We start from the raw sequence: 104855 nt of genomic DNA, 5'->3' as shown, positions 1-104855 counted from the left end.
AAGTGAAACAATCCACAAAATGGGAGAAATACTTGCCCATCACATAGCTGAGAAGGGTTTAGTATCCAAAATACATAAAGAACCCTTATAACTCAACAGTAAAAGACAAGCATCCTAATTTAAATAGGCAAAAAAAAAAAAAAAAACTGAAAAGTGTCTAAGAGTATAAAACGGTGCAGCCACTGTAGACAACATTCTAGCAGTTTCTCAAAAGTGAAAAATAGAGTCACCATATGGCCCAGCAGTTCTGATAATTGAAAACACACATCTCCTCAAAAATCCTGTACATGAATACTCAGAGCAACATTATTTCTAACACAAAAAAAAGCGAAAACAACCCACATGTCCGTCATATGATGAATGGATAAACAAAATTCTTCAACCATAACAGAATGCAGTACTGACCCATGCAACAATATGGATGAACCTTGAAAATGTTATTCTAAGTGAGAAAAGCCAGACGCAAAAGGCTTCAACATGCATTGTTCTATTTATATGAAATATCCAATGAGGCAGATTTACAGAGACAGAGATTCAGGGCAAGGAGAGGAGTGAGAAGTGACTGCTTATGGATACAGGGTTTGTTCTCGGAGCGATGAAAGTGTTCTGGAATTAGACAGCAGTGGTGATTACATAGCTTTGTGGATGTGCTATGAACCGCTGAATTGGATGCTTTAAAAAGCTGAATTGTACAGTATGCAAATTATATCTCAATTAAAAAAACATGTAATAAATACAACAATAATTCCTATATTATTTCTAAAACTAACAATAGAAACTTTCTTCAGATGATATAGAGTACTTATCTTAAACCAAGTAGGTAGCAAAAAAAGAAAAATATCTATAGACATTCCTACGGAAATCAGGTAAAATATATCATCTATTACAATTTTTCTTTAACATTGTTCTGGAAGTTCAAACTGATTCAATGAAACAGGAGACCGAAATGTTATTTAGAATGGACAGAAAATTCTGCTCTTTTTCAGAAAAAGACAATACGCTTACCTTGGAAGTGCAAATGAATTCATTAAAAATTATTGAAAAAAATGGTAATGAAAGGATTGAGACATAGGATGGATATCAAAAGCTTTCTTATGTATTAGGTGTGACTAAATAGGGACCAACATGGAAAATACTCCATGCACTAGATAAACAGATATTCATGGAAATATCGCAACTGTAATGAAATGTCAAAGTGATTCTTTCCGGTTGGTAATTTGTTGATAAATTTTGGTTTTCTGTAAGGAACTTTATGCCTATTTTGAGGGAGTATGGATTTTATAATAAACAGGCCATAAAACATTTAATAAAACATTAACTTCTCAGGTTGGAGGTGACATTGGGGACCACACTTTGAGAACCCTGGCTCTTAAGACCTTAATCCCTGGTCCTTCTGAATTAAATTAGCTTTGATTTTAAGGGCACTTTATAATGGGTGAGGAGCCAGCCAACTCTAGAGTTAGGTTACAAAGCTCTTTATGTGATGTGTCCTCATTTCTTGTGAAGGTTGAAAGCTGAGTGAGAGGGTGATCTTGTGAGAGAGCCAGGGAGGGCACGCAGATGAGAGAAACGGTAAAAACGTAGCGAAGCTGGGAAAGAAAACAAGATGGTGCAAACAGGGCTCTGCAGGGAGAGGAGGGGAAGGCATGGCAGGAGGATGAAGGAAAGATAAGGAAGTTGGAGAAAGGAGATAGATGGGGAAAGAGAGAAATGGCAGATGCTGAGGATGACACATTGACCAGGGACTGTGACCCATTCACAAAGGGGGGTCCAGGTAGGAGGCTGGAGGAGGAAGTTAAGGGTTCATCAAAGATGATGGAATCCTGACTGACCCTTCCACTGGGGGTCCCTGGAATGCTCAGTAATGGATGTGTCCCGCACAAATTTATAGGTTGAAATCTTAACCCCTAGGACCTCAGGATGTGATCTTATTTGGAGATAAAGTCTTTAAAGAGGTAATGAAAGTAAAATGAAGTCATTATTAGGCTGGGCTCTAATCCAACAGGACTCATGTCTTTATAAGAAGAGATTGGGACACAGATACCCACAGAAAGTCCACGTGAAGACACAGGGAGAAGATGGCCGTCTGCAAATCAGGGAGAGATGCTTCAGGAGACGCCAACCCTGCAGACACTCTGATCTCGGACTTTGACTTCCAGACCCAGGAGACGATACATTTGTTGTTTAAGCCCCCATCTGCAGTGTCCTGTTACGCAGCCCTAACAGGTGATTACAGATGCCGAAGATCAGGAGCCCGAGGCAGGCGGGCAGCAGCCAGGAAGGCTCGAGTAGATCCGTGTTTCCCGCAGGGAGCCTCCCAGGTCCCAAGCCCTCAGGAGAGCAAGCACACAGCAGGCGTGCCATCCAGATCTGCTGATTTACATGCCCGGAGTGGCATATTTACATTTGAGACCAAGAGGCTGACTTTTGGCAGAGACAGAATGGCTTCCCGGCCCCGAGCACTCAGAGTGCTCTGGGCTCCAGACAGAGGGCTCTGCAGAAGGAATCTGGTGGCCTGGAGTCTGGTTAAGAGAACACAGTATGTTCCCTTCCATTCTCTTCTAAGCCTCTAATGCGTCCCTTGTGGGTGAGATTGACCAGAAGGCCCTACTGGGAAATGGGCTCAGCCAGGGATAATGAGGGTCAGGATGACTGAGCCGTAGGGAAGATGGAACCAGCAGTTCATGAAAATGCCAAGCCTGACGCCAGAAGCCAGACCCTGTGTGTGTGTATGTGTGAGAGTGTGTGAGTGTGGATGAGCGTGAGTGGGTGCACACGTGGCACTTGCTGCTCTGTACTGGGCTGTGCCTGGCTGGGGTTGGAGCACAAGGACCTGGAGAGAAGGTCTATGAATGATGCTCTGACCCCCGAGGTCTTGTGGACACTCTGCTGCCGGACTTCCTGCAGCTCCTCCCGGGGCGCACACACCCAACAACTGCCCAGCGAGGTACCATCAACCTCAGGACAGGAGAGTGAGAAGTCCCTATCGCAGTACTTTGCAAACTTGAATACTATCCTTGCAAAGGCCTAGAACATTCTTGCAGGGCCCGTGTTGACTTTTTGAGAATGTAATTATTTACTTATTTTGTTAAATTTTCTTTTCTTTATTTATTTATCTTTTAATTTTTTTTTTATTGAGTTATAGTCATTTTACAATGTGGTGTCAAATTCCAGTGTAGACCTTGTTGACTTTGTTCTTGCTCCTTAAACAACGACTTAAACAGCACAAACTCATTCAAGTGTAGAGCTACTTGATAGTGATAAAAGAAAAACAAATTTATGAATTAAAGACAAACACAATTACAAGAGTTGTAAAACTCAAACTGACAACATTAGTTTTAAGCGACCGTTAAGCCTGGTGTTTGCAAAACCAAGTTGCCTCTTAAGTGAATATGGGACTGGATGCAAGGCGGATTCTTCTGCGGGTGATGGGTCCTCTCTGCTGCGTGCTAAAATGACACAATCTCCCAGTGTGGACACTATGTAAAGCTATGCCATCTGAGGACATCCTGATTGCCAACCCATATGCAAGCAAGGCACAAGGAATCAGGTGTCACCAGATGTTTCTTAGGTGCCAATCCAGAAAATCCATGTGCTTTAAGTTTTTTTCTAGATCTTCCTAAGTTTTAAGAGTTCTATTAGGGAGGATGAGGAGCCCTGGGGCCCTATTTGGGAAAGAAAGCCTGGGAGCACTCCTGTGGAACATCCCTCCTCCATTCCAGACACTCACCCACTGCTTCCCCCACACCCAGGGCCTGGGCTCTGGCAGGAGGGACACAGAGATGCCTGATGGCCAGTGTCTGGTCTTGGGGGTCAGACAGTCCAGCAGGGATACTTATGATGGTGTATGTAGAGGTTTGTATAAGAAACTGCGAGGGCACTGAAGAGGGGACCAAATTCAGCCTCTGAGGGCTTGGAAGGCTTCCTGGAAGAGGTGATGCCTCTTTAAGCTGAGTCTTGAAGAAATAAAAACCTAGCAGCCCTCTGGAGGGGCAATTAGCTCAAATATCCCAAACTGAGCTAGGACTGGGGCTCTGCATTTCTCGAATAAAGACTGTCATTATAAATAGGGAAAAGAGGGTTTATTTTGTCTTCTAGAGAGTTCGCCCCCCTGTCCCCATGATCTCCTCCTTGGGCAGTTAATGGTTCAGTAATTTCATCATCAGAGAGCCATTCATTGACTTAAGATTTCTTCTCTATTTTAATAATAATATCCTTGGAAAGCTCTCATACTAAGACAATATCAGCCTGTTACATGTTAGTGTGAATTAGTTCATCAGCCAGCTATATATCCAGAGAAAGTCCCTGAGGGAATGGAAATGGAATTTGGGTGGGACTGTGAGAGAAAAGTGGGACCAGATCTTGGAGCTTACCTGCGGAGGGGTGGGTACCAGGAAGAGGGAAACATACCCTGAAGATATCTCGTCTCTCATCCATCCATGTGTGGAGTGGGCTGCATGTGTGTGTGCAGTCGGGGGAGTAAAAAGGTAGGTAGAATGGGCTGCTTTCTCACTGAGAGAGAGGAGGTTACTCAAGATGCTGCACAAAAGACTAGCTTCCTGCATCTTGCCCTGGGATGGAGGCTTGAGCCTGGGCCTGGAAGCTGCCTGGGCTCTGCAGCTACCAGCCAGGCTTCCTCTTTTTACAGCCCTGGCTTTGTTTGGGTCAGTGTTTGGGAGGAGCCTGAGCAGTCCTGACTCTGATTTTCCTGGTCCACGGTAGCTGAGAGCCAGACTCCGCATTCCTCTTGTAGAACAGAGAGGGAAGCCAGGCTGGCAGTGCGAGACTCAGCTTGAGGACGCCTAGTCCGCGAGCAGCATGCTGACCTGGAGCTGATGTAAGACATCAACAGCCAATTTGTACTTGGGCACGGCTCTGAATCTTGTACACCTGCTTCTCACAAAACCCCCAAAGCCCTCTGCTGCCCCAGTGACTTCCCTTCATTCTCTCTGTTTCTCAGCGTGGACACGATCGCCACTCTGTGTGGACTGTCATTTCCCATGCAGGACTATCCATTGCATAGCCCGGCATTCGCGTTACAGCCTCTGCCTCCTGAAGGCCAGTTGTGTAACCACTCTCCAAACCATTGTAATAATCAAAAACGGCCCCCGCATTTCCAAAGACCCCCTCAGGGGGTCCACGCTGCCCACGGAAGGGAGTGACTGACTGTCTCTCCAAGAACAGACCCTGCCGAACTCCATCACTGACCCATCCTTATTCGATTAACCCAAAGTATTCAGCACCCACAGTACACAGTGCAGGTGGAGCAGGGAGACCAGGATGGGTTCATCCATGAGGGGCTGAGCTCCCAGCCCCAGACCTCTGTGGCCCAATAAAGGCTGCTCCTGAGATACATCTGAAATGCACAAGAACAATGAGGTGTCTCCTCCCAGACTTCTCTTTGTTTTTCAGCCCCAGGTTAGGGTCAGAGGACGACGGATTTTCTTGGTTCTCTTGTTTTGTTTTGGGATTAGCTGCCCCTCTCTTTGATAGCTGACCTTGGCGACAGCATCTCCAGTCTCCTGGCTCCATACCCCCGTCTCTCTCTGTCAGTCCCCTTTGTCAACCCCTTCTCTGCCTACCCTTTCAATAATAACCTGCCTTCTCCTCCCCCTCTTCCTCCCTGCTGTTATGGGCTGAATCGTATCTCCCCCAAAATTCGGATGCCGAAGTCTTAAAACCCTAGGAGCTCAGAAAGGGACTGCCTTTGGAGATAGGGATTTTTAAGGAGGTAATTACATTAAAACGAGGTCATCATCAGGCTGAGTCCTAATCCGCTATGCCTCGCATCCTCCTGAGAAGACTGGAGAAGGACACTGACACGCACAGAGGAAAGACTAAGGTGACGACACAGGGAGAAGACGGCCACCCACAAGCCAAGGAGAGAGGCCTCGGAGAGAACCAAAACTGCTGACACCTCAATCTCAGGCTGCTTAGCTTCCAGAACAGTCAGGACAATCCATTTCTGTGGTTTCTGCCCCCCCCCCCCAGTGTGTGGCACTTTGTTATGGCAGCCTGAGCAATGACTTCCTTTCTTTCTCACTGATGAATTCACTGATGCACCTCTGAACCATTTACTGATGGCCCACACAGCACTGGGCACTGGGCGAGGATAGGTTTCCTAGGACTCAGCGCTCAGCCCTTCTCTCATCTCAGAGGCCACGTCCTGGACAATGGCACTCATGTCCAAGGCATCTGACATTGGCCTGAGGGTGACTCAATTGCCTTTTTCTTTCTCTACCCTCCCTGTGTTTGCAGATTGTAAATTTCCACCATTTCTCTTTGATCTTCTGTCAACAGTATTGGAGATATTAGACTCAATGCAGCCCCTGCCTCCAAGCCTGTAGCAACCCTAGTGATGTGCCCTATGTGATGCTCGGGGGACCATTATGACATTTCCCCTCCTTCATGGATGGTACCTGACATCATTGGGGTGCAGTACAGACTCCCGGGCCTCACATTTGGGGGCGCTTGAGGGCTTGATTCCTGCCTGTCCCTCCATCCACATCTCACTCCCCAGACTCAATGGCTCTTCTGGGCCCTCAGAAGCCACCTGTGGGACTTGAAAGTCCTGTGTCCTTTAGCTTCTGTGCTTTGACATAGGTTGTGGAACAGGCCCTCACTCCCTGCTGGTGGGACTCTGCTAGCATCCTTTAAGGTTTGATTCAAGCACTGCTTTCGCTGTAGATGTTTCTAGCCCGACTAGGAAGAGTAAGTGGGCGTGGCTTCTGTTGTGGTCAGTGATATAGACAATCTGTCCAGTTCTTAATTCCGCCCTCATTCCAATTCCTTCCATCTGGAACCTTCTAGAAACTATTTCTTTCTGCATCCAGCCAGCCTGCAAAGCTTGGCACCAAGCTCACAATCACAGCTAAAGGCATGGAATGACCCTAATTTATATATTATAGCTTAGTTTGGAGAGGCTGTTTCTTTTTCTTTCTTTCCTTCTTTTTTTTAATTTTGATGGAGGGACTGGGGATTGAACCCAGGACCTCGTGCATGCTAGGCACACACTCTACCACTAAGATATACCCTCCCCCTGGAGAGGCTATTTCTACCTAGATATACTGTCAGCCTTACAGCTGCACATTTTCTTATCTTTAGGGAAAACCCAGTGCATTCCACACCCCTTCCCTAGTTGTGCAGGGAAAAGATGCTGTAGGTTTCATGAAAGTTCCACCATCAATGGCTCCTGGCTTTTCCTTCGGATTGGATGGACGCATCCCCTGTAACCATGATCTCTTCTTTCATATCTTCCCTCCCATCAGTCACAGCCGAAACCTCTTTTATCCAGTCTACTCTTTGTTCACTCCCTATTGGTGATAATTCAAGCATGCAACTAAATGCTTCTAGCTATACAATGCCTGTGAGCAGTAAGGAGAAAGAAAGCTTAACAATGACTTGTGTAAACCCAGACTGAAAAAGCAACACAGGAATTCGCCAGATCCCTTAGAAGAGGGGATTTTCTTTTCTTTGGTGATTTTAGTTTAGGAATATACTTGCTGTGCACAGAATCAAGCTGGTTACAAAACCACGCCACGCTGTTTCATCTCTGACTCAGATTTTAGCAAAAAACTGAGTAACGTAAGAGAGAAAGGAGACCTCCAGACCCCAGCCTGCCACGTGATAGCAGAATGCGTCTATTTTCAGGGAATTTGGATTTCTAAGATTCTTTCGGTGGTGACCTGTAGAATCAGGATTATTGGAGTAGGGCCTCCACATAGCTTAGTGTTCACAGGGACCTGGATCAACTTCAGAACAGTCTGAACACTCGTCCAGAAACCCCAGACAAGTGGGGAGTTTTAGACGAGATAACTTGTTAAAATAATTGGATTGGGTTATGCTTCTAATTCAGAACACAGACCTGATGGAGCCAGGGGCTGGACAAATAAGTCGGTGGAGGGTTTTCAAATTGTCCTAAGGTTGTGAGTGAGTCAGCAGGCAGCAGGGTGAAGGGACATATCTGGAAGACCTTTGCTATTTAGTTCAGAACGGCTGAAATACTGAATCTCATCTGGGTCATTGGTGGTGTCTCCCCTGGGGACTGGGTACGGGTCCCCATTCTTTTGTTATACAGCAAAGATCTTATCAGGATGGTTTGGTAGATTGTTTGGGAAGCTGAAAAGTACTACGAGAGCACACAGCCAAAATGAGAGCAATATTATGTATCGCAGAACTGCAAGAAAAGCCCTTTCTAGCTCCTAAATCCCCAGCATGGCATCAATTTTTTTGCAAAGAGAAAGTGAGGGAAAGGGTGGGCATGTAAGTCTAATACTGGGTAGAATACCTGCTCAGTTCTGCAAGGAGAGATTGATGCTTAGAAATGATACAATGACCAAAGCAAGAATTGACTCCTTGAAGTGGGGCCAACCTGTGCAAGCAGTCCCTCAACTTTCCACCAACGGGGAGTAAATTACAAGCACAAAGGTTGAGGTGGGAGGTCACAGAGGACAGCAAACAGTCCAGCCACTTTTTTAGCTCTGTGCCCACATGTAGTCATGTTGACGTGCCATTTTATGTGCATCACCCTCATCTGGACAGTGAGGTTCAGAGAGGCTACGTTGCCCAAGGACCCACAAGTGGTACCCAGGGTGGGATGCTGGCTGGCTTTCAGAATGAGTGCTCCTCCTCTGGCATCCTCTCCCCTGTCCTGCCAAGTAGTGTCAGAACCCAAGTTCCCTGTTCAGTCGGTGGCCCAAGAGCCCCAGACAGGGCTCTGGTCCCCTTTGAGCCTGAGTCTACTAATCTGTAAAATGGAGCTCGGGATCTCTCAGGGATGGGGTGTGAGGCTTAGTTGCTCATGCATGCAATGGTTTCCAAGCTCTGGTCTGGAAGTCTCCCAAGAATGTCTGCATTCCTGGGCTGTAGGATCCAGTTTGACACCAGTTCTCGTCCTCACTTCTTGTCCTTGGCATCAGACCCAGAGACGTTGCAGGCAGCTCTCCATTGGCCCCTCAGTTCCATCACCAGCTCGATGCGGAGGGACGGGACTGCTTCCTCCAGTCAGGCTGCCTGGATGGTCAGTCCAGTCCCTGTAGGGCCCTGCTCCATGTGAGAGTTCCCACCTGGGAGAGTCCAATGGAAACCCTGGACCCCAGGGCCCCAGGAAGTGCCTGGCCTTTGGAGAAATCACAAGGGCTGTGCACCCACTGGCCTGGGCTGCAGGGTGGACGTTCCCCGTGGGACCCGTCCTGGGGCTGAGCACCAGCAGGCAGCACCTCTTCTCTCTCCAAGCCTTCCTCACCCTTATTCACTGCTCTTAGAGAAAAGGAGGTGGGGGGCCTGTTCTCTTCTTCCTCCAGGGACCCACTCCAAAGCAAGGTCCACCTTTTGTGGAACCCCACAAAGCCCTGCCCTGACAGACACACACAAAACCGACCTAACGTACACTTTCCTTATTCTAGTGATGCTGGACTAACACAGTCAGGCTCAGATCCCAAATTTAGAACCATGGCAAAGAGACCAGGCATTGGCTCAGGTGATTTGGGCTGAGTGGTCTTGTCATCGCTCCCTGGCTGTGTGACCAGGGACAGCCCCTTCATCTCCTCTGCGTCCTTATCTATAATCATAATAGTAAAGAACTGACATGCACAGGCCAGGGGCCAGGAGCAGTACCTTAACTGGAACTGTCTTACTTGGTCTTCTTAAATGTCTAATGAGGGATATGCCCACTTTCCCATTGTACAGATGGAGGAAACTGAGGCACATGGAGATTAAGTGCCTCAGAGTCTCACAGGGGCAGGATTCAGTGACATGGTGCAAAGTATCTACCCTAGGTCTGTGGGTGAGGGCACCCTAAGCTGCCATTATTATTTATAGCGTCCACAGCCTCTGAACTTATCTGCATAGACCTCAATTTTCCAAGGGTCTCCATCCCTGATCCCCTCCACCTTCCTATGGAAATTCAGCTTCTCCTTGGCTCCCAAGGTCCCTGTGAAGCGACTGCAGGAGGTCAGCTGGGCAGCAGGCTAGCCATGGGTCAGGGAAGCCCCTGCATTTGGTAGTCTCCCCTCTTAATCTCCAAGACGCCCTCCCCTTAGCAATAACTGTGTCTGTGATGCCAAGAACCCGCCAATGCCGCTGCAGCTATGTCTTTTCTGTGTCTGAGCGATCGCCTCCCAGAACCTCAGTTTTCACATCTGTGAAATGGGGGTGGTGAAATGACAACGCCTGCAGGTGGCGGAGCGACGGCCTGCCGGGGCTGCGCCTTTGCCCCGCGCGGCTCTGGGCGCCCGGAGGCCCTGGCCCGGCGGGGGCGGGCGGCCGGAGGGGCGGGGGCCGGGGGTGGGCCGTGGCGGGGGGGGGGGGGGGGGAGGGGAGGCGGGCGCGGGGGGGGGTGGGGAGGGGAGGCGGGCGCGGGGCGGGCTTCGCAGCGGCCGGGCCGGGCGGGCGGGCAGGCAGCGGCGCTGCTCCCGCGTCACAGCGCCAGGCGCGGCGGGGAGATGCGGCTCCTGGCGCTGGCGGCGGCCGTGCTGTTGGCGCGGGCTCCGGCCCCTGGTAAGCGCGCGGGGCCCGGGCGGCTCGAGGACCCCGCGGCTGGGGCGAGGGCGGCCGGCGCCGGGGAGGCCGGGGCTCGGGGCTCGGGGCTCGGGGCCCGGGCCTGGCCGGGAGGCCCTGCCGCCTCCGGGCCGCCCCCTCCCGCGGGCCCGGCTCTGGCCGCCCCGGCGGCGGGGCGCAACGGCGCCTGCGGAGCGTCCGGGATGCGCGGGCGGCGGGCAGGGCCGGCGGCGCCCCTTCCTCGCTCGCCGCGCTGCCGGGACCCCCGCGCTCCGCAGAGACCTGCCGCAGCCCGGGGCCCGTCCAGGGGCCAGGCCGCCGGCTAGAAGACAGAAGCGGGAACGTGCGAGCCCTAGTTGTTGGTTGTTTTCTTTTTTCTTCCCAACAGCCAGCGCCGACAGCTGTTGGCACGTTAGTCTGGGCAGCGACTTCCCTTGAACTCTCTTCGGGGAGTTCGTCGGAGGACCCAGTCCGAAGGGGCTGGACCCGCGCCGGCCGGCGGTTGGGGTCCGGGGACTTGTTCGTGGGCTTTTTGCGATGACCAGGCTTGGAGAGACAGGGGGTCCGCAGCTAGATGTAGCTGGGGACCCTTTATCAGAGCCCCCTGCTTTAAGAGCAGCCACTGCCCACACTGCTGGCTTTCATTTGGGATTTCTGCTCTCTCTTCTAAGTTGCTGAAGATTTGTCTTTCTTTATTTCCCAGCTGAAAAGGCTGTGCTGGCTACAATAATAGTAATAATGAATATATCAATGGTACTCACATTTCTTGGATGCCTGTTGGGTGCCACGGTTGTCTCATTTAATCACAACAGTGCTTGGATGTAGTGGTGACAAGAGTAAATATATATCTCAGTGCTTTGCAAACATTAATTCAGTTAAGCTTGCCAGTAACTTCTGAGGGAGGTGCTAATATTATTACCCCCATTTTATAGGTGAGGAAACTGAGGCCAGGTTCATGAGTCGACTTGCTTTAAGTCGCAAGGCTTGTTTAAGTGGTGGAGCTGGGATTTGAACCCAGGAAGCCTGGCTCTAGGCTGCTCCGACTGGCTAGGCTGTGTTGCCTGTGTTTTGTAAGTAAGGGGGCTGATGCTCAGAGTTAAGCAGTTTTCCAAGGGTGACCCAGCTGCCAGATGGTGGAGCTGGCATTTGAGCTAGCCTAGATCAGGCTGAGGGGGAGGGACTTGGATCACGTGGGGAAGAAATTTACCCGTTGTCCCCTGGCTACCAGTTTTCCAAAACGAATAAATCATCATTTTGGAAAATGTTCCTCCTTTCACAGTTGTCACTATCTTGGTTGACAACGACTGGAGGTTTACTGAGATGGTTGGGCCAGGGCAGCTCTGGTAGCCAGCAGCTAGTGAGGTACAAAGGGGACACAGGGGTCTTTGTCCCCCCAGCTCCATAACCACCTTCTTTTCTTTTTTTTTTAATTGAAATATAGTCTATTTACAATGTTATATTAACTTCTGGTGTACAGCGTAATGTTTCAGTCATACATATACATACATATATTTGTTTTCATATTCTTTCTCATTATAGGTTACTACAAGATAGTGAATATAGTTCCCTACACTATACTGTAGAAACCTATTTATGTATTTTATGTGTAGTAGTTAGTATCTGCAAATCCCAAACTGCCAGTTTATCCCTCCCTCTCCCCTTTCCCCCCAGTAACCATAAGTTTGTTTTCTGTTTATGAGTCTGTTTGTTTTGTAAATGAGTTCATTTGTGTCCTTTTTCTAGACTCCACATATAAGTGATATCATATGGTATTTTTATTTCTCTGTCTGACTTACTTCACTTAGTATGATAATCTCTAGGTACATCCATGTTTCTACAAATGGCATTATTTTATTCTTTTTTATGGCTGAGTAGTATTCCATTATATATACATGTGGTGTATGTATATCACAATTTTATCCTGTCATCTGTTGATGGACATTTAGGTTGTTTCCATGTCTTGGCTGTTGTAAATAGTGCTGCTATGAATATTGGGCTGCATATATCTTTTCAAATTAGAGTTTCCTTCAAATATATGCCTAGGAATAGGATTGCTGGATCTTATGGTAAGTCTATTTTTAATTTTTTAAGGACTCTCCATACTGTTTTCCATAATGGCTGCAACAAATTACATTCCCACCAACAGTGTAAGAGGGTTCTCTTTTCTCTACACCCTCTCCAGGTTTTATGGTTTGTGGTCTTTTTCATGATAGCCATTCTGACCCGTGTGAGGTGATACCTCAATGTAGTTTGATTTGCATTTCTCTGATAATTAGCAATACTGAGCATTTTTCATGTGCCTATTGGCTGTTTGTATGTCTCCATTGGAGAAACATTTGTTTAGGTCTTTTGCCCATTTTGAGGTTGGCTTGTGTGTTTTTTTGTTATTGAGTTGTATGAGCTGTTTATATATCCTGGAAATTAAGCCCTCGTGTGACTACCTTCTTAATCACAGGTGCTGTCAGAGAGGATGCCCCCGGAGAGGGGATTTTGGGGGTTGGGGACATTCTCATGTTTCCAGGGGACCTCAGGAGCCTTGAGAGCTGGAATTGGGGAGCATTCAAGGTCCAGTTTGGCTGTGCTCAAGGCTGTCTAATAATGATGCTGTAACTTACCACGTGCCCTCATTCTTCTTGGCGTTTCACCCACAACGCCTCCTCACGATCCCCCAAGAGACGGCCTGGCAGAACCGCTTCATACCTAAGTCTGGACCCTTACCCGCTGCACTTTTCTACCTCTCCATTTTGAGGTGAAGCAGAGCCTTAGATCTTACTTGGTCCCACCTTTCATTTTATAGAAAAGTAAACTAAAGGGTGAAACATTTACTCAAAGCCAAGCTGTAGTCCAGATTGGTGGTTGAGGGTTGTCTCTGATGCCAGATGGCCTAGGTTCCGAATTCCAGCTCTGCCACGTGCTGTGTGAGCTTGAGCAAGTGGCTTTGCCTCTCTGGGCCTCAGTCTTCTTGCCGTAAAATGGGACTAAACATAGTATAAAGATAAATTGAGAAAATCCATCTCAGGTGTTTAGAACAGTACTTGTCCTGGAGTCCAAACCCATCAAATGTTAGTGTTTATCATTGATCAAAGCCGTGTGTTTGTCCTGGATAAGAGCTATTTTAAAGTGACGGGCTTAATATGAACACATTATCCTCAAGGCTGGGTCTGGTTCTTGCACCTCTGCTTGCTTGATGCTCAGTAAACACTGGCTCCTAGTGTCGTGGGTTTTTAAGTAATACAACTGCATTTCTTTCAGAGATTTATTTGTCATGGATTCAGACTCTCTCATAAGAATGAGATTTTCACTGCTGACTGGTACGCACAATTTTTCATTCCTTGTCAACATAGAGGTTCTTGGCTCCCTGAAATGAGTGGAGCCAATTTCATCAGGACAGAGAAGTGTGATGCACAGAGCCACCAGCACCTCATTAGCCAGCTCAGAACAGAGGGACCCCAGCCGTGCCCAGCTCAGCATCCCAGGCCACGCAGGCGCCTTGTTCTGTTAGAAGTTCTGTACCTGCTTGTACCTGTAAGTTGCTGACTTCGTTTTCATGATGAGTGTGAAGCAGGGGGCGGGGATGAGGGAGAGGGAAGGGCTGTGTGTTTTAGGCTTTTTTCTGAGCTGTTAGTGCTTTTCACGACATTATCCAAATGGGAACAAGAGGATTAGACCTTATAAATCTTATCCACAGGAACTTAATATTCGCTTACAGGCAGAACCAGCTACATCATTTGTGGGAACCAGTGCAAAATGGAAATGTGGGGCCCCTCATTTAAAAATTGTTGAACTTTTAAGAGAGCAACAGTAGAGGTTAAGTCAAGTGGTGAGGGGGCGGGGCTCCAAGCATAGGGCTCCGTGTGGTTGCAGACTGTACCCCCCAAAATCCCACCCGGCTCACAGGTCAGTGTGTGTATGTGTCCCTTTCTATGATCCCCACCTGCCCTGCTCTCAGCGCCTGCAAACTTTTATAGGTATTTTAAAGGTGTTTTCTTGTTGGAGCCTTCAACCTAGCATGCAAGGCATCATCGTCTTCCAATTTTTGAGATGAGGAAAACTGAGGCTCTGAGGGCCTCACTCCTAGTAGAACCAGGTTTCCAGTCTGGCTTTGTTGGATTCCAACCCCTGGCTCTCCGCCTAGCCCCGCCACACCACTGGAAGTCCCTGGGCCTTGAACATCCCAGTGTCCAGCCCACCGGGGAGAACCCAGGCCTGTGCTTGTTGAAGGAATGAGGTTCCCTGCAGCAGGAATCCTGACCCTCTGTTTGGGTGAGTCTCTTTCCTGCCCATTTTATTATAGTCTTCCTTTAAGAGCTGGCCTTGGGGGCCCTGATTTGGGTGCAAAGTCCTTTCCTGAGGTCTGTAGGCAGACATAGGTGGCCACCTGGGCCCTGGTGTGGTGCATTTCACCTGAGGCCACTAATCTTTCCACTTCCAGCCTGCGCCAGGTGCCTCCTGCCTCAGGGCCTTTGCACATGTAGAACTGTCTCCCTGAATTAATGTGTAAACTCCAACTCAGCCTTCAGTTCAAGGTCACCTCTCCAGGGTCTCTTTCTTCCCTGACCTCACAGATGAGATCCAGATCTCACCTTGTGTTCAGGAGCCCTGCACCATTTTTTAGTAGCGTGTGACACTTTTTGTAGTTACATTCTCCTGTGTCTTTTTCCCGATGACCAGTGCCTTGACCAGTGCCTTGCCCTGTGGGCTCTCAGCTCCACAAGGTTAGGCATGCCTCTTCTTCCCACAGTGTCTGTCTCATGGCTGTTCTCAGCAACTCTTTGTTGAGTGATTAAGTAGGGTGTGAGCTGGGGTGTAAGCTGGAGGAAGCAGAGCGTTGAATGTGTAGATGGCCAACTAGCGGGGGCGGAGGGTATACTTCCAACCTCATTTGCCTGCAAAGCAGGGTTAGGAAGCAAGAAGTTAAGTTCTCCAGCTTAGAATGACTTCTGTACTTCCCCCTCTTTGGCCATGAAGTGGGAGACTCTGCCCTGCCTGGGGTGACTCCGCCATGCCTGGGGCGACTCCCTCACCTTACCTGACATCGGAGGGTCTAGTAACCCGCAGCCTCCCCCGTCTTGTGGCTGGCGTGGCCCATGCTTGCTTGCCCTGCTCCTCTGCCCTGCAGAGTGTGGATGCTCCTTTGTTCAGGAGACCCAGGAGGGAGGGAGGAGCCTGGACACCCCCCCGGCCCCTGAACTCTAGTCAGCCTGCCTCCACTTCCCACCTCTCAAGCCCACTGTGTTTTCTCTGTTGAGCCGTGCGGGGCCCGATGACTGTGGTGGGTCAGGAGCCATGGTATGCTCTCTCCTAGCATCTGAACATCCAGCCCAGCTCCTGCTGGCCAGCACGGGGCCTCCACCTGCATTTTCTCCTCGCCTCTCAAAACTGTGTGCCCATGAGCTGAGCTGTGCTCCCAGGGTTTAAGGTGGTCATTGCCAGGATCCAGGGGAGGGCATTGCCTGGGGCACTGGCTTTCTGAGAATGCTCATTGTGGGCACAGGGACCCACAGCCCCTGAGAGCCTGTGTCCTCTAGCAAAGCTTAAAGCCCCCGAGGGGAAGCCCTTGCAAATCGCCATTTCCATCCCACCCCGTATACCCTCATGTGAAAGCAGGTGTAAATTTCAAGGCTGGTGGCCGGATCGGGGCTGAAATGAGCCTTCCTGTGAGCACGGTTGTATTGGTCTGCTCAGGCTGCCGTGACAAAGTGACACAGACAAGGGGTCTTCGACGGCAGAATTTTGTTTTTCTTGGTCCTGGAGGCCAGGAGTCTGAGATCGACGTAGTGGCAGAGTTGGTGTCTTCTGAGGCTTCTCTCCTTGGCTCGCAGATGGCTGTCTTCTCCTTGGGTCTTCACGTGGTCTTTTCTCTGCCTGTGTCAGTGTCCTAAGTGCCTCTTCTTATGAGGACAGCAATCATGTTGGATTAGGGTCCACCCTAAGGACCTCATTTTAACTTCGTCATCTCTTTAAAGGCCCTTGCTCCAATCCAGTCCCATTCTGAGGTACTGGGGATTAAGGCTTCAATATATGCATTTGCAGGGCGTACTGTTCAGCCCATTATAAGGGTCTTTGTACTTCAGCGGGGGAAACGTGCTTGGGTTACTGGTAAGAGAACGTGGGGCAGACTGGAGGCCGAGAGGCGTGCTGGTAAAGCCAGAGTGAGGGTTTAAGGAAGGGTTTAGGCATCTAGGGAAGATGGTTCAGTCCATCCCTTTTCGTGGGAGCTGCTGACTCGGCCTGTGATGCAGAAGTGGAGGAGTTACGAGTTTGCCTCCAGGATGGAATCTGGCCTCCCACGGGGACCGGAGCACTTGGCAGGTTCTCCTGGTTTCAGTCACTATAAATAATCCCTCCTTCATGCAGCGTTAATAGGAGGAGACGGGGAGGGTGTGGGGTCCAGGCTGTGCTCTCAGCCTGTCCAGATTGTTTCAATTTCCTGCCTTCCCCAGCTCTCCTTGCCTCCAGTGGGGAGCCCTCGGGGGCGGGCCGGAGCTGGACTAAGGTCCTGGAAGCCAGCTGCCTCCTCTCTGCTGCTCTCCGCCTGCTGAGCCTCCCGGGCGGCTGTTGGAGGGGGTCAGCCTGGTGTCCCCGGCTCTGCCGTGGGGCGCATGTAGATTTCAGACGGGGCCCTTGAGTTTGGGGAAAATGCTTTTGGACCAATTTAATAGGATGTATGGGCCTGATGCTGGCTGGGCGGGAGAGGTGCAGGGGGGATGGTGGGGACAGTTCCTCCTCTTTGGGCCTGTGTGCATGACTTGTGTGCACAGTGAGACTGTTACTGGGGAGCAGGTGACTTCCCTGGTTACCTGTCGACCCACCTTCCCTGAGTGGCTTTCTGGGTGGCTTTGTCCTTTGTTACTGCAGACCTAGAAGACCTCATTTTTGTCCACAGGGAGCTGAGTCCAGGTAAGCATCGGTCTTCTTTCTTCTGACTTGACTTCCATCTATTTTTTTTTACATTATCAAAAGACTATCACAATGTAGTAAGACGAATAATGACCCCTAAAGATGTCTGCATCGTGATCCCTCGAGCTGTGAATGGCCCCTTATACGGCAAAGGGCACTTTGTGGGTGTGATTATGTTAAGGATCTTGGAATATCTTGGACTGTCCTGGTGGCCTGGCTTCTAAGAGGTGAGAAAGAAAATGACAGGAAATTGACCCTCAAGTCATATCCCTCAAGACGTTTCGTTTGTTAAGTCAACAGTGGAGACCATACGTGAGGGTGAACTTACTCTCCGGATTTTCACGATGAAGGATGTGGTTTGTGAGACACCCCCTCTCCGCACTCCCTCCACAGTGCACACAGGGTCTCGCCTTGTTGACTTGCAGCCTCTTCACAGTGGAGGGTCCCAACTTTTCCTCTTTTCATCCTTTCTCCTTGCTCACCTGCAGCACTGACCAGGGCTCAAAGCTTTGGGCGACTCTGAGATGGGGGCCCAAGTCCTTCATGTGACCAGAAGCTGGTGTTTGGGGACCATTTGTAGTTTGGGGTGACCTTGGGGGCACCTGCTCGTGCAGTGGGGATGGCAGGGAATGGTGCCTCCTGGAGTTGTGCACTGGGCAGTGCAGGGGTGATGATGGATGTGGGCCCTGGTGAGAAGACAGCCCTGCTTGGACAGAATGCGGCTCTGGGCATGCTGTCCTTTCTGGGCTCCTCCTGCCAGGGGAGGCTCACCTGTGAGATCCGGGGTTGCATGGCTGCTCTGCACCATCCCTGCAAACACCGTGCAGTACCTCTCTTGGGAGAGGGCCTCTGTGAGCGTGGCTGGGCTTGCCCGCTCTTGGGTGGCCATGGGGGTGGCGCTTTCAAAAATCAGCTCAGGGAACATGGTGGCCAGGGAGGGGCAGCCGGAACTAAGGAACCAAAGTATAGGAAGTAGCAGCCTGGGTCTGGAATCCTGGAGCATCTTTTGAGTTGCTGAGAGAGTCTTGTACCCCTCCCCGCTTCTGGGCTCATTCATTCTTTATTCCTGCACTTCAACTCTTAGGCTGTAGATCAGGTTCCAGAGAGACTTAAAGGGAGAAATTGAGGCAGCCCAGTCATTACAGCTCCCCGGTACTAGTTTAACACCCACCTGACCGGTACTGAGAACCTGTCCTGGTTACAGTTGAAAGAGCTGAGGCAGGGGAAGCGGCTTAGAAGGCAGCTCTTGGAGCCACAACATTGCCCACTCAGGAGGTGATGAAACTGACCTGAGCAGGCCTTGGGGAGGCAGGTTGGGGTCGGGAGGGGATTGAATGTGAACTGGAAATTTTTAAGAGATTCCCCAAATCCAAATCTTTATGTGAAATCTCCTGAATTTTTGATGTCAGTACCTAATTAAAAATTTTTTTAAAAGTGTGTCTGGGCTAGATGGTCAGTGGCATCTCACATGAATAGGATCATGTCATAGGATGAGGACACAGGGGCCCATAGAGGGTCACCCCACCCCCGAGGAGGCTCCTTCGAGAAGCAGAGTGAGCATGGAGGGGGCGGGGCGGCCTCTCTGGTGGTGCAGATCACCCTGGCTCCTGGAAAGAAGGTGCCCTGTGGTCCACCTGGGGAAAGGCAGTGGCCTTCTTCATTTTTTTTCTTCCTTCTTTTTCCTCTGCAGAGATCTGTGGGGCCCTCAATGTCACCGTGTCCCCGGGGCCTGTCGTTGACTACCTGGAGGGGGAAAATGCCACTCTTCTCTGCCACGTCTCCCAGAAGAGGCGGAAGGACAGCTTGCTGGCTGTGCGCTGGTTCTTCACGCGCCCAGACTCCCAGGAGGCCCTGATGGTTAAGATGACCAAGCTCCGGGCGGTGCAGTACTACGGGAATTACAGCCGCAGCTCCTACCGGCAGAGGCTGCGCCTCCAGGAGGAGAGGCGCGGGGCGCTCTACTCACTGTCCGTCCTGAGCCTCCGGCCGGCAGATCGAGGACACTACGTCTGCAAAGTCCAGGAAATCAGCAAGCACAGGAATAAGTGGACGGCCTGGTCCAATGGTTCCTCAGCGACAGAAATGAGAGGTAAGAGTGCGTCCGCTCTCTGGGCGGAGGTGGCAGGGGACAGATCAGTGGGCCTCCCTCCAGCTGACCAGGCAGCGGCCCCCAGGATGCCTCTGCTAAGTGCATCTTTTTGGCCTCCAAGGGCTAAGGCTGTATGAGTCAAGCCATGGGAATGAGGATAGATCTTTACGTGGACTCTGGTGTGTACTGTCGACGTGGAAGCCAGGACAGAAAGGAGCAAGTTTCTGGCCCCACGCCACCCAGCCCTCCCCTGGGCAAAACCTCTTTCGCAGCTGAAAGATTGGACCGGCTGTGTGCTTGGTCTCCAGCTCAGGTCTGCACAGCCTTGGTGGCTTTGCCTGGTGGTGGTGGCGGGGGGATGCAGGCGCCCAGAGGAGGAGACACGCGTTGGGAGATCCTGATGTGAGTGGCCAGGCCTCAGAGCAGGGCAGGCTGGTGGCTCTGATCCATCACCCAGAGGAATTGATCCAAGCCTCAGGCAGCAGCTCACTGAGAAATTCATCCAAAAGTGGGCAGAGGACCAGAGGTAGCCCTCCCTTCCTGGAGACAGATAGGAGGCGTGGGCCGCGTTCCAGCACATCTTAGCTACTAAGTACCATGTTTGGGGGTTATCATTCTATTCTGATGTTCTATTCAAGAAGATACCTTTCACAATTTTAATAAGACGTACTACTGTGTACTAAAATTCCATTTTTGATTGCTTTGAACTTGAATTTGGTTTGATGGAAGATCAGGAGAATCACAAAGCAAAGCCGATGATCCCAAGTATGAAAAAGAATCTGATTTTATTATATACATGTCATATAACATTAAAGGCTTTTTGGCTAAGCTTTTTGGAAGGGATAAAACTCAGTTGTGAAAGAGCATTTGTAATCTCCTATATGATAAAGTAAATAATTTACGTGGATGGTCTGACTTCATTTGTCTCTGGAGTTTGCCTATTTTAATGTTCTTAAGCACAAAGTGATGTATTATCTGAAATGCCATGCACTTTCTCTCCTTAAGCAAATTAATTTGAAGAAACAAATGACTGTTAATATAAATATGTCTTTTGGCACAGAAAGTAGAAAAAGACATAGGTTGACCAAAGGCTGAGGAGGGAATCCACTCTGAATGTCACTTGGCTCTGAAACGTAAGATTTATATTTGGCCTTTTAATTTTTATGTCCTGGGATATTCTAGAGCTGTATCTCCAGGCAGTACCTATTCTCTGCCAATCAGAATAGACAAAAAGGTCCCCTGCATTCAAGTGAGCACTGTCATCCAGTCCATTATTTCCTGTGCATCTGCTCTCAGTGACTGAAGCTGGGTTCCTTCTAGAACATTAATTTGGGTATATGCTGCAAAAACCTGAGGTCGTTGGTAAGACTTCCCTGGAAATCATCTCTTTCCCCCACTTCTTCTGCCTCCACCTCCCTTCTCCTCTCCTCTCTCCGCCACCCTCCTCCAGTCTCCCCCACTCCCTCCCCTTCCCTCTCTCTTCTCAAAATCCCTGTGTCTTTTTCCTCTTCCTCCCTGTCTCTCTTCCCTTCCTCCTCTCCCCTCCGCTGTCTGTTTTCTCTCTGTCTCTGTGTCTGTCTGCCTGGGGCTGCCTCCCCCCAACACCCCTCTGATCTCTCACCTGGAAGCGTCCTAACCTCTGGGCGCAGCAGAGCTTCCCTGGCTGTGTGGGCTTTGCCTCCGGGTCTCCTGCTTCCTCACCCTTCCTCAGCCTCTGGCCAGGGCCTTGGTTCTCTGAGGGGAAGACTAAAAAAACCTTAGGAATTAATGACCATCCCTTCTAGAATGTTCCACCTAGGCTTCAGGGGACTATGCGTAGGAGGTGGAAAGGAAACCGCACGTAAGGGACTTGTGCAGGTTGGATCGTGTCCTGCATGGGCTGGGGGGTGGCGCATGTGGAGGCCTGGCTCTCTTGCTGTCCTCCCTGGGCCAGGCTGGGGACAGGCCTGGGCTCCAGCCTCCGGGGGCAACCGTCCCAGCCATTTGCCTTGTTTCTCTCCAGGAGCCGTGTTTTGTTGAATCTCCACCTCATGTTAATCATTGCTGTGTGAAAAACAAGAACCAGAACAAACAGCATGATGAAAAGTTCTGTGGGCCAATTCACTGGGGTTGGAGTGTTGAATAGAGACCCCCAGGGTGGTTTTGGAGCGAGTGCCTTTTCCCGCCTTACCCCGTAGCCCCTCTTTCCTAACATCCTCACGTTGCTCTTCTTCCTATGGGCTTCTCCAACTAGCCACTGGAGAAGGGGACTCCTCCTGGGAATTATTTCTAACGCTACCCCCCGCCCTCTGCCCTTGACCGTGGACTGTAGTGTTCTCCCTTCTTGCAATGTTCTCATTGTGATGTAAAAAGAAAGGCTGGGGCGTGATCTCTTTGCATCTCCCTGTTGCAGATTTCTCTATGTTGCTTGTCTTCTATTGCAAAACAAACATAGCTCAATTAGAGAAAATGTGGAAAAATACGAAAGGGATTAAAGAAGACAATGACTTGCAGTATCTCCACCCAGGCGTAACATTTCGCTGTAAATCCTTCCGCTCATTCGTATGTAGAGAGAAATGAATGCCTAATTCTGCTCACGCCTCAAATACTGTCTCGCGACTGGCTTTTCTCACGTCACTAAGAAGTGTGCACATTTCCCTGTGTTATTACATGTGCTTCCATAATGTAATTTTAATGGTGGAGTCATATTCCATGATGTGGATGGACCACAATTTATCTTTCCAGTTACTGTTTGTTGTTGTTGCTGTTTGTTTGTTTGTTTGTTTATTGAAGTATGATCAGTTTACAATGTGGCATCAGTTTCTGGTGCACAGCATAAAGTTTCAGTCATACATATACATGCATATATTCATTTCCGTACTCTTTTTTATAGGTTATTACAAGATATTGAATATAGTTTCCCTGTGCTATGCAGTATAAATAGACTTGTTGCTTGTCTATTTTGTATATAGTATTTATTATCTGCAAATCTTGACCTCCCAGTTTATACCTTTCCACCCCCTTCCCCAACTGGCAACCACAAGTTTGTTCTCTATGTCTGTGATCCTGTTCATGTTTTGTAAATAAGCTCATTTGTGTCTCTGTTTTAGATTCCACATATGAGTGATATCATATGGTATTTGTCTTTCTCTGTTAGGATTACTTCACTTAGAATGATGGTCTCCAAGTTCATCCATGTTGCTGCAAATGGCAGTATTTTATTCTTTGTTATGGCTGAGTAGTATTCCCTTGTATAAATATACCACAACTTCTTTATCCAGTCATCTGTCGATGGACATTTAGGTTGTTTCCATGTCTTGGCTGTTGTAAATAGTGCTGCTCTGAACACTGGGGTGCATGTATCTTTTTGAATTAGAGTTCCTTCCAGATATACGCCCAGGAGTAGGATTTGCTAGATCATAGGGTAAGTCTGTTTTCAATTTTTTAAGGAATGTCCATACTGTTTTCCATAATGGCCAGTAACTGTTATTAAACATTTAAATTGTTCTAAATCCTTGCCAATAAATCGCCACAAATGTCCCTGACCTTAGAATAAAGTCCTGGAAATAACATTATGGGGTCCAATACCATTTTAAATATTGATACAATGTATTTTATTTTTTAATACAATTTAGATTGATACAATTTAAAAAAATGAACTGACCTCTAGAATAGTTAGTGAATTTATGTTCCCACCAGCATTGAAAGTGCCTTTTCCCCATGCACTGGTCTACATAACATACTCTTTTTGAGGAGGATGAGGAGGAGGATGGTGGTGGTGACTGGAGTACCTGGAACCATACCTGGTACACAGGTGACCCCCAACAGGTACTTGATGAAGGTCTGTGATGACCTTGCTGTGGATGACCTTGAGGTAGGCACGGCTTGGTAGATGGGAGGCCTCACCTCTCTCTCCCTTGGTGTATCCCAGTGGACATGTTATCTGAGGTCCCTCATCCATCCTTCCTCTTCCATCAGGCCTTTTGTGTGTGCGCCAGCCCATGGAGAGCTCTCCCAGGACACCGAGGGTATCCTGTTGCTTCTGTTTCTAGCACTGTTTACACAACATGGTGTCAATTGAAATAAAATGCATAACCTGAAAGTTGAGGGTTATGTTTTATTCGGCGGACGTTTCTGAAAATTTAAGCCCAAGATGACAGCCTCTCAGATCTCTCTGAGGGACTGTTCCAGAGTGGCAGGGTAGAAGCCCAAAGACCAGGTAGTCGGAACATCAAAAGATTACTGTTAATTAAAGACAACCAGATGTCTCAACATAAGGAATTTAGCACTTTTACCTGTATGGGGAAGGTGCAAAGATCTGGGCCTCTTGAAATCATCCCTTTGATAAGCACCTAGCTGTCCAGGGCCAGTACCCTATTCTTTACATTCTGAGTTCCCTCAGGGGGCACCCTTGGGGGGTGGCTGCAGAGGCCCGGCTGCCTGCTTGTCTGCATCCTGAGTTCCCTCCACTCCCTGTCATGGGTGTTCGTAGCGGCTGATGACCTGATGGCCACAGCGTTCTCTGTTGACTGATAGGGCTGGCAATAGTTTTCATTCACAATGGTGTGCTCAGTCCACTGTTCTTGTAAGCTGCTGGGGCGCAGTGTTGACGTAAAAAAATATTCTAGAGTCAAATGGAAGAACTGCAGTTGGAAAGTCTGTCTCTCCCCCACTCACACCCTAACGGCCCCCATTTCACTGCCATCCCCAGAGCTTATCATTGATGATTTGGTTTAGATCTTTCCAGTCCCCCTTTCTGTTGGCATTCATGAACACCCACATGTATTTTACACACACCTGCACACGTATATTTCAACAACAGTACACTTGATGCTCTATAGAGATTGTGGGTGGTATTATATGTGGTTTTTTGTAATTGATATCCTATAGCGAGGCGTTACCGAACTGCACCCCATATTCCCTTAGTGATGCACACTTAGGAAACTTCCGATTTTTCCTTGACACAACCAGTGTTTCAGTGAACATCCTTGTACGTACTTCCAAGTGTGTCTTTTGGTTAGATTCCTGGAAAGAGAATTGCTGGGCCTAAGGCTATGCATATTTAAATTTTTAACAGACAATGCCAAAGTGCTCTCCAAGAAGACTTTACAGATTTATCCTCTGACCATCGTTGCATGATAATGTTTATTTCCCTGGAGCCTCATTAACAATGAATATTATTAATCTTTTCTATTATTTATCACAATGACGGGAAAAATAATATTTCATTGTTTTAATTTTGATTATTGTACACAATACAATTTAATTTCAACCGTTGCATTCAGTTATTAGTGAGGTTGAACATCTCTTCATATGTCTTTTGACTGTTTAAAAATTTCCTTTGTGAATTGCCTGTCTAAAGTTTTTGCCTGTTTTTCAGTTGGTTGCTGTCTTTTTCACACATACATGTATTTTTTCTGACCATTGGTTCTTTAGCTCTTATATATGGTACAGAATTTTCTTCCTATTTATTGCTTATCTTTGTACTTTGTTTATGTTTTCCTTTGTCATACAGATATTTTATAGTTTCAGGATATGAATGTGGTTAGATTGGCCACTTTTTCCTTTTTGCTATTCCTTTTTCCAGTAGGACTTTTTATTGGGATAAAATTTATATTTGATAAACTATGCAGGATACCCTGGTTTTGTATCTTATCTGGGAAGGTATTTCCTACTCCAAGATTGTAAAAGTGTTTTCCATAGTTTTAGGTTTTTAAAGGTTAAAGAGAGTTTTATTCCTTTATTCCTTTATCTCTTTGGAATCCATTTTTATGTAAAGTGTGTAGTAGCTAATTTACTTTTTGTTCCCAAATGGCTATCCTGTTGTCAGAAAAAAATTTCTTCAAAAGAGTCTTGAACTTTTCTTTTTTTTGGAGTGCTGTAGTGGAGGGTGGGGATGGCGGTGGGAGTAGGGAGGACATTTTTAAACTATGTTTATTTCTAGGCATCTTATACTTGTGATTAGGCTGCATCCCTTCTCCCTACCTCCAAATGCACATACATCTCGTTTGAATTGGCTATTGCTGGTGTATAGAAGAGTGGCTGGCTCGTATTTGGCAATGTCATGAATTATCTTATTATCTTGGATGTAGTCTTTTTAAATTGCTTCTCAGTGATGTCTGCAAATTTATATGTCATTCCGTTTTCTAACTTGATTGCTCTGGTCATTAGAAGTAATGAGTCATCTACCTATACTCTTTTTCTTGAAAGTACTAGGACTTTTAAGTTTACCATTTGTGCTTTTATCTATTTTTAGTGGAGGGACTGGGGATTGAACCCAGGACCCCGTGCATGCTAAGCGTGTGCTCTACCACTGAGCTATACCCTCTCCCCTGGGCTTTTATCTGGATCATACTTTTCCATCTAGCCCACGTGGCTACTGTTAGAGACTGTCAGTTGCCTTACTAAAAAGCCAGCTTTGAGGTATCCCTGACTTCATCATGATCCCCGCCAGTAAACCTATCAGAAAAACAATTGGCATTGACCTGGCAATATCTGTTAGTGATTTACCTTTCTCTTTTGTAATTTCTTTAAGTAATTATTTAAAAATTCATTCTAAAGATGTGAGCTCTCCAGCCATGAAAGACGTGGAAGAACCTTAACTGCATATTCCTAAGCGAAAGAAGGCAATCTGAAAAGGCTGCATCCAGTATGATTCCAACTATATGGCGTTCTGGAACAGACAGCACTATGGAGACAGTAGAAAGATCAGTGATTGGCCCGGGCTTGGGGTGAGGGGAGGGATGAATAGGTGGGGCATGGAGGATTTTTATAGCAGTAAAAATCTGTGTGATACCATAATGGGGGATACACGTCATTCGTTTGTCTAAACTCATAGAATGTACACCACCGAGTGAACCCTAACTTAACTACGGACTCTGGGTGACTATGATGTGTCCGGTGTAGGTATGTCAATTACAGGTCAAATGAAAAGTCTTAGAAAGAAAAAAGAATGCAATATTGCCATTTGCAGCAACATGGATGGACCTAGAGAATATTATACTTAGTGAAATAAGTCAGACAGAGAAAGACAAGTACTGTATAAAAGCATTTATATGTGGAATCTGAAAAATAATACGAATGAATCTATATACAAAACGGAAACAAATTCACAGGCTTAGGAAACAAACTAGTGGTCACCAAAGTGGGAAGGGAAGGAGGGAGGGACAGATCAGGAGTCAATTAGCAAATACAAACTACTATACGTAAAATGAATAGGCAACAAGGATTTACTGTACAGCACAGGGAGTTACACCCATTTCTTTTTCAATTTTTATTAATTTATTTTACTCATTTCTTATAATAACCTATAATGGAATATAATCTGCAGGAAAAAAAAAAAAACGAATGACCATCCTGTACACCTGAGACTAACACAATATTGTGAATCAACTGTATCTCAGTAAAAAAAAAAACAAAACACCAACAACAAAAAACTGGATGTGGGCAAAGGAGAGAGCTTTGGGATGATATCCAGGGGTCTAACCAGTACGTGCAGGATGGTGCCCACAGCTGACAAAGGGACCCCAACAGTCGTCCAGGCACTTGCTGGTTGTGTTTTGTGCCTGTGTTTGTTGGTAATCCCTTGACCTCCCTCTGCTGCCTCTGCTCCCCAAGCTTTGGGAGTCTCTCTGCCCTTGTGACTTTTCCATCCTGCTTGGTGTCCCCGTGCCCCCCACACTTGTCCTCCTCAGGTACCGATCTAGGCGGATCCCTCCCAGGACATGCAGACCCTGGAGAGTTCTAAGCATGAGCATGGCCCTGGGCGGGTAGGGGAGGCTGGACTAGCTCTTAAGCCTGGATTGCTTTCAGGAGAGTTTCCAAGATGAAGCCTGGGGGTCCCTGAGGCTCCCTCCCAGCCAAGGGTAGGCTCCCGTGTGGTCCTGGGTGCCACGTGCCCCTCTCTGTTGTTGAGCTTTGACTCGGGCCGGTTTCTGGGCTCTGCTTGAGGGCACCACGTGGGCCCTTCGCACCAGGGAGTGTGAGCCCCCGCGGTTCTCAAGAACGGAGTTGTCATTCATTTAGGCTTCTGCTCTTGGGTTTCAACAGCTTGATTCCAACTCCCTAGACCTCATAAAAAATTATTCTCAATGGCTTTTCAGTGCTGATCTGCCACCCACAGACTCAGAAGCAGTCTGACAGTCTGAGCTGGGGGTGGGGAGGTGGGGATATGAATCTCCATCCTTTCATATGGAGATGTCTTCATTAACAGTGAAAATTGTAATAACAGAAGCAATTTGCAAAGGCTGTCTCCTGCAATTTAATCAGTACTTCAATCTAACCCCAAATAACATATTTTAATAAGCCAAATTGTTATCTGACTTAAGATTGCAAGTGAGCTTTCAGTGTGAGGATTGGACAAAGCAAATGGAAAACTCTGTTTACACTTAAAGTATTTGGGGGCAAAGATGAAATTGTAGTATAGTTTCTTCTCTCTTTAACCCCAAAAGGTTAGAGGGAGTTTAATCATTGGATCTGGATGTACTACCACAGGGAACCGACATTTCAAGTTTCAGTGGAAGAAATTAAATAATTCCTTTTTCTCCAGAGACATGGAGCAGATAATTAGGAATGAGATTAACTAAACATTTAGTGCTACTGCTTAATTAAACAAGCTCACATCATGATGTTTAAAGTGTCAACAGGTCTAGATACGCCGAGGGAACAAATCGACAACTGGAGTGTAATTTACACACCACTTGAAACAATTCTTCATTGTACCTGCCCTCATTCCGACTGCCACGGTTTTGGAAGAATTTAGGAGACTGGAACTTAAATTCAGCAAGATGTATGAAGCCCCAGTTTATGAGCCGGTGAACCCTGTGCTTTGCCCAAAGAGAAATAGGGCTGGAGAGCTTTAATCCCCGCCCTCCCCGGTCCCCAGCCTCACAATCTGGAGGAGGAGACATGTTGTCGATACGGGTATCAGTTTCATAGACAATATCTGCATAGCTCATAGCAAGAGAATATGAAAGGGGCAGACAACAGGGCAACACTGGCATGGGAGTAAGGTGCATCCTTGGGGGACCATGAGAAGGTCACCTGGAGGATGTGGCATTCTGCTGGGGCTGCAGGATGAGGAGGGCCATGACAACTATGGGCCATGCCATGTTGCCAGATGAAACAGCCAGAGCAAAGGTATAGACAAGGGGGAAGAGGGGTTTGCAGATAGCTCAATGGAGGTGGTTGCCTGTCTGGGGTTGGTAAGGGCTGAGGCTGGCATGGTGGACCTGGCCAGAGACCTTGACTCCGGGACCCAGCCAGATTCTTCTTAAATGCACCCACATACCTGATCGAGTGCATGGGACACGGAAAGACTTCATAACGACTTTTTTGGCTGAAAGACTGAATGTGTGACCCAAACCCAGCGCCATTTTAATTAATGGCAACCAGGAGAGGAAGGTGGTTGCAGGAGAATAATATCTAGACCTAACCCAGGGTTGTATCTGGAGAAGACCGGTTACCAAGCCCTAAGTTTTAATATTTCCTAACTGCTATTTGGGGACACACACATGGCCTTTGAATTCTGCAGCTGATTCCATCTCAGAATGCAACGTTCTTGTCCAACAGCCTTGTCATGACAGGAAGTCCACATTTAATATAGTTTTTCGTTTGCTCTTTGGCTATGTTTTCTAGAATTTGTCTCAGAGTGAATGCAAAGGAAAGAGCTTGACATAGACAAAGCTGGAGCTTTTCTGTTTCCCATCAGCTGCTCCATCAGCACAGGTCACTCAGAGGTCCTGCTCACATATATGGCTTTGCCTGCGCCCTGAGGGAGACTGCCTTTGGCCCGAGTCTTGGAGGGGCAGTGGGGAAAGGAAGGGAGAGGCAGACTCCTGAGAGCAGGAACAGAGGTCTCTGTGTCTCTGGGGTTCCACTTGCCTTCCCTGAGGATGCTGATCTGGTTATAAATAGTGGGGACACAGCTACATTTAGTTTTTCCCTTGAAAAACCATCTCATCGTCACTGAATAAGAAAGGGCCAGTGAACTGAGTATAGTAATTTTTGAATTTGGAGCAAAGGTGTCGACTCATCTTTATTTTATTTAAGGGGCTTTGCTTATGCATACTTCACGTCACCAACCTCTTCTGGTCCCTCTGGATTTTCCTCTCCCATTGATCTGTCCAGGATGCTACCTGAGGAGACTGAAGCAGGGTGTGTCCGCTCTCCAGATTTGTACACCTCCTGGGTGCAAATTAGTGAGGTCTATGTGCCAAGGACCAGGGCCTTAAACTTCTGCCCCTCTTCTTTCAGCTCAAAAGAACTTAAGAATCTGAAGTCAGACAGAGAAGACAAATATCAGATGACGGTGCTTATATGTGAAATCTTAAAAAAAAAAAAAAAAAAAAAAAGGAAAGAGATACAGATTTTATTTACAAACCAGAAATAGACTCAGACATAGAAAACAAACTGTGGTTACCAGGGGGGAAGGAGAGGGGGAAGGATAGATTAGGAGTTTGGGATTAACAGGTACACACTACTATATACAAGATAGGTAAACAACAATGACCTACTGTATAGCACAGGGGACTATGTTCAATTTCTTGTAATGAGCCGTAATGGAAAAGAAACTGAAAAATATATAGATATGTATATATACGGATAACTGAATCGCTTGGCTGTATACCTGAAACTAACATTGTAAATCAATTACACTTCAATAAAAAATAAGGGGCAAAAAAGCATTTACAACAAAAAACAAGAAAACAGAAAAAGATCTTAAGAATCATCTTCTGCTTCAGGTCTCTGGGCTTCCTGCCTCCACCCTTATAAGAAACTAAGAATATGTGAGGCCAGAAGGTAAATCATGGCAGACGCAAAGCCTGCAGCTCCAAGGTTAGGTCACTACAGCCAAGTCCACCTCGGAGGCCTGGTGAGCTGGTGCGTTCCCACTGCTGCTGCGGTGGGTCTTCCATGGGAAGGAAGGTGCTGGTGGGACAGGGCCCTCTGCCCTGGGCTCTCTTCTGAACCTTCCACCTTGTAAGTTGGCCCCACACACAAAAGTTTTAGAAATCTTGGTCTTTGGGCTCTTGGTAAAGGCAATGCGCTCCAAGATCAAGAACTGTAGAATCTGGGAGAATGCTTTAGCCCAGCCTGACCAGCAGTAGAAATAGGAAGGTGAAGGCGTGTCTCCCAAACTCAGAGCCAGTCTTTCCCACATTCTGTGGCCTCCTTATATCTCTGTCTGTTCCAGGGCCCTCTCCACACTTCTCTCCATCCACCCCTGCATCCTGGAAGGTGTCTTGTGTCAGAAATGTGCACCTTACTTTGGATGTCACCTATGGTTGCAATTTAAGCTGCTCTAATTATAAGGTTCTTTGTTAAACGACAGGTGAGCAGGTGGGAAAGACTATTGGGAGCAAGGGAGCCTTCCCAGGGCCTCTCACAGTCCTGAGTCATCTGTTCCATGGATGACAGGGGTCAGTCCCTCCATGCAGGATCAGATAAAGGCATCTGTATCATCTGTGAACAGGAGGCCAGGAAGGGAGCGAAGGCCCCTCAGCCTGGAGGGAGGGCATCGTCACGGGGTCTTGGCGTGAACTCAGGGAACACAGCCTGTGAAACACACCCTTCCCAGGGGGGTCGGCGGGACGCTCTGTCCAAGTCAGAAACCAAGCGTCTCCATTTCCACACTTGAGTGGTGGTTTCCCTGCAGATCCCAGCAAAAAGGACTTGACTGATTCTTTCTTCTCCAACCTGCTTCCTCCAGACACGAGGCTGATAGGATTGGTTTGTCTCCGCGCCTCTGGGCTGCGTTCTTCCAGACTGTTTGATCCTGTGGCCAGTTTCAACTGGTTCTTCCCGGAAGGGCCGAGACGTATTGGGTCTCACAACTTGCCCCTTCTTCGATTTCATCTGATTCTGCTCTCTTGGGGAGGAGCCCGGGGACGGCCTGCCACTCAGTCATCCGGGCCGTCACCTCCTCACCAGAAGGTCAGCTAGACTCTGCCCACCGGGCACCGGGCCCCCAGGAAATTACAGAGCAGTCAGTAGGTCAGTTGATGACTTAGCTCTTGAGTGCTCTTTGTTTCTCTTTTACACTGTTAGCCCAGACCGATTGGTAAATAGGCACAGGAGGCAGCAATCAAAATGCCCACCTTGTTTCTGATAAAGCTGGACTGCGAACAGTGGTTTGGTGCTGTGGCCCGACTGGGCTTCCTTCTGTTTCCCTGATCAGTTGCACCACCTTCCTCCCAGGCCCTGTGCCCTGTGGGGAGAGGTGGCCCTTGTACCGCCCTCCCTCACAGGAGCCCTGGATGCTGGAAGGATGGAAGAGGCAAGGATCTCTGGGGAGCGGGGGTGATGAACATCCCCAAGGGGTGCATGCTGCCCAGCCCCACATCAGCTCTTGGCTAAGAGTCTGGGCTCAGAGCACGTGGCAAGACGGAGGCCACCTTGAGCAGGGCGTGGGCCACGTTGCTCTCACTCAGAGGGCAGTGTGTCAGAAGCTCGCCTGGATCAGGGGCTCCTCGTCCTGCCACAAGGGTAGTAAGAGGGGTGAGTGGAGATGGGAGTCGGGGGAGAGTCAAGCTGTGTTATTTCAGTCATGCCCCCTGCTGGGGAGGGACAGAAGTCCCAATCCTCCTCCGCACCTTGGAAACCCAAGCACACAGGAGTGGGGACACCACCCGCCATCATGACCCTACAAGACAGCCCATTGGTTCGAAGGCTGGCTGAATGCACGTGACTCCCTAATCTTTGAGGGAATCGGCTGAGAACTGCCCCAGTCATAGGTCGCTGTCAGAAGGTGGGGACCTTTAGTCCTCCTGGAAGTCTTCACTGCTCTCAGGAAGAGCCAGGACTTTGGGTATGGCTTGTCGCCTTCTTCCCAGGTGTCTGGGAGTCCAGCTGGATCACAAGGTGAGGCAAACACAGTTGAAAGTGGTAGATAAAAGGCCACAGCCTTCTGATGGCTAAACTCATCGGAAACCATTCCAAATGCTCTTCAATCAAAAAGTTTGCATTTTATCTTAGAAAATCTTTGACCAACACTAATAATAGGTGATTAGAAAATTTGCCACCCTTTCTTTGGTCAAGCAAAATGTTTCCTTGAAGGAAGCGTTCCGTCCTCTTTTATCCTGTCTCCCCAGCGGTGGCCTTTTCCACTCAGCATCTCCAGGTTGATCGTGGTAAATCTGGGTTCGCCGTGGGCCACTGTGCCACAGAGGGAAGTGTGTCAATACAGTCGAGGGACCCGCTGCTTGTCCACTGCAAAGCCCTGGCCGTATCCCACAGCGTGTTTCCTTACAGTCTGTGAACTCCGACGTGTGGCTTGACAGCGTATCGTGTTCGCTTTGAGAAAGCATGGGATTAGCAGCTGAAACAAGAGAGCTACGCGGAACCTTGGGAAAATTTCTCAAGCTCTGGCAGAGTTCATGTGAAAATTCTTCTTTCTTGTGGGAACAGATAAGATTAGGACCGGTATTGCTGATCATCATATGCTGAGCAAAGTTGCTGCCTTTTCCCATAAAATAGCTCTTCTGGAGAGAGATGAGAAACATCCACGAGTGATTTACTTAGAGCCCCCTTAGCTTCGAATCCCAGATTGTTGGCTCTCCCGACACACATCTCCATAAGCCCACCTGGGAGACTTTGTTACCTTCTATCCCAGATAAGGCAAAGGGAATTGTAATTGGACTAAATCAAGGGCCCACAATTTCTGAAAGGGAAAAATGAAAGATGAGCCCAAAGTGGTCCAAAGGCACTTGCCTTTGCTAGAATGGTAGCGGCCCGTCTGCGTTCCAGACATTTAGCTACAAGGGCCGGGAACTCTTGCTTATGGACCATTTTGGACAACTGAAGGTTCATACTCTGAGGCAAAGGGCTGACAGCAAAGGACCATGCTGGAATTAGAGCAATGAGTGAAACAGACCACATCCCTGTCTTACAGAACTAATGTCCCTGTGGATAAAAATGGCTCACTAGGTCTCGGGCACTGTTCTGAGTGCTTCACACATCTAAACCCATCTGGTCCTCACACTACCCCTGAGCATAGGGACTTATTATCATCCCTGCATAACAGATGGGGAAACACAGGCACTGGGAAGTTAAGTGACTTGCCCAAGGTCACAGGACCAGCAAACAGCAACTTAGTATTTCAACCCAGGGCGCATCAGTGCTTCTCAAATTTTAAAGTGCATATCGTTCACCCAGGGAATCTGGGTGAAAAGCAGATTCAGATCCAGTAGATCCGGGTTGGGGCCTCTCCACCCTGCACTTCTGACAAGACCCTAGGTGACGTTGATGCTGCTGGCCCACGGACCACACTTGGAGGCGGGAGGATCTGGACCATGATGGGCATCCCTGATTTCCTGGAAACTGAGGTCCTTGGAGATATACTTCTCTCTCATTTCAGTATTGTCTTCAGTAGAACTCTGCGGTTATCCTAGCCTAGGCTCTGTTAGCTGAAGATGAAAATCCATTCAAGCTAATTCAGAAGGGAGGTGGGGATGGTTTAAGGATACAGAGCTCATGGATGGAGCACCAGGTTAGCAAATAACCCATCAGCCCTCTTGGTACCCAGAGTGCCATCAAGATTAAGTCCTCTCACCTCCCTCTTCCTCCTGCAGGTTCTGCCCTCTCCTTGCTTTTCCAAACACGGCCACCCACCCCAAAGTCCACAGGGTTTTTCACCTCCAGGGCTTACAACAACCATATGCATGTACTCTGTTTCTTAGTTTAAGTTCTTGAAGGGGGCCTCTGGTTAGTTGCTCTGGCAGTAAGTGGATTACAGGGGCTGTGGGTGGGGCAAATTAAGCAGGAAGAATGATGGACAAATTGTCTGACATGCTAATATCACATGAAAGCCCTAACATTGCTTCCTTTGTGGGGCCATCAGAAAGAAATAGATTGTTCATTATTTTCCCAGGCACCTACCAGCTGTCAGGCAGCGTGCCAAAAGATGGTGACATCGAGGTAGACCATCCAGCTTCTGGTTTTAAGGAATTTCCGTCTTCTTATGGAAGATGTGTTCTTTTCCACTGATGGCAGACTAGCTCAGAGCAGAACAAAGCCCTCCTTCTGAGAACAATTAGAAAAGCTGGAAAAAAAAAATCTGTACTTCAGCTTTCCTAATTGCATACTTCTATTTCATAAATACATTTATATTACATAATTACACAATTGTGTATGTGCATGTGTATTTCAGCTACCCTAATTGTTCTCTGAAGGACTATGGAGATAGAGTGCAGAGAAGAGCAGTGAGTGAGCCCCGTCGTCAGGGACACTCAACTCTTTTAAGAAATTCAACATACTTCTGTTTTTCAGTTTTTTGAGAAACTTCCTTATTGTTTTTCATAGTGGCTGTACCAATTTATACTCCCACCAACAGCGTACGAGGGTTCCCTTCTCTCCACATCCTTACCCGCGTTTGTTATTTGTGTTCTTTTGATGACGGCCATTCTGACAGGTGTGAGATGACGTCTCATTGTGATTTTGATTCGCATTTCCCTGGTATGAGTGGTGTTGAGCAACTTTTCACGTGCCTGTTGGCCATCTGCATTTCCTCTTTTGGAAAAATGTCTGTTCAGTTCTACTGCCCATATTTTAAACGGGTTCTTGTCATGTCCAAGCCATAACACAGTGTAACTCAATTCTATTTCCCTGGCTGTTGAAAGCAGCCACTGAAAGTGAATTCAGTGATCAACCACTGACTGAAAGCAGACAAAATAATCTCAAAATCAGATGCCTGTTGCTGGGTGTCTGGCACTGACTCGGAGTCATCAGATGACCTCAGGCTTCTCTATCTAGTGGTTCCCAGGCAAGTACACTACATTTTAGAAAGATGTCCATTAAAATGGTAAAGTAAATAATGTTTCGGTTCTTGGAATTCCCATTGGGGAGCTCTTTATTTTGCAGGTATATGGGACAAGTGGGATTTCTGTTGAACTGAGTCCCAGCAACTTAATTCCCCTCTCTGGTTTCTCTCTTGTTACCTGCAAGTCTGGCATGTGAGTTGTGACAGTTAAATATGGTTTTGCAAATGTGAAAGTTACTTTGTAAATGGAAGCGCTGTATATACCATGTGACATTACTTTGGGCTGCACTGTGGGTCCCTCCAGAAGCTACTTTATTTCATGTTATGCTGTTTCTTTTTTGTCTTACAGTGATTTCCCTCAAAGCTTCTGAAGACTCATCCTTTGAGAAAAAGAAAGAGACCTGGGCATTTTTTGAAGGTAATGCTTGCCTGATTCTTTATTATAAGATGCAGCCTTTCTTTTAGATAATGGGAAAGGAATAGAAAAGGAAGAAAGACCCTGGACTTCTTAGTTTTGCCCTAACATCAAATGGTTTTCTTGCCCTAGACTTACTCAAGAGTAGGGTGGGAATCCCTGGTGTTATCAACCCATGGGTTTTGAAAGAGTAGAGGCGAAAGCTCCAGTCTGCATAATTTGGGGCGGATTGTTTGTTTTGCTGCAGAATTCCTACTCCTGCGTGATACTAGGGAGGGACCTTCGAGTAATATACAAATACAAAGTACTTGTACTGTGGCTAATTTCACCTCAGGTTTCTTAAGGAGATTGGGGTTCTGCAAACATTTATAAACCTTCAGTAAGTGATTTGCAACCCATGTTGGAATCACCCGGGAGCTTTAAAGACATCGATGCCTGCACCACATCTCTAGCGATCCTGATTGAGTTGGAACTTGCGAAAAGCTCTTCACATGACTCCAGCATGCAGCTGTGGCCTTAGAGGGCTGTTTGCCGAAGCTGGTTCCCGACCAGCAGCATCAGCATCACTTGGGAGCCTGTTACAGATGCACTGTGTTTGGGTGCCACCCTCGCTTATGGAATCGGACTCTCTGGGGTGATGCCCTGCAATCTGGGTTTTAACAAGACCTCTGGGTGATTCTAATTACAGACTGGAGCCTTAGGACAGTGAGTCCCAACAGGAGGTGATTTTTGTCCCTCTCGGGGCCAATGTCTGGATGCATTTTTGGTTGCCACACCTAGTATTTTTGTGCTACTGGCATCTCTTCGGTAGAGGTCAAGGATGCTGTTACACATCCTGCAACGCACAGGTCAGCCACTAACAGCAAAGAATTATCTGGCCCCAAAAGTCAGGGGTGCCAAGGTCGAGAAAGCTTGCCTTAGCGTGTGGAAAACTCACAGAAATTAGTATTGTTAAGTGGTTGAGGATTATGACCATAAGCAATGAAAGGAAGCACTTTGTGAGTTCTCAGGCAGAGTATTGAAAAACAACAGCAAAAAACAGCCAACAAACAAAAAACAAACAAAAAAATGGATTAACGTTAAGATGTGATCAGGAAATTGTGAAGGGTTACATCTTGCGAAGGCGTCACGTTTATTGACGACGTATAGACCTTCCCAAGAGGGTCGAAGGAGACGTGTGACTTGGGGCTGTTCAAAATGAACACAATCAATGAGAGCTTGCCCTTGGAGGGGAGCACTTGGATCCAAACCCACCTCTTCCAACAGCTAGTGAAAAGCAGTGGACTGAGGCACTTTCTCAGAAAAGTGTAACCGTAATTATGAACACCATTTGCAGCTCATAAGGTGCGGCTCAGGTGGGCCATTAGGATTTATTGTTTCCTTTTGAAGTCATAAATGTTGCACTTCTCAGGTTGCGCTTTGCTCTAACAATGATTCTTTGTATGCCCTGCCTTTTCTTCCGCACGTTTTGTAGCTGGCTTTTTCCTTATTTGATGACCTTCTCCAAGTAAAATAATCTCCCATTCCTTGCCTTACCCTTTTCATTCAGTGAATGCCGATTTGTTAGCAGAGAGGAGTGACTTTCCTCCTCACAGAGTGAAGCAGTAGAAAAAGCATTTGATGTACCTGTACTTCTGAGTTTGCCCTCTGACCCAGGCCTGGGGGAGGGGTGGGCATCTGGAGATGTCCTGTAGGGGGTTCCCTAAGGTGGGTCACTGGCAGGTGTAATAGCAGGAGCCCCATTTATCATCAGGTGCATAAGGGTATCCTGGGGGGAAGTGATTTTAACCTCGACTCTGGGCTGCCCTCCCCTCCTTGAATCTGATTATTACATTTAGGAAGAGATCAAAGAGTTTGCACTTCATCAGGGCTTCTAGGGTTTCTGGTGCAAGTGGTCTGAGGACTGTATTTTGAAAATACCGTGGTGCAAAAACCAAGACTTTCTATGTTTGGAAGGATTGTAGCATTTAGTCCCCACGCGCCTTGTGGCATAGTCAGCATCTCTAAAATACTTCATAGAATTAATACTACTTTTAATTGACTTGTCGCTGCAGAATATCAGGGTTACTCTTGACCTAACTTCACACAAAATCTGTAGTCTGCACTGTCTTCGCCACACAGAGCCTTGGGTCCCTTCAGACAAGCAGAATCGGAATTGTTTTTGGGGTTTTTTTTAATTGAAGCTTAGTCAGTTTCGGTTGTGTCAATTTCTGGTGTAAACACAATGCTTCAGTCATTCATGAATATCTCAGGATCATGGCTCAGAGCAGCTGTTTCCAAAGTGCTCTTGCCCTGTGATTTCGGCAGTGGCAGCCGCAGCATCCGAGGCTTTTGCTTCTTTAACCCCGGCCGCAGCGTTGGCGAGGTCAGGGGTGTGGTTGAAATTCCCTGGCGCCTGACTCGGAGCCTCTGCCCTTTTGTTCCTGGATGGGAGAGCTGCCCTGGGGGCTCGCGGATGGATAGGCATCCTCCCAGGGCTTAGCTCGGCCTGGCTGTGTGCCAGCAGCACAAAAAAAGCATTGTCAGGCCTCTTGGTGAGATGCTGAGTGAGTTAAAATCCCTGCGGGCTTTTGCTCAGGTCTCTCTCCCGGAGCAAGATGTTATATTATCGGCTGGATAAAAAAGTTAGTAGAAGTATGCCGGTTTCTCGACAGAATTACGATCTAGGCATTTGTATTTGCCCTGGAAATGTAGAGGACTGACGCTGACTTTCTGGAATCAGTGGTCCGGGGGGAGTTGGGTTCCTTCCCTGTGCTGAGGAATGCTGGGGTCGCTGGGTTTCCAAGCAGCACTGAATACTCCAGCTGGCCTCGGGGTTGCCCGGCAACAGGTGTGCCTGTCTCTCTCTCACTGGGGCCGCTCTGCCTGGCCTGGCCTGGCCTGTCGTGGCTTGGCTTTCTGGGAGGATGGGAGCTGGCACGCAGACGTTGTGCACCCCGTCTTGGCCTCCCTGCCGCGTGCACATCACTCCAGCCTGCCGGCCCCACCATCTGCTTTGGGGAGGCTTGGGCTGGAGGGCGGTGGGAAGATATTTTCTGCATGGTGGCTTGCAATGGAGTCTGACAATGACATTGGTGCCTTTGGAAGTCCGATGGCGGAGGACAAAACTGCAAGTGAATTCAGGGACTAGAACAAGGTGTTTAGAATTAGTTGGAGTATTCTGGCGTAGGTGGTATTTTAAAAGCTAGTCCCAGATCTGGTGAAGGGCAGATGTTTTGTTAAATTTGGACTCGAAGGCTTGGATTCAGTATTGTTTGGCCTGGTCTGAGTTTTAAAACCTATGAGCCAACATTTTTAATTAGAGTGGTGTTTACATAAAAGGTAAAGTCAGAAAACAGGACAACTTTGGAGTGGCGTCTGGAACTTCGCTGCGGCTGCCTTTGTCACCGGGCACAGCTTGGCTCTGGCCTGCTGGCAAAAAAAGGTGTCCCTGGAGTGTTAGGAGTTTGTGGCCCCGGCCTAAATGGTCAGGGCTTAACCTTTGTTATCAGAGAAAGATAGGGGAGGTGGTTTTAGTGTTCTGAGAAGATACAGCAGGGCAATTGCCTTTCTGCAGCAAAGGAATGCTTGGAACAGGGTGAAAAATGAGAACTTCGGGGTACCGGCTGCTACCCAATCCAGGGAAACTCAGGTGTTTTTTTTTTTTTGTTTTGGGGTTTTTTTTTTTTTTTTTGAGCTTTTTCTCCTCCTGCAAGGTGACCCTTTTTAACATGTCTGTGGCTTCAAGGATACAACAGAGAGCCATCCTAGGCCTGTGGGGACCCCACATGCTGGAGGCTGGGGCCTGCTGGCCGGTGGCCACGGCCCGAGGGCCTGTGTACTTGGCATTGGAGCTGAGCCTTCCGGACTGGCCAGATGTTTTATGAGTCTGCAGCCGTGGCTGCCTGTGGAGAGCCCCCTCTGTGCCACGTTGAGGAGGCTGTGATCTGAAACCATCATGTGAGCCTCTTGGAGCCCCTGGCCTCCTGCCTGAGAGCAGGCCACAGATGTCGGCAGGATGCTTCTGCGGGCATGTGTGGGAGATTCTCGCCGCAACCTTGTCCCCCTTGGGTTCCCGCAGTCCCGAAACCAAAGGAAGTTCTGAGGAAGAGGTGAGCTCGTGGGGCCGGTCGCTCCGCTCCAGTGGCACAGGACTTTAGGAAGACAGGTTTTCTCTGCAGCCCAGGACGGAAGCCAAGTTGTCATTGCCTTTTGATCCGGGGTCCCGCGTCTCCGGAATCCCTTTGGGCAGATGCTGTTCCCACCTGCCCCCATTCTGTCTTCCTGGCACTGTGACTACATCGCTTCCCAGCCTCCCGTGCCAGAAACGGCTCCACAATCCTGGTCCAGAGTCGTTTGCTCGGCAGTGTGTAAATCCAGGACTGGCCATATGTCCTCCGTGTTCTGGCCCGTCCTGTATCCTGTCATGAGTCCCCGTCTGTGATGTCGGCTCCACCCCTTGGAGTTTCATGTTGTTTAAATAGATTCCCAAGCCTGTCTCCTAACTGATCACTCCCAGGGTTCTCTGTCATATTAACCTGCAAAGCCCACACATCCCAGCCACAGGTGTCCGTTTAGAAAGGCAGCTTTGATCTTAGCTATAGGAGAGAGCTTCCTCTTTTTCTGTCTCAGCCTCCTCATAGCCCCTGGGGCTCCTCAACCCCCGTAATCCGGCTTTGTCCGTATATTCCCACCGGATGGGCCTTCCTCCAGGACTTTCCCAGCAGCTTCCTACTGGGAAAACCCAGAGGGTGTTTCCCAGCATCACTTGATGCCCTTAGGGAATCTTTCTTGGCTTCTAGAACTCTCCCTTGTTCCTCTTTGGCTCCTGCTCCCTCTGAAGGAGACTTCCTCATTCCCACCCACCTGCCCTGCTCCCTTAAATATTAGTCAGATGCTCCTTCCACCTGCAGCCTTGTCCTACTGTGCTTTCTGCTTATTTCATTTTCAGTCCAGGCTTCTAAGTTTCCTCCTAAGAAACCCACTCGAACTAGCATGGGCGAAAATGTTGGCTGAGCCCGAGACCACGGGAGGCACTCCGGGGGCAGAGGGTACCCCAGGCCTCCCAGGGGCGCGGGCCAGGGAGGGCAGAGTCCAAGGAACGCGAGATGTCTGGTTCCATCCCATTCCCCCTCCTTCCCTCTCCTTGACCACAGCCTTACCTGCTTCTCCAGGCTTGCCCTGGAAGCCGGCCATCCCAGCAGGCTTACTGCTTGCTTTTTGAGTTTAAGCACTTAACTAACTGCTTCTCCGGGTCCCGAGGGCTTTACAAACCGTGCATTCTTGCTGAGTCCGCAATTCCGCTTTCCAGGAACTTTCCTCTTAACGCAACATTAAGGTTTAAGGTTGTGAGTGCTCATCACAGATTCATTTATCACGGAGAAGTCAGAAGCACTTTGAATAGCCAACAACAAAATATTGTTAAGTTCCTTGTGATATATTTTATGACAAACTTTTATCATATTTTTCAAAATTAAAATCATGTTTTTGAAGAGCACATAATGAGAAAAATGAGATTTAAATAAAAAGCAGGAATGAGATTTAAATAAAAAGCAGTATGATCTTAATTGAAAAATAGCAAACATATACAACATAAAGTACACCAGATGTTAACAGTAGTTATACCAGAGTGATGGATAGCTGGTGACTTTTTCTCTTTCCCTCTGTTTTCTCTATTTCTTCCTCTGTTTTTATTCTCTCTCCCTATTTTTGCATTTTCTGTATCATTTTAACTACAACTCATCACAGAGGTCCAGTCCTCTGGGAAGCCCTTCCCACCTCCCCAAGCTGAATGGGTCCCTCCTCTGCCTATTTCTGGTTCTGGGGACGTATTTCTATGGTTCAGGTATACTGCAGCCCTCTGACTTCTTGAGAAGACCTTTGGATGGCCATCGTTATATTTCTCATACCTAAGAGCAGGCAATAGACTATGTCTGTTGGCTAAAGAAATTTGAGTCAGCAGAGAAACATTTTTGCTAAGTTCAAACATTTTCTGACTTCCAATATCTGCAGCTTTTTAAAAAAATTGAAGTGTAGTCAGTTTAGAATGTTGTACCAATTTCTGGTGTACAGCATAATGTTTCAGTCATACATATACATACATATATTCGTTTTCATATTCTTTTTCACTGTAATTTACTATAAGATATTGAATATAGTTCCCTGTGCTGTACAGTATGAACTTGTTTTTTTTCAGATATAGTAGCTAATGTTTACAAATCTCGGACTCCCATTTTATCCCTCCCCACCCCCTTTCCCCTTTGGTAACCATGAGTTTCTTGGTCTGCGGCTGTTTGCTTCATAGGAACGTAAAATAATACTTTTGGCTTCTCTTTCACTTTCTGAGCGGTTTGGGCATTTTATCAATTGGCTTGGTGATGAAGCTGTTCATTGAAGCTTCAGAAATGAATGCGTACTATTATGGGCTGAATGTTCATGTCCCCTAAAATTCAAATGTTGAAATCTTAAGCCCCCACCAATGTGATGGTACTAGGAGGCGGGGCCTTTGGGAGGTGATTGGGTCCTGAGAGTGGAGCCCCCATGAAGGGGGTTACTGTCCTTATAAGAAGGGACCCCACGAGGGCTTGCTTGCTTGCTCTCTGTCTCCTCCACGTGAGGTTACCAAGGGAAGACGTCTCCGAACCAGGAAGAGAGTCCTTACCAGACGCTGGACTGGCCAGAGCTTTGATCTTGGACTTCCTGGTCTCCAAAACTGTGAGAAATACATGTTTGTCATCTAAGCCGCCCAATCTATGGTGCTTTGTCACAGCAGCCTTAACTGAGAGGTACATGAACGTGAGTTAATTATTGGAACGTAAAACAAATTCCCTTTGAGAAAATTGTAGATTAACCTAGATTTCTACTAAGTAACACAGAGAAATTCCTTGTACCAGTTTGTGCCCTTTTATCCAATTTCTCCGAATGGTATCATCGTGCAAAACTGAAGCTTAATACTGCAACCAGGATATTGACCCTGATACAACTGAGATACAGAGCATCCCCATCACTACAAAGGTCCCTGAGAGCAAGACGCATTTTCTTCCCATCCACTCCTTCCTTAACCCCCAGCGACCACTAATCTGTTCTCCATTTCTATCATTCTGTCGTTCCAAGAATGTTATATAAATAAAATCATACAGTATGTAACTTTGGGGGATTTTCATTCCCACTCCGCAGAACACTCTTGTTGTCAACAGTTTGTTCCCTTTTAATCGCAGGGTGTTGCTGTCTCATGGTGTGGAGGGACCACAGTTTGTTTACCCGTTCACCCACTGAAGGGCATCTGGGCTGCTTCCAGGTTTTGGCTATTATGAATAAAAGTGCTATAAACATGCACATACAGGTTTTTGTGTGAACTTAAAATTTTTTCATTTCTTTGGACAAATGCCCTGGAGAGCAATCGCTGAGTTATAGCTGTATCTTTTAAGAAACTGCCTGTTCTCCAGAGTGGGGGTACCATTTTAGATTCTCATCAGCAATGTCTGCGTGACTCAGTTTATCCATATCCTTGTCAGCGTTTGGTATATCCCAGCTGTTATTTTAGCATGTGGAATATCTCATTGGGGTTTAAATTTGCAGCCCTCTTATGGTTAAGAAAGAACATTTCAGCATCTTCTCATGTGCTCATTTGCCATCTGTATATTCTCTTTGGTGAAATGTCTCTGTAATTCTGTCCATTTTCTAATAGGATTGTTGTTTCTTTTTTACTGTTGAGTTGTAAGAGTTCTTGGTCATACAGATCCAAGTCCTCTGTTGGGTATGTGGGTTACAAATATTTTCTCCCAGTCTGTAATTGGTCTTTTCATTTTCTTTATAGGAGTCTTTACAGAGCAAGTTTTTAAGTTTGATAAAATCTAATCTATCAAGTTTTCTTTGTATGGATGGTGCTTTTGGTGTCAAGTCTGAAATTCCTCTACTTAGACCTAAATCCTGAAGATATTTTTACCTGTGTTTTTTTTCCCAAAAGTTTTCTAGTTTATAATTTGCATTTGAACGTGTAGTTCATTTTGCGTTGACTTTTGATCTATATGAAATTTTTTTTTTTTATTTGGGGCACCTCCTCTGATGTGTCCCATCCTGATGGTCACCCGTGTGTCTCTGCCTTTCAGACCTGTACGTGTACGCCGTGCTCGTGTGCTGCGTGGGGATTCTCAGCGTTCTGCTCTTTACCCTGACCATCATCTGGCAGTCTGTGTTTAGCAAGAGGAAATCCAGAGGTAAGAGGATGGATAAAGTCATGTCTGGGAGTGAGAGCACAACCAAACCACAGGCAGGCGGCAGATGCTGGGCTAAATATCCCTTTGGTTGGAAAATGCATCCTGAGTCAGAGATTATGTACCTGTGACCAGTAAGCAAAGCGGATGCGGAGAGGTGTCTCCCTTAGACTCTGCTGAAATCAACTGTGACCACTGTTGACATCACTTAAATTCCCCCTTTTGCCAGATCCCTTCCTTCCGCGGTTTCTGAGGGCCCTGACCTGTCTCATTCTCCCAGAAGAGGCAGCGGAATCGGATGACCCTGGGTTTGATCCTGGCTCGACTGCTTAAGACCAAGCGTTTAGATACATTCCTTAACCACTCTGAACTTCAGCTTCCTCGTTTATTTATTTATTTATTTATTTTTCATATCCTTTTTCATTAAAGGTTATTACAAGATATTGAATATATTTCCCTGTGCTATACAGAAGAAATTTGGTTTTTTTTCTTTAGTCTATTTATATATATGTAGTGATTAACATTGGCAAATCTCAGTTTCCTCATTTATTAAATGAAATGGGATGGACAGCAGCTTCCTCAGATTGAATGCCCTTGTGTGTCCGTAATTTAATTACAGTGCCGGGCACTGTGCCTGGCAGACAGATGGAATCAGGAAAGCTCCCTTCCCTTCTTTTCCGGTCCTGTCTGAGTGTTCACTTCCTTCTGTCTCCTTCCTTGTCAGTGTCCCTGTCCCCTGGATTCTACCTTCGGCGCCTTCTTGCTTTACTCTTTTTACCTTAGTGATTACAGTTCTCGCGACTGACTCTTCCCTCCCCGTGAATGCTGCCTCTTTTACTCTAGTCCTCGCCTCTCCCCAAGCCTCCATGTCCCATTTCCACCAGCTCCTGTGTGTTTTCTCTGAAATATCCTCCCTACATCCTCATCCTTCAGAATGTCTAAAATAGAAGGGACACGGTAGCTCCCAGTGGTGACCTGGGTGAGAGTGGGGCTCTGCAATTAGACTAACTCCTGTTCAGATGGTGACTCTTCCTTTACCAGCTGATGGCCGACCTGCCGTGCCTCACCTCCTCCGTCTGAAAAATGGGGGAAACAGCAGTCTGCCAGTCTCGTGCGATTGTTGTGAGCATTAAGTTGACAAAGAAAAAAGAAGCACAAAAAACCCTTAATACACTCCAGCTCCTTGTAAGTGTCCTGTGTTTAGGATGACGTGTGGTTACAGTTATACGTAAAGGCTGTAAAGCTAAGAAGTGTTAGATTTGGTGGTCACGGCCTAAGGGGACAATCAAAAGGGAAACTGAGCAGTGTTCTCAGAGGGGACTCTCCTTGGAGGTGCAGGCAGGACTAAAGGGAATCAGGTAGGGAGGGAAGGGGAGACACTCAGCAACCAGCACCCTTGGGATGCTGTTTCCACCCTAGATCTTAGGGGATGAGGGGAGGAGAGGTTTATGGAACTTGTGAGAGCTACAGCTGTGGGTGAAGTGTCACCAACAGGAGACTTAGGAGAGGGACGCAGGCAGTGCCAAACCAGGAGACAGCAGGAAGGGAGCCAGCAGGGTGGAGAAGGGTGATGGGCACCCAGAGGGATGCAGAGTCACCCAGCACCCTCAGCGCCCGATACGGAGTGAGAGTTCCAGCCAGATCTCTGTCCTCCACAACCCTCGCCGTGCCCGCTGCGCTGTGTGTGTGTGTCAGTGCCGGGCTCCGAGAGCCTCCCTCCGCGTGTGCGCGCCCTACCTCACCCACAGTGCCCAAGCTTTTCTCTGGTTGCAAATCCTTGAGGGCTTTTATGAGCTGGTGGCACGTGCTACATGTGCGCAATGTGTGCAAATGCATTCGCCTCCCTTCAAGAGGATGGTGTGTAAGGCCCTGCATCTGACCCATTTTCCTGAGAATTTGGCTCATGACAGCTGCTTAGCAAATGCTGGGCAAATGGTGGGCAAATGGCTTTGTTTCCCAGCTGCTTTGCTCCCAGCTGTTGGGGTTTGGAGGCCACATGGGCAACCTCCAAGGCTGTTTTGCTGTAAAGGGGCCAGGCTCAGGGGCGTGACAGAGAAATCTGCCTGGAGCTGCAGGCCCTGTTAGACCCTAGGCAGGATCCAGGAAACAGAGAGACATAGGTAGTTCAGTACGCGTCCTTCTCCAAAGCCAGCAAGGCAGACCGAGACACACGCTCCTGGCCTCCCACAGAACCCCTGAGACCCCGGATCCTAACTGCCCTTAATCCCCTGGGATGGGCTCCAGATGGCCTCATGTGCACGTGCGCTCAGTGTCAGAAACCCCTGTGAGCTGTTTAGAGCTTTGCCTGAGCACCTGCTGCGGGCCAGACCCCTCTCTGGCCCCTCCGCGTTCTCATGAATCCTCACCACCAGCATGAAGACCGGCCTTATTACACCCATTTAACAGAAGACAGCTGGGAAACCAGGGAGTGGCAGCGCCCGAGCACAGCCCGCTCCGCAGCGTCCCGTATTTCTGTTCAAGAAAACCTCAGCCATCTGGGGGCTTCCCTTGCTGAGGAATTTTCCTTCAGCCCTCCGCGTGGTGGTCACTGAGGTCCTCCCCAGACAGCTCCACGGGGGCCTGGCATCGGTCTGGTACAGCTGCCGCCAGCATCCCATAGCCCTGGCAGGACCGTGTGGGTCAGGCCTGGTGTTACCCTCCCCTGGACCCCGGAGCCCCAGGGCAGCACTGCCCACGCCTTCGGGAACAGACTGCTCCCCTGGGAACCTGCTCCAATGCAGATTCTGATTTGGGGCATCTGGGGAGGCCTGAGAGTCTGCATTTTTAAAGTGATCTCAGGGGTCCCACTTTGAGGAGCAAGGCCTTCAGATCAATTCTTCACTCTCTCCTAATCAGCACCCTTCTTTTGCAACAAGGATTTTGAAGTATTCCCATGACACTCTTGAAATGAAACTCAGAGATAAGCTATGCTCGCTGGGCCCCTGGACCCCCTTGTTATGTAGACGATTTCTGGGTTTTCTATGCAAGTGGGTGTTTGCTGGGCCTTCTGCCTCCTGGCTGCCTGTGTGCGAGCCACAGAGCACCCCAATTTGCAAGGATGCTCACACACATGTGGGAAGCAGAGGAAAGAGCCTGGCACCCACGCTCCCACTCCCTCAGCAAGATCTGTCTGAAGGCGAGGGGATAGCGCAGTGGTAGAATGCCTCATGCGTGAGGTCCTGGGTTCAATCCCCAGCACCTCCATTAAAAAATTAATAAACCTAATTCTCTCTGTCCCCCAAAAAGAGAAATTGGAAAAAAAAAAAAAAGATCTGTCTGAAAAAGGACATTAGAGATTACAGTAGCTCTCTCCGCCCCGATGTGATTCCCCCGGTGGCCCCTGAGATAAACACAGCCCATCCTGGAAGCCAGGGGACCAGAGGCCTAGCCCCCTACTCTCTCACCTTCCTGCGGCCCTGCCATCACCCGGGCCTCACTGCCCTGTCTTCCTGGGGTGCTCCTTGTTCACTGAGCTTTAGTTGATCGCACCCATGTGTGACTTGCTTTCCACTTCCTCTGAGCCGTGTCTCTGTCCCTGCTCTTTGTGGGTGCAGGGGTGTTGGGACGCTGCAGCTCTGACACCCTGGAAAGCACCAGTCCTGGTGGCCCAGGTCCGAGCCCTGAGTTACCCTAGTGGTTCCTCAAGCACACTGCTTTCCGAAGGTCTCAGCTTCTTTGGGTGTTGGTTCCGACCTGCCGCTTTGAGGTGGCCCCAACAATCCCCAACCTTCTTTGTTCTAAAAGGACAGATTTAAAGGCACCGGGAACCAGGCAGGGCAGGAGAGGGGTCTGACCCCTTTGTCTCTGCTCCCGTTTGTGACGACTGCGTTTAGCTGGTGCTCGATGTGCTAGAACCCTGGCCCCAGAGGGGACCTTCCCAGACACCGGCTCTCTGCTGCTTCCCGTGGCGATGGGGTCAAAGGGCCTGTGAGCTTCTCTCCAAGAAGAACAGGAAAGAGGGAGCTGGGGGCTGCCTCCCATCCACAGCCACGCTTACTGCAGGGAGGAGGCCACGAAGCACGGAATGGGGCGGCTGTGGACAAGGGAACCCTGGGATCTTGGGAGGATGAAGGGCTCACCACCTGGCGTCAGAGACACTTGGACAACCCCCAGCGTGAGCGCCCCCCTCCAGACTCTTCTGAGATGCAGGCTCAGTCCTCCGAGTGCCTGGAAAGGCTCGGTGGCTCCTGTGGGCCCACTGTCCGTGGGTGGGTGCTCGGAAGCCTCCCCAGTAGCCTTGGAAAAAAGCCTTGGACCTCAGGCCCAGATTCAAGCCCTTTACTTGAAAAGCAGGTATTCTCAGGCCCCCAGTAAATATCCTGAGCCTGCAGGTGTCGTCCCTGTGAAACGGGCATGAGTTCCTCTCACCTTGCAGGGCTCTTGGGGTGCTTTCCCCAGTGCCGGGGCCCACCTGAATGACCTCATTTTAACTTAATCACCCCTTTAAAGGCCCTGTCTCCAAACACAGTTGTATTCTGAGGTACTGGCTTTTAGGGCTTCAGCATATGAATTTTGGAGCAGGCACAGTTCAGCCGAGCTGTGTGACCTTGAGCAAGGTTGTTAACCTCTCTGGGCCTCAGTGTCGTCCACTGTAAAAATAGATATGATGACAAGGTTATTGTGAAGATTAAAGGAGACTACCAAGTTGTGCTCTTTGAACATTTTTGCTTGTAGAGCCCCTAAAATGCACCTTTGAGCATTTTTTGTTGGTATCAAGACTTTTTCATCATAAGTGTAAACTGTTGCAAAGGATATAATTTCCAGAGCATCACAAATATTGACATCTTAAAGTAAAATGGTTGAACCTCTCCTTTACATCTGAATATCATGAAGTAAATAACAACATCTGTTGATTTAAAGGCTCTATAAACAGGCTTTAGCTGTTAGAAATTTTATGTTGTCCCTTTTTCTCCTTGAATTTTCATCCTCAGTCTACTTCCCCTACAAAATTTTATTTTACTTTAATACAACTTTTGTTTTGAAAGTCGTTTATTGATCACCCTATTCTATTACTCTGTAAAATAACATGTATAAAGTTTTAAAGTAAGATTTTAAAAAACTTCCTTATTCCACAAGTCTCTAGGTGTTAAATTTTTTTTTTCTGGATTAAGTTATCAATATTGCACAATTAGTAAGATTTGGAAAATGAGTATAAATTTAATCAAAACTACATAAATATATTATAAATTTAGTTAAATAATTAATAATCATAAGAAGTAAAATGTTATTGGAGATATATTTTTATTGAAATGGATTTTTATTTTTCTTTCATATACCCTTGTAGGAATTTGCTTTGTGGTGGAATCCAGCATCATGTCTAGTCCTGTTTTTTTAATAGATGCTAGCTCTGAAATACCTTGTTCTGTATAAAAAGAGGCAGGAATGGATGATGCTTTCTTATACCGCTCAATACTTTAAACCACTTCTGAATTAAATGTCAAAAGTTACACAATGGTCTATCATCAAAAATGATCTTAATACTCTACCAGCTGACAGCTGGATGAGGTCATTATTCGATCCTTGTTGAAAGCAGAATATGGAAATCCTACCCCACAGTGAAAAGTTTAGTTGCCCAGTCATTAGTCATTCACTTTCTCAAAAGTGGCACCAATATTTCAGATCTTCTCTTGTTTGGTGCCCAGTGGTTTTAACCCCCAGGACAGGTCTCAGTGGTACAAATCAGGATGGATGAGAGGTGCTCCTTGATTTTATGAAGTGGAACGGGTGATAGGACAGGGGATGGAGGGAGACAGATACAGCCAGACCTCAGGCATGCTCCAGGGGAATAAATTCGTATGAAAGAATACCATGGGAAGTGAGGATACAGAAACTGATGTCCTTAAAACTGTTCTTCCTAAGAGTGCCCAGAGGTAGGCAAACCCAGACTAAAGACCAGTGATATACATAAGCTTAGAATAGGGCCAGGAACATATGATATGTTCAATAAATGTAACTATGGTTTTATTATTGTTGCATCTATCAATTCTCCAGCACATGGGAGGTACTCAGTAAGTGGAATGCAGAAAGAGCTCAGCTACTAATAATGGGTTGGACCAGATAAACCGAAAAAGCCCCCTTGAAAGCTGAGAGTGTCGTCCCGGTCTGGTGCCTGCGTTGTCACCTGCGTTGTCACCTGCATCACAGAATACTCCAAGTGCAGCAGCTTAAAACAACAGCTGTTGCATTTGCTCACACTTCTGCAGATCATCGAGTTGGGCAGGGCTCAGCCGAGCCGAGCAGGTCTTCCGGCCTCGGCCAGACCACGCAGACAGATGCAGCCTGCTGGTGGATCCGCGGGGGGCCTGGCTGCTTTGGGGCCTCCGCTGGGATGACTTGTGTCTGTTCCGTGTGGTCTCAAGCTTCTCCACGTGGTAGCGGAAGAGTTCCCTGCAATGAGAGAGAGAGAGAGCACAAACCTCTGTGCATAAGGCCTTTTATGCTTCGGCTTATGACCCACTGGCTAATGTCTCACTGGCCAAAGCACATCATGTGGCCGAGCTCAGAGTCCGTGTGGGAGGGAGTCACACAAGGGTGATGTGTGATTCCGTGGGGCCATCGGTGTGACACATTACTACACAGCTCCAGGGCCCAGTGGCTGTGTCAGCTTTACTTCTGAGCTTAGGCTGGACATTTGTTAGGATGACTTCCTAGGTATTATTTCCCCTTTGCAGCTAGAATCTGGTTTTTCTCAAGGAGACCAACTGTGGAGGATGTCATTGCCAAAAAAAAAAAAAAAAAATATTTTTCCAAGGGCTCCTCTTACTCCTAAAAGAGCACTGATCACAGAACAAAAACCCATTTTACAGGGCGGAGGGTCTAAGTGGAGACAGGTTGCCCCAGGAGGGCTTTCTCATGATGAAGGCAGAGCTCAGAAGTTGAGTGACTCTATTACGTCAAGACCCTGAAGGTTAGAACCCAACTCAACCTGGCTTGGTGAAAAACTGAACGTTTTTTTGGCTGTGTAATCAGGAAGTCTGGGGTGCATGGCTTCTTGCCTGGCTTGATCCAGGTGGGGGACAGTATCAAGTCACTGCGGTGTCCTTGCTGTGGCTCTGCTTCCTCATCCAGAGAGACGCATGAAAGCCCTGAGAGGTGGGTTGTGCCAGCATCCGGGTACCACGTGGGTGTCTGCGTTTCCTGGTAATTGCTGGAGCATATGTGTTTAAAGCAGCATTTATTTACCATCTTCTATTTCTTTTTCCTTTCACAGTGAGACATTATTTGGTGAAATGCCCTCAGAACAGGTAGGAATGTTTTCTTCATTTTTTTCTCTTTTCAAGGAAAACTCTGTGCTATCTTGCTTTCTTATGATATTGCCAAGAAATTGGTTTACATTCATCTCTTTACCTTAAGGTCTGCATATTGGTTCACAGATTGGCCTAAAGTTGTGTGTTCTGCATGTGCTTGCATGTGGCCAGATTCCACGCTCTGGGTGTCACCCCCAGAGGGGCCAGGGAGCATGTGGCTCATGCTGGCCCAACATGCCTGCTGGAGGAGGCTTGGCACCTGCTCCTTGAGGATGGCTCCCCTGTTTAGGAAGGGATGGGCAGGTGGACTATACCACTTTGATGCCTTCTGAACACAGAACACTCATGATCTCCTTCCCGTGTCTGCTTGTCCTATGCCCCACTGCAGAATGTGACAATTGGTGACAAATGTGCTAAGATTCTAGCCTTTTAGCTGATAGGACCCACCTCACAGGTAACAATAGTTAGAGTAGATATTGCAAACTCATAGTATTTAAAAATGTGAGACTTCTGGTCCAGACAGGATGGATTAGATCAATTTCTCCATGCTCTTCTCTGCTAATAAGCATAACTGTGAATCCTGGAAATAACATACGAGACAAACAAAGAAGGACTCTGAAAAGTGGCGAGAAGATTATGAAATCCAAAGACAAAGAAAAAAATCTTAAAACCAACCAGAGAGAAACAATGTGTTACCTACAGAGAAACACAAATTTGAATTACAGTGCATTTTTCATCTGAATCCATGGAAGGTAGAAAGAAGTGACACATTTTTCAAATACTGAAAGAAATAAAAGAATAAAAAATACATAGGATTGACCAAAAATGAGAAATAAATATAACAAAATATGTGGGATGCAGCTAAAGCTGTGCTAACAGGGAAATTTCTAGTATTAAATGCTTACATTAGAAATGAGGAAAGTCCTCAGATCAACATTCTAAAGTCTTAACTCACGAAATCAGGAAAAGAGAAAAAAAAAAAGCAAATAGAAGCAAGGAGATATTAAAGATCAAAGCAGAAACTGAGGAAATTGAAAACAGCAAAGAACAGAAGAGAAAATCAATGAAACAAAAATCTGGCTCTTAAGAAACCGTTGGGGAAAAAATGGGCAAAGGGTATACATGATCTCTCTGCTTTATTTCTTATGACTGTGTGTGAATCTACAATTGCCTCATAAAAGTTTCCATTAAAAATGTATTTGGGTACCTCTGGGGGATCCTGTTTACAGTCCCAACAGTCCTTATTCTTGACTGCTTTGTGTTCCTGCTGCTGAGATTGGGATCCTTAGAAAGAAACCCTGTTACTGATATGAGAATGCAGATGTATTTTATTGAGAGCATACTGCTGACCAGGTGCTGTTCTAGGAGCTTGGGAAACAGCAGTGAAGTAAAGAGACAGAAATCCTGGCCTTTGTGGACCTTACCAGGCTGTGAGTGCAAATGTGTATGTGCCCAGGAAAGATGTCTGAGTATGGCTGAGGGAGGGGATCAGCAAGTCCTCTCCCCCAAATTCAACTGTGAATATGAACAAAATGGACAAAAATAACCATTTTAGCACTCTGGAAAGACCAAAGGCATATATTAACCTGAGAGGCTTTTATACTTGAAAAACTGCTGATGAGAAGAGTGGTACTCTGTGGAGTTTTGGGCTGCTCTGATACACTCTTCTCCCAGCTTGGCTGATGAGTTTCCTTCTGGGCAGGGAATGCCGTGAGGGTGACCAGCTTCTCTCTTGTGGTGGAAAGGGGCTCGCTTGACTTGGAGCAGTGTGCAGTGCCCACGTTCAGCAGCATTGTCAGTGGAAATAGCAGTCTTAGAGTCACTGAGCAGGGAAGTCCAATGGCTCTACTAGTCTGAGGTTTGGGTCACATTTGGAGCAAGTGTATTTCTGGCTGAGACACCATGCATATGCAGAGGTGAATGGAGAACCCTAAAGAATAGAAAAAAGCTACACCATGTAAGCCATGCAAATAGTGACAATAAGAGAAGCGGTAGCTAAGTTAATATCAGATAAGATACTATTTAAGACAAGAAATCTTACTAGAGTCAAAGAAGGAAATTTTATCATTATGAAAGATCAACACTTCAGGATGATATAACACATTATATGGACCTAATAACAGAGCCTCAACATACAAGAAGCAAAAACAGGAAATTGAAAGATGAAATAGATTCTAGAATAATACCTGGACATTTCAATGCTCCACTCTCAATAATTGATAGAATGACTATACAGAAAATCAACCAGGTCACAGAAGACGAAACAGTTTTACCTGAAAAGTAAGAAAACTTTGCCCAATGACTACATAATATATTCTTTTCAAGTGTACTTGGAACATTCTCCAGGATAGACCACATGCTAGGCCATAAGACAAATCTTTTTAAACTTAAGTATTTTATGTATGCAGGAAATCATGTGAAGTCTCCTCTCTGACCACAACAGAATTAAGTAGAAATTAGTGACAGAAAGAAATCTGGGACTTTCCTAAAGGTTTTGAAATTTCAAACAGCACATTTATTTTAAAGTCAAAGTAAGTCAAAGAAGAAATCAAAAGAGAAATTAGAATGTATTTTGGATTAAATAAAAATGAAGACACAGCATATCAAAACTTATAAGAGGCAGCTAAAGTTGTATGTAGAGAAAAATTTATGGCTCTAAAGTCTGGATCAGACTTAAGAAGAAAGGTCTAAAATCAATAACTTAAGCTTTCATCATAAGAAGCTAGAAAAAGAAGAGTAAGTAAAATCCAAAGTCAGCAGATATAATAAAGATTAGAACAGAAATCAGTGGCATGGGAAACACATGCACCCATCCTCACCAACCCACCCGTGTACACACACACAGACACACACACACACACACACACACACACAAAGAGAAATATCACTGAAACCAAAAGTTGGTTCTTTGAAATGATCAATGAACTTGATAGATCTTAAGTTAGACTCTCCATGAAAATAAAAAAGAGAGAAAAAAGCCAATTACCAACACTAGAGAGGGAAAAAGGAATGACTACAGACCCTACAAAAAGTAAAAGGTTATAATCCTTGTAATCTAAGTTTATTCTAATAAATTAGACAACATAGATGAAATGGAAAATTTCCTAGAAAACACTAATTTCAAAAGCTGATTCTGAATAAACCTGTAATAAGTCAAGAAATTGAATTGTTAGCAAGAAACTTTCCAGCCATGAAAATCCCGGGTCCACATTGCTTTACTGGTGGGCATATCAAGTATTCAAGGAAAATAAGAATACCAATCCTTCACAAAGTCTCCCCCCAAAACTGAGAAAGCATAGCCTTTCAACAAATGCTGCTGGGACAAAATATATAAAGAACACTTATAACTCAATAATAAAGTGATAAATGACACAGTTAAAAATGGATAAAGAAAAAATAGAGATGGCCAACAGGCACATGAAAAGATGCTCAACATCTTTAATTATCAGAGAAATGCAAATTAAACTACAGTGAGATAGCACCTCACACCTGTCAGAATGGCTATCATCAAAAAGACCACAAATAACAAATGTTGGCAAGGATGTAGAGAAAAGGCAACCCTCATACACTGCTATGGGAATGTAATTTGGTACAGCTACTGTGGAAAACAGTATGGAGATCTCTCAAAAACTAAAAATAAACTATCATATAGCCCAGCAATTCCACTCCTGGGTATATATCCAAAAAAAGGAAAAAAGAAAGAAAACACGAATTTGAAAAGATATATGCACCCCTATGTTCATAGCAGGACTGTTTACAATTGCCAAGATATGGAAGCAACTAAAGTGTCCATCAACAGATGAATGGTAAGGAAGATATAGTGTGTGTGTGTGTGTGTATACATATATATATATATAGATCCCATTATATGTATGTAATGGAATACTACTCAGCCATAAAAAATAATGAATTTTGCCATTTGCAGCAACATGCATAGACTTGGAGAGTATTATGCTAAGTGAGATAAGTCAGACAGAGAAAGACAAATACTATATGATATCACTTACATGTGGAATCTAAAAAATAAACTAGCAAATATAACAAAAATAGAACAGCGTCAGAGATATAGAGAACAAACTAGTGGGGAGGGACACAAAGTAGGGAGGGGATAGCATACAAACTGCTATGTACAAAATAAATAAATAAGCTACAGGGATATATTGTACAAAGTAGGGAATATAGGCAATATTTTGTAATAACTATAAATGGAGTAGATCCTTCAAAAATTGTGAATCGCTATGTTGTATACCTAAAACTTACATAATATTGTACATCAACTATACCTCAATAAAAAAAATGGACAAAAAAGATTTGAATAGGTATTTCCCCTAAAGATGATATATAAATGGCTAGCAAGTTCATGCAAATATGTTCAGTATCATTAGTCATTAAAAAAAGTTGCAAATAAAACCAAAATGTCATGCCACTAAACACCCACTACCATGGCTGTAATAAAAAAGATGATGTCAAGCACTGGCCAGGTTGTGGTGAAACTGGAACCGTGTGCATTGCTGGTGGGAATGTGAAATGGTGTGGCCACTTTGGGAAAAAACAGTTTGGTGATTTCTTAAAACACTAAACATAGACTTACCATATGACCCAGCAATTTGACTGATAGGAATCGATCCTGAAAGAGATGAAAACATATGTCCACGCAAAGACATGCACGCGGTTGTTCACAGCTGCTTTATTCATAATCACCAGAAGCTGGAAACAATCGAAATCTATCCATCAACTGGTAAATGGATAAACATTTATTACTTCATTCAACACAATACAATTTGATCATAAAAAGTAACACACTGCTGATCTATGCACAACTTGGATGAACCACAGAAACATCAAGTTAAGTCAAAGTAACCAGATGTGAAAATTTACATGCTGTAGGATTCCGCTTATTTGAAATGTCCAGAAAAAGTAAATTTATAGAGACAGAAAGTCGATTATTAGTTGCTGACGGGTGAGAGTGGGGATAGGAATTGACTATAAATGGGCAAGAGGGAACTTTTTTGGGGTGATAGAAATGTTCTGAAACTGTATTGTGATGGTTGCATAACTTTATAAATCTACTAAAAATTATTGAATTGTGTACTTATGATCTGTGAATTTTACGGGGGAGTAAACTATACCTCAGTTAAGCTATTTGTTTCTTTTTTAAAGCTTATGCCCCACCCAAAAGGCTCTGAGGACTGGCATTTCAGATGTGGAGGGAGATTATGGCTGGGGTGGTCAGAGGCGTGCTGTGATTGAGTTCGTGTCTGGCCTTTTGTTAGCCAGCAGCGCTGGGAGTTTGGACCCCGCTTCCTTCCATGCTCTGGACTTCCCCCTCAGTTGCGCGTATTCTGAGTTGGTGCTGAGGCTGGAACCTCTGTGAGGATGTGCCGCCAGCCTAGTAGGCATTAGTGTTCGGTCTCCCCCACCCCTAGCCCTGAGATGCCTACCAGGGGTCAGGGATGACCACAGAGTCCCGCTGAAATGCTGTCCCCTCTACCAGCTGGTGGTGTCACTGAGACTGGTTGGTTGGGTGCCTGTGTTGAACTCTCCCTGTGGGCATGCCTCCCATTGCGCCAGCCCACAGACCTGCCTCTGGAAAGCCTGGCTCTCCTCCACTGCACCCCGGACCCTGCAGGGGCCAGGCCCGCCCCCTCAGACCTGGTAGTGGGCACCCTCCCGTCTTGCATTCATCCCTCTGATTAGAACCTCATGCTGATTTAACTTAGTGCAGTCCATACCCTGCCATGGCCTCACGTGAACTGGTCCATCCTTGCCCTGTTAACTGGCTCTGTCTCTGCAGCCCAGGCATTTTTTTTTCCCATCCCTGTTGTGCAGGGGGTGCTCCCAGACACCCCGTCTATCATCTGAGCTATGGCTGGGACCCTGGAGTCCCAAACCATGATCGGGACCAGTGTCCTTCTCTGTCCTCTGACCACTTCCTCCTAAGGGAGCCTGGGCAGAGAGCAGAGGACCAGGGCAAGATGCCAGGAACAGAAACCCTCAGGCAGGGGAGGGACCCTCAGGCAGAGGCCACACATTGGCCCTGAGGCTGCGGTCACTGAGAGAGGGGCCTTGCCAAGAGACAGAACCTGGGGACTCTAGGGAATTCCATGACTTACTGAGAGAAGTTCAAACTGAAGGAAAACAAGTCTCATCTTGAATGTGTGTCAGCCCTGAACAGAAGTTGCCGTCTCCGGGGAGGAGTGGCCCTGACCTTTGGGCCTAGGGGGCCGTTCCTTTCCCACGGCAAAGTGCTCCCTCCTGGAGCAGAGAGCTGGGCCTTATTGAGCATCTCGGGATTCTGCAAGATTTTAAACATGCCCTAACTGGGGCAAACAGCCCTGAGAGCAGTGCGAAACTGTACCCCAGAGTCCTGGAAAATCAGATTTGAAATGAAACGCCACCAATTGCATAGAGTTATCATGTGTTCCCACACCACGACACGTCCTCAGTGCACTCCGATGCCTTCCTTCCTGTAGGTCAAGTTCAGGAAGGTTGTCGAAGGGATGGATGGGGGCATCAAACAGGCAATTTCCGCCAGTACATTTCCTGCCCTTTTGCTTGACCTCTTCTTTTTAAAATTTTTTAAAAATGTTAAATTAAAAAAAAATTTAAGTATAATCGGTTTACGATGTGTTAATTTCTGGTATACAGCATAGTGATTTAGTTATACATATATATGTATGTTCCTTTTCATATTCTTTTTCATTATGGGCCATTACAAGGTATTGAATATAGTTCCCTGTTCTATACAGTAGGACCTTGTTGTTGATCTATTTTATATATGGTAGTGTCTGCAAATCCCAGACTCCCAATTTATTCCTCCAACCCCCTCTTTCCCCCTGGTAACCATAAGCTTGTTTTCTGTCTGTGAGTCTGTCTCTGTTCTGTAAATAAGTTCATTTGTCTCCTATTTTTTTAGATACTACATATAAGTGCTACCATAGGATATTTTTCTTTCTCTTTCTGGCTTACTTCACTTAGCATGACAACCTTTAGCTATTGTAAATAGTGCTGCTATGAACATTGGGGTGCATGTATCTTTTTGAGTTAGAGTCCCCCCTGGATATATGCCCAGTAGTGGGATTGCTGGATCCTATGGTAACTCTATTTTTAGTTTTTTTAAGGAATCTCCATATTATCCTCCATAGTGGCTGCACCAAACTACATTTGCACCGACAGTGTAGGAGGGTTCCCTTTTCTCCACACCATCTCCAGCGTTTATCGTTTGTGGACTTGCTTGAGCTCTTCTTCTGGGTTGGAGATAATGAAATATTCGCAAATGGGTGAAGTTAAAGTGGACATTGTATTACCTGTACAGATAGCAGGTACAGCTGAAATTTTCCAAGTTTTCTGGTGCATCCACCTCCTCAGGGATAAACAGTCAGGTGCCCAGACTATATGTTGGATAAATTACAGGCACAGCTTTACTGTGGTTTGTGAGCTTAGTTTATAGCATTTTTCAGTCTTTTCTGAACCATCAGAGATTTTTAAACATACCCCATAATCGAAGTATGGGATTTAATTTATAAGTGATTTGTTCAGGATTTTGAAAGACAGAGATGTGATTTCAAAGAGAAGCTGAAGATATGTGCTCAGAGCTTAGATAAATCACTACTTGCTTCATTTGCACAATTTCGAATAGCAGTAGTAACGTTACAGAACGTTTATTTCGTCTGTAAAAGGCAGGCCCCTGTGATGGTTAAAGGCTCTACGGCCGTGCTGCCTTGGTTCATATCCAGGCTCTGATTGCTGTGTGCCTGTAGCTAATTTTTCAACCTCTCTGATAAAATTGGGGCAATAATAGCCCAGCATGTAGCGTTGCTGGGAGGATTTCCCGAGTTAGTCTGTATAAAGTGACTCCAACAGGTAATGGTGAGCCCTGTATAAATGGTTCTCTTCTTATTCAGTCAGTATTTCTGTGTGATTCTTCTACATAGGACAGCTTGTAAGGCCCATAGAACAAGGATGAAATAACACACAGCCCAGGCCGTTGAGGTCTGCATCTAGCAGGAGACCCAGAGAAACAAAAGCATGGCAGCACCATGGGACACCCACGGAGCTGTCACGGGCACCCAGAGGGGGTGCCCCTAACCCTGTGTCAGGGGGCAGCGGTGGGAGGGAAGGCTTCCTGGGGGTGAAATTTGGGCCAAGTCTTGAATGATGAGTTTGAGCGTTCCAGGAGAAGAGGGATGGGGGAGGGCAGCACAGGGAGAGTGGATGATGGTGAGGTCTCCTGGCCAGTGTGACAGGAGGGACAGTGAGGAGTGCCAGCCCAGGCCGCCGGGCTCCAGTACTCACGCACTAGCCCAGGTGTGCCCGGAAGCTTGGATCTGATTGTGAGAGCTTTCATACAAATAAACAAGGAGTAGACACTGCGGGAAAGTCAGGGCAATGGAAGGAGTGGTGGGAAGGGTACGGATGCTGGGGATGGCCGCCACTGCCCTGCATCCCTCGGCTTTGAAAATTCCAGCGGGCTCTGGTCACAGGCATCGATTTGTGGATGTCGTCCCCTCTGTCCACATTCACCCGAGCAAGCAAGGTGGCCGGGCAGGGACGGCAGACTCGGGTGTGTGTCCCTTGGCCTCCCTCCTCCATCCCTGATGCTGCTGCTAGGACATCTGGTCCTCGCCCCACCCCCGGGGCTCAGGCTCAGCTTCCTTCTTCTAAAACCTGCTGGACGGAGACAGTCATGAGGAGGGTGGGCCTGTGCAGTGGGGCCTGGTTGGTATTCCTGAAGAATGTTCCACCTGGTTTCGGTGTCAGTTCGAACCGTGCCACCTAGCACCTTGGTGATGGTGGACCAGTCACTCAGCTTCTCCGGGAGTGTTTCACCCTCCACAAAATGGGCACAAACGCGTCCTTGTCCCTGTGGCTCAGGGGCATCGTGAGGATTCAGTGAGAGGAGAGCGGCCGTGGACTGAGTCCCCGTGACTGCCCATGGGCTGCCCGTGCACCTCTGCGGTGGAAGGCTTGAGGCGAGTCATTTCAGATCCTCATAAAAACCCTGCAAGGCACAAATTAATCTCCCCAGACTAAGAACATGAATAAAACTGCCAATGGTTAGACGGATGACCAGCCGTCTGTACTATTTATGAATCTCTTGATTCCAGGTGACGGAAAAGCCAGCTTAGGTGGTCTTACCCGGCCAGGGGCTTGGCTGGCTCACCTGACTGGGGATGCTGCCATGGGGTGGTTGGGGTGGTGGCTTCCGTTCCCGGCCCTTCTCCTGGAGCTGACGACTTGCAGGCAGCACGTGCCTTCACCCTGGGCTCGTGAAGGAGTCATCTTGCTTCCTAACCGACAAACACAGGTGCACCCCTCTGTTATGGGACCAGCCTGAACCAAGCACTGTGGCCAGAGGATAAGATTGTGCTGAGCAGGGGTTAGGGTCAATCCCACCCAAACGTGTGCCTTCAACCCTGGGTGGGCAGGGGTTTGGGGGTGGGAGGGGGTGCTGGGCAGGTCACCCCAGTGACCTCTCCTTACCATTATTCTTACGACCCAAGACCAACACACATGGAACCACTAAATATTAATGAAGCACCTCCCAATCTTCCCAGCTGGCAATCAGATTTTAAACTTACCAGCAAAACCACGAGCCTGGCCAGACCTCCGTGCAGACTTTGTGAAGCTGGCAGGGACTGCAAAGAAAGTGCTCTCCCAGTGAGTCCCAGCAGAACCTCTTGCGGGGGGGTGTAAGCTGTTACAATTAAAGGCCATGGTGGGGCTGTGGACAGGGAGATGCCATGGCAACTCCTTCACAAAGGAGCAGCTTTTATTCTGATGCTGTTCACAGTTTGTGTGCAGAAGGGTCATACGCAGGATGGAAGCAGCGGGAAATAATGCATTGAGACTCCCTAAGGGTCTGCGGGTTCCTTCTGGCTGCACCAGCTCTGGTGCAGTTTCCCCAGGACTCTGCCATGTCCGCTCCCTATTCAAGGACTCCAAGAGCTGATTCCACAATAGTGATGATAATAATGCTGGTAAGATCATAATAGCTCACGCCCATTGAGGGCTCCCTCCATACCAGACACAGTTCTATGTGCTTGACGTGTATCACTCATTTATGAAAAAGAGTCATTTCAAGGGAGTCCACCTGGAAAGCAAAGTTCTGCGGCTTTTCCACAGCCCCTGACGTGTGCTGTTGATTGACTTCGTGCGGCCCAGTGGCAAGGGAAGCCCATGGAGCACTTTCAAAAGCCCAGAGCGAGATGTCGGGAAATTCGCCCAATTTGCACAAGTCCTTGGCCTTTATCAGTGGCAGCTGACCTTCTGTTGGTGGGGGGCACCTGCTCAGAACTGAGGTATGTAGGCAGCGGGAAAGGAAGCACATGGACGGTTCTGAAGGTAAAGTGGATCAGCGGAAGCAATGACCTTCAAAGACGACGTGGAGCAGGAAGGGCCTGAGAGACAGCTCCGGGAAGCAGGCCGGGAAGGATGCTGTCAGGACCGGATCGCACACCTTCCTCAGCCCTGCCCGCCTGCAGAGGGCTTCCTGCGTCGGGATCCCTTGCCTGACCGACCACACTTGACATCCCAGCCAACCCAGTTCAAGCTACACCAAATCCTTCTGCAGGGCATGACGGACAGCTTTGTGCTGGGACGAAGAGCCCCTGCTCATCCAGCAGGAAATGGGATTAAACAGACCCCAGGGAGGCGTAGTTCAGAGTTCATAACGTGGAGGCTCAAAGATTGCCTGAACCAGGGGAAACACCTGGTGTCTGGGAGGTGAAGGTTGGATGTCTGTGTGCCCCTCAGTGGGAGCAGTTAGTCACCCCTCTGGTGTAGCCCAGAGAGAGGTGGGTACTGACGGAGGCACGAGGCTCCTGCACTGGCTCAGTGGTTCAGCAGGAGGATGCTCTGAGCTCACGTTTAGCTATGAAAGCAAAGCGTGCCTGGGTCTACGGTTCTTCATTTTATGTTCCTTGGTGGGATCAGCTCAGTTTAGGCTGTTTTATCTTTTTTTTTTCCTCCTCCCAAACACTCTAAGCTATAGAGTGGAGGCACAGAATTCCCACATGGCCGGCCCACCCACCCGCACCTCCATTTTGACAGCTGTTTATTTCAGACAATCCTGGGGACAGGAACGTGCTCCCCAGTCTTGAGTCAGGATGGCCCTTGGTCTTGGTTGGGCACAGTCACTGCTGCTGCCTCCAGGACCCCAGCACTCAGGCTGGCCCCTCTCCCTCCCAGCGGGACAGCGCTTTGAGCGCTTGGATTGAGTACAGACTGAAAATGCGCTGTCTGGTACCCTCTCTTTGGAGAGCTGATTTAAGCCCGGGGCGGCCATTGTGGCTCTGGCTTGATTGACCTTCAAAGTGAGGCTTCATTTTCCCATCTGGGAGGTCAGAGATTGTGGATGTCAGACACTTTTCACAGTGCCTTCCGTAGGATAGACAGACACAGCTCTTATTAACTTTAGCTTCTGCAAAATATGATTGCTCACAGTTTGTTCAATGCCTGGCAAGATCCAGGTTGCTGGCTTTACCTGGTGTCCTGGGGCGGCTGTCCGTGGCTCAGGGATGCAGCCTCCCCCTCCCGCCTGCTCCCCTGCTCTGTCCTGGGCTGGTACTGCACTGTCACATCTGTGGCCACAGGAGGGCACACTGTGCTCTCTTGGGCAGAAAGATTTCCTGGTCAGAGTTTCACTTGAAAGTTATAGACTTCCTGCAGGACCAAGACCGGGCACCGCGGGATCCCCAGTGGTAACAGGGTTCTCCCTGGAAGCATCATGAAATGCCTCAGCCCCACTACTGCACCTGCACACTGGAGATTAGGGTCCATGCTGTCTAGTCATTTCATGCCCCTTCTCATTCAGGCTGCGCTATCTCATCTGACCCTAATAATAACCCTGCAAGACAGAGAGCAAGGGTGTGTCTCTCCATTTGACAGGTTTGGGGGATGAGACCCCGGGAATGAGTGACTTACCCTGTGTCACCTCTCTAGTCAGAGTGGAACCATATTTGGTGCCAGCCGTCTGCCCCTATCCAGTGCCCATTCACTAGATCCAGCCCCCACATGCCACAGAGCAGAGGTGCCCAGCCTCTGTGGGACAGAGATGCCTATGAGAGGCGGCCAGGCCGGAAGCTTGTACATGTCACAACAAGGGCCCCACACGTGCGCCTCCTGCCCCACCCTTGTGGGAGCCAAAAAAAACAGCCCTGTTCTCCACAAATAGCAATTCTCTCCCATCACACAGCCCTCTAATTTAGACACAGCTTCAGCCTTTTTTTTTTTTTTTTTTTAAATCTTCCTTGGTTTGACTTGTTCCAGCAATGCTCCCTCCCTCGGGACACAAAATATTCCAATCTTAGATGTAGGGTAACTTTTCTTGTGAGTGAATCATAAAGGAGACTTTCTTAGCCAAAAATTCCTACCAGTCCTGCTGGCTCAATGGGAGACGTTAAGATTCGGAGAGAACAACCGTCAGGCGTGTGTCATTGTAGTGACTCATTGCGTGTGACGGACGGCTCAGCATTGAAGTATGAATTAGAACTAAATTTAGTTAAGTGCAGTTTTACTGTTTTCAAGGAGAACGGTGATGACAAAGCAGATCTTTTTCAGCTCTCTGAAAGCCCTGGACATAAAGATGAAAGTTTACAATGTCCCCAAAGTTTCATTAAAGAGCTGAAGAATTGACTGCAAGAAAAGAGAAGAGGAAGGGGAAATGTTACTTGATTTTTCAGGGCATGAGGTGCAGCTGGGGAGGACAGTCCAAACTCAGAGGCAATAGACACAAAGAAAACATCAAATGATTTTAACAGAAACAAATTACCGTGCATTTAACAAAAAGCCAGAAGTCAAAGAAAGTTGGGGACAATATTTGCAATAAACATGTCAGATTGATGTAAAAGGTGCATGCAAATCTGTAAGAAAAATGCAAGATCTCGATAAATAATAGCAGAAGTTGTCCATCCGTCATTCATAAATGAGGAAGCACATTTAGACAAACACAGGACACGTTCATCCTCACTGGCAAGCAGAGAAATGCATATTTTTTCTCATTAAATGAGTCATTTTTTAAACTGGTAAACCTGGTGTTAAAGAGCATGGAATATGAAAACGAATATACGTATGTTCTTGTATGACTGAAGCATTATGCTGCACACCAGCAATTGACACAACATCGTAAACTGACTATACTTCAATAAATAAATATATATATAAATTATTTTTATATATAAATACAATTTTTATATATAAATATATATCTATATATACACACACACAAAAATAAAGAGCATGGAAATATAAAATACCCTTATCCATTGGCCAAATGGTTATAAAGCAGTATGAATTTGTTGGAAATAATTTGGACAGTAGGGATTAAATAGCCTTTCATATGATCCCCCTCTGGGAACTGGTAAGTCCCGCTCTAAGAGTCCATCCTAAAAACAAAAGTCTAAGAATGTGAAACCATTATGCACACATATATTTATAGCAATGTTATTTATATAGCAAACTAGGAAACCAATTAGATGTTTAGACGTCAGAGAATGGCTAAGTAAACTGGGGTATACCTTCTCGCTGGAATAGCATGAGGATGTAACAATATGGAAAATGAAGATTAAGTAGAAAGAAGGATGCAAAATTGTAATACATTATTATTAAAAAAAATATATTAGGACCAATATATAAGTTTAAAAAATTTTCTTTGTTTTTGGAGGGGTAATTAGGCTAATCAATTAATTTTTTTTAATGGAGGTACTGGGGATTGAACCCAGGACCTTCTGCATGCTAAGCATGTGCTCTACCACTGAGCTACATCCTCCCCCACAGTGTGTAAGTTTTGTGTGAAACTTATGTTCACACATAAAACCTGCACATGGATCTTTATAGTAGCTTTATTCATAACCTCCCAAACTTGGGAGCAACCAAGATATCCTCCAGTAGGTGAATGGATAAATAAACTCTGGTACATCCAGACAATGGAATATTATTGAACATTAAAAAGAAATGAGCTCTCAAGCTATGAAAAGACATGGGGAAAACTTAAATGCGTATTTCTAAGTGAATGAAGCCAATCTGAAAAAGCTACAGACTGTTTGATTCGAGCTATAGATGGCATTCTGGAAAAGGCAAAACTATGCAGACTGTAAACGGATCAGTGGTTGCCGGAGGCGGGGGAGGGAGGGATGAATAGGTGGAGCCCAGAGGAATTACAGAGCCTCAGAAACTATTCTGTGTGATACTATGATAGTGGATACATTGTTTGTCCACACCCATAGAATGTACAACACCAGGGGTGCATCCTAATGTAAACTGCAGACTTTGGGTGATAGTGATGTGTCAAGGTATTTCATCAGCTACAACAAATGTACCACTCGGGTGGGGGATGTTCATCATGCCCGGGGAGGGGGGGGGACAGGGATCTATGGGAACTCTCTGTACGTTTTGCTCAATTTTGTTGTGAGCATAGAACTGCTCTAAAAAAATAAAGTCTATTTAAAAAAGAAAGCAGGAAAGAGGGAAACGTCTGGAAATATTTACCAAGTTTGTGTTTTGGTTATGATAGGCTTCTTTCCTTTCATCTCCATGCCTGACATGACCATTTTAAAATGTGAACATGCATTCATTTATAATGGAGAGAAAAAAATAAACATTTCAAGAGTTTAAAAAGCAATGAAATGAAGCCGTATGTGTGGTTGTGTGTTTAAACAATTCTGAGGGTTTCTGATCCCTTGTTTTCTCTTAGTGGCCAGAGAGTTTTGGAAACACGCATTCCTTTTTGGCTGTTTGTGAATTTACACGATTGACCCCGTATTCTAAAGCCATGGCCAGTTAGAATTTCTGTTCCCCATAAAAATGAGCTATCTTCTGGGGATTCTCAGTGGTGAACTATATTCTTGGAAATTTTCCCACAATGTGTGATTCAGTCTTTGTTTATTTTTAAAACTCTAGGATTCTATTAGAATTGTCTGTTTTCTTTTATTAAATATATGTAGGTATTTATTTGTATTTAATTTACTGTTTTTCAAAGATTATACAACCTCCGGCTTTAATAAATTAAAGTTTAAAAGTACAGTTATTCATTTACAAATATATAAATACAGTGCTCATTCTCCCTATCCAGTCTCCCATCTGTTTCGTTCCTTAGCATGGACATGCTTAAAACCACTATTTTTAAATCCTTGTGAATATTTCCAAAGTTTCTCTGTGTTTGTGTGCCTAAGTACTAATATCTATTATTCTCCCATATTTCTGTACTAAAAATGACTCATTTTATGCATTGTCCAACTCCTTGCTTTTTCACTTAACAATGTGTCTTTCCTTTTCAGTACATAAACAGCCTCTTCATCCCTCGTTACAGCTACAGAGGACCCCATGTGTGGGTGTCTGTGGATTCACCATAATTTCCTTAGCCAGTCCCCTGCTGATGGACAGTTAGGTTGTCTCTAATCTAATGCTGTTACGAATAGCACTGTAATGTACATCTTGTACTTGTGCAAGGATATTTACAGAATAAACTCTCAGAAGTGAAATTCCCAGGTCACAGAGTATGAGCCTTTGTTTCTGATACCCCTATTATTCTGTTGCCGAATTATTCGCCATCAGGAAGGGTTTAGACTCATACCAGCAATACTTCTGAGTGCCCGATTCCCCACAGCCTTGCCAAAACAGTGCTTTGCCTTAAGTTTGATGGTTGCTGTTCTGATACTTGGAGAAAGAAAGTGCAGTACATTTTAATTTGGATTCCTCTTTCATGAGGAGATCTTAGCATGTTTTCCTAGGTACGAGCCTCTCTTCTTGGGTGAAAAACCTTGTACCACATTCATTCATTTTGATTATTAGGCTGTTGGTCATATCTTACGGATTTCTAGAAGTCCTTTTTGTATTAGGAGGATAGCTTCTCTTGGTACCTACCTGGTCGGAACATGTCCCCAAGGATAAGAGATTCTAAAAAAGAGATTTCCCTCTGGGTTGCTGGAACCCATAAGATGTATTTGAAATAAGACTGATGGCCATTCAGGGAAGTGTGTGGGCTCCACCCCAGAGGTAGTAGCATCAAGAACACGTCTCACATCAGGCCAGTCTTTTGTGTCTGCTGCTTACTAACAGTGTCCCTTAGAGCAAGTCACTTAGCATCTTTGGATCTTGGTTTTCTTACCTGTAATATAATGCTCGTCAACCCCATCACTTTGGGTTATAATGGATAACACATAGAAAGAATTACACAGATAATCACCAAGATAATTGAAAATACAACACTCCTGAGGGTTGACTCAGCTTTTACCTTGGAGGCACTGGTCCAGCAGGAGGCGATAGCGTGAATGACCAGGGGGACCCTAGGGACTCCTGGGTGCAGCTCCCCAGGGTCCTTTCTCACTTGCACAAGTGCTGCTCTGTCTCTGGATTGTGGGCCACAAAGAAATGTACAGGAAAGCTTGTTTTAGGGGACTTCAGGGGAAGGGAAGTGTTTCGTAATATCTTCATAGCCTACTGGTGAAGTCACCAAGCCAGACCATGTAAACCCAGGTGCAAACCACCAATCTATTCATCCCTGAAGAACAGAGACAAGCTAGCCCTGGGTCTCTCCAGTGGTTTTGCAACTTTAAACAGCACGTTATAAATCCCTAATTCATCTCATCATCTTTATCTTAGCCAAGGGTCAGTACCAGATCTCCAGACATCCCTGGAGACAAACACAGAGTGATCCCAGCTCAGCTGTAGGAGAACCCTACCTCATACACATGGGGCACCCAAAACTATTGCTTCCTTTCCTTTTGTCTGGAACAAACCTGCCTCTGCCTTCACCAGGACCTTTTTCTTCTACAGCTCCGGGGAGACCGTCACCAGCGTGACCAGCTTGGCCCCACTGCAGCCCAAGAAGGGCAAGAGGCGGAAGGAGAAACCCGACATTCCTCCCGCAGTCCCTGCCAAAGGTAGGACCCTAGCCAGCCGTCGTCACTCATGTGGAGACTGCCACGCTTGATCAGAAGTGGGCGTGGGGTTTCATGTGAGATCAGGACGGGGGAGCAGGCAGATGGAGGACACGACAGCCATGATCATATGATCTGGAGAGCCCCACCTAGCTTCTGGTCATAACTAAGCCCCGTCCCTGAGGCAGGCGGGGGGCAATGCCAATGGCCAAGGTTGGCTTTAGCAGGGAGCTGGAGGCAGGGGTCAGTCTCTCCAGACTATTCCACACTGTATTTCGCTTTGAACTATTAACATGCTCTGCACATAGCAGAGTGGGGCAACCGCATCCTCTTGGTTCGTTCAAGGCAAAGAAGGCTCTCTGATTCTCCAAAAGATGTCAGCTAGGCGTGTCATTTACTTTGGGTTTGGCCTGGGGATAAAATGAAGGTTAGCCCTTGACTCCAGTTATGACTTAGAGTGGCACAAGTAAGGCAGATGGGCGTTTCCAGAGTTGAGGACTAAAACGCTTCCTCAAATAACTGTGGCCAATTTAAGAGAAGTTCATAGGTCAAAGAATTTGATACGGAGTTAGGAATACAAGGATTGCCCAGGTGAACAGCTTAATAACAAGGCAAGATACGTTCTGTCCCTCAATTGGGACTTCACGCGTGTCTCCTAGGGACGCTTCGAGCCCTTTGATGAAAGGCAGTGGTGTTGAGACTGGGTGGGCAGAAGGGGCTGGGAGGCGTGGGTGTTCCAGGAGGCATGACACGTGTGGGTCTGGGGAGGGAAGGCAGCGGAGAGCCGCTGCTCTGGGCCAGGTAGGCTCCTGCTGTATTGTCTCATTCCGTCAGAGTAGACAGTGCCCTCCCTTAAGAAAGAAGAAAATGACACTCAGAGAGCCACGTGGTGGAGCCTGGCTTTGAGTTCAAGTCCCAGATCATCTAAATACTTGTTATCTGCATGGCGTTGGGGGAAGAGCCTCAGTTTCCTCCTCTGTCTAATGGGGACAGTAAGACCCTCCCTGATGACCTCACCAGGCTGCTGTGAGGGTCAGAGGTCACTGCTGTCAGTGTTAGTGTGCAGTTAGGATGAAGCCCTAGGGAAGGTCCCAGCCTCAGCCTTCACCAAGTGCCTCTGGTTCTCACCTGCACACCTGACCTCTTTGTAGCTGGTGGTGTTTCATGCAATTGTTTTGTTGACCTTGTTGCGGGGTCCCAAGGCTGGGAACGGACCACCCTTCCCCGAGGGGCACCAGACTGGCTGATACTTAGGTCAGAAACTCGAGCTCTCCCACGAGGGCGGGAAGGGGCCCCCGGGTCTCTGTGTCCACGCTGCTCAGGGTACGTGGGCTTTAAGAGTCCTGGCAGGAGTTGCAGACTCAACCCTTGACATGCTTCCACAGCTCCCATCGCCGCCACGTTCCACAAACCGAAGCTGCTGAAGCCACAGAGGAAAGTCACCCTGGTGAGTGACCACAAGCTGCGTGCTGTCCTTTCGAGCCTTGAACACACTGAGGTCCCAGGAGGGCCTTTATTCACTCAAAACACGCTCCAGGTTCTTGACGCTTTGTCCCCAACAGAGCTGCTCTCTCTTCTTGGGTCAGCTTTTGAGCCAGCTTTTCTGTACCTAGTTCCCAGAGTGGCTTTCTTTTTCTTTTTGGAAGTATGGTTGATTTGCAATGTTGTGTTAGTTTCAGGTGTACAGCAAAGTGATTTTAAATATATACAGAATATATATATTCTTTTTCCGATTCTTTTCCATCGTGGGTTATTAAAGATATTGAATGTAGCTCCCTGTGCGATACAGCAGGTCCCTGTTGTTTATTTTATATAAAGCAGTGTGTATATGTTAATTCCAAACTTCTAATTTATCCCTCTGCCCACCTCTTCCCCCTTTGATAACCATAGTTTGTTTTCTACGTCTGTGAATCTATTTCTGATTTGTAAATAAGTTCATTTGTGTCATATTTTAGATTCCACATATAAATGGTATCATATGATATTTGTGTTTAAACTCTGTCTGACTGACTTAACTTAGTATGATCATCTCTAGTCCATCTATGTTGCTGTAAATGGTATTATTTTATTCTTTTTTATGGCAGAGTAGTATTCTAACGTGTGTGTATATATATATATATATATATATATATATATACACACACACACATATACCACATCTTCTCCAGAGTAGCTTTGTAAAAATTCAAATGGAATTACTTTTTGTTATCAATGCTTCTTTTTGAAAAGAAGGAGAAAAGCACACTCAAGAATGGGTAAAATAGAAAGTGGACCAGTTGTATAAATTTGCCAAATAACCTCTCTGAAGAGTCTACTGAAGAGCTTTCCAGGAAATATACTTCTTTATTGTCAGCTAAGTTTACATGCATGGAAGCGTTATAAAGATGCTACGGAGTTCCTGTCTACAATTTGCCCAGCTTCTCCTGACGTTGCCATCTTATACAGCCACGGTGTATTTGTCAAAACTGAGAAATCACCATCAGTACCTAACCGGTAACTGCACTCCAGACTTTGACCAGATTGCAGCAGTATTTCCATGGATGTTCTTTTTCTGGTCCAGGAGCCAATCCAGGACATTACATTGCATTGAGTTGTCATGTCTCCTTAGCCTCCTCCAATCTGTGCCACTGCCACTGTCTGTCTTCTGTGGCCCTGACACTTTGAAAGAGGAGCAGCTAGTTCGTTTTTAGAACATCCCTGGATTTGGGCTGCTCTGAGGTGTTTCTGATGATTAGAAATGAGGTTACGGACTTAGGGGAAGAACAACACAGACGAGATCCTCCTTTCTCATTGTGTCATGTGGAGGGGACGTGCTGTCCACGTGTCTCGTAGTGTGCATCTTGGCCACCTGAGTAAGCTGGTGTCTGCTGGCCTTCTTCAATATAAAGTTAATATTTTTTCCTTTTCATATTCAATTTGTTAGAAGCCAGTCACTAAATCCAGGTGGCACTCAAGGGGAGGAGAGTTAAGACTTCATGGACATATATGAAAACCACTGCAGTAATTCATACGTATTTTAGGGGAGACACATCAAGCCTATACAAATATCCTGTTTTTCCTTGAACTCTCGTCTGCTCATTTTAACGTTTTGTGGTGGATTTTGCCTGTAGTAGTTATTACAATGGGGAACTGATGGTGATTTTCTGTTTTCCTCAATCCATCTACACTTACTACTTGAAATTCTTCTATAAGGAAGAGCTGGACCCCTTCCCTCACTGATTTACTCACTAATTTCTTTGTATCAGTGGGGATGCATGGATATTTCATTTTTTTAAGTTTCTAGTCATACTGTTATTTAATTTGTGGCTAATTTTGTTCAGCAGCTGTGTCTTTGGCGGGGGCGGGGAGAGAAAGGGAGAAAGAAGGAGAGGTAGAGAAACGGGCAAGCCTGTTCTAAAATGTCTACGTCCTGCAAAGGGCCAAGACAATCTTGAAGGAAAAGAACAAAGTGGAGAATTTCTCTGCCAAGTCATGAGCTTTACATTAAAACTGCACTAATTAAGCCAAACATTAAGTCATGATATGAGCAAGAACAGACAAATAAACCAAAGAAGCAGAATAAAGAGCCTCAGACGTCTCTACGTATGCACTGTCACTTGATTTTATGACAAAAGTGACACTGCAGTGCAGGGAAGAGGGGGTGATCTTTTCAGTACATGGTGATGGGTCTGTTGGATATTCACATGAAAAACGATGACCCGTAGCCGGTACTCCACACATACAACAATTAATTAGAGAAAGTCCATCCACTTAGTAGGAAAAGCAAAAAGAAAGCTTCCTAAAAATAGCATATCTGCCCCTCATCCGGGTGAGCAAAGATTTTTCAAACAAGATACATAATGGACCAGCCATGAGGGAAAAGTTGGAAAACTTTGGACTCCATTGAAATTTAGAATGTCTGTTCTGCTTCAAGATACTTGTTCAAAAACGAAAAGGGAAACCACCCATCCGGAGAACATCTCTGTCATGCAGAGACCTGACAGAGGACTCTGACCTAGAATTTGTGAACACCTACAAATCAGTTAAAAAATAAAAGAAAAAGACAACTCTCCAAAAAAATAGGCAGAAGCCTTAAATTTGTGCTTCACAAATGAAGCTATACAAATAGCCAGTCAGCTCATGAAAAATACTTAATCTCATTGGCATCATGGAAATGAGCTTAGAAGCAGGAGGGCTGAAATGAGATACTTATATGGTTTCTCTTTTTTTTTTTTTTTTCGGTCTGTTTTTTCTGATCCGTTTGGAATTCAGGAATGGATCCAATTTTGGCTGTCACTCTTTTTTTGTCACATTCTTTGTTATTTAATTTTATGTTTCATATTTCAATAGTCATTACTTGGTAATTTCATTAAACTTCATTACTACGTGCTAAATAATTATTTAAACTTAACTTTTATTCGTTTCGTGATAACTTTTTTTGAATCTAGTGTCCTCCCGCCAAATATATTTCCCTTTACATTTGGGCAGTTTGTCTATGAATGGAATTCTAGTTTCGTAAACGTTCTCCACTCTGTTCTGGGAAACATGCTAAGCACTTGATGTGCATTTCTGTGTACTTCCCACATTGCTCGACGTAAACGACGAAATCCTTTTATGGCCTCTGATGCCTCGTATCATGTAAGCCGTATGTGTCACTTAAATTTTCCAGGAGCCACGTTAAAGAAGTAAAAAGGAACAGGTGCAACCAGTTTTAATTATATCGCTTACTCAGCCCAATATATCAAAATATTAGCACTGAACTGTATAACCAGTATAAAAATTATTAATGACATATTTTTCATGCTTATTGTTGGACTGTGTCTTCAAAATCCTGTGTGTATGTTACACGTACTGCACATCTCATTTCAGAACCACATTTCAGTGCTTAATAGCCACATTTGGCCAGTGGCTTACCATCTTGGACAGCACAGCCCTGTCGTGGTCTAGCCTCTGTTGCCTCTTCGACATCATTTTTATCACTGTCCCCCTTCCTCATTCCCTTCCGACTATTCTGGCCTCCTTGCCGGTCCTGAAGCAAGTTCTGGTCGGGCCTTTGTGTCTGCTGTCTGCTCTGCCTGGACCGTCCTCCCCAGGGTATGCCTGGGGCTTATCACTCAGCCCCGGGGTCTCTATTCCAACATCCCCCCAAGGAGAAGCCTTCCTGAAACCCTGTGCAAAGCACCACCCACCATACTTTTATATTTACCTACTAATTGTGTCTCTCTTCTGTCAGAATGCAAGGTCCGAGAAGGCAGGGAGGTTGTCTGCTCTGGTCCCTGCCGTGTTCTCCCCATCAGACCAGTGTCGAGCAGGGCGGGGATGTGTTGTCGATTTTGCACACCAGCTTTGTGGAGCAAGTTATGTCATTCTGCTTTTATAGCGGGCCCCAGGGAGACTCAGAGTCAGTAAGGTGATGGTGGACGACTTACCCAAGGTCATGCAGCTTGTGGGCTGTAGTCAGGACTTGAACCTGTGTCCTTCTGGATCCAAATGTAAGAGTTTAACCAGCTTATTTGAAACCTTGCCTCAGAGTGGAGCCTGGATCTCTGTGTGTGGTTCTGACACCCTCTTGAGGGCTCGGCCTTGCCCCAAGGCTATTGTGTGCCCAGATTTCCCACCATTCTCCTGGAGAGGATGGGTCCTTTGTTTTCCCAAAGAGAGCCTCCTTTTGTCTGCAGTGAACTGTGGGTTCCGAAGGGCTTTTCGTACAGTGTGATTTCGTCTGGTTCGTATCATCAAAAATCCCTCATCCGTTCTGCTCTACTGACTACACCTGTGTCTTGTCTTCAACTGCAGCAGCGGAATTTTTGCTGATTTTGGTAGCTCTCTGGTCATTCTGTGGGCTTTGGGAAACTCAGTTGAACATAAAGGCTAAAACTCTCAACTTGCCTTGGAGCATCCTGCATCCTGTGGGTGAGAGTCAGTCTCCCCAGATAGAGAGTCTGAGCTCAGTCTCCCTGAGCTGGGGTATCACTGCACCTCTGTGTGTGCATGTGGGTATCTTTTCCATATCTTTTCTTCTCAGTCCTGATCTTTATCAACAAACTCAAGAATGATTATGCTTTGTAAATTTCCCCCACCTCACATTCTCTCCAAGTTTCTTAGGGCTTCATGTTTCTAATCCAGTCTCTCACCCCTGGTAACAACAGAAACAGATCTTTTGAAGTTCCAATTATATATCCCAGGGGTTTAGAAGAAAAAGCACTTTTTGCATGTCATATTTAATTGTCACACTAAGTCCCTCCCATCCCCACATTTGCACGTGAGGACACACACACACTCTGTTTAAGAAGAGTGAGTCCCGACAGCCCACAGCGGGGAGCATTGCGTTTCCCGTGCTGCTGCCCCCAGGGGGTAGGGCAGTGCCATCAGCCTTGAATGGACAACTTGCCCTAGTCCACAGCTAGGCGGGCCCCACCTTTCATTAACCCACTGAACAAAAATCAGTTGTACATCTAGTGGGTACAGAATGCAGCTTTATGCAGTTGGGGGCCACTTAGGAACAGAGTGGATTCAACCGCATTTTCAAAAATAACTGGTCCTAATCACAAACTTTTGTTGCTGTTTGGGTGTGTGTCCGTTTGAGCTCTTTGTTCCTGCTTCTCTGGATGGAGAATCAACATAGGAAATTATTAATTGTCACAGAAAGTAAGTCGGGCCAGTTATGTGCATTTCAAAAAGGCTTCTTTCTTTTAAGGAAATAGCCCCCGTGACAGTTCTTAAATGCCAAATGTCCTTAGATCAGTTAAGATATGAAAAGACTTAAACTTTTTTTTATACCAGATTTTCCAGAAACGAGTCAATTTGGAGACCCGTTTGCCCCCATAACAGTACACCAGAAAGAAAAGAGCTGACTTTGAAGGGACTTCTGTCTGACTAGCAGTTTGGAGTTAAAAATGCCAGGCCTAGCGTCGGCAGGTTTTGGTTAATATTAAGATTTATTTTCCCAGGAGATCGGCATTGACCTCAGTCTCATTTGGTCAATATTTAATCTCTCAGATCAATGAGTCTTGATGGCGGCTGAAACTAAAGTCAATAGCTACTTGTCGACTCACACAGATCTTGGTGGATAATTTAGAAAATAATTTGAAGACATCTTTTCTTTGGGGCCTGGTACGGGTTTGGGTGTTTAATTCTGTAACTGTTGCATTTTGCCTCAAAATCCGTAAAACAGGACTTCTTGGAGCGGTCAGAGCCCTCCAGCCCCCCAGCCCCTCTTTCCAAAGTAAGGTTGACACATGCTCACCCCAAGAAAACCACCTGCCCGCTGCCTCCTCTGACTCATTGGCAAGAAAGCAGACCCTCCATTTATTGAGCGCCTACTGTGTGCCGGCCCTGCTGCTAGGTGCTTTGCAGGCTCGCTCGTCTCAGCTGCATGTGCAGAATCCCAGCAGACCGTCCAGACTCCAGGCAGAACTGACAAGCCTGGGTCCTTGTGTTTTTCATCCTCAGAGCATTAACAAGCGGGAACCTTTTCTTATGTTTCCAAGATAACGTGGCATTTTGCAAGAAATATACCAGATACTAACAGAGGTTGGAAGGATTAAAAAAAAAAAAAAGATGAGAATTCAAGATAAAAAAAGAGGTGAGAAAGGCATTTCAGACTCTTTATTATCAAGGTATCAAAACAGCTCTCTGCTGTTTTAACAAAACAGCCAAACACAACAAGCTGCTCTCAAAGTTGGCTCATCAGATCTTAGGGCCCTGCATTATCACTGAGGCTCTCTCTGATTGACAGCATGATCTGTTGGTCCAACAACCTTAAACATTGACAGTGAGTCATTGCTTCAATGTATCAGTGGTTCTTCATCCTTAGGGGGCGGGGAAGCACCTTCACAAAACTCAAAATATGTAGTTTTCCTTCAAATTGAGGGCGGGGGGACGGGCACTGACTCAAAGACTCCTCCAAAGCCTTGTGAGGACCCCCATTTCCTCCCTGTGATTAAGGGCTCCCTGAACCCAATGAGAGAATTCACACACTTCCAAGAAAAACTGTCATTGCTTCCTTATTTCAGAAGAAACAGAGAAAGCCAGAAGTGCATTTGATTTATTTCTATGGCATTAAGTCATCTATTGACTTAGAGCCCGAATGGAGGAAAACAGCTTCTGTGATACGGAGGCAAGACCTCGGTGTTTAAAGGAGAATTTGCAATGGGGAGCATGAGGTCTTGGGGAGGGGAGTCAGCATCCCCAAACTAACCAACAGAGGAGAGGCCGCAGTCCTGTGGGCTCTGCAAACTTTCCTACGTTCCTTCTGCCCCAGGGTCACACCTCCGCACGGACGATCCCGCGGTGCCTCACCCTGAGTCCTCTCTCTCTGTAGTCAAGTCACTTGTATGCAGCATTCGGTGGCTGGAAAAATCAGGCCACCCCCGTTCTCTAAGGAGAAAGTGATCTCTTGTGAGTCAAAGACTGAAGACACAGAAAAATCAGGAACGTCAGGGGCTTAATTACCACGTTTCCCAGTGGGTCTCTTGTATCCTGTCTCTTTCCCTCTGATCCCTCCCTCACATTGCTACCTGGGGATTTTGCTAAAACACAACTCCAAGCATGTCATTTCCCTGCTTAAAATACTCCAGTAGCTCCCCCATCACCTCCAGAATGAAGCACAGCTTCCTGCGGGGAGCGGGCCGTCATCATCTGTCTCCTGCTCCACTCCTGGACCTCTGTGGTCCAGGTCCTCTTACCGTTGGCCCCACAGGCTCTGTCCTGCACCTGCCGCCCCGTTCATCCTCCCACAGAGCTCCCGCTCATCTCCAAGATGCGGCTCACTCACCGCCTTCTTTCTGAGGCCCCGTCAGCCCCATTTCTCCACAAATCTGGCTTCTGCCAGGCATCAGAGTTATGCCTCTGCATGTCAGTGACCACCCATTGCCAACTCATGACACTTTATCACTGACCCCCAGATGTACCGATGCCCTTGTCCCTGGAGGTGAATGTGGGTCCCCTGTCATCACCCTAGCCGACTGCTTTCCCTCCTGGCCATTGCCCCTCCCCAGACTATTAGGCTGGCTTCCCCTCCTTCGCCTCTCCAGAGTGATGGCGTCTCTGGGGTCCTCTTCTCCTTGAAGACATTGCCTGGGAGACTCAACACTCTCACAGGTGCAGCAGCCATTGGTTCCCTAACCTGGGTCTTCAAGTCAGTTCCAGACTGGGACTGTTTATAATACACTCCCCTGGGGGCCCCATGTGCACCATGGATTTACCACGGCACACTCAGAACTCATTACCTTCCCCAGGTTCCTGCTCCACTGGGGAGGTCCCTGCCATCCGGAATCTAGGTGCCTTCTCCTTCCTCACCTGCAGATCCGCTGGTGAGCGGAGCCTGTCTGTCACTTCTCAGGATGCCCGGGCTTGTCCCTTTCCTCTTCCTCATCAGTGCAGCTGGCTCACAGACCCACCGCCTCCCCATTCATCTGACTTCAGGGCCTCTCCGATGATCCCTGGCCTCACCTGTATCTTAGCACTTCCCACTCTCACCTGGAAGTCACGTTTACCTGCCTGTCTTGACTTTCTGCTCCACTAGAACTGCATGGTTCTTAACTGTGCTAAAATACACATAACATGAAATGTACCATCTTAACAATTTTTAAGCATACAGTTCAGCGGTGTTGGGTACACTCACCTTGCTGGGCAATCTTCAGGGATCTTTTCATCCTATGAAATTCTGTACTCATGAAATAACAACTCTCCACTCTCCCCTCCCCCAGCCCCTGAAAACCACCCTTCTGCTTTGTCTTTATAAATTTGACCATTCTAGGTACCTCCTATGGGTGGGCGGTACCTAGAATGGTATTTATATTTTTGTGGCTGGCTTATTTCACTGAGCATAATGTGGTCATAGGCCATCCATGTTGCAACATGGGTCAGAATTTCCTTCCTTTTCAGGGCTGAATAATGTTTCAGTTTACGTGTATACCACACTTGGTTTATCCATTCATCTGTCGGTGGACACTTGGGCTGCTTCCTCCTGTTAGCTACTGCCAATAATGCTGCTGTGAACATGGATGTATGTGTCTCTTTGAGTCCCTGCTTTGAGTTCTGTTTGGATTTATAGCTATGAGTGGAATCCCTGGATCACATGGTAGTTCTATTTTTAATTTTTTAAAATTGCAATATAGTCAGTTACAATGTTGTGTCAACTTCTGGTGTACAGCATAATGTTTCAGTCATACATGTACATACGTATATTCGTTTTCATATTCTTTTTCATTATAGGTTACTACAAGGTATTTGATATAGTTCCCTGTGATTTACATTAGGACTTGTTGTTTCTCTTTTTTATATACAGTAGCTATATCTGCAGATCTGAAATTCCCAATTTATCCCTTCCCACCCTCTTCCCTCACCGGTAACCATAAGTTTGTTTCCTATGTCTATGAGTCTGTTTCTGTTTTGTAAAGAAGTTCATTTGTCTTTTTTGGGGTGGGGGGATTCCATGTGTAAGTGATCTCATATGATATTTGTCTCTCTTTCTGGCTTACTTCACTTAGAATGACAGTCTCCAGATCCACCCATGTTGCTGCAAATGGCATTACTTTATTCTTTTTTATGACTGAGTAGTATTTCATTGTGTATATATACCACAACTTCTTTACCCAGTCATCTGTCGATAGACATTTAGGTTGTTTCCATGTCTTGGCTATTGTAAATAGTGCTGCTATGAACACTGGGGTACAGGTATCTTTTCAAATTAGAGTTCCCTCCAGATATATGTCCAGGAGTGGGATTGATGGATCATATGGTAAGTTTATTTTTAGTCTTTTGGAACTCTCCTTACTGTTTTCCATAATGACTGCACCAAATTACATTCCCACCAGCAGTGTAGGAGGGTTCCCTTTTCTCCACACCCTCTCCAGCATTTACCATTTGTGGATTTTTGAATGATGGCCATTCTGACTGATGTGAGGTGATACCTCATTGTAGTTTTGATTTTGCATTTCTCTGGTACCTCATTGCATTTCAATGATACCTCATTGTAGTTTGCATTTCTCTGATAATTAGTGATATTGAGCATTATTTTTAATTTTTTGAGGAACTGCTCTACTCTTTTCCAGAGTGGCTGCACCATTTTACATTCCCATCAAATAGTGCACAAAGGTTCCAGTTTCTCTACATCCTTGTCAACACTTGTTATTTTCTGTTTTTTTTTTTCTTGATAGTAGCCATCCTAATAGGTGTGAGATGATGTCTCATTGTGGTTTTGATTTGCATTTCCATAATGATTAGTGATGTTGAGCATCTTCTATTCCTGTTGGCCATTTGTATATCTTTTTGGGAGACATCATGCCTATTCAAGTCTTTCCCCCATTGTTAAATCAGATTGTTTGTTTTTGTTGAGCTTGTAGAAGAAGGTCTTTATATAATTCTGGATATTTACGTCTTTTAGATATATGATTTGCAGATGTTCTCACCCATTCTGTAGATTGCCTTTGCACTCTGCTGACTGTGTCTTTTGATGCCCAGAAGTTTTACATTTTGATTAGCACTGGTTTTTAACGTATCAACAACCTGCACATCACTGTGTCCCCAGGAGGGACCTGGAATCTACAGACTGTGCAGAGTGAATCAACAATTGAAGGCAGAGATCTGAGATTGGAGCTCTAAGTCCTCGCTGCTCAATGTGAGGTCCATGGACCAGCAGCCTGGGCATCGCCTGGGAGCTTTGTTGGAAAAGTGGAAGCTTAGGCCCCACCCCCTAGACCTACTGAATTAGAATCTGCAGTTCAATAAGATCCCAGATGCATCTGATGAACGTTAAAGTTTGAGAAGTGCAGCTCTGAATAATTCATCAAGCTCAGTAGCCAGCTCTGGTTGGGTCATTGCCAACAGTACGGAGTCATCACTGGCCACCGCCGGAGAGCGCTGTACTTAAACATTTTAGTAAGACAGTTCAGCCCACTTGGGAGAATGGTAGGTTTTCTTATTTATCAACCAAGAGAGAATTAAACAGGAGAATCCACTTCTAAGGGATAGTGTGACTCTCCCTCATTCCCAAAAACCTTTCCTGAATGGCTCATCCCCATCTCAGCAGGTCCAGCCCCGCCCCGTGATCTCCTAGGTTCCTCATGGTCACAGGTGGAGAATTTCTACATACAGAGAATGTGTGACCAAGACCTGCTTGCTTGGGATTCTCTTGAGTTTAAAGTCTACCATGAACCTGTCTCTTCTCATGGAATCTGAAAGATCAGAGCCCTCAAGGCAGACAGAGGGACAAGGTTGAAGGACATCTGTCTTAGGAATGCGCCTTCCACCCAGTGGTCAGCTCAGGACTGAGCTGCCCCGCCCCGTTCAGTGTCTGCCTGGCATCAGGAAAGAAGCCTCTTCTCCTGGCTCAGTTTTCACTCTCAAGAATGTACTTCCAAGACTGAAAAGAGTTTTTCTCTGATCAGTAGCAGGAAAGGGCTTTGAGGCACATTAGACACCAGTGATCGAACTCTGAGAGGATTTTAATAATAACCCAAATCCCAGCAAAATTATTTCCAGAGGACATGCATTTCAGGTTTCTTGAAAGATGCTTATAATAAGCTGGAGAATTTCTCTTGTTGACATTAAATGTGCTAGCACTGGTTTCAGTTAAATTTTACATGAAAAGGATATATTAACCTGCATAAAATATGTTCATAATCTCGATTTAAAATTAAAAAGAAGGAAAAAACCCTGCAACCGCATGTACAATATATTGCCCCAAGTAAAAGCCTTGGGAAAAAAACAAAAAGTTTGCTTGTACCATGCTAGTGCCATTTTTGCAGAGATAAAATTCTATGCTCCCCTTGGTGCACATGCAGATCCTGTTACTATCAACGGGAGTTATGCGTGTCAACTGGAGGGAAGGATAGACGCTGAGGCTTCGGAAGGGATGAGCGTGGGTAAAACAGAAGTCATTTCCTTTCATGGGTTTGCTTCAGTCTGGGGAGAGCGGGCGGCTGTGATCATCCAGGGTGCGAGAGCAGAGCTCCCAGAAGTGGCACTGGGAACGTCCCATATTAGGGACTGTTAGCCCTGACCCAGGGCTGTCATTACCCTGCAGGCCACGAGGTTAGTGCCGAGGTCGGTCCCTCTGCTGCCTCCCGCTGTCCACCCACAGCGAGCAGGCTGGATGCTTCTCAGCTGCATCAGAGGCTGCTGGAGGTTGGTGGAGGCACTGATTTTATTAGAAATGGGCCAAGCAAAAATGTTACTTTCAGGAGTCTTTTAAGACTGGTAGCACCTTGAGGACTCCTTAGGAACCTCCTTTTGGGAGACAACAGGAATCTGACTCAAGAAGTGATGCAGAGGGAGCCTGCCTCACCCTGTCCTCAAAAGAGAGTGTGGCTTTGTGCTTTCAGGAGGCAGGTCACTTCAGAATTGACCACCTCAGGGCTGTGTTTCTCCTGTTTCCTGCATCGCTGATTCATTTGGATGATTTTGCCATCTTCCTCTCCTCCAACCTCCAAGTACCTATTGGGCGTTGACAGGCAGTGTACAAGGTGCCGTGGGGACAGGAGCATGAGCCTTGGAGCCTCCTGACAAAGGGGAACATGTATCAGAGAGGTGAGGCTGGAGGCAGGCCCAGAGGTCCATTAGGTCCAGCCCCCTGAGTGACCCCGCCTGGTTGCACGTGTCCGCCTGCTGCATCGGGTCCCAGGCCCACTCTAGGGCAGGCCCATCCGTGTGTCTGCAGGGAATGTCCCTGCAGAGCCGTAGCCTGTGTTCCATCTCAGCTCAGCTGATTTACTGCCTTTATTGGGCACTTCATTGCTGGGATCATTGCACTGCTGGGAAATTTTTTTTTTTAACTTTTCCCACTATTTTAGTTTTGTAATCTCCCGAAACAGTATCATTTGTGCTCACAGTTGATTTTTTTTTTCTGAAAGCCTATTTCATTTAAAACTTCAGTTTTGAATGTAGAGCACTTTAGAGTTGTTGTTAAAAGACATTTTGTATCTGAAATAGAGAATGCTAGAAATGAAGTACCATTTGGGAAGAAAGAAAAAAAAGGAAAGGAAGGAAGGGAGGAAGGAAGAGGAAAGAAAGAAAGAAAGAAAGAGAGAAAGAAAGAGAGAAAGAAAGAGAGAAAGAAAGAGAGAAAGAAAAGAGAGAGAGAAAGAGAGAGAGGAAGGAAGGAAGGAAGGAAGGAAGGAAGAAAGAAAGAAAGAAAGAAAGAAAGAAAGAAAAAGAAAGAAAGAAAGAAAGAAAGAAAGAAAGAGAAAGAGAGAGAAAGAGAGAGAGGAAGGAAAGAAGAAAGGAAGGAAGGAAGGAAGGAAGGAAGGAAGGAAGGAAGGAAGGAAGGAAGGAAGGAAGAAAAGAAAGAAAGAAAGGAAGGAAGGAAGGAAGGAAGGAAGGAAGGAAGAAAGAAAGAAAGAAAGAAAGAAAGAAAGAAAGAAAGAAAGAAAGAAAGAAAGAAAGAAAGAAAGAAAGAAAGAAAGAAAGAAAGAAAGAAAGAAAAATAAAGCATCAGCAAACCTGTATATGGGGAAGAAAATCTGTAAGTGAAATTCTGAGTTCATGACAAACTACGAGGCTTTTGTTTCCCAAGCCAGATTCGATTCTCGTTTATTGTTATAACTTCCTAAAGCTGAATTTATAAATTCCAACAACCACATGTGATGGAAAAAGACACAGCCTTGGGAATTAATGATTAGAATGTTCAGGGAAAGGTGAAGAATACAAACCATGAATTCAACATGTGCCCATTGCCCATGTTACGTGTGAATTCAACAAATGAGCTGGGATACCTACTGCTATTGTATACTTGGTCTTAATGTTTGGTTTGTGCCCTGTACATTATATCTGTGACATAATCCTGGTGGTGATAGTGGTGGTGATGGTGATAAAGGTGGTGGTGATGAGATGATGGTGATGATGAGATGACAGGGGTGATGATGGTGATAAAGGTGGTGGTGATATTGATGGTGGTGGTGGTGATGAGATGGTGGTGGTGGTGATGAGATGATGGTGGTGGTGATGAGATGATGGTGGTGGTGATGAGATGATGGTGTTGATGATTACAATGATACACACACTTCACTTGGATGGCACTTCCCCACGCAGACAGGATCCCAGGGCTTACCAGTTCGAACATTGGGATGACCTTGACCTAAGTATTGTAATGTATCCGTCTCACCAGTGAGGCAGGTGGTACCAGCATAAACTCCTCCACCAGGAAGTGGCAGAGCTGGGTCTGACCAGGCACTTGGCCCCCATTCTCTGTCCTTCCCCACTGGACTCTGGCTCTGCTGCCTTTCATCAGAAGCACTCAGTAAAGTCCCAGTCCACTGGTCTCAATGTGTTTTCTGTCCTGACTTGACTGGATGGGTTTTCATGATGAAAGCTGTAATGGTGATTCTAAGTGGGGCACAGGAATAAGGCTGGCGGATCTCCATTTGTTAAAATAGAAAGTAAAATTCTGCCTTGGGCCTCCTAACAGGGGGCTCACATTCTTTGAAATATTTTTCACTCTATATATAAACTTATATCCACGTATATGTATGTATTCCCAAAGTGCATGTACGGTCGACTCACAGTCAGTGTAGATCATGGCTACGAATTATGCCAAATCCACGTCTGTGTGCCAAGTTCCCCGAAAACAATCCTAAACAATATGTTCACGTGTTAAATTGATTTATTATTAACAAATATATCAGACAATAGATCAGGCTCATGTTTCTCCGTTAGTACATAGGGATCTACCCCATTCTTTTTATGACTGCAAAGCGTTACAGTATCATCGTTTTTTTCAGTTTTTTTTCTTTGTTTTTGTGGGGGTTTTTAAGGGGGTTAATTAGGTTTATCTATTTATTTATTTAATGGAGGTACTGAGAGTTGAACCCAGGCTCTTGTGCATGCGCTGTACCACTGAGCTACAGCCTCCTCCATCATCATTTCTTTAATTAGTCCCCGACTCTAATTTTTCACTCTTTGGATCAATGTTCTAGTGAATATCCTTTCACTTATAACTTTGCTTATTGGTATTTCTTTAGGAGAGGTTTTTAGAAATGGGATTATGATATGAACGTATAGCTGCATTTTCATTTTGATAGTCTGCCCTATTACCTTCCAAATGTGTTTTCTTATTTTATTCTTCCATCAGCAAAGGATGAGAGTGAGCATTTCCTCACACTCTCCCCAGTGTAGGATGTTAACGATCTGTCTATGTCTGTCTGTCTATCTATCTATCTATCTATCTATCTGTCTTTAAAACTATTAAGTTTAGAGCCGTATGCAGATTTCATGTGATTCCCAGTGGCAGAGCCCAGGTAGCTGACTTCTCAGTAGACTGTCCTCGTGGGGACCTAGACAGGCTGAGAGAGAAACGAGTCCCATGGTTCTGCCCGTGACTTCTGAGAGCATCCCCTCCCTGCATTCCTGGGGCCAAGGATAGCCACAGGACAGTTTTTAATGAGTTCCAGGTGGGTTTTCTTTCATTTTTTGTCTTATTCATTCATTCATTTAAATATGAGCATTGAGTATCTTCTGTGTGCCAAGTAGCACCGGGGCCGTTTATCTTCCTAGGAGCTAAGTCGTCAGCAGCAGCATGCTCCAGCCCACTCCTGTCTGCCAGAGAGAGAGAGCAAATCCCTTTGGCATCTTGCAATCAGTCATCATGGGAGGATTTACATATGTAAATAAGCAAAGGCTACAAATGAGAGTTTTCTTCTTGGGGTACCAGTCGCTTGACAGTTTCCCCGCACAGCACTGGGTGCAGCAGTGGCAAAGTTTAACAGTCACTGCTTCCATGGAGCTGAGCAGTGTGGTTAGAGGCCAGCGGTAGCCCCAGCGCTGCTGCTTGCTAGCTATGGACCTCAAGCTTGCCATTTCTTTGCCTTGGTTTCTGCATGTGTGAAATCAGGGTGATAAAAAGAGTACTTTCTGCACAGAGTTGTTGGTGTGCTAAGTAAACACTAGGTACTATTATTACATTCTAGTGGGAGAAGACAGCAGGTAATCAAGGAGACATTGCTTTTCAGTATCAAGGGGTGAGACGTGCTCTGCAGAGCAATCGAGCAGGGCAGGGAGCTGGGGAGGGGCTGTGTTTGATGGGGGTGGGGGCCTCCTTGGAGCACAGAGCTGACAAAGTGAGGGAGCACTGCCGTGTGGGGAAAGAACATTCCAGGCAGAGGCCCTGAGGCGGGCCCTGCACCGGGAGTGGTGGCCAGGTGTGTCCAGGAGACACAAGAAGACCAGTGTGGCTGGAGCCCTGGCCAGCAAGGGGGACGTGTGGTGCGAGCTGGGGGCAGAGGGGTTCCGGGGCAAGATCAGGAAGGATCAGAATGCTGATAAGGACACTCGATTTTATTCTTAGGTATGAAGAGAAACTGGGGGAATTTTGTGTAGAGCAGTGAGCGGCATGATTTGACTTATCTTTTTAGAGCAATTATCTTTCCCACTATGAAAAAAAATTACCTGGATTTCTCTGGAACTGGTCCAAAGTCCAATGGCATCCAGCAGCATCTGGTACATGATGTTTTTCCAAATGATCTCTGACTGTCTTCTTTTCTCTGCTCTAAATATTTCAAAGGGACCAATTGTTCAAGCAACACTTGTTCGTTTCTACGATAAAAATTATACTCATGGTAGTAACTGAGTACTTGTGTAGCATTTACTGTTTATCTACCAGGTAATCTTCTAAGTGCATGACTTGTATTAATGCATTTAATCCTCAAAATAATTCTGTGGGATGGGTACTATTATAAGTCCCTCTTGACAGATGAGGACACGGAGGCACAGAGAGGTTAAGTAACTTACCCAAGGTCACACAGCTAGTAAATAGCCATCTTTCTGTCTCCAAGAGTCCATGCTCTTAAAGTACCACTAGACAGACCCTTGCACGATCCCATGAATCTGGAAGAGTGTTTTAAAGATTGCAGTTGATTAGAAGATGGAGCATGTTCAAGACTGAAGAGTCTCAGAATGGACGTCTGTGTACAAGTAGGAAACCAAAGACTCTCGTTTTCAAAGCATAAGCATTCTCTTGAATAATATTGCCAGTAAAAGTACTTTGGGCTGGCAGCTGGGAAAACATAGCTCTATGGTCCACCGGGAAGGGAAGATGAGTGACTGTATTAGATCACGGAGAGCTCGCTGTGCCACTGTGAGAAGTTTCATGTGTCAGGACCCTCCCCAGGAGAATTGTCTCTAATCACATTTCAGCTTCCAAAACATATGTTGGTGAAATCTAGAGATAGCCATCTGTCTCATGACTCATAAAGCCTCGGGCCCGTCTGCGCAGAGCATCAGAGCCTTCTACAGCTGGTCACCTCTGTCTGTCCTCTGAGCCATTAGCCAGGGGCATGTGACTTTCCCTCGTGTCAAATTCCTTCTGGGAATGCACTTTGCTAAGCATCCGTTGAATTCTCTGTAGGCTCCAGAGCTCGATGTGAAATAGCTCCGCTCGTGATTTCCGAATGACTTCATCCAACCCAAGGTGCCAGCTCACCTGGATGAGGCTTGGAAATCTTCATCTCCAGCCAAGTCTTCTCTCTCGAGTTCCAGAGCTTTTTTAATCCTTCCAAAGTCCTAGAGAACACTGGGTTACCGGCCATGAGTCACTGGGTATTAGCAATGTGGAAGGCAGGCATGGGGTAGGACTCTGGGCAGGTACACCTGTAAGGCTCACAGGTGGCTGAAATGACAGAGGAAGGGGGCCTCGGAGAGCATCTCTGTCTCCACGCACAGTAACTGAGGGTCCTGGTCTCTGGGCCCTGGCTCAGATTGCCAAGACGCACCTAAGTCAACAGTCTCATCTGCCTTCTCGGTTTGGGGAGTGCAGCTGAATTCCAGTCCCCACCCTGCCTCTGAGGGAGGATGCTGGAATCAGTTATGCTGCTAGAACCAGAGGTACCAGTGGACCAATGACCTCAGCTCCAAGGAGATGGTGAGAGTAGACCTGGCAAGTCTCCGGCGGTTACCTCAGAAAATTCCCCTGGATTTTCCAGCCCCACCCCATCAGCGCCGAGCTTCACATTTCTCCCTGTCCAGTGGGCACCTCTGCCCTAGAGTCTGTTGCTACCTCACTCACAGCCTGACTACACCTTTGGCACCTCCCTCCCATGCTGGTCAGAGGCACACCTGCTCCTTCCTTGGAGACTAAGACTCCTTTGGGGGTGAGACTGGGAAGAGAGACAAGAGGTCACCAGAAGGGACGCCAGCAGGATTCCCGCCCCTTTGTGGTGTGACCCAATCAGTGTCAGCCCCACGTGTCAGCCCTTGGGCTGTGCCCTCAGGTCCCCCACCCCACTGCACGAAGCCAAGCCTCTGATGAGGGAGGGCTGGTTCTCCCTTCCCCACTCCCCTCCAGCTGGAGCTCACACTGCCGCTGAGCAGCCCTGGCCTCTTCTGAAACACACTCTCCTGAGATTTATGCCAGTGAAGCTTCCCCGTTGTCTTTGGAAGGTCACTCTTGTCCCCGTTGGAATTTCAAGGACTGCTGTCCACCTGGCTGGCTCACCCATGGACAAGGCACCCACATCAGAGCTTCTTCAGTCACTGCTTCTGACCACTACTTGTTAAGTTCTGGGCACTGCCTGTGAGCAGGGTGTGGATTCCAGGCCGGACTGCTGGATTCTGAGTTCAGACTCCACCCAGCAATGGCTGCATGACCTTGAGCCATTTAGCTGCCTTTAAAGCCTGTTTGCTCATCTGTGAAGCGGGCATGGCCACTGGCCCCACCTCACGGAGCTGATCTCAGAAGGACCAATCCCCAACACCCCCCCACACTCTGCCACCCCCTAGAGTCACTTCAAGATTGTGTCTTCATACCATCGTTCAAGGTCTCTGTCTCAAAAATATATCTCTTTTGTTTGTTTTGATTCTTTCATTTCATTTAACATGCTTTTTCTTTCCGTAATATGTTTAAATATAAATAAATATGCCAGTTGGCAGGCCTGTGGAACACAAGTCAAGTTCGTTTCCAAGGTCTGTTGGTTCTTACAGGACACATAAGGACCACGACAGAGTTTTCTTTCCTGAGTTGGGACCTACAGGTACCCACTGAGTGCCCTCCATCACTGAATGCACTTGAATGAGCTTCACGGAATGCGCAAGCCTTCCCCGCTCCTCAGTGGCTCTGGTGGCTCTGGTGGCCAGTGTGTGGATGTTACCAGGGGAGAGTTTGTTTTACCAGTGCTCCTCTGTTGAATAAAGAATGAACACTTATCTCGAAGAGGGAAGAGGAAGTCTGCCCTCGATAATATGGATAATGTGTAATTCTCTCTTGGGTAAATAGATTCCTGACAGTGCAACTCCGAAGAACTGCAATCACATTTTTAAGCTCGAAGGTGACGTTAGCATAAACATCCCATGTCCTAGTTATTGATCTGATGCTGCGATAATGGTATTACCCAATTGAACTTCTGACATCAGAGAACTTGCAGTGGCTGCAACTGCATTGTTCTTTTATTCCTGCAACTTAATTCAACGTTTGCATCGAACCGTGATCTCTGTGCAAAAGTGTGGTTTTGCAGCAGTCTGCATGGAATGTTCAATCTGTTTCTTCTGGGAGGAAAGCTAACTCTTGGCTTGACTCTTGGAAACACACCTACAAAATGAGACAGAAATTTTCAGTTAGGGGCTTGAAGTAAGGCATGGTCCCAAGAGGTTCACAACTTCTAAATCCTTTGGGGTTGACTCTTCCAGTGTTAGCTTTATGCAGTAAATCCTTCCCTTTAGACATACGTTCCATAATCATCGCTCTAAAACTGGGGGGAGGTAGGGCTTACGTTAGAAGCGGGAGGTCCAGCCTGGAGGCTGTCATCTGCTGTTGCAGGTCTGACCACTGGCAGAACGGGAGAGGGGATGGGGGACATAGCATTTCAAACTCTGAAACTTGCATATTCACTTCACTACACCTAGATTCCAGAAGGTTCTATCACTGTATTAGAAAACTGGTCTGTGTGCTAAGCCTTTCCCAGTTCTTCTCGGGATGTTGTTCTATGTGAGAATTTAATCTGGCTCAGTGGCTGTCAGTGAGTATTTGAGTGCAAGGCTAGGACTGGTGAGTTCCTCCAGGACAGTGAAAAGGTAATTACTGGACCACCAGCACCTACTAGAATGGCGAAAATAAAAAAACACTGGCACTACCAAGTGCCGTCATGTATGTAGAGCGTGTAAAACCTCAGATATTGCTGGTGAGAGGGAGCAATGCTGCAGACACTCTGGGCAAATAGTTTGGCAGTTTCTTTTGAAGTTAGACGTACTTTCCATATAACCCAGCAACCCCATTCCTGGGTGTTTATCCTAGAGTCATGAAAACATCACACACAAACCTGCAATGATTATTTATAGCAACTCCTCATAACCATCAAAAACTTGAACTGAGCCAGATGTCCCTCAGCAGCTGTTGGATAAGCAAACTGTGGCACGTGACCCACCGTGGGATACTCCTTAGCAATCAGAAGGAACAAACCATTGATACACATGGCGATGTGGATGAAATGTGAGGAAATCATGCTGAGAGAAAAAGCCGATCCCAAAAGCTTACATGCTGTATGATTCCTTTCACAAGACATTCTCTAAGAGAGAAAACCATAGTGACAGAACACAGATCGGGGTTGTCTGAAGATAGGGTTGGAGGTAGGACGTGACTGCAGAGGTTAGTGGGAGGGACTGTGATGGAGCCATTCTGTGTCCTGAGCTGGCAGAGGTCCTGGAAATCTGTATGTGCATTCAGATGCATGCAACGATCCACCAAAAAAAAAAAAAAAAAGCTTTTACTGCATGTCTTTTAAGAAAATTAAATTAAAAAGTTAAACAAAAATCTCTGTGTCAGTGGAAGACAGAGCAGGAGATGTGAGTAGAACTGTAATCCTAGGGCTGGGGGTGCACACGCATGTGTGTGAACCTGTGAACATGCCTGCCGGGTGGGGGTGTTGCCCACATTGGAGAACATAGCTCAGGAGCACGCTTAGAACATTTGAAATATTTTCATGGAAATAAATAAATTAATAAAAATTTATTATTATAAAATCTCTTCAGTCTTTGGCCAGTGCACCATTCTATGATTACTATTATTAGAGAGATAGACAGATAAGCAGACAGACAGAGAGACAGAAAGAGGGAGAGACAAAGAGAATATATATCATGGTAGGTCCCAGTGCATTCCCAAAAGACGTGTCACAAGGCTGGGCAGTGGTGTGGAGCACACTGTGGACACAAATGATGTCAGGGAGCCCTCACAGAGGGCTTGGCTGGATTGTGAAGCAGTAGGGGGTCCACCTCATATGTGAGGAGAGAGGGAATTCCATGCTGAGGGAACCAGCATCAGTTGCAACTGAGCTCCCCTCACCTGCTGGGGACATCTGAGAAGGAGGGGAACCTGGGAGGGTGATTGAAAGCAGATCACGTAGGAGAGTTTGCATCTAGGCCATCACCCTTGGCACTTGCAGCAGTGGCCGGATGTCCAAAGTCAATCAATGCCTTCCCCTTGGGGTTTTGTAACCTACAACCTTTATTGCTGGAGAACTTTGATATTCCAGACAACAGATCAGAAAGATCCACAAGGCAGGGCCTGTGAAGGAATAAATCTAGCCCTGCTTCTGTTTCGTGTTGACACCTATGTCCTGAGCCCCACCCATCCTACTCCCCCAGTGGGCTGGGTCCTCGTTCTCAGCACCGGAGGCAGTAGACTCCAGGCTGCCATGATTGCTAAGAGCCACCAGAGATCACAGATCACTGGCCTTCACCATCTGGCCACTTCCACTGAGCCCTGGGAGTAGGAATTTCCAAAGTTACGGTTCATTTTACATATTTCATTTTATCTTGAAACAGATTGTCATTTATTTTTTTTTTATGGCAAAATATCTGGGCATAGGCCAGGGCCACTGCCAGTACATATAGCACCTTTATGTAGATTTTAGAAAAATGCCCCTTCTGAATAGACAAATTACAAAAGGGCCCCCTCAACACCATGGAAACAGCTCTCCACCCTCTTGGGAAAGCTGAGCATGGAGGGAATTTCAGCTCCCAGTTACCTAATCCTGAAATCTTTGGTCACTGAGGCCACGAGGCTCCAGTATCTTGAGCATGTTGCCCCTGGTTTTCATTCTTGTTGCCTCAAGTCTCAAGATTTACTCCATTTATTTTTTCATCGGGAAGAAACAAGACACTTTGCCCAAGAAGGTCTGAGCGCATGGGGAAGTATCACTTCCTTGGACCAAGGAGCCCCTTTCTGCAGGATTTTGATCTGTCTTCTACTCAACACATTGCTCAACCTCATCCCAGTCTCTTCTTGAGGTTTGCTTCCCCTGTATCATCAGCGTGAGAAGTGGCAACCAAAGAGGTGGCTTCCGAGAGAGCTGTGGAGTGGCAGGTAGGGGCCCAGGGATTCGGGCAGAACCAACATGACTCAGTAAAGCTGACTCCTCCTCCCTCAGATGTCCATCTGCTCATCTGTGAAGATGAGGATGACCTTGGGTTCTGCCTATATGCTGGGTTCAGCTCAGACTGAACTGGACTAAAGATGGCAGACTGGACTGTCCTGTAGTCCATTATTCAGATGGAGGCAGCCGTCCCTGGGCCTCGGTTGCTGCCTGCAGTAGCTGCCTTCTCATGGATGGAGCCAAGCGCTCCCTTACGAGGATATTTACAGCAGCATCCCCATCCCTTCTCTCCTCAAAGCTAGTGGGTCCCCAGCCCGGAACTGTGCTCGGCCCGGGCTGCCAGCGATGCAGCTACGTCGGTTGCAACCCAGGGTCTAGCTAAGCCATGGCGGGCAGGGCTGCTGGGGGTGGAAGGTGTGTGTCTGTGTGTGTCTTGGGGGTGGGGGGTTGTACCATGTGAGGCAGTCCTAGAGCTTCTTTATTCCAGTGTTGTTCCTCATGGAATGGGGAGGTAAATGAATCAGACCTCAGTCCCCTTCCTCCCTCAGGAGGGGATGCTTCTGCTCCGGTGTTGACATAAATTGCGTGCATCTCTTTCGTCCTGGGTGAAGCATCAGGTAGTTCCTCTCCTCTGCCCCTAAGGCAGGCCATTCCCTTTCCCTTCTCTTCTGTCACCATCTTAACTAATCTGTTAGTTTGCTCGGGCTGCCGGACAAGGTACCAAAAACTGGGGCGCTTGGACAGTTCTGGATGCTAGAAGTCTGAGATCAAGCTGTCTGCAGGGCTGGTTTCTTCTGAGGACTCTCTCCTTGGCTGATAAGTGGCCATCTTCTCCCTGTCTCTTTATATTGTCTTCCCTCTCTATGTGCCTGAGTCCTAATGTCCTCTTCTTATAAGGACACAAGTCATCCTGGATTAGGGCCCACTCTAATGACCTGATTTTACTCTAATTACCTCTTTACAAACCCTGATTCCAGGTACAGTCACATTCTGGGGTATTGCAGGCTTAGGGCTTCAATACATGAATTTTGAAGGGACACAATTCAGACCATAACAACTAATTTCCTAGAATCTATTCTTTATCTGTCAAAAGATGTCCAGGGCTACTTCGTTCTCATCGTTCTTGGTAACTCCTGAAGACCTCACAAGGTATACTGATGGGTGGTATTTTAGCTGACACTCTATAGAGAGAAAGCGATGACACCAAAACATTGATTTATTCAGCACACGTGTGTTCAGCATCTTTTACGGGGTTGACACAGTGGTGCGAGAATCATTGCATACATCTTCTTGTTTAAATCCTCACTTACATCAATGAGGTAGATCCCTGAGTGCCAATGATGGAACTGGCCCAGGGTCACCCAGTTGGCATTTGAACCGAGGTCCCAATTCCTCCTGAACCCCTGTTCTGCTGTCAGCCATGAGGTAATGGCTTCAGGGCCACTGTCCTCACCTCCTCTCCATGAGCACTTCCATTGAACTAAGAGAGGAATTTTCTTTTTAAATTTTTGTCCTTTTCTAAAATTGAAGTGTAGTCGATTTACAAGGTTGTGTTAATTATTATTATTTTTTTTTTTTTAGAGGAGAATTTTTCTCTCTTGGATGCATTGGCCTCTCTTGGATACGTTGACCCATGTCTCCATCCAAACCTCTGCCCCTCTTGCTTATAAAATCCCACTCCAGACTAAGGAGTGGATTCCTCATGGCTGGGAGGAAACATATGAAAAGTGAGATTAAATGTACATGAAACAAAGGGGTTTAGAACCTACAAGACCCAGGCAATTGAACACAAATCCAGGCCTTTATTGGAGGAATAGAAAGAGAAATGGGCCAGGAGTCTCTTCAGGCTAAGTGAAGGGGAAAAGAAAATAAAACTAAATAGTCCTGGAAAAGAGGAAACGGCCGTGTTCCTTCTCACATGTTTAGAAAGTTTTTTTGCTATTTTTTTAATTGAAATATTGTTATTATTATTTTTTTATTGAGATATAGTCAGTTTACAATGTGGTGTCAATTTTTCTGGTGTACAGCACAATGCTTCGGTCATATAGGAACATACATATATTCGTTTTCATATTCTTTTTCACCATGAGATACTACAAGATCTTGAATATACTTCCCTGTGCTATACAGTATGAACTTGTTTATCTATTCTGTACCTACCTGTCAGTATCTATAAATCTCGAACTCCCAGTCTGTCTCTAGGGCTTCTTTTAAAGGACACTGCCGGGACTTCAAATAGCTGGTCGCCATCCCCCTCCTGTTCTCCGGGGAACACAGCACCCGCAGATAGAAATGTAAAGTTCACGTCTGAAGCCTGGAAGTCCTACCTCCCACAGTGTCCTTTGTGTTTTCACAGTTGTTGCAGGAGTGCTCGTGAACAGCCAGTTCAAGCGTATTTAAATTTGTTTTCTTGAGTGCTGTTGCTCCCACGTACTTCTGTACTTCCTGCAGCACCAGGAACAGGATGGGGGCTTGAGGACCAGAGGCTGGCAGGGAACGAACAGAAGTGTGTGTTGATTCACCTCCAGGGACGCACTCACTGCACTCCAGTTCTTGAATCGCCATAGACATTAGGAGGGATGCCTTTATCTTAAGTCCAAACAGGTTTGTGTGGTCAAGATGGCAGCATCACCTGACACGTGACAGGTCCCTCACGCTGCCTCTGCCCCGCTGCAATTGCCTGCTTTAACCTTTACATTCTGCTCCTGACTCCTGGATTCACTACCAGCGCTATTATAGTCCTCCTGATACGCCGATAATTTTCTCTAAGCTACTTCTTAAGGCACCTCAACCTTCCCCTAAAGCATCAGTGCCAGGAAAGGTCGCTCGGTGAAAAACTGGTGAGGAGTCTACATTTTCCCCTTTTCGGTGGCCATTAGGAATTTATTTCTAGCTAAACAAGCTGGGAAGTGTAATTAAGCACATGGTTGATGGGGATAGCCAAGCACGCGTGCCAGAAAAACAATAGGTTCTTTAAAGGTGCCAAGGACTAATATTACGCATCTCCGGTTGGAAACTGTATATACTTCACAATTCGGAGCCTCTGGTGTGCTACCTCATATCTTCAATCAAATTATTATATTCCAGAAATATGCATAAGGGAAATGATTCTACACATTTTATGGTGGGTTGTTGCTTGTAGCAGTAATTGAAGTACCTTTCCACTTATGAAAATACTAATTTTATTTGTTTTTATTGCTTTTCTAGATGCAATTATTTATTTAGTATGCTTTGGCTTTATTAAATTATGTTTACTATAGGAACATCATAAAAATGTTTGAAAAGGACGCATTAGCCAGGCCAGCCTGGTGACCTGTATGGAGAAAGCTAGCGTTATTTTTCATATCCAAACGTAATGGAATAACTTAAGAATAAACAGATAATCTACACGAGAAAACAATGCAATTTCAAAGTAATGTAATAAAACACCTGGACAATATGATTTCAGAAATCTTGGCTCTAAAATTTACATGAGCTGGGTTTTGCGTGCTTAATTGAGGACGCATGGCGTTTCTAAATAGAATCATTATAATGGGAAACGTAATTAAACCAAAGGGTGAGAAATAAATGGCATTTTTGTTGGCTCGTAAGATACGGACAACGAAGAAGAAATGTAAAAATTTTTGATATCAAAAGACAAGCAGGAGGCTCCAATTCTTATCATTGTCTTTAACATTGAAATTTTAAAAGGGCCACTTTGTGAGGATGGGTCTCTCCAAGGTCACCCCTGACCAGAAGTTACTGGCTGTAAGGAGTTCTCTACATTCTCTTTTTTTTCCCCTCTTTTTTCTCTCTTACCTTTTTTTGTTTTAATTGAGTTATAGTCAGTTGACAATGTTGTGTCAGTTTCTGGTGTACCACACAATTTTTCAGTCCTACGTGAATATACATATATTCATTTTCATATTCTTTTTCACCGTGAGCTACTACAAGATCTTGAATATATTTCCCTGTGCTATACAGTATAGAGTTGTATATCTATTCTTTATCTACCTGTCAGTACAAATCTCGAACTCCCAGTCTGTCTCTTCCCACCCTGCTCCTCTCTGGCAACCACAAGTTTGTATTCTATGTCTATGAATCTGTTTCTGTTTTATATTTAAGTTCATTTTTCTTCTTTTTTTTTTTTTTTTTAGATTCCACATATGAGTGATGTTATCATATGGTATTTTTCTCTCTTGCTCCCTGTCCCCTCTTGTGATGCTTCATCTCAAAAGAAAAGAGTCTTTTTGCTTTGGGCATTCTTTTTAAGAACCTTAGATTGAATGTAAATGGTTTATTTATCTTGAATTTTGGCTAGATCACCAAGGTATAGCACATGCCAGAAAAATCAAAATAAAACAATGACAGCACAGTCAAAGCCAAAAAACAAAAGACAAAAGCAGAGTTGCTTACATGAAAGTGATGTGTCTTTTATGACTATAAATCAGTGTCCAGCTTTAATTTTTCTAATTCTGAATTAAAATTAAATAATGTGCTGTTTAAATACATATACCATCTACAAAATTCAAAAGGTACCAACAAATGTGTACGGTAAAGGGTGGGTCTCCCTCCAGCTACCCTGTTTACTTCCCCAGAGGGAACCTTGGAGACAGGTTCTTGATTTCCAAGTGAGATCTAAGAGTTTTCTGAGCACATGGAATATATACACGTAGATTTACTCCCATACACACATATTTACACACATGACAGTAAAACATACAGTACACATACAGCTCCATCATTCTTGTTAAAGACTGCACTGTATACCCCATTATGAATGCACGAGTTTCCTACTGGTGTCCATTTAAGTGTTTCCAGGTTTTTTTTGCTTTTACCAATAAGCACTTCCACCAACAATATACAAGAGGATCTGTTTCTGTTTCTTTTGGCAATCTTTTTTTAATTTTTAATTTTTTGGTTTGTTTGTCAACTTGAAAGATAAAACTGATGTCTGTTTTTAAAATTACTACTATCTTTTTTTGAGAGAGGTTGAGTCTCGTCATCTGTGTGAGAGCCTTTGTGTTTCCTTTCCTGTGAACTCTCTGGTCCTGTCATTCTTTGTTCAATTTTCTTTTCCTTTTTTTTTTTTTTTTTGGTCAGTTAGACTTTTTTTTGTTTAATTGAAGTATAGTCAGTTACAACGTGTCAATTTCTGGTGTACAGCGTAATGTCCCAGTCATACATATATATACACATCTATTTGTTTTCATATTCTTTTTCATTAAAGGTTATTACAAGATATTGAATATAGTTCCCTGTGCTATACAGAAGAAATTTGGTTTTTATCTGTTTTTATGTATAGTAGTTAATATTTTGTTCTTTGCTTGTGAGTTGGATCATCACCAATTATTCTGTATTTCAATAACATTCCTTAATCATGATAAGAAAATATACATTGGTGACAATAATTATTTTTAACACTTTAAAAAATTTTTATTAAATGTCTTTCCAGCATCTGTAGAGATAACCATATGGTTTTTCTCTTTATTACTACTGTGAATTATATTAATAGATTTTTCTAATATTGAACCATCTTTGCATTCCTGAAATAAAATCAGCTTGAACATGATAATCTATCTTTTAGTGTACATGTTAATGCTCTCTAAGTAAATCTGATTTATGCTAATTTATACTAATAAATGAGATCGTTCTAAAATATGTGAAGCTTTTCCTTTTTTTAATGCTCTGGGTCAGTTTAATTATATTAGAATTACCTCTTTCTTAAAAGAATTTCTTTTAGAAATTATCTTATAAAACTGCCTGGGCCTGGTGCTTTTGACAGTATTTTCTTTCCTTCCTTTTTGCCTTCTTTCCTGCCTCCATTCCTTCCATTATTTTCCTTTCTTTGCTTTTCTTTCTTTTTTTATTTTGATAATAATTAATACATTTAGATTTCCTGGAGTTAATGTTTATAATTTATATTTTTCTGGACTATTGCTCATCCTGTATCTCAAAGTTCTTGCCATATGTTAAGCAAAGTTCTTCAAGTTTTAAAATTTCCTTCACTTGTATCTCTTTTCTAATTTCCTATTTTATTCATTTATACTTTTTCTCTTTTCCTCTTGATTAATTTATTTTTCAGTTTGTTTTATTAGTGCTTTTTAAGCACAAGCTTTTGGATATTTTTATTTATTCTATGGTTTTTCTGTTTTCTGATTTATGCAGTCTAGTGTTATTTATTTATTTATTTAGGTTCTTTCTTCTCCTTTTTTAAAAATTTATTTTGTTCTGTTTCCTAACTTCTTCAATTGGGGGTTTGATCCATTTAATTTATATCATTTAATATAAATATTTAAGGTTATGAATCTTCTCTGAGTACAGCCTTCTTGAGGTTCTGGCAAGTAATATCTTCTTTATCATTATTTTCGAGATATTCTGAAATGTTAGCTTTATACAGATTAAGTCACTTAAAATTTTTAGATAGGAGCATTCTAATTTGGGGGTTAATTTCTAAGATTTTTTGTTTCTGTCTTTACCTTTTTTTATCCTTTCCATGAGAGGCTGTTAGTTGCGTTTTCACTTGTCAGAATTAAAGTTTACTTTGTGGCCTAATGTTTAATCATTTTTTGTTAGTGTTCTGTGTCAACTTAAAAATAAATCATAGTGTCTCTTTGTAGGACATGGTGTTATATATAAGACAACAAGATCTATCTTATAGGTTTTACACATCCTTTTTTTAACTTTATTTTATTATTTTTATTTAATTAAAAAAATTTTTAATTGAAGTATAGCTGATTTACAATGTTGTGTTAGTTTCAGGTGTACAGCAAAGTGATTCAACCCTATAAACATATACATGTATATTCTTTTTCAGACTCTTTTCCATTAGGTTATTACAAGATGTTGACTGTAGTTCCCTGTGCTATTCAGTAGTTTCTTATTGTTGATTTTATATATAGTAGTGTGTATCTGTTAATCCCAACCACCTAATTTATCACTCCCCACCTCCCCTCTTTCCCTTGGATAATTGTCATTTTATTTTCTATGTCTGTGAGTCTATTTGTGTTTTGTGTCATTTCTTCAGATCCCACATATAAGTGATATTACATTAAGTGGAGTAAGTTAGCCAGAGAAAGGCAGTTACATGTCCCCTTACATTTTTTTGTCCATTTGTTTCCCTTTGAATCACCAAAGTGCTATGAAAATACGTGCCTGACAAATGAATGACATCGAACTCCCTGTGCTCAGCTAAAATTGTGTTGTGTTTTGTCTAATAGCCAAAGATTGCCGAGGAGAACTTGACCTATGCTGAGCTGGAGCTGATCAAACCCCACCAGACAGCCAAAGGCGTCCCCACCAGCACCGTCTACGCCCAGATCCTCTTCGAGGAGAACAAGCTGTAACCCATCCGCCACCCCAGTTATTTATGAAACCTTGGATACAAGATCCTTATTTTTGTATTTTCACTTATGCCTTCTGTGTGGGTGGGAGCCCCTTTCCAGTGACATCCCAGGTGCCTTCGGAGAGGTACGAGGCTCCTCTCTGCAAAAGACAGATCTCCCAGGACAAGATTTTCTGGGTCTGAGCCCTGACGGGTGAGGACTCTGATTCTGAGACCACCCAAGGAGATTCTCTGCTGAGCCAAACCCCTTTATGTTTTCTTCTCCTTTCTCTGGCTTTCAGTTTGTTTTAATCCTTTTAAAAATCTTACTTTTAATCTTCTACTCTTCCTGTACCTGTGATAGCAAGCTCATAGTATTTAGCTGGAGGAAATGCCATTACAGGACCAAGTGTGAGATGGTAGATAAGATACTAACTGGTTTTCAAAGGATCAGAGAACATTGCCGGGGCACCCAGAACAGCGCAAAGTGCTTATCTAAGGCAGTTGCTCAAGATCGCATCTCTTGTTTTAAATAGATGCACCGACACTGGCGATTTAGAGGCCAAGAGACAGACTGTGGGCAAGTCTGAGGTCTAAGCTGACAGTGAACTGTCTGAAGACCCCGGTGCCCGATTCCCCACCCATTATCACCCAAGGCCGCAGGACGAGTAGAGCGTTGTCCATTCTAAGGGCCTGCACCCCTCCCGCAGTGGGGCTTCTGCAGGTGGAGAAATTTACATTCTCCAAGAAGTTCTCACTCACCCTCTTCCAAGGGCGCTGGGGAGTTTTCCATTGATCGACAGGATGGAAGGCCTCTGGGAAGGGTGCCAAGGTTACCAGCTCTAATTGAATGTCCACTTGCGTGAAAGCAAATAGTCTTCTGCCTGGTTCCCCAATAGTAGGACAGTAGGAAATACAAGCTGAGTTGGAAAACTGTGTCCCGAACACCCCTGTGTTACAGAGTGCCTTGCCCAACTCAACTATGCATGTGAATTCTAATGCCCTTGCGGGGGAGGGAGGCTGGGAGGCATGGCGTCTAGATCCCTGGGGAAGTTGCTCTGTGGACCTGTTCAACATCCAGGATCTCCCTGGAGGCAAATCCATTCTGGAACACAGCCATCCTGTCAACTGTGTTGTTAAGGACACTTCTTGATGTGTGAGTGTGCTTGGCGGTTTTTCACCGCACACTATAGAAAGTTTGGCTTTGTAATGGACCATGTATATATGGTAAATTATATATTTTAAACACAACCTTGAGTCGTGCCCCTCTGTATAGCCATGTGAACTTGGTGGAGTTTCTTATCCCCTAATTGCCTCAGACTCCGTGTCTGTAGAAAAGGTGAGTTAACCTCTCATAGAGTTCATGTCGTGGGATAATGACTGTTGCAGGATTCTGGACACTACATATTGCTACACAAATACACCGTGCTAACATTCATGCTAAAGCCAGTTCATGTTTTCAAAAATGAAAATGTCTTCACTATTTAAGGCTCTCATTGCAATAACTTGAAAAAGTAAATATTTGTCCATGAACTTAGCCCTAGAGTAACACTCCCAGAGACCCATGGTAGCTCACAGGTGCCTCTCGTGGTTTACTGGAAAGGGTCCAAATCGGGAGCAGGTAATGATGATCCAGAAGCAAAAATAGGCTGACCTTACAAAGAGGAAGTCTTCCTCTCCGGCCTCCCCTGGCTCCATTCCCTTCCTTTCTGCCAGACTTCAGAGGTGGTGAGTAAACTCTGCAGCTTTGGAAGAAGAACTCACTGGATCTTCCAAGAGCATCTCTTTAGGACCGGAGGATGTATAGCTGGGACATCGTTCCTGTAATTATGCTAGCATCCTATCATAGTCACCCTCGGCATCCTGTCATGTTCTATCGTGGCCGTCTTCCAGCAGAGCACGGTTACATGGTGTTTTGAGGAAGGAGGGTGGTTTCCTCATGTGCTCAAGGAGCTCTGTGGGCCAGTGGGGCCCTCAGGGTCCCCGGGGGGAGTGGAGGAGGTGGCGAGGAGATGGCAGTGAAGTAGGAGGCCCCCAGGCCTCTGCAGAACTGGATTGAACTTCAGTCACCCCAGGCCCCCCACCTTACAGTCATTGGGAGCCTAGTGTCATCACACATGGAAATAAATGCATTCTAAGAAGAGCGCAAGATTTTAAGAACTAGTAGCTCTAGGTTACGTCTAACAAGTCACCGTTATAGATTCAATTCAGACTCTTTCTCCAAAACTGGTCAGAACTGCATCCACGCACACGCAGGTGTGTGAGTCGGGGACTTGCTGGCATAGGGTGTAAAGGCGGCTGCCAGACCATCACCTCCTACCGAAGATGCTTCCCAGGGGAATCATGGAAGCTCTTGGCAACATCGAAGCAGAGCTTGCCCCACCGTGATCTCTCGAAGCAAACCATCCAGACTCTGCTCAGAACTGAGAGCAAGGGATGACTGATACCTGGTGCTTCTTTGGGGTGATAAATCTTGACTTTATTGTCATGATAAGCTTTTTTAAAAATGGGTTTACTTATTCTTTGCTTGCAAATACACCACTAAGCCCGCGCTGACATTTCTAAAGATAAGGGAAAATGTGTCATTCAATCAGAAAGTAGGAAAAGTTCTTCAGTCTGTTTTTGCTGGAAGGCCTCCCTGGGGACAACTCTATAGAAGCAGTTTTCAACATGGACAATTGCCTGGACATCTGAATGGAGTCACAGAAGAGCTCAGAATGCAGGGACTTCTGCAGGCAGAGTGCACATACTCTCAGATTTGCTGGTGAGTTTTGGCCTTGGCCATGCATAGCATGGAATTATCACAGGAAGCCAGGAAGGGGGCAAGAGAGGGAATCCCTCTGAATGCAGTTGTCTTGCTAAATCAAAGCCTCAGCCCCTGAACTAAAGCAGCTGTGGGAGGACAGAGTTGAGGTTCCGTTAAGATCATCTCTTCATTAAATCATTGTGACTCTGGTAACTCACAGGGCATTTAAGAGAAAGCCAAGCTTAATCCTCCCCTGATATTTGCTGGCGGGAAAATGCCATGGGGCACTTCATTTTTTTTAGTGCATAGTCATTGGGGGTCATCCCACATCGCGAGAAGCCCAAAGACTCACTTGGGATAAGAACGCTAAAGCAGCGGTTGCTTTTAGGGACCACTCACAGCCTTGTTCATCACTCAGCCCCTGATGCGCATGACTACAAGCAAGGCTGGGCCACGAATGGGACTCATGCCCCAGGCCACAGAAAAATGGGCTAAAGCATGCACGAGGCCTGGTCTGGGCCGAACAGAATTCTTAGGAGAAAGAAATCATCCTCCCCTTGGGCAGCTGAGCTGGGGTGCACACAGATCCATCTACAGCAACATCTCCTGCCGAGCAGAGCAGCCTCGGAGAACGAGGGAGACGCTGAGCAAGTGGCAGGGAGGACAGGGTCCCGGCACTACGGAATCCCAGCTCGCAGGCTCTGAAATCCCCCAGACTCCCTTTCCCTCAGATCATCTTTGATCCAATCAACCAACCCATTTTTCTACTGCTGAAATCCTGGTTTTGCTCAAGCTTGTCAGATTGCAGTCGAGAGAATTCTGACTGATAGAATCAAAGCTGCCAAACAATTACCCCGAGGGTCACCACCCAAGAAGCCCAGTTGCACCACTTCCAACAACTGAACTTGTTCCTGGCGTGCTCTGATTCTCCCTGAGTGGGCCCTCGCTGGGCTCCGAAGACGCCCTTCTCCGTGGAGAGGTACATCCGGCTTCAGGACTGATGCTCTCCTAAGGGAGGGGCCCTTAGGTCTGGAGTAGGGTCCCCGGCAGTACTGAGCGGTGCTGGCGACAGCAGGGGAAGGGCACCGGGTTGAGATTCGAGTGAGCCCTGTCACGTGGATGTCGGAGGGAGCCTTTTTGTGTCGGCTGACCCTAAAGTTTTGGCTGGCTTCTACCTAGAACGGGATGTCCTTCCAGTATCCCTGACCCAGGGAGGGAGCCCACTGTAAGATGAGGCAGCCACACACCACCAATCCCAGCTCACCCTTCACTCCCTACACCCAATAGAAGCTGTTTACGGGGTTGGAAAACAAAGAAGACATGGTTTGGAGGAAGAGTCTGCCTTCAGTATGGACATGTTGAACTTGAGCCACAGGGGGGTGTCCAGATGGATAGGACAGGCTATTGCTCCCTAAACTTTAATGTGTGCACGAAGGACCTGGACCTTGTTAAACTGTACTGTGGTTCAGGAAGTCTGGGTGGGGGCCGAGGAATCTGTGTTTCTAACAAGCTCCCAGGGAATGCCCATGCTTCTGGTCCCTGGACTGCACTTTGAGTAGCAGGGATGTAAACTGAGGGTCGGGGGCTGGGGAATGTGGATCTGGAGCCCCTGGGGGGAATGAGGATGTCTTCAGATCATAAGTCACAGCTGAAGCCCTGACTGAGCAAACTCCCCAGAGGCAGGCAGCCCAGCCAGGACGGAAGCTGAGCAGGAACCTGAGTGGTTGGAGCGCCCCCTGCTGGCGGGTCTGGAGGCAGGCGAGGAGCCTGAAGGAGACCAGAGCAGAGCAAGCCATTGGAGGAGTCGGAGGGGAGCTGTGCCTGGAAGTTTCTGGAAGGAGGAAGGACTCAGCGGTGGTGTGAACTCTGCAATGATCAAGTAGAATAAAGGTTGACCCTTTGCTCATTCTTAATTAATTGTTCATTTCACATTTTTAAAAAAGATTTGTTTTTCTGGGGCAAACGACTCCCTGGGTGCACAAACCTAACAGACTTCCCTGCTGAGCCACGTCTGCTCTGCTCAGCAGATTTTTCTCCAAGGCAGTCGGTGTCTTTCCATGGGGTGGAAGATTTGGAGAAGACTCTTAATTAATGCATAGGGTGGGGTGGGAGGGCAGCCACAGCAGGTTTCTGCTCCTTCTGTTGTCATTGATAAAAGATGACTTGGTGCTGGCTTTCTAATAAACACGGCTCAACTAGCTTCACACCAAATTGCGTGTCTGATTGTTAAATGTTAATGACTGCACCCTATAGTTTTAAATAGAATTAGAGATGTTTACAGCTTTGGTTAAATACACCTTGTTCTTCCACATTAAACTTTATTACAAGTGTCCTCCATCGGCAAACAGGAGAAAAACTCATTAGGAGCTGGTGTGGGCGGGGGCCGTCGCTGCTGCTGAGAGCATGAGCCTTGATTCCCTTTATTACGGCTTTCTGGCAGGTGGGGCTGTTGGGTGTTACGGCTTCCTATTTATGAGTATGATTAGAACCCCAGACTCCTAGTCTACAGGTGGGTCTTAGGGAATCCACAAACACCCAGGGACTTTTATGCAGAAGTTTGCACCGTGTACCTGAGAGTCAGATGCTCTGTCTTCTGTTTTCTAAAGGGATCCATGATCCACTAAGGATGGGCCCCTTAGAGACTCTGTGCCAGGGTCCTAACTGCAAGATCCCCCAGGAGCATCACGAGCAAGCCGGTCACTTTGTAGCTGGAGGAATAAAGGAGACAGGAAGGGAGCTGCCAGTTGGTGGCAGAGCCAGCGCGGTGACCTCCACACATCCAGCCAGAGCCCCCACCCTCACCGCCAAGCTCTGGCTCCAGGAAGCCTATCTGTTCCCACCCTCCTCGCCTGCTGGGGGAACCCCGGCCCTCTGCAGGGCTGGTCTCTGGCTTTGGTAAGGGTCAGGGCTGCCCAGCCTTCTCCTTGCAGGATTTCCTCCATCCCTGTCCTTCCTCAGCCTGTTGTGTGCTCCCAGGATTCAGGGCACCCCAGTTCTGAGAACCCCGTGATGGCCCCCAGCCCAGCCCGGGGCCAACCTCGAGTTATTTAAAACGTCTCGCTCTGCTCCCACTCCTCATCCTTCCATCTCTCCTGGCTTCTGTCTCCTGGTTCTTCAGGGGTCTCCTTCACCAGGGATCCTCTCTCGTTTTTGACATCTTCAGCTTCTCCTTCAGTCTTCGGAGTGACACACATTTCTCAACTTGGGTGGCCCCCCTCCCAAGCCATCTCCTCTTGTCCTTCCCCCACTACCCAGGAGTCTGCGCTCCCCAGGCCTCCCCGCTTACCTCTCAGCCTCCACTGGCGGCCTCCAGCCTCATCCCCGAACTCAGCTCTGCTCCAGGCCTCTGGGTCTCGTTGCTGAGCGTGTGTTCCCCAGCAGAGGATGTGTTATCATCCACCACACCTTTTGACCCAGGCGTCCTTTCCATTTTTTGAACCTGATCCCCCGACTCACCCAGTTGCTCTTCCTAGGCTGCCCTCTTCTAATCACCTTTCCCCCACTCGGCTGTTCCGTGATGGCTTTCTCTAAGTGCCACCCTCTCTCCCTCTTTGCATGCCCACCAGCCATCCTCCGC

At 46.2% G+C, this 104855-nt stretch overlaps 1 protein-coding gene across 3 annotated transcripts; it reads left to right on the top strand.

Moving 5' to 3' along the window:
• The first annotated feature begins 10365 nt into the window (after positions 1 to 10365).
• Positions 10366 to 99783, top strand: VSTM4 (V-set and transmembrane domain containing 4). Of its 3 annotated transcripts, XM_074374368.1 has the most exons (9): positions 14706 to 14760; positions 17356 to 17397; positions 19088 to 19486; positions 35572 to 35640; positions 43725 to 43832; positions 51040 to 51073; positions 67850 to 67956; positions 69339 to 69400; positions 98429 to 99783. In XM_074374368.1, exons 1-9 carry the CDS (start codon positions 14721 to 14723, stop codon positions 98552 to 98554), a joined length of 987 nt encoding a protein of 328 aa, XP_074230469.1. In that variant the 5' UTR covers positions 14706 to 14720; the 3' UTR covers positions 98555 to 99783. The 3 variants fall into 3 exon arrangements, with proteins under 3 accessions (XP_074230470.1, XP_074230471.1, XP_074230469.1); XM_074374369.1 differs by lacking the exons at positions 14706 to 14760; positions 17356 to 17397 and adding an exon at positions 10366 to 10497; XM_074374370.1 differs by lacking the exon at positions 17356 to 17397 and having other exon boundaries at positions 14492 to 14760.
• Positions 99784 to 104855: the final 5072 nt, after the last annotated feature.

This window comes from Camelus bactrianus, chromosome 11 (assembly GCF_048773025.1).
Source record: "Camelus bactrianus isolate YW-2024 breed Bactrian camel chromosome 11, ASM4877302v1, whole genome shotgun sequence".
In the NCBI taxonomy this organism is placed as follows: domain Eukaryota; kingdom Metazoa; phylum Chordata; class Mammalia; order Artiodactyla; family Camelidae; genus Camelus; species Camelus bactrianus.
The sequence above is the reverse complement of the archived record's forward strand: the minus strand, read 5'-3'. Positions and strand labels throughout refer to the sequence as shown.

Coding starts and splice junctions, on each gene's coding strand:
- VSTM4 (XM_074374368.1), top strand. CDS start 14,721: ATGAGGTTCCCTGCAGCAGGAATCCTGACCCTCTGTTTGG. Junction 17,398..19,087: donor CCACAGGGAGCTGAGTCCAG/GTAAGCATCGGT, acceptor TTTCCTCTGCAG/AGATCTGTGGGGCCCTCAAT. Junction 35,641..43,724: donor GACCTGGGCATTTTTTGAAG/GTAATGCTTGCC, acceptor TCTGCCTTTCAG/ACCTGTACGTGTACGCCGTG.